This window comes from Peromyscus maniculatus, chromosome 5 (assembly GCF_049852395.1).
Source record: "Peromyscus maniculatus bairdii isolate BWxNUB_F1_BW_parent chromosome 5, HU_Pman_BW_mat_3.1, whole genome shotgun sequence".
Classification (NCBI taxonomy): domain Eukaryota; kingdom Metazoa; phylum Chordata; class Mammalia; order Rodentia; family Cricetidae; genus Peromyscus; species Peromyscus maniculatus.
In genome coordinates, this window is record NC_134856.1 from 39,380,240 (window position 1) to 39,512,262 (window position 132,023).

At 46.9% G+C, this 132,023-nt stretch overlaps 1 protein-coding gene and 1 pseudogene across 1 annotated transcript; both read left to right on the forward strand.

The window, feature by feature from the left end:
* Window positions 1-52,532: 52,532 nt before the first annotated feature.
* Window positions 52,533-100,656, forward strand: Cdh3 (cadherin 3). Its single transcript, XM_016005391.3, has 16 exons — window positions 52,533-52,671; window positions 52,894-53,014; window positions 77,078-77,157; window positions 78,331-78,456; window positions 78,622-78,777; window positions 78,878-79,022; window positions 80,891-81,066; window positions 81,719-81,847; window positions 83,626-83,811; window positions 86,132-86,373; window positions 86,620-86,765; window positions 87,521-87,745; window positions 89,957-90,163; window positions 96,447-96,577; window positions 96,932-97,078; window positions 98,930-100,656. The coding sequence occupies exons 1-16, from the start codon at window positions 52,624-52,626 to the stop codon at window positions 99,137-99,139; spliced, it is 2,475 nt and encodes an 824-aa protein (XP_015860877.1). The 5' UTR covers window positions 52,533-52,623; the 3' UTR covers window positions 99,140-100,656.
* Window positions 100,657-114,854: 14,198 nt separating this feature from the next.
* LOC121829681 (small ribosomal subunit protein uS5 pseudogene) lies at window positions 114,855-116,659 on the forward strand (annotated as a pseudogene).
* The last annotated feature ends 15,364 nt before the right edge of the window (window positions 116,660-132,023 follow it).

Sequence of the window (132,023 nt, forward strand, 5' to 3'; positions counted from 1 at the left end):
AATATCAACTCAGGAGGTTGATGCAGAAGGACTGCATGAGTTCAAGGCCAGCTTGGATGACATAAGACTTTATCTAAAGAAAGGGCATAGGTGGGTGGATATATATATATATATATATATATATATATATATATATATATATATGCCCCTTGCCTAGCATGCACTAAGCCCTAGGTTCAATTCCAAGCCCCACCCCTAAAAGTTAAGGTCAAGCAATACAGAGAGACTTGGTAACCATTACAGTATAAAAGAGGCTAATCAGCTATGACAATTAAATGCAACACAAGATCCTGGATTAGATCCTAACTAGGAAAATATATAAACACAAATAAAAGATGAGATGCAGTGTGGACTGTAGGTGAGACTGTGATCATACTAAAGGCTTTGAGTCTGCTAACTGTGCTATAGCTGTATATGGAAATGTCTTCATTCTTAGGAAAACAACCCACACCAGCTGAGGGGTGTAATGTCTCCAGCACAACTCAAACAGTTCAGAAAAGGTAGATAAACGTATGACTGTATATAGCACTTGTGTAAATACGATAAGGAGAAGAGAGAGAGTGTAAGACACAGGGCAGGCCAGAATGTTCCACGTGGACTAAAGGTTTCTTGGAATTTCTTGTACTTCTCTATAAGTCTGAAGTTACATCAACACTACAAATGATAAAGGGGAGGGTGGCAGTGAGGTGGCTCGGGGGGTTAAGACACCTGACAGCAAGCCTGCTGACCCGAGTTCGATCCCCAGGACTCACCTGGTGGAAGGAGGGAAGTGACCCCAAGTCCTCCTCTGACCTTCACACACGTGATGCACATAAACTCACGCAGGCACACACACATACATATAACAAATACATGACTACATTTTATTTATTTACTTATTTTGGATTTTTTGAGACAGGGTTTCTCCGTGTAGCCCTGGCTGTCCTGGAACTTGCTTTGTAGAACAGTCTGGCTTTGAACTCACTGAGATCCTCCTGCCTCTGCCTCCCAAGTGCTGGGATTAAGGGCATGTGCCACCACCACCCAGCTACTTTTTTTATTTTTTAAAATTATATATGTAGAGGGGCCATAGAGAAGGCTCAGTAAGTAAAAGTGCTTGCTACCAAGCTTGATGATCTGAGTTCAATCCCCAGACCTCACAGGGTGAAGAGAAAGAACTGATTCTCACATGTTCTTCTAAGACCTTCATACGCATGCCATGGCATATGTGTGCTCCCAATAAAATGCATAAAAATCTAAAATTTTGATATACATGCTGAAATTGCTATACAACATGAGAAAAACAAATGTGCTAAGTGTCAGTTGTACCCAGGAGTTGTCCTGCAAAGCCTCTGGCTCACTGTAGCCTAAATGGGAATATAGACTCTCATTGGCTTGATAAAACACATTTTGCTGGGCAGTGGTGGTGCATGTCTTAATCCCAGCACTCAGGAGGCAGAGCCAGGTGGATCTCTGTGAGTCCAAGGCCAGCCTGGTCTACAAAGCGAGATCCAGGATGGGCACCAAAACCACACAGAGAAACCCTGTCTTGAAAAAAACAAACAAACAAAAAACCCACATTGGTTTGTATATGTACGTATGGAGGTCAGAGGTTGACGCTGGATGGATTCCTTTTGTTGGACTTTTGACTTTTTGTTTTGTTTTTATCTGAGACAGGAGCTCATTGTGTAGCCTGGCTGGCCTAGAACTTGCTGTAACAGGTCAGGCTAACCCTGAACCCACAGAGTTCTGAAAGCCTCTGCCTCCTGGGAGCTGGCATTAAAGGCGTGCGTTACCACATCTAGCTCCGCCTTCTTTTTTGAGTCAGGTTCTCTCACTGAATCTAGAGCTCATAAATTCAGGAAGACTAGACGGCCAGCAAGCTCCAGAGGTCTTCTTATTTCTCCCCACCTCCAGGAACCTGTGCTGGAGTGCAGCCTTTCTCCACCTCGGGAGCTTCTTTCCAGGGGTGCTCAGGATCCGAACTCAGATCCTCACATTTGCAGGGAAGCACTTTACCAACTGAGCCAGCTCCCAAGACCCTGGGTTTTGGTTCTGTTGTTGTTTTGAGACAGGATATAGTAACCCAGCCTGTCCTAGAAAGTTCTAAATAGCCCATGCTGGCCTAGAACTCACAATCCCCCTGCTTCAGACTCTCAACTGCTGGAATTACAAATGGGTCCCACCACACCCAGAAACACGTCGCTTACGTTCTCTGTGCCCATTTCCTACCCACCTGTGCAGTGAGAATGGCAGTACCTACCCTGGCGTCTTCCTGACGCCACAGGGTGAATCACATATGGGTGATGTGGGCACACAGAGAGGCTGGTACAAATACAATCGTTATCGTATCAAGTTGACGAAATTTCAAACTCCATAAAAGAGATTTGTCATCTTAGCACCCAGGAGGTGGAGGCAGGAGGATAGGAGTTCAAAGCCAGCTCTAGAAGACATTCTGGGCTGTATGAGACCTTGTCTTATTTACCTGTCAAATTTGCCAGGTGGTAGCGGCGGCACACCTTTAATCCCAGCACTCAGGATACAGAGACAGATAGATCTCTGTCAGTTCCAGGCCAGCCTGGTCTACAGAGTGAGTTCCAAGATAGCCAGGGCTACACAGTGAAACCCCATCTCAAAAAAACAAAACGACAACAAAACAAAAACAAAAACCAAATAAAACATCAAATTCCATAACGTGAACGCAGAGTGCTTTTGTAAGCAGACAATATAAAATTATGTTTAAGCCCTTGGTGTGATAGAGAAATGGTTCAGTGGGTAAGGGTTTTGCTATGCAAACAACAGGTCATGAGTTCATATCCCTAGAACCGCTGTGGGAGCTGAGCATGGCTGCATGTTAGGACTGCAGAAGCATGGGGATCCCAGGAATCGGTCCTAGCTGAATCAGCCAGCTTCATTACGGTGAGAGAACTAGTTTTTAAAAAGGCTGGCTGCTCCTGCAAGGGACCTGGGTTTGGTTCCCTGAACCCACAGTCACAGCCATCCTTAACTCTGGTTCTTCATTCCTCTTCTGACCTCCTCTGGCACTGCACCCAGGGGGGACACATGCATATATGCAGGCAAACCGCTCATGCACATAAAATAAAAATAAATCAATCTTAAAATATATAAGGTGGAGATTGATAAAGGAAAACATCAGTGTCCTTCTCTGGCCTCTTCATGTACACATGAATGAGCGCATGTGCACACACACGTGTGCATACACCACAGATACACACACACACAGAGGTTAACATTTTGGGGGATGAAGGAATCTTTTCCAGTGGTCCAGCTCTTCTCTCTTGGGCTTCCCTCCAGCTCCCTCTCCCTCTCTCCTCTTCCCCCAACGGCATCCCACACTCCCTTTCTTCAAAGATCTATAATTAAGTTCTTACTTGGTAATTGCCATTTCAGGCTCACCATGGAAATTGGCTGCCACCTGGCCTGTTTCCTTCTTTTTTTTTTCAATCTTGGGAAGCAGAGGCAGGAGGCCAAAGTCAGCCCTGAAATTCATGATTGTTCCCATCTCTATTTGTTGAACATCCCCGGGGTGTGCCAGGCGAGTCTGCACGTGCTCGGCTCCCTTGGCATACTACCTGTTGGGTGTAAGTATTACAGCTCGGATGAAAAGGTAGCCTGGCAGCGGGAGCCAAGGGATACCACAAAGTCACACTGCTGCTTACATTGGATCTCTATGACAGCCCAAGAATGACCTTGAACTCCAGATGCTCCTGCCTCTACCTCCCAAGTACTGGGATTATGGAGGAACACCACCGTTCCCGGGCTGTGAGGGAACTGAAGCTTGAGATCTTAGTGAGCTCTGAGCCCTCCGAAGCAAGTGGCTGAACTGGGGTTTGAATCGACTTCCATCTGTCTCCAGTGCTGAAGTTGTACTCTCTCAGTGAACTCTCCAGACCCCGGTAAATGCTCTGGTAGTGTGATGCGAAACCCCATCCCTTTATCGTCATCCTTCTTAATAAGCCCTTCATAACAATGACCTTGGACTCCTCCTACCTAAAAGGGGGAGTCTTTTACCCACTTTTTCAGGGCTGGCCTTGTTTCGGCAGAAATACTGAGGCAGCAGTGATGTGTGGCAGGCTTCTTTTCTGTCTCTTTGGACATGGACACTACCATGGAAACAAGCCCAGACTGGACTGGAGGCCCACTTATTCTTGTCCCAGCTGCCAGACGTATGAATATGGCCATCCTAGATGTGAGGATGTCTGTGGCTAGACCTATGTGTGAGCCCATGTGAGATGAGCTGGGCCTGCTCAGACCCACAGAACTGCAGACTGGCTCACAGACTCATGAGCAATTGTTAAAGCCACTAGGTTCTGGGAGTGGTTGGTTATTCAGTGGTACCTAATGACAGGGCCCTCTCTAGAAGAGGCTTGGAGCATGTGAGGTGGGAAGCTTCAATAGAGAAGAAATAACCCTTACCTTATGTCTCCTCAGCTTGTAACCTGGCTCTGGTCCCTAAAACCCAAAACATCATCAACAGTGATGACATCAAACTTAATACTTATTGTGCACTGAGCATTTTCATTGAGTCACTGTGAACATTTTATGAAGCAGGTACTGCTGAATATCCTTTATCCTAAATGCTTGGACCAGAACTATTTTTGGATTTTTTTTTCTTATTTTGTGTGTGTGTGTCAAGTTTGTGATATTTACAGGTACATGAGGAGGGATCTTGGGGATGGGACTGAAGTCTAAACCCAAATGTGATTTATTGCATATACACCTTACATTATATTGCTTGAAGGGAATTTTATGCAATACTTGTAGCGCTCCTGAATTGTTTTTATTTTGTTTTGTTTAAGACCACGCAGCCCTGGCTGTCCTGGAACTTGCTATATAAACCAGGCTAGCCTTGATCTGCCTCTGCCTCTCAAATCCTGAGATCAAAGATTTGCTACGGCATACCCAGCCGTGCCCCTGAATTTTGATTGCAACTTATCACATAAGATCAAGTATAGAAACACACACACACACACACACACACACACACACACACACACTCTTCGTCTAACTTCCTGGCATGCGATGTGTTCCTCTGCATATTCTGCTCTTTCTGCCTCAGCAGCTCATACTTACTGAGGCTCTGACTGTACAGCCTGATTGATTGACCAGGCTTAAAAGGCCTGTACTTGAATTTGAGATCTCAGGCTTCCAGGCTTTGTAGGTCAACAAAGACCAAAGGCCTGGCGTGAACAGGAGGTTATTTTTCACCCGAGAAGACATTTAAAAACCACAAGAACGCAAGGCCAGCATGCAGGAATGGCCACCCAGCTCACCAGGCACACTGTGTCCTCCTCCTCTATCCAACGTGATCCATAATGAAATCTGCAGCTGGCGGGAGGCAAACGAGAGTTTTCGTGCAGCCTGTCACTGGGGAAGCACTAGGAATGCAATGAATAAACCCTGTCCCCGGAGCTTGGAACTGGACAAGCTTGCAGCATTGCAGTTAGGCTCTCCTCCTCCACCGTACGATCACCTGCAGGGAGCTGACCAAAACGGGTTTTTTCAGTCAATAGGCAAAGTCTAGGTTTGAAAACTATGACAACAAAGATACTCGATGTCCAGATCCTACGTCTGTTTCCAGTTAAATATATCACTAAAGAAAAGAAAAGCCAGGGTGTGGACAAGGGACATTAAGAATTCATAGATGATGAAGCCAGGGGTGGTGGTGCAGGTCTTTAATCTCAGCACTCGGGAGGCAGAGGCAGGAGGATCTCTGTGAGTTTGAGGCTAGCCTGGTCTACAGAGTGAGTTCCAGGACAGCCAGGGCTACAGAGTGAAACCATGTCTAGACAAAAAAAAAAAAAAAAAAAAAAAAAAAAAAAAAAGTAAGAAAAACAGATTTTCATGGATGAAAGTAGTGAACAGCATTTACCCATAATTCTTGGGTTGCGCAGCACAACTCCAGGGGGCAGTACTGGAATTATACTCTGTTTCCAGAAATGTACAGTTTGGGCCTGTAAGACAGGGTCCACAGCCATGGGTCATAATAAGAGACTATTCAATAAGCAAGGCCTGGGGTCATCCAAACTAAACAAACAAACAAAAACCGTCTTGGATCCCTGGACACCCCAGTGAGTTCATCCTCTGCCTTACCTCAGCCTCCCCCACCCACGGTGCCGGCTTTGACCTTCTCATCCCGATAACCAGAAGGCCTTCGTCCCAGCTTCCAGCATCCTGCTTGATAATCGCCAGCTGTCCACCCACCCTCCGGTACTCCACCTCCAGGGATCCTTCGGCTCCCTTCTGTCCGGCAAGGCTCCGATCCCACGGCCCTTCGGTGGTGTCTCTGAGCTTTCTCCCTCGCTTCCTTCTCTGTGTGGCTTCAGTTCTCAGACGTTGCTGTCCACGCTCAGCTCTTGCTCCTCTTTGCTGTGCTCCCCCAGACAAAACCATCACACACTCCTGCACTCCTGCTGCGTCTGAGGGGATGAGGAAAACCCGCGGCCGCCACACCCAGAGCATCCCCAAGCACGCCCGGGTGGTCTCACTGCTTGCTTTTCTTAAGCCTTTCGCTCTCCCACCCCCTAGAAGGTTCTTTCACAACTTCGCTTCCCTCTTCTCACGCATGCTCATCCTCCCCTGTGCTCACTCTCAACTGATGACCTCATCAGAGAACTTCCAGAAAGTCCCACACCCGGCTGCACCTACTTACTGAAGTCTGTCCCTAGACCCCACCTTGATTCCTGCAACTCCCTTCTTTACAAGACCGACTGGTTGGGCTTTCGCTTCCCGCCTGGCCACCCTTTTCTTCTGCACTGTCAGCCTCCTTCACCCATTGAAGTCTCTCCAGCAACTTTCCGCAGTCCTGTAATTTACCATTAAAAACAAACAAACCACCAGAAATGTGGAAGCACACGATGCACATGGTAATCCCAGCATTTGGGAGGCTGTGGCAGGAAGATCGTTAAGTATGAGCCAGCCTGAGCTACATAGTGGGGTCTAGACCAGCCTGAGCTTCATGTCAAGACTCTGTTTCAAAAAACAAAACAACACTCTTCAAAGCTAATAGGGGTAGATAGATGAAAAGATATGTCAAAAATCAAATATAAATACGAGTTAGAGATCCCTGGTAGTGGAGCTACATTATTTGTTTTTTGGTACAATTCTTTCAACTTTTTGGTATATTTTGAAAACTTTTATAAATAAAATATCAGCAAAATATTTTAGTTCCTGTCTGCAACTAAAAACAAAAACAAAACCCACCCCAAACCTACGAACAAACACAAAGTTCCAGGAACTTCACATTTCACTCTAAGTGAAAGTCCTTTTTTTTTTTAAGTTAATTAATTTATTTATTCCAGAATAAAATGCAGCTTTATTAGGATATAGGAAAGACTAAAAGCCACCAGGGAAACAGTCAAGGCCCTCAAAATGACAAGGGAGAAAATGACATCATTGAATTCTTTTCTTTTCTTTTATTTATTTATTTATTTATTTATTTATTTAGTGAAGTCCTTTCGATGCTGAGTCCTTCTCCTCAGGTCTGTAATCTCACTTTTTGTTTCTCTCCCTCATCCATCTTGTTTCTTGCTTCTTCATTTTGTTTGTTTGTTTGTTTGTTTGTTTGTTTGTTTGTTTGTTTTGAGACAGGGTCTCACTATGTAGCTCTGGCTGTCCCAGAACTCACTGTGTGGACCAGTCTGGCCTCGAACTCCCAGAGATCCACCTGCCTCTGCCTCCCCAGTGCTGGGATTACAGGCATGTGCCACCATGCCCAGCAAGCCATAGCCTTTTTGGTTTTTCTAAGTGATACCAAATGCTTTCCTAAGTCAACACTTAGTGCTTATTCTTCCCTCTGTGTTAAATGTTCTTCTGTGTGACTCACATCAGGTATCTATTCAGGTGTCAGTTTATTAGAGAAACCTTCCTTCAAGGAGTCTCAATGAGGGATTGTCTAGATTGGATTGGCCTGTGGACATGTCTGTAGGGGATTATGTTAATTGATATGGAAGACCCATCCCACTGTGGGTGGCACCATCCCCTAGGCAAGGGATCCTGATCCATACAAGAGTGAAGAAAGCAAGCTGAGTTCAAGCAGGTAGACATGCATGCATTCATGCATTCGTTTCTCTGCTATTGACCGTGAATATGACTCGCTACTTCAGGTCCCTCCGTTGACTTCCCCACAATGATGGACTGTATGCTGAAATGGAACTGTTAGCTAAAATAAACTCCATTCTTGCCCAAGTTTCTTTTGTCAGAGTGTTTTATCAGAGCAACAGAAACAAAACCAGATGCTGTTCTCACATTCTTGAGTCTGGTCTTGCGGCTTGCTTTGACTAACATAATGTGAAGAGTTTGTGAGAGTTTCAAGGTTTGCATTAGTTAAGCTCCTCTGAGAAATAGAACCAATAAGACATAGAAGAAGGGATCTAGGGCTGGAGATGGCTCAGTGGTTGGGAGTGCAGGCCGCTCTTCCAGAGGACCCAGGTTGAGGTCCCAGCACCCACGTGGCAGCTCACACCTGTCTGTGACTCCAGTTCTTGGGCTTCTGACACCCTCACACAGACATGCATGCAGGTAAAACAACAATTAACATAAAATAATGTAAATTATACTTATGATTATATATATGAATGTGTGTGGATGTTATATATTAATATATGATATATATGAATATTATATGTAGAAAGAAGAGATCTATTATGGAAGTCACATCATAAGTTCATGGAGGCTGAGAGTATTATGATACACTCAGAGTCCTGTGGTACTAATTCAGACCCTGCCAAAATTGAATCAGGGTAAGGATTGGGGAGGGGAATGGATGCTGAGGTAAATCTGACATCCCCACATTTGGCCCTGTAATGACTGAGCACAGAAGAAGATGGATGACCCATCTCAAGATGAGGGAATTCTCTCTTCCTAGTGGTGTTTTGTTTTGTTTGATACAGGGTCTCACTATGTAACTCTGGCTGGTCTGGAACATGCTATGTAGACTAGGCTGGCCTTGAACACACGGAGATCTGCCTGCCTCTGTCCGTCCCCCCCCCCCCCCCGCCCCAGTGCTGGGATTAAAGGCATGTGCCACTACACCTGGCTCCTTTCCTGACTTTTTGTTCCACTGACCTCTCAGTGGATTGGATGATGCCCACCCACACTGGTGAGGGTGATCTTAGTGAGTCTGTGGATTGATTGATTTCCTAATCTCTGCTGAAAACACCCTGACAGTCACACTCAGAAACAGTGCTTCATCAGCCAGCCTGGCATCCCTTAGCACAGTTGAGATGGTATAGGAAGTAAGCCGTTACAGTAACCATTCCAAACACAGACTGTGAGAGACTGTGACTTGGGGGAGAGGGGGGTACCCCAGCATATTTGTTATTGAACCAACCAATCAACTCACTCAAGCAGAGCAGATTAAAAAGCAAGTCAGATTCTGTTGGACCCCAAAGTTTAGGGTCTCAAGTGGGCGCCCCAAGAACCCAGACTCCAGTCCAGTTGATGCAATAGCAGGAGGATTTATGAAGCTTCTGTACAGAAGGGCTCCTCTGCTCCTAAGAGCAAGAGCCGCATCTTACTGCAGCCATATGGGGATTTTTAAAGGAAAAACCCACAAAAGCCATAAGATTACAATTCCCATACAATTTGGTTTCACAAGATCATGGTCTAGGTACAGAGTGATCACAGAGGGGGTACAGTTACGTCAACAGGTACATTTTTCCTGAAACCTCAAGGGGGGGTATCAGCGCTGGAGTGGAGTTTACACAAAGGTCACAGTGGTCTTTCCTGGAACACCTGCAACTATCCCAGTCACAGTTGAGCACATCTCTTAACAGAAATCTTTTTACATTGTTATATGGTTGCAGGGGAGATTCAACAATGGCTAAGTCAGGTTGCTCTTGGAACTAGATTTTTAGTTTCTCATTTCCTGGTGCTTGAAGTTTCTCTTTTCCTGAGGCTTGGGGGTGTAAGCCTGAAGGGCTAGGGTCTTTCAATTCCTAATTTTTGGGAAATGTCCAAATTTCCAGAGGTGATAACTGTCAGCTCCGACTGGTAAGACTGATCATTGACCACAACTCAGCATGCCCAGTCATGCTGTCACGTGTGGATCTGCACAGATGCGCTTTGTTCTCCTGCAGTGTCTTCTCCTGGAGTTGTTACTGCTTTTGTTACCAGTTCTCCTGTAAATCCATGGGGAAATTGGGGCAACTTCCTTTTGTTCCTTAACCAGAAATCACTTGGTTCTGAAAGTCTCCTGAGAAGACGTCAAGAAACTGGGTCACGCCGGGCAGTGGTGGCACACGCCTTTAATCCCAGCACTTGGGAGGCAGAGGCAGGCGGATCATTGTGAGTTCGAGGCCAGCCTGGTCTACAGAGCAAGATCCAGGAAAGGCGTAAAGTTACCCAGAGAAACCCTGTCTCGAATAACCAGAGAGAGAGAGAGAGAGAGAGAGAGAGAGAGAGAGAGAGAGAGAGAGAGAGAGAGAGAGAGAAGGAAGGAAGGAAGGAAGGAAGGAAGGAAGGAAGGAAGGAAGGAAGGAAGGAAGGAAGAAAGAAAGAAAGAAAGAAAGAAAGAAAGAAAGAAAGAAAGAAAGAAAGAAAGAAAGAAAGAAAGAAAGAAAGAAAGAAACTGGGTCAAGAGTGCAAAAAGTGCAGTCCATGGCAACATGGGAAAGTAGAAAAGCCTTTGTCTTTAAAAATCAAACAAACAAACAAAAAAGGGTGTCTATGTGTGGCCCTGGCTGTCCTGGAACTCACTCTGTAGACCAGGCTAGCCTCAAACTCAGAGATCTACTTGCCTCTCTGCATGTACACCACTCCCGGCTGCCCTTGACTTTTTAAAGCTGTTCTACTGGTGTATGAAAAGGCCCAAGCCAGCCTTCCTGAGAATGAAACCACGTGGAGGGAGAAGCCCCACCAAGAGCCTGCACCAACAGATGGCGGAATGAGACCATCAGGCCTTCGTCTACGCCAAGATGGCCTGTTACCTGAGTGGCCCACGAAAAAAGTAGCAGAACCCCTGGGCGGTGGTGGCGCATGCCTTTAATCCCAGCACTCGGGAGGCAGAGGCAGGCGGATCTTTGTGAGTTTGAGGCCAGCCTGGGCTACAGAATGAGTTCCAGGAAAGGCGCAAAGCTACACAGAGAAACCCTGTCTTGGAAAAACAAACAAACAAAAAACAAAAACAAAAAAGTAGCAGAACCATCCTTTCATCTCAGATTAGTGGCTGCTACACAGAGTCACACAAGTGAATGATGTAGCCCAGGCTGGCCTTGAACTCTCCATCCTCCTGCCTTCAACCTCTGAAGTGCTGCTAGGTTACAGGTGACAATACCATACCTGGCTGTCAGGGATTTTTGTAAATTTTAGTTATTTCTTTTCATGTCTGAATAAATACTAACTTAGTCACGTGAACTTTCTAAACCTTTGTTTACTTGTGTACGTGTGCCTTAGTGAGCATGTGGAGATCAGGGCACCGCTTCCAGGGCGCTGGTTTTGTCCTCCCACCATGTGAGTTCAAGCGACTGGCAGCAAGCAGCTTTACTGGCTGAACCATCTCACTGCCCAAGACTGCCTTTTCAAAACTGAATATTGTCAGAGGCACGGAGGGCCTTGTGATCACGGGTATGCACCGGGGGGCTAGGAACATTAAACATACATGGTTGTTCCTTCAAAGGAAGGGATGAATAACCATATGCGCACATGACTATATTTAAAGTTATAGCAGGAAATCCAGGCCTAAGAACTTATGGAACACGACAGATTAAGGAAAGGGCGCAACACCCTCTCCTGGACCCTACAAGAAGAAGACACTGTGATCGTGAGGACCCCCAGTGACCTGCCATCTGACCATCAGGTATATGCATCAAGGGACTGACAGGCAGACAATTTCCAAGTATTCCAGGGCTTCGGCTGGTCTTTATCTGCCGACACAGCCTACAGAAATTGCAGTCTGTCCATCCACTCATTTGTCCATCTGGGTCAGGTCCCATGCTTCGCCTCCACATTCATGACCTCACACCTTACTTTGGCAGTTGAACTCAGCTCAGCTCAGCTGGGACCCTGGGGCCTGGCCCTGCAGCAGGGCCTTCAATGGTTCTCCTACCTGGTTCTTTATCTAAACACCCCCTTCACCCCAGACACTGTTTACAACTCTGTCAGCCTTCTGCCTCTTCCTCCAGCAAGGCCTCTTTGGAGTCTGCTGTGGCCTTTTTAACCCTTTTGTAGCCAGCCTGTAGCCGCCATACATATGTATATGAATGTAATTATTGTGTGCTGTGTGATATGTGAGCTGAGAGTTCCTATTAGTAATTAAGATTGGAATAAAAGAACCTGTGTTTGCCCACAGCAAGCTGTAAAGGGAAATAGGGACTCCTAGACAAATCACAGCCAGCAACACACAGAGCGTGTGAAATGAGTGTTATTTTCTAAATTCCTGACATTGTGGGACGCACTGACAACTGTGCCCAGTGGAGCAAAAGGGAGAGAGAAGATGAACCAGGGGAGGGAGGCAGAGCTCCCCTGGCCTGTGGGCAGTGTGAGGGCTCTGGACATCTGGGGCACAGTAGCTACATGATCTGACTGAAGTGGGGCACAGACTGCAGACAGAGGCGGAAGTGGGGAGCACAGGGAGGAGGCCGCTGCCCTAATGTAGGAAAAACTGCAGTAAGAGCCCACAGCACTGGGTTGAAAGGTAGTAAAGGCAGGAAAAAGGGGCAGGGACGAGATTGGTGGTCACTTCTAGCACTGTGAGCTAAGCAATTGCTCTGGTTGACGTTGCTGAGGCAGGGGAGCCTGCAGTGGGAACAGGGAAGGCTAACTCGGAAATCACTGAGATTAGCTACAAGGGCCAGAGGACATCTTCACCTTGGACATAGGGAGGACTGTGTTAGAAAGGGTACTGTTTATGTACTGTATGAAAACGAAACATGCGACTAGAAAGCACACGTCTACAAAAATCTTGTGCTGTATTCATTGCAACATTATTCCTTACAGCCAAAGTATAAAAATAACCCAAAAGTCCACCACCTGATGAATGGATAGACTGAATGCGGTGTATTTATACAATGGCACATGACTTGGCATAAAAGGACATGAACTTTTAACACATGGCGTATCATAGATAAATCCCCAAAACATCATTCAAGTGGGCACAGTGGTCCACACCATACTCAGGAGGCTGAGTGGGAGGTCAATTTGGGCTATAGCTTGAGAACAAACAAACAAAATCATAATTCAAAGTAGGAAAAAGAGTCACAAAGACTTACTGCAGCCAGGAGCGGAGGGAGGGGGCATGAGTACAATTCAGTGCTTGGGAGATGGAGGCAAGAAGGTCAAGAGTTCAAGGTCATCCTCCTCTACATAGTGAGTTCCAGGCCAGCCTGGGCTAAATGCTATCCTGTCTCAAAAATAAACAAACAACAGAAAGATTATTTTATGAATCTGTTTTTACAAAATAGAGGAGATAGGCAAATCTGAATAGGTATATAAGATAGACAAGTGGCTGATGCTAGCCAGGGAGCTTAGGCAGAGATGAGGTTGGGTAGGAGATGGGATATCTTTAGGGGACAATGAAAATGTTCTAAAACTGACTAGTGATGGCTGTACAAGTCTGTAACTATGAAAACACAAAACCACATACTTTCAATTAGAGAATTATGGGCCAAATTTTAAGTAAAGCCGTTATTAATATTATTTTCTGAAGAGCTTGAAAATAAAAAGTATACACTACGATTTCCCTGAGAGAGCTAACACTGTGGATGCCTCATGTGAGCATGTGTCAGGGCAGACACCGAAACCAATCAAACCACAAATGACTCCAGCCAATTGCACTTGGCAATTTACAGTCACACACTGGTCACACGGTATGTTCTGTACTCAATGTGGTCATGGGAGTTCACACTCTGTTTTGTAGATGACACGCTGGAGCAGGCAAAGTGAGGTTCCTCAAGAATGAAAAGCAGTGTTTGGAAACACAGATTCTACAATGGGACAAGGCTGACTTTGAACTCAGCTCTGTGCCATGGCCACTGACCTGTTAGCCTCTCCATGCTTCAGTTCCTAATGTGTAGAATACAGATAATAACACTTATCAAATAAAGCGATGGGTGGATCAAGTGAACTGTTTGTAGAATACAACATAATGCTAGAAATGAGGGATCAGGAAATGGCAGCTGGCAGCATTGACTATAACACACATAGACCTCTGATCAGTGTCGTCTGGTACATGAGAAGGAGTTGTTCTATGAGATGACAAAAGTGTGTATATACATTTACTATCTGTATCTCTATATATGGATAAAGTATGTGTATATATATATGTGTGTGTATATATGGATAAAAGTGACTATATGTGATCAGGCTGGCCTTGAACTTACAGAGATCCACCTGCCTCTGCCTCCCAAATGCTGGTATTAAAGGTGTGTGGCACTGTGTCCAACAAAACTGGAGTTCTGACATGGAGCCGAGACAAGAAATGATACTGCCTCTCCAAGGCATGAACTGAGTCAGGCTAGGAAAGGATCTCACTTAAAAAAAAAAGTACAGTTGGTTTACATAGGAATTCAATGGCATTTCAACAGCAGGAAATCTGCTCGTGTACTACTCCACACTTTAACACTGGTTAAAGGAGAAAAATAGGATTATCTCAATGCCTGAAGGGAAAAGCCGTGGATGCTAAAACTCAGTGTTCACTTACAATTACACATGAATGAACCAAAACCAAAGGGAAATTCCTGTTGCTGTTTAAAATTGCCTTTGTATACTATACACTCCAGTATAATATATTATGTAATATTACAAGTATCCTAAACCTTATTAGGCAACATAGTTAACGCTAAAAACAAGAGAACTTCTTCCCAGGAGGGAATAGCAGGAGGCTGCTCTCTTATTATCCAATGAGGTAGTGGTGGACAACTGATTCTGAGCAAGGCTGCCCGATCATCCAACGGGGAAAGAAAGAATGTTGCCAGACTACAATAGATGGATAGCTGCATCTAAATACTAACCCTAGAATTTTATTACTATTATTGTTGTTGTTAATATTGTTTTTTGTTTTTCGAGACAGGGTTTCTCTGTGTAACAGCCCTGGCTATCCTGAACTCACTCTGTAGACCAGGCTGGCCTCGAACTCACAGAGATCTGCCTGCCTCTGCCTTTGAAGAATGGGATTAAAGGCTTGAGCCACCACGCCTGGTGCCACACTAGATTCTTATACCATATTAAAAAAAAAAAAAAAGAATTCTAACTGGGCCAAACACATAAATTTGAGAGGGAAGACTATAAAATTCAGAGACTTCCTGACCTGGAATCGGGCAGGGTTCTTAGGACACCGAGAGTGTGACTAACCAGAGAAGGAATCAGATCAATTAGACTTGACCAAAAGAAAACTTGCATTATACTTTAAAATGACACTGCCAAACCAGATGTGGTGGTGCCCATCTGAAATCTTAGCACTCTAGAGGCAGAGACGGGCAGAACTCTGTGAGTCTGAGGCCAAACCGGGCTATAGTGAAACCCTGCTTCCAAAAAACGGAAGCAGAACAAACGGAAAAACAACCAGCAGAAAATGGAGGCTTGAGGTTGAGGGTATAGCTCAGTGACAGAGTGCTTGCCAAGCAAGTGTGAGGCTCTAATTCAATCCCCAGGACCCGGAGAAGCAGGAAGAAGGGGGGCTCGAGATGGCTGAGCAGCTAGAGAAGACAGGCAGCAAGGCTCATGTTCCAGTCTTGTTCTGTTGCTGCGGTAACACGTTCGGACCAAGCTTAACTTAGAGGAGGAGGAAAAAGCTTATTTCAGGTTAAAGGTCACAGTCCATCGCTGAGGGAAGTCAGGGCAGGAACCAGAAGCAGAAACCATGGAGGAATGCTCACTTAGCCCAAGACCACCTGCCCAGGGAATGGGGCTGCCCACAGTGGGCTGGGCTTTCCTACTCAAGATCGGGATAATCATTCTTTGAGACCCTATCTCCAAAAAAACAAGGACGATAATTCCTGAAGGCTCCGCCCTTGTGACCTCACCACTATTCATTAGCTTTCACCTCCTAACGCCACTACAATGGGGAATCAAACTCTTAACACATCCATTTGGGAGATGTATTCAAATCACAGCAAAGCCCAAACACTGTGAAAAACTTCAAAAACACAAAACCTTGGGTTCAGTCAGCACCACAGACAACACCAAAATTGTTGCACGAATCCTAAATAGTCTTATAATAAAAACCCAGAGCCAGATATCAAGCTGAAAGCTGAAAGATCAGAGAAGCAGAGCAAGCCACAGCTACCACCTCTCACCTCACCAATCCTCAGCCTGACAGAGCCTCTGCAAGAGAGTAAATGCTTGTCTCCTCCCACCTTATATTCCTTTCTCTGCCCAGCCATATCACTTCCTGTTTCAAACTTACTAGTGCTGGGATTAAAGGTGTGTGATCCCAAGTGCTGGAATGAAAGGTGTGTGCTACCACTGCCTGGCTGTTTCTCTTTTAGACTGGATTAATCTCATGTAGCCCAGTATGGCCTTGAATTTATAGAGATCCAGATGGATCTCTGCCTCTGCCTCCCGAGTGCTAGGATTAAAGGTGTGTGCCACCACTGCCTGACCTCTGTGGCTAATTCTATGGCTGGCTCTGTCCTCTGATCTTCAGGAGAGCTTTATTTCTTAGATTATAAACAATATATCACCACATCTCCCCTTTTTTTGTCTCAAATAATAAAAGAAAGTTATAACAAATATAAGAAAAACTATACACATAAAGTACAATAATTATATACAATATATACAGTCAATAATTACATTAATAATGTCTAGTCCATTAACAATTAATAAATTCAGAGAAAATACTCCATTGTTTATCATATTTTGGTGACTCCAAAGTGCTGTACCTAATTCACTTTCTATCCTAACTTATGTTACCAACTGAAAACTATCTTTTTTTTTTAATTTATTTAACTTTATTTTATGTGCATTGGTGTGAAGGTATCAGATCCCCTGGAACTGGAGTTATAGACAGTTGTGAGCTGCCATGTGGGTGCTGGGAATTGAACCCGGGTCCTTGGGAAGAACAGTCAGTGCTCCTAACCACTGAGCCATCTCTCCAGCCCCGAAAACTATCTTTTGATGTCTTTCAAACTTATACACTTTACACCTCTTTAGTGAGTTTCTTTTCTGAATTTGTTAACAAGGAAAACTATAACTATAAATTATTGAACTCCATCGCAGACCTGAGAAGGAAATAATATTACCTAAGTAAACAGGAAGTGTATGCAAGCAACCTCCAGAAATGACAGAAACAGCTGGCTGCCTGGACAGTCACTCAAGGTTCCTCTGCAACGTTGGGGCATCCATCTTCGGCCTACAGGCTTAGCATATCTGACAGACTTTTCTGTAAAGCAGGATATTCTGAAGGGCCTTCCTGCCTTGTCTTAGCATGGTTTGGCAGTCCTTCTTTTGTGTCCTGTTTGTCCATTTGGACAGCATACTGTCATCAGTTGAGGCAAGGGCACTTTCTTGCCCAATGGCTAACTTTTGCCACAAAGAAAGTAAACTCAATATGAAGTTTTCTTCAATGCCCATCATCTTCTCTGAAGTAGATTGGTGCTGCCAGGAGCTGACATTTCTCATTGTCATTTAAAAAAAAGAATCTATGTTATTAAAACATCTTTTTTTTTATTTTTTATTTTTGGTTTTTCGAGACAGGGTTTCTCTGTGTAGCTTTGTGCCTTTCCTGGGACTCACTTGGTAGCCCAGGATGGCCTCGAACTCATAGAGATCCGCCTGGCTCTGCCTCCTGAGTGCTGGGATTAAAGGCGTGCGCCACCACCACCCGGCCTTAAAACATCTTATATGCCATATTTTGCCGATCTCTAAAGTGTTTGAAGACTATCTAAAGTATATCTCTGTTTGAGCTTGAAAACATACCTAACCTGACAAGTTCCATTGTAATAGGTGACTAACTACTAACCTGCATTTCTTTATATCCTAATTAGTTGGTAATAATAACTTTCAAGGACCAGCAATTTGCATTACATTATTAAGTGAACTGTATAGGTACAATACCTTGAACAAGATTAGAAGTGTATGTACAGTATGGTCTAACAAAAATAATCTCAACTTTGTATCAATATACACAGTTTGTATACAATATACAAAAATCCAATCCAATGTAAAATATTTAAAACTTGTAGATGCTTTTTAAAAGTAGATTCAATAATCTACCTTTTTATCTTATTATATCCATATTCTCCCTTTTTCTTTTCAGAGTAGATTCAATAATCTACCCTTTTATCCTTTATTTCTATATCTCTATTTTTTTCAGAGTAGATTCAATAATCTACCTTGTATCTTATCATATCTATGTCCTCTTTTTTCTTTTTCTTTTTTTCAAACAAGAACCCTGAATCTAATCTCCTTTGTTTAGCTTTATTCCTGACCATTACCAAGAACAACTTATAATCAACCACCAAAACAATAACAAATATCCATAATTCATTGAATGACCAAAAACCACCCACCCTACCCCTTGGGAATGTGGGCATCGTGTTCTTAAATTTACTTCCTGCTGTCTAGGGGCAAAGAAATCTTTAGGAGATCTTGAAAAGAAAAATTTGGGGTTAATTATCAAGTCCTGGGAGTGGTAGCTGAATCATTTGTTGTTCAGTTTCTGCATAATGGGAAACTGCAGAACTTGTCTCAAATCCAAGCAGTCTGTGAGGCTGGATCATCCTAGCTAACCACCTTGAAATTGTCCTGAGAAGTTTGTAGTCCAAAGCCAATCTTTATGTGGTGTTTGTCAGCTTAGTGATGTTATCATTGTCCTGATGAAATCATCATTGTGAGGCCATATGATCCTTTAGGAGACTTCAAAGTGGCTGTTAGGCATGGTCATAGTTCACTACAGAAAACTGATAGAGATTCAAACCCAAAAACATGGACAGGAAGCTAGATGAAGCCTTTATTCTAGAATTAGTTAGTACTCTACATGACCATTAATATAATGACAAAAGTTTTATATACATATATATATTATATATTATATATTATATATTATAAATTTTGAAGCCAGGTGGTGGTGGTACACATCTTTAATCCCAGCACTTGGGAGGCAGAGCCAGGCAGATCTCTGTAAGTTTGAGGTTAGCCTGGTCTACAGAGTGAGTTCCAGGACAGCCAAGGCTGTTACATAGAGAAACCCTGTCTCAAAAAAAAATTGATATAAAATTCATACCTTAAGAAGAGTTCTAAAGAGATAAAATAAAACCAAAGGATCATGAGACTACTAGGAAAAGAATAGTCCCTTAATTTTGGTTTTTGTTCTGTCTTGTATCAGGTGGCTCTTCTGATATGATACAGAGATTTGCATTTTCCTTTAACAAGCATGTCTTAGTTTAGAGAAGGAGATAGCCACACTCCAACTCCAAAGCCAGCTTTAATTTTTAACTGAACTGGGACTACATAAAGACCATTTGCATTATGTGTCTGCAGAGAACAGTAGAAACAAACATTTAGGAAGACTTACAAAATTTTATCCTGTTAGATATGTGATATACCAGTAGGCCAATTTATTCTTTTTCTTGGGACATATTTTTTCTGGATGATTTGTCCTTATTTTTTCAGATGTCTCATTTGTCCAGTGGTCTTCCTTAGCCTTCATTTTCCTGAAAGACAAAAACAAAACCCTTCCCCAACCCTAACTTTGGGGAGGTTCCCTTTTGGCAAGTTATATATGATCAAATGAAAAGCACTTGTTAGTCATATAAGTTCGTTTAAATTGAATGGTCATACTGGTTGATGAACTATCGCCTGTTCTAATTAAGAAGTCTTTTTTGCCAGGTGGTGGTGGTGGTGGTGGTGGTGGTGGTGGTGCACGCCTTTAATCCCAGCACTCAGGAGGCAGAGGCAGGTGGATCTTTGTGAGTTTGGGGCCAGCCTGGTCTACAGAGCAAGATCCAGGAAAGGCACAAAGCTATACAGAGAAACCCTGTCTCAAAAAAAAAAAAAAAAAAAAAAAGAAGTCTTTCTTGTTCAAATCGGACCTTTATCAATTTTGATAGTATCCATAGCTTTTCTTTTTCTGTGGAAACAAAAGCAAAACCTCATCCCCAACTTAACACATATCCTGGTTTCCGTTCTGAGATCAATACATCTTTAAAGTATGTAGGCTGATTTAATTCTGTAGTGTTTTTTCTAATATCCAATGTCTCTATGCGGCTGTTGTTCCTTTCTCATTAGCACTGAGAACATTCAAAGTTAATAAAGCATTATGTAATCTATTTCTGGGGGTCTTTATTACCACTTTCTGTTTATTTAGCATATCCTTTAGAGTTCGATTTGATCTTTCTATGACTGCTTGGCCTGTAGGATTATGTGGTATACCTGTAATATGCTTTATATTGTAATAAGCAAAAAACTGTTTCATTTTACTATAGACATATGCTGGAGCATTGTCAGTCTTAATTTGTACAGGTATACCCATGATGGCCATCACTTCTAGCAAATGTGTGATTACAGAATCAGCCTTTTCTGAACTCAGAGTAGTTGCCCATTGAAATCCTGAATAGGTATCAATGGTGTGGTGTACATATTTTAATTTTCCAAATTCTAAAAAATGAAACACATCCATCTGTCAGATTTCATTCCTTTGACTACCCTTTGGGTTACTTCCTGCAGGTAGTGGAGTTTGATTGTATAAAAAACAAGTAGGACATTTCCTTATAATTTCCTTGGCTTGTTGCCAGGTTATGGAAAAATCCTTTTTCAAACCCTTACTATAGGCATGATTTTCTTATGAAATTCCGAGGCCTCCAGCACATTTCCTATCAATAGTTGATCAATTTCATCATTACCTTGTACTAGAGGGCCTGGCAGATCCGTGTGGGATTGGATGTGTGTTATATATAAGGTATGATTCCTATTCCTGATTATTTCTTATAACTGAATAAATAACGAAGTTAATTCTGACTCATCAGGATTTAATTCAGCAGTTTCAATGTGTAAAACAACTCTTTCTGCATACTGAGAATAACTATGTTGAGAGGCTCTGTAAAATCCATTAATACCATCAGAATGGCATATAATTCTGACTTTTGGACAGAATTATAAGGACTTTGATCCACTTTACTTAAATTTTCTTATTTGTAACCTGCCTTTCCTGATTTGTTTGCATCAGAATAAAATGTAGGAGCTCCAGATATTGGTGTTTCCCATACAAGGAGAGGCAGGATGCAGTTAGTTCTCTTTATAAAATTCTATTGCTTTTGGGATATTTGTTGTTAATCTCTCTTAAAAAATTACTGAAAGCTCTTTGCCAAGGTTCACTTTCTGCCCATAATTTGTCAATTTCATCATTATTTAAAGGTACTACAATTTCTGCTGGGTCTATTCCTGCTAATTGACGAAGTCTCAATTTTCCTTTTAAAATCAAATTAGAAATATTTTCCACATATGTCTTTAATTTCTTACTCTGTTTATTTGGTATAAATATCCATTACAATATAATATCTTCCCTCTGCATTAAAATTCCTGTAGGTGAGTGCTAGAGGGTAAAATAACCAAAATGCAATCAAGCTTTGGATCCAAACAATCCACACATGCATCCTGTAATTTCTTTTCCACCTAAGCCAATTCTCTCTTGGCTTCAGCTGATAATTCTCTTAGACTATTTAAGTACTTGTCACCATCTAAGATTTTGAACAAATTACTCAGGTCATGATTTTTTGCCCCAATAGTGGTCCATAGATCGGAAATGTCTCCTAGCAAGCTTTAAAAGTCATTAAAGATCTGTAATCGATCTCTCTTAATTTGTACCTTTTGGGGTTTAATTTTTTGTAGACTTATTTTATATCCTAAATAATTAATAGATCTCCTCTTTGTATTTTTAGGAGCAATTTGTAATCCCTAACAAGACAAAATTTTCTTCACTTCTTCAAACATTCTTGCTAAAGTATCTACATTTAAATCAGCTAGGAAAATGTCATCCATGTAATGGTAAACTATAGATTGAGGAAATTGCTTACATATTACTTCCAATGGCTGTCATACAAAACACTGGCACAGGGTTGGGTTATTTAACATTCCCTGTGAGAGAGCCTTCCATTGATATCTTGTAACAGGCTGAAATTATTATAAGTAGGCACTGTGAAGGCAAACTTATCTCTGTCTTTTTCTTGTAAGGGTATTGAGAAGAAACAGTCTTTTAAATTGATAACTATAAGAGGCCATCCTTTAGGTAACAGAGAAGGCAGAGTAATTCCAGATTGTAGAGAGCCTATTGGCTGAATTACCTTGTTAACAGCTCTTAGATCTGTTACCATTCTCCATTTACCGGCTTTCTAAAGAATAACAAATACAGGAGAATTCCAAGGGCTGGTTGATCCTTCAATATGCTGAACATTTAACTGCTCTTGTACCAACTGTTCTAAGACCTGCAGTTTCTCTGTTGTTAAAGGCCATTGCTGAACCCATACAGGCTTGTCTGTTAACCATTTTAAAGGTAGGGCTGTTGGTGTCTTTGAAAGATCAGCAGCTGTTGTGCCCTGTTCTTGTACAACCTGAATGGTTAGTGACTGTTCTTATAATACCTTCTAATATTTTTCCCAGAAACATACGTTAGTTTATGGTTTGTTTCTGAGATTGGAGGAATGTTATTCTGGGTATTCCATTACTGTAACAAATCATGTCCCCATAAATTCATGACTATATTAGTCACATATGGCTTTAATTTTTCTTTCTGTCCTTCTGACCCTATACATTCAACCCATCTCTTGCTCTGTTTCACTTGAGATAATGTTCCAATCCCTAAAGTTGAACATTTACCTTCTAAAGAGGCCAGTTTGGATGCCAAGATTCTGGTGCAATTATTGTTACATCCACACCTATGCCTACAAGAACTTCAGTGACAACATCATTTATTCATATTTTTAGTTTTGGTCTTTGTTCATTTATAGAAGTTTGCCCCCAAAAAAATGCTTTATGGTTTCTCCCAAATGTTTTGTTCTCTTTTCTATAGCTGTTCTATCATCCAGAGCAGTATGGTTTTTTAGAATAGGCATTAGGTTCTTTAATTGTCTGGGAAGGAGTTTCTTCTATGATGACAGGAAAGAACTGAACGGAATTTGACATGGGGGCCTTCGAGAGGCCCCTTAGGGTGTTTCCTAATGGCAAAGGCAAGGGATTACCTTGTCTGTCCCTTGTTGATCTACATTTATTAGTCCAATGTCTGCCTTTGCCACACCATCTGCATGATCCAGAAGGGAGGGGCATTCTGTTGGGATTATTCCTTGAAAAAACAATATTTCTAGGAATTCCCTGTTTACAATCCCTTTTTAGGTAAAACATTTGACATTACTATTTTTTTTCAAACCTCTGAAAATTACCGCTCCTATCCAAGCATCATCATGGTCATGAGATTCAATATTGATTGTATCTTGGATCCATTCCTCCAAAGGTTGCTGATCTTGCCTTTAATGGCCTAATTACCTTTTTGCATTGTGCATTAGCATTTTCAAAAGCCAGAGATTCAATTATTATTTGTCTAGCTTCTGAATTTGGTATCATCCTATTTACTGCTGAAGACTGCTGAAGTCAGTCTTTGTAAGAAATCAGTGGTTTCTTTTGGGCCCTGTACAACTTTAGTAAATGACTCAATTTTCTTTCCTACTTCTTCAATTCTGTCCAAGCATTCAAGGCTGCTGTGTGGCATGAAGCCAGGGTGTGGTCATCATATAAAGATTGTCTTTGTATATCAGCATAATTGCCCTCCCCAAGAAGTTGGTCTTGGCAAATTTCAACACTTCTACCCCTATTCTGTTGTTCAATGGTCTTAGCCGCATCTTTCTACCAGGTCCTCCATTGTAACTGGGGACCAGCCTCTAAGACTGCTGTAACCAAATCTCTCCAGTCTTGAGGGATAATTCTATTACAAGTTGATCGTGAATTTGACATCTGCTTCACAAATGGTGAGTGCATGCCATATGAGACTATTGCTTCTTTGAATTTCCTCAAATCTAACATTTGCACAGGAGTCCATTCAGCTCTTATACAGTCTTGTCAATACCTATCATTTGGCAGTTCCTGTAAGGTTACTGGATAAATTAAGGTTGGCTATTTGAAAGCCTTAGGTTGTTTCCCTGTAACCTTATAATGCAATGCTGAAATTGGTTCTCCTTTAAATTCCTCTGTCTGTGTCTGAATATCTCTATGATCTGTTTTAATAAGTTTTTCTAAGATTTGTATCTTGACACTCATATCAAGCAACTTGGTACTCATGTAAACCAACTTTCTTAGAGATAAAACAAGAATGATCCAAACGATAATGTTTATAGTTGACATTACGTCCTCTCATTTAATTGTTCCATTTTCAGACCATCTAGTGTATTATCAAACAGAGACCAAACTCCTTTCATTGTAATAGGGTTTCCTATTTTATTTTTATTTATTTTTATTTTTTATTATTATTTTTTTTTGAGACAGGGTTTCTCTGTGTAGCTTTGTGCCTTTCCTGGAACTCACTTTGGAGACCAGGCTGGCCTCGAACTTGCAGACATCCGCCTGCCTCTGCCTCGCCTCTGCCTCCCGAGCGCTGGGATTAAAGGCGTGCGCAACCACCACCGCCGCCGCCCGGCTATTTTTAGTTTTTAGTTTTTGTTGTTGTTTTGTTTTGTTTTTTGAGACAGTGTTTCTCTTTGTCATTTTGGTGCCTATCCTGGATCTCGCTCAGTAGACCAGGCTGGTCTCGAACTCACAGAGATCTGCCTAGCTCTGCCTCCTGAGTGCTGGGATTAAAGGCATGTGACGCCACTGCCCGGCCCATTTTATTTTTAATGTGGAAAAAAAAAAACAAAAAAAAAAAAAACCTCTCTTTTAATAATTTCTCCCTTTAAGAAATCCCAGCTGACTCACCAAATCTTCCAACAATAACGATTCCGATGACGATGTGGTGGCAACCCAAGGAGGGGGTCCCAGAGAAAGTCATGACCCACCAGAGAGGGGGGAAACCAAAAAGCCGGCAGTGTGCCGGGGGTGGGGGGGGCGGGACACGACACGACACACATGGCTCCACATGCGAAAGCAGCTAAGTGTTTGGAGCCTGAGCCTGAGCCTGAGCTTGAACCTGGGCCTGCGCCTGTGGAGTCAGCCGTCAGCACAGAGGAATGTGTGAAAGCAGCTAACTCCTGTGGTTTCTGGAGCCCCCAAACCTATGGAGTTTACCGCAGAGAGGCTACAACAAAAACTCAGCTGGCAGGATAGGGATTCCAACCCAGGCAGGGTGGAGACTCCGGCCTCATGTAGCAAGTGGCTTTTTTGTGAACTGGTGCCCCTAAAGTTGAACAGTGGATGCTGCACGAATCCTAAACGGTCTTGTAATAAAAACCTGGAGCCAGATATCAGGGTGAAAGCTGAAAGGTCAGAGAAGCAGAGCAAGCCACAGCTACCACCTCTTACCTCACAAAATAATTCAAGGTGCTAATATTCAGGACAGCTAGGCTGGCCTCTGGTAGAGAAAACAGCTCTTAGCTGTTGGCATGATGTGACCATCAATAAAATGTAGCCCCTCTGTGTGATGGGGGACTCTATTCTTCACAGGCCACACAAAATTGTCATGTGTATTAACTTGGAAAAGTCTCAAAAATATGTTATTGTGTGTTAAAAAGTGAGTTATAGTCAGGCATGGTGGCACACGCCGTTAATCCTAGGACTCTGGAGGCAGAGGCAGGCAGATCTCTGTGAGTTCCAGGTCAGCCTGGTCTACATAGTAAGTTCTAGGATATTCGGGACTACATACAGAGACCCTGCCTCAAAAAGCAAAAAAGCCGGGCGGTGGTGGCGCACGCCTTTAATCCCAGCACTCGGGAGGCAGAGGCAGGCGGATCTCTGTGAGTTCGAGGCCAGCCTGGGCTACCAAGTGAGCTCCAGGAAAGGCGCAAAGCTACGCAGAGAAACCCTGTCTCTGAAAAAAAAAAACAAAAAAACAAACAAACAAAAAAAAACGCCGGGCGGTGGTGGCACACGCCTTTAATCCCAGCACTCGGGAGGCAGAGGCAGGTGGATCTCTGTGAGTTCGAGGCCAGCCTGGGCTACCAAGTGAGTTCCAGGAAAGGCGCAAAACTACACAGAGAAACCCTGTCTCGAAAAACAAAAAAAAAAACAAAAAAAAAAAAGCAAAAAAAAAAAAACAAAAAAAAAATGTGGAATACAGAGCCTGAACCGGCCATCTTCTGGAACCAGGCAAGGCTTCCAGTGGGGGAACTGGGACACCAACCCATCCACAAAACCTTCAACGTACAATTTGTTCTGCCTGCAAGATGTGCTGGGATAATGGTGGTGCAGAACTTCTGGGATTAGCCAACCAATGACTGGTCCAACTTGAGGCCTATGACACGAGAGGGAGACCATGCCTGGCACTACCTAGATGGCCATGAACCAGAGTCTGGTTAGCCCAGAGACCTAAAACAGAGCCAAACATAACTAGACACACACACAAAAAAAAAGTCAATAAAATGATTCCTAATGATATTCTGCTATGCTCATAGACCAGAGCCTGGCCCAGTCATCATAGAGAGGCTTCTGCCAGCAGCTGATGGGAGCAGATGCAGAGACCCACAGCCAAAAATTAGGTGGAACTCAGGGAACCCTGCGGAAGAGGGGGAGGAAGGATTGTAGGAGCCGGAGGGGTGGAGAACACCACAAAAATCCACTAAGCAGGGCTCACAGGGGCTCACAGAGATGAAGTGGCAACCACAGAGCCCGCGTGGGACTGACCTAGGCTCTCTGCATGTATGTTACAGTTGTGTGGCTTGGTGTTCTTGTGGGACTCCTAACAGTGGGAGCAGGGGGTGGCTCTGACTCTTTTGTCTTCTCATGGGACCCTTTTCCTCATACTGGGTTGCCTCATCCAGCCTTGATACAAGGATATGACCTGGTCTTATTGTAACTTGTTATGCCCTGTTTGGTTGATTTCCCTGGGAGGCCTGCTCTTTTATGAAGGAAGAGTGGAACTGGGAGAGAGGGGAGGTATTGGGGGGGGATTGGGGGGAGTGGAGGGAGGGGAAACTGCAGTCGGGATTGTAATACATGGGAGAAGAATAAATAGATAAAAAATAAGCCAAAAAAAGTGAGTCATAATGTGTCATAACTGTTCCTTAACTGGGAATAATCCCAGCACTTGGGAGGTAGAGGCAGGAGGATCAGAAGTTCAAGGTTTTTCCTGACTGTGAAGTGGGTGAGCAGCTTGCCTACCTTAAAAAAAAAAATGACAAAAAAACGAAAGTGCTTTCAAGGAACAGGAAGGGCATTGTGATAGTTAATGGTGATTTTCAGTCTGACAGGATCTGTAGTCCGAAGGAAGCCTCTGGGCACACCTGTGAGAGAATATTGAGATTAGGTTCACTGAGCCGGAACACCTGCCCCCTTCTTTCTGAGGGAATGCCCTGGGCTAAGGAAGGTTTCAGACTAAGAAGGAGGCAAAGTCGAATGTCCGGGTTCATTTCTGTGTCCTGGGTGTGGATGCAGTGAGATGGCTACCTCAGCCCCTGCCTTCCAGGCCTGACTGGACTCTTGGGTCTTCAAGCTGTGAGCCCAAATGCACACTTCCTCCCCAAGGTGCTTGTGTGAGAGGATTTTGTCACAGTAGCAGTAAAGTAATTAAGACAGACACACTAACTACTTAGAATCTTGCCTGTGTGCTCTCTTTGGTTCTTGACTGGCCTCAAACTTCCTGTGTAGCAGAGGCTGTCCTCCTGCCTCAACCTCCCAAATGCCTGGATTGCAAACATGTGCTACCAGGTTCTGCTAGAGAGAACTTGCCTCTTTGAGGAAAAGGAGGGGGCACCACTCAGTTTCTGAGCTGCTGTGCCTTATTTTTATTATGCAAAAAAGAACATCAGTTGTGTAATTTACTTACCCACTCATTTTCATTGTTTGTGTTGACAGAGTCTGACCCTGTAGGCCAAAGCAGCCTAAATGTTAGGTTTTGTCTGCGTTGTGTTCTTACCCTTTGCAAGGAAACGTCACGAAACACGACAGAATCCGCTTATCGAGTTTAATTAGAAACAGAGGATAGAACGTGCAGGCCTGTGGGAAAGACACGTGCGTGGAGAAGAGGGGGGGAATATCGCGCCGGACTTTTAAAACCGGCTGGGGGCGTGGCCAGGTCACGTCACTACATGGTCATGTTGCGCGCTTACATCACCATGCAATGGCACGGGACTCTGATAACGCGAGACCCCTTGGCCCGGAACTTGCTAGGCGGAGGTATCCTAGCTACGGGACGCTCTTTTGATGCGGAAGTGGCTAGGCGGAAGTGCCCGCCCAGTAAATATAGCCGCGTTGTGAACCCTTCATTCCCGACTCTTTTACTTTTTTTTTTTTTTTTTTTTTTTTTTTGGTTTTTCGAGACAGGGTTTCTCTGTGTAGCTTTGCGCCTTTCCTGGAGCTCACTTGGTAGCCCAGGCTGGCCTCGAACTCACAGAGATCCGCCTGGCTCTGCCTCCCGAGTGCTGGGATTAAAGGCGTGCGCCACCACCGCCCGGCTCCGACTCTTTTACTTTTAAAAAAAAAGAAAAATTGTGGTTGACTGGGTGCGGGGGCGACGTTTCTCTCAAAGACTGCTTCCAGCTGAATAGTGGGCGTCGGTTGGCTCTTGAGGGGGGGGGGTGTGTGAAGGGTATCTTGTGAAGTCCGGGAGTAATGGTGAAAGTCCTGGAACGACGTTCTGCCTTCTCCTGGTTCCGCGGCTGTCCATCCGTGCTGGTGCTGGGGACCTCCTGTGTCATGGCTGGGGGCCTCTCATTTAATAAGATACTGTTGACATAGAGAGAGCTTAGAGAGAAAGAATCATTATTATTTTGTTTTGGAGTTGGCATTTGTCCTGAGGTAGATTTGGCCTGCCCAGATAGAGGCATGTGACATTTACCTGAGGTAGATCTGGTCTTAGTACTCTGCTTAATTCCTATCTGAGACAAGCCTCATTAGAGGTAATTCATTTAAAGCACCTGCTTTGGTAGTTTACTTAAGACACCTGTTCTCCTTATTAGGTTAACACTTGGGAAACACAGGTGATCAGCTGCTGAGTATTGAACAATGATAAATTATTGTATTACATTATTCCTTACCGCCTGGATATTTTTGATGGTCCTTTTTGCCTCCGGCTCTGTGTGGCCCTGGTTGGAAAAGGAAGGGGTGGTACCTTATTCCTCTGGAATTGGCGGCAAAGCAGGGGATCCTGATGTCCTCTGGAGCTTGAGAGTGAGAGGCCCTGTTTGTTTCACTGTATATGAAGAGAGATTCTTCTGGGATGGAGGTGAGATAAAAGGTTTTAGGTGAGACAGGTGGACCCAGTGAGGAAAGCCCTCGAGTTTAGCAGCTGTAGGGGTTACAAGAATTACTTTGAAGGGTCCCTGCCACTTAGGGGAAAGGGGTGTAGGATGCTGACCCGGAGGGGAAAGAAGAACCTGATCCCCAATGTGTATTGGAGATGGACAAGGATTGTCACATGGCTGAGGCAGTGAACAGTCTGCATAGCTCCACAGAATAGACCTTAGATGACATAAAAGAGGGGTTAACAGACTGTCTGGAACAGCTGGAGGCTTGGGAAAAAGACCTGGCGTTAGAACTGGCCTTCCATACATTAGTTCAAACGGAGAGACTGAAAGAGGCTTTTTAGGAAGAGCCCTGAGCCTGAGGAGAGCTAGAGGCAATAATCTTACCCAGTCGAGATGAAGTTCCTTCCTGTGACATCTTGGTAAGAATAGTTTTTAAAGACCGGTTGGTACGCTCCACCTTTCCTGAGGACTGGGGGCGGTATGGAATATGGAAATTCCATGAGATATTAAGGGCCTTAGCTACTGTCTGAGAAACCTGGGAAGTGAACTCTGGACCATTATCAGACTGGAGAGAAGCAGGGACTCCAAACCGAGGAATAATCTCTCGGAGAAGGAGATCTGCAACTGTCTGGGCCCGCTTATTAGACACAGGGAACCCCTCCACCCAGTTCGAAAATGAGTCCACCATCACGAGGAGATATTTAGCTTTTTTGACAGTGGGCATATGAGTAAAATCAAGCTGCCAGTCAGCCCCTGGAAGGGAACCTCTAGCCTGGTGGGTGGGAAAAGGCTGACTCCTGTACTTGGTATTGGGATCTGTTTTCTGGCAGATCTCACACGAGGCAGTAATTGTTCTTAAAAACTGTAGGTCCTCAGAGGTGGGCTGCAGGTGAGCTTTTACGAATTGAGACAGAGCAAGATTATTAGGATGAAAGAGTTGGTGTAGATAGGAAAGGATTTGTCTGGTGTCTGGAGTTTCCTGTGAGGGTGTAGGCTGTACTGTATGGATTCCCTGCGGTGGGTGAGATGAGACTTGGCCCTGGAGGGCCGCTGCTCTGGCTGCCTGGTCAGCCCGGTTGTTTCCCCTAGAGATGATGGAGCTGTCAGTCTGATGAGACCGGCAGTGGACAATTCCTATAGCCCTGGGGAGGTGGGAAGCCTCCAACATGGCCATAATTTGACCTGAGTTAGATATGGATCCTCCTTTTGCTGTAAGAAGCCCACGCTCCCTCCAAATAGCAGCATGGGACAGGAGGATATGAAAAGCATATTTTGAATCGGTATAAACGTTTAGAGATTGTCCCTTTGCCAATTGGAAGGCACGGGTGAGAGCTATCAGCTCAGCCTGTTGGTTAGTGGTGTGTGTGGGCAATGCCTGTGCTTCTATCACCTGAGTGTCTGACACTATGGCATAGCCCGCCTTACGGGTCCCTTCATATAGGAAGGAGCTGCCATCTGTGTACCAGGTATAAGTAGCCTGAGGCAATGTGCCCTCCTGTATGTGTGAAGGGTGAGGTAACAGCTCTTCTAAGGTTTCAGTGCAGGAATGAGAAGGAGAATAGTCAGCGTTAGGTTGAGGGAGGAGGCTTGAAATGTTAAGAGGTGGACAAGTCCGGAAAGTAAGCGTGGCATCCTCTAGTAATGCCACCTGGAGAGAAAGAACCCGGGAAGGAGGTAAAGTTTGTAAGCCTTTATAAGTTAAAAGATGGGACAAGTTATGGTGAGAGAAAACAGTAATGGATGACCCAAAACTTAGCTTCTTTGATTCCCGAATAAGGAGCTCTGCAGCTGCTAAGGCACGGATACAAGGTGCCCAGCCCTGACTGGTAAGGTCTAGCTTCTTTGACAGATAAGCTACAGGTGCAAAGGAGGGTCCCAGCTGATGCCCTAGAGCTCCCAGGGCGAATCCTCCTTTCTCTGCTACATAAAGGGAGAACGGACGAGTTAAGTCTGGGAGATGGAGCGCTGGAGCCTGAAGAAGAGCCTGCTGAAGCCTTTGGAAAGGTTTTGTAACAGGATGAAGGAGGGGCTCGTGTGGCGAGCCCTGAGCTGCCTCATATAAGGGGCGGGCAAGGAGAGAGAAAGACGGAACCCAGGACCGTAGAAAACCCGCTATTCCTAGGAAAGACAGGATTTCCTGTTTAGTGGAAGGGACTGTAAGGGACTGGATTAGACGTTTCCTGTCTACAGTAATAGCCTTGTGAGTTGGAGTAATGGATAGACCTAGGTAGGTGACCTGGGTAGCTGACAGCTGAACTTTAGAAGGAGATACCCTGTAACCCCGGCTGCATAAGAAATTTAGGAGAGCAGAAGTGTTAGTCTGGCTAACCTGTAAAGATGGGCTACAGAGTAAAATATCATCTACATACTGTATTAGCTTAGAATCAGGGAGAGACAGAGAAAGCAGGTCAGAGGCCAGAGCCTGACCAAATAGGTGGGGACTGTCCCTGAATCCCTGTGGCAGAACAGTCCAGGTCAGCTGTGTGGACCGGTGAGTGTCAGGGTCGGTCCAGGTGAAAGCAAAGATATTTTGAGATTGAGGACTGAGAGGAATAGAAAAGAAGGCATCTTTGAGATCCAGAACTGAGAAGTGAGAGGTTCCTGAGGGGATAGAGGATAGGAGAGTATAGGGGTTAGGCACTACCGGATGGAGAGGGACCACAGCAGAGATAATGAGCCGGAGGTCTTGAACCAGGCGGTAGGTTCCGTTAGACTTTTTAACTGCAAGTATGGGGGTGTTAAAAGGTGAAGAAGTTGGGCGGAGCAGCTTTTTCCTGAGGAGGTCAGAAATAATGGGCTTAAGTCCTCTCAGGCTCTCGAGTGAGAGAGGGTACTGAGCTCGGGTGATATACCTGGCAGGATCCTGTAGCTGGATAATAACAGGCTGATGGTGTCTAGCAATAGAAGGGTTCTGGGTATCCCAGACTTCTGGGTCTACCTGAGAAGCTGGTAAGGGGAAAGACTTGTCCGAGTCAGAAGAGTTAGTAGCTAGGAGGAGGAGGAGGGGAGCCGCTGGCGCGTCTGGGATAAGGCACATGTGTGGGGCGAAAGAAATGGACGCCCCTACCTTAGCTAGGAGATCCCTCCCCATTAAAGGTACAGGGCAGCTTGGCACCACTAAGAATGTGTGTGTGAGAGGGATGCCTCTGAAAATACAATTAAGTGGCGGTGTCTGTTGAGGCAGATAAGGCTGTCCCCCAACCCCGACAATAGGGAGACGAGAAGGAGAGGTGGGCCCCCAAAACTCTCTCAGGACAGAGTAGGTAGCTCCGGTGTCCAAAAGGAACGAGATGGGGTGCCCATTAACTTTGATCACTACCCTTGGTTCCCTGTGTGAGATGGGAGTGGCCGGGGCGGAAACCGGGCAGCGTCAATCCTCGTTGTAGGCCACGCCTACAAAGTCAGCCGGAGAGTCGTTGTCACATTCATCCTCATCTGGCGTTCCTGTGTCGCTTGGGACATCAGGACAGTCAGCTGACCAGTGACCCCTCTTGTGGCATTTCGGACAAGGCTTTGCCGGTGCCTTTCGTGTGCCGTTGGTGCACGCCCGTGCCCAGTGGCCTTCTCTCCCGCACTTGTAACAGGAACCAGACGGCTTTCGGGGAGCCGGTCGGACAGTGCTTGCCAGCATCTGGCAGCTCCTTCTATGGGCTTTTTCATCTCTACCATGGTACACCTTAAAAGCTATTGCCAGCATGTCTGCCTGCGGAGTCAGTGGGCCATTCTCCAAACGTTTAAGTTTGTCTCTAATGTTGGGGAAGCTCTGAGAGACAAAGTGGGTCATTAACAGCTGCCTGCCCTCAGGGCTCTCCGGGTCTAAGCTGGTGAACTGAAGTAGAGCCTTGGTGAGCCGCTCTAAGAACTTAGACGGATTTTCATCCTTATCTTGGATCACCATTTTTAGTTTTTCATAGTTTACTGGTTTTAGGGCAGCCTTACGGAGGCCTGTCAGGAGACAGGTAATAAACCTATCTCTGGCTAGACAGCCACTCTGGGTGTTATAGTTCCAGTGTGGCTCCTGGTCAGGAACCGCTTCGGCTCCTGGGGGGTGTGAAAGGTTAGTCTGATGAATTTCGTCTGCGTGGGATCTAGCCTGTTCCCATACCCGCCTGCGCTCCTCCGGGAGTAAATTATTAGAAAGTATCATGTATATATCATGAAAGGTGAGACTATAAGATTGAGTTATATATTGAAATTGTTTAATGAAGGAAGCAGAATTAGACGTATAAGAACCCAGTTTACTTTCTATCTGAGAGAGTTCTGCTAGAGAGAATGGAACATGAACTTTAACCAGTCCATCCACACCCGCCACCTCTCGCAAAGGGAGAACAGTGGAAGGTTCTGGATGGCTGGAATCAGCCGACTTAGCAGCTCGAGAGCGGGTGGTAGGGGGAGTGAAGTTTGGAGCCAGGGCAGGGCTTTTGGAAGCAGCCGCTGCCGAGGAAGAAGCAGCTTTAGAAGAGGAAGAGTCTGGAGGGGGAGCGGAAGGAACGGTTGTTCTAGGAGCTGGAGCCGGAGGTCGGATAGGAGGGGGTTCATTAGCGGGGTCTAAAGTTAGAGAGTCCGGAGTCAGAGAATCCTCCGGTTTAGGCATAGCTAACATCATATGAGCAGGAGAAAAAGAATCCAGAAGAGATGGTTTAGCACTGAGAAAGAAAAACGCTATCACATAGGGTAACTCTTTCCATTTGCCTGAACGCTGACAGTAATTGGATAACTCCCGCAAAACATCGGGATCCAAGGAGCCGTTAGGCGGCCAGTTTTTGTTATTGTCTAGAGTATACTTTGGCCATTTTTTCATACATAAACGAATTAGTGTAGAAATCTTTATGTGAGGCATTAAACTGAGAGGTCTTAAAGCTTCAACAAGACAGCCCAATGGAGAGGAAGGAGTAACAGAGTTGGAAGCCTTGTTTCCCATGTCTGCAGCAGAGGCAGAAAAGTAAAAAAAATAAAAATGAAAATAAAAATAAAAATAAAAATAAACGTAATCCGGAGCCAAGACCTCAGGCGTCCCCAGAGTCTAGGACGGATTTCAGGCACAGGCTGCTTCTAGGCTCGTCAGCCAAAGAAGCAGGGGCCCCCTCCACGGTGAGGAAAGGACTCCCCGGGAGTCCAGACCACGTTTGCTCCTTCGTCAAGGAGATGGACCGGGTCGATCTCACGTGGATTTACAGGGACGCACCCGACGGTGGCCCCCAACGCGAAAAATATCTCAGGCTGCAGGCGTGGGAGACGGCTGGAAAAGTTGGGCCAGTTGGCCAGCGATAGGGTCCGACCGCAGCCAATGAAGACCGTGGTCGGGGGTTCCCCCGGTCTCCAGAACACGTGTGAGGCGCCGAACACACAGGTGCAGGAAACCGTTTACGCTGGCCGAAAGCGTGGGCACTCACCAATCCGGTCGGTGTTGGATGGAAATTGGATGCGATTCAGGTGAATGGAGAGCGGTCTGTCGCGTACGGAGCAGATTCCCCGGTCCGCGGGCTGCCGGCGGAAAGCGCCTGGGAGCGCCCGCCGGGAGCGCCCACCGGGAGCGCCCGCTCGGGCACGGCACCAGAATGTTAGGTTTTGTCTGCGTTGTGTTCTTACCCTTTGCAAGGAAACGTCATGAAACACGACAGAATCCGCTTATCGAGTTTAATTAGAAACAGAGGATAGAACGTGCAGGCCTGTGGGAAAGACACGTGCGTGGAGAAGAGGGGGGGAATATCGCGCCGGACTTTTAAAACCGGCTGGGGGCGTGGCCAGGTCACGTCACTACATGGTCATGTTGCGCGCTTACATCACCATGCAATGGCACGGGACTCTGATAACGCGAGACCCCTTGGCCCGGAACTTGCTAGGCGGAGGTATCCTAGCTACGGGACGCTCTTTTGATGCGGAAGTGGCTAGGCGGAAGTGCCCGCCCAGTAAATATAGCCGCGTTGTGAACCCTTCACTAAAACACTTCAAATGTACCACAATTCTGTCTCTGCCTGCTTAGCAGAACTGGCCCCGCTCCTTGCTGCCTGCTGTATTGGGTGAGCTAGCCAGGGCAGTGCTGGAGAGCTCACCCAGGTGGGGAAGATGAGGGAAAGCTGGCAGGCTGACCAATCCAGCTACCACCCAGGCCCAGAACCAGGCCTCCCACCCCAACACCCACACGTCATCTCTAAGCCGCTGGAGCGCACACTGACCTGCAGATCCAAAGCTGCAGGATCTCCATGACACAAGGCCACAGCAGGCCACCAGGAGTCCCTCCCATTGAGGGTCCAGCGTCTATGGTGTAGCACAAGCCAGACGCCTCACACCAGACCAGTGATTTGTAGCAATGAACACTTGCAAGTAAAGACTAAAGGGTATGATGGGTGACTCAGTGTGTCACACTACCGCTTCCATGCCAAGGACTTCTTGCTTGTTTTTTCTTTTAAATTTTATTTTACTTTTGGGGTGGGGGGTGTTGCAAGGCCAGAGGGCAGATATGAAGGACAGGAAGATGAACGCGATCAAAATGCATGATGTAAAATCCACAAAGAATCAATACAAAGTTTTTTAAAAAAACTGACAGGGTCTGGGGAAATGGCTCAGTTGTTTTAGTGCTTGGCTGGGCAGGCTAGGAGGACCTAAGTTCCAACCCCCAGCACCCACATAAAAGTGAGTTGCAGGTACTGAACTGGGGAAGGGGAACGCTGAAATGGGTGGATCCCCAGAGCTTGCTGGCTAACTGAATCTGTGAGTTCCAGATTCAGTGAGAGACTGTCTTAAAAAATAAAGCAGAAAGTGACTGAGGAAGGTGTCAATGTCCAGCCTACTCACCACCACCACCACCCAGTTCATGAATCCTTCCTTTCTCCAGCATCAGCCTGGACACCTGCCCTGCACCAGCCCTCATCTCTGTCTGCAGGCAGGCAGGCTGGTGGAGCCAGGTGAACATGTTGCACCTGGCTGTGAGAGCTCTGGCCTCTTGCATGCAGGGCCCACCTATGCCCTCAGGTGGCTACATTCTTGCCAAGGTTTTCAGATCTCAGGCTTTGATCCTCAAAACGTTTCCAGAGCATCAATGCATTAGTTTCACCCACGTGACAAGATGGGGCTTCCCCCAGCTGTAAGGAGCCCCGGGCCCTCAGGCTAGCTGCAGAAAATGGCTGGGGTAAGTGTTTATACAGGTGGGCTGCTACAGAGGTGCTTGCCGGAGGCGATTTCCTTCCCTGGCAGATGCGGAATGGAGGGCTTTATCAGACCTTTAAATTTTTAAAGACTTTTGCTGGGGATGTTTTTGTCTTTCCGTCACCCTTTTATCAAGGACGTGGCTTTGGTGTCCTAACCATTGTGTGTGAGGGTGTGAAAGCCAACTCCTACAAGCCCCACAAAATGCAGATTAGTGGGGCAGAGGGGGGCAATGGGAGCCCGAGACTGTTAGCACCTCTACAGAGATGTTCTGGAGTCTTCTGTTAGTCCCTTTCCTGCCCTGGAGGTTGTCCTTTCTGGCTTGGATCAATTGATTCTTTACTGGCAAATCTTAAAATCTGATCTCTGAGTAAAAAAACAAAAAACAAAAAAATTTTTAAACTCACAAATGACAAAATTGTAAAATATTTTATTTTTCTACATTGACAATTGATTGGTGTATGTGTGTGGGTGCACTGGGTCAGAGTCACTTGGGGGAGCAGGTTCTCTCCCTCTGCCTTGTGGATCCTGGGAATCAAATTTGGGTCACCAGGCTTGATGTCCAGTGCCTTTACCTACTGAGCCATCTTGCTGGACCAGCAGAGATTGTTTTTTGTAGAAAAACCAATAGGAAAAATATACAAATATGCTAAAAAGAAAATGACAGAGGAAGACACAATTACTCATAATTGTGCCACTCGCTGGTTTCTCTTCCAGAGGACCCGGGTTCAATTCCCAGCACCTATATGGCAGCTCACAACTGTTTGTAACTCCAGTTCCAAGGGATCCGACATGCTCACACAGTCATAAATGCAGGCAAAACACCAATGCACATGAAATAAAAATAAATAGATAAAAAGAAAGGAAGGAAGGAAGGAAGGAAGGAAGGAAGGAAGGAAGGAAGGAAGGAAGGAAGGAAGGAAGGAAAAAAGAAAGAAAAAAGAAAGAACAAAAGGTGATTTCCAGCTGAGTGGTGGTGCACGCCTTTAATCCCAGCACTCGGGAGGCAGAGGCAGGCCGATCTCTGAGTTTGGGGCCAGCCTGGTCTACAAAGTGAATTTCAGGACAGCCAGAGCTACACAGAGAAACCCTGTCTGGAAAGCAAAACAAAACAAGAAAAGAAAAGCAAAAAACAAGAATCTGTTTTCCCGCAGAATATGATACTGAAGCAGGATAGAGATTCGATTACGGTGTGGGCTACACAGAGTCTGGAACCACTTGGAACGGGCTTCGTCTCTGTTCCTTTGCTCATTTGGTAACTGCTGCACACCTTGTCATTTGGCAGTATCCTTGCGGGGAATAGGTGTGCTGAGCGTTCACCTGGACTCTTCGTGGAGTTCACAGTGAGCGCAGAGCTTCAAGCTAATAAAACAAGCACACAGAGAAACGCCAGGATAAACACTGAGGGAGACAGCAGGCCCAGTCCTGCAGAGCTTTCTTCTGTGTGGTTGATGGTGGTGGGGCGTTTTGTTTGTTTTGTGTGCTTGTTTTTGTTTTTCCAGGCAGAGTTTCTCTCTGTAGCCCAGGCTGGCCTGGAACTCAGAAATCGGCCTGCCTCTGCCTCCCAAGAGCTTGGATCAAAGGTGTGCTCCATCCACCAAGCCTAGCTGCTACTGCTGCTTTTTCTTTGGTTTCTTTTTCTTTTCTTTTCTTTTTTTTTTCTTTTCTTCTTTTTTTTTTTTTTTTTTTTTTTTGTTTGTTTGTTTTTGTTTTTCCAGACAGGGTTTCTCTGTGTAGTTTTGCGCCTTTCCTGGAACTAACTTTGTAGACCAGGCTGGCCTCGAACTCTCCTGCCTCTGCCTCCTGAGTGCTGGGATTAAAGGCGTGTGCCGCTGCTGCTGCTGCTGCTGCTGCTGCTGCTGCTGCTGCTGCTGCTGCCGCCGCCGCCGCCGCCGCCGCCGCCGCCGCCGCCTGGCCTCTTTGGTTTCATTTTTAAGTTATTTTAAATATTTCATTTTTATGTGTATGAATGGTTTGCCTGCATGTATGTATGTGCAGTGTGTGTGTGTGTGTGTGTGTGTGTGTGTGTGTGTGTGTGTGTGTACCTGGTACCTGTGGAGGCCAGAACATGGTGCTGGATCCCCCAGAACTCGAGTTACAGACAGTTGTAAGCTGCCATGTGGGGCTGAGAACTGAACCCAGGTCCTCTGGAAGAGCAGTCGGGGCTTTTAATGGCTGAGCCATCCCTCTAGCCCTTATTTTTTCATACAGATTTATTTCTTTTTTATTTTTTATGTGTGTGAGTTCTTTGCCTACATGGATGTGCCTGTATCAGGTACATGCCTGGTGCCTTTGGAGGTCAGAAGAGGCCATCGGATTCCCTGGAGCTGAAGTTACAAAAGGTGGTGAGCTACTTTGTGGTGCTGGGAACTGAACCCAGGTCCTCTGGAGGAGCAGTCAGTGTTCTTCATCACTGAGCCACCTCCCCCGCTGCACATTAGGAACTCTTGATTCTCTTCTCTCTGCCTCCCAAGTGCTAGGCATGTGACTCCATGCCCTGAATGTTTAGAGTTTTTGAGACAGGGTCACATGTAGCCCAGGATCTATATAGCTGAGGCTGGCCTTGAACTCCTGATCTTCCTGTCTTAGCCTCTAGAGTACTGTCTTATTATTATTGCTGTTGTTATTTTGACACAAGATTTCACCAAATTACCAGGCTGGACCCAAACTCTGTATGTAGCCTTGGCAGGTCTGACACTTTCAATCTTCCGGTTTTGGCCTCCTAAGAAACTAGATCTATAGGATCACGCTATCAGGCTCTGGTAAATTTTTTAAGTTGTTTTATTTTTATTGTATGTGTATAAGTGTCTTACTTGGATTGTATGTCTATGCACCACACATGTGCCTTGGGAGGCCAGAAGAAGGAGTCAGATGCCCTCGAACTGGAGTGGCAGGTTGGGAGTCTTCATGTGGGTGCTGAGAACCAAACACGGAGCCTCACAGTGAGGAATGTCAGCTGCTGAATCACTGCCCAGCCTTGAAACCCAGCTAGACGATGATGATGATGGTGATGGTGATGGTGATGGTGATGGTGATGGTGATGATGATGATGGTGATGATGGTGATGGTAATGGTGATGATGATTTGTTTGTTTTGTTTGAGATAGTCTTCCTCTGTTGCTTGGCTGGCCTTGAACATGAGCCTGCCCCTGCTCTCTAGGGTTCGTACACACACACACACACACACAGAGAGAGAGAGAGAGAGAGAGAGAGAGAGAATTAAAATACACAAAATAATGAAAGAATTGTACCAGAAGCAACCACACACTACCGCCTGGATTCTCCCAGTGATATTTTTGTATATCTGCTTTATCACATATCCGTCTAGTTACTCATACTCTAGCCAGCCGCCAACACATTTCCCTTTGTATTCAACAGCACACTGCGTACATCTTTTCATAAAGGCAAACACTCTTCCACAACAGTGTGTTAGCCGGCCTCTCGCCACGCTGTCACTGAATGTGCCACTTCTGGGACACCTGCAAGAGCCTGCCTTATTGTGATTCTTTAAGGAGAATACTCCGGTTGGGGTGTTTGAAGTGAGTACTCAATACCCAGATTAGAAAGCTGAGTCCTAAACCAACAAGAAGACAGGAAGTCAGTCGGTGAGAACCAGGTGGCACCTGCATTGCTGATAAAGCTGCTGTTGGGAAATGGAGGCCCTGCCGGCCGACAAGTGGGCTTAGAAATTTCCCAGTGCGAGAAAGGCCTGGCCAGTTAGCTGTGTTCTCGGCAAAGGCATAGCTTGCACCCGAAGAAGCCGAGTAGAACATGTTCTTTCATTCTTCTGTGTGTTTGGAGTTTTTCATCATGCTTGGGCTTTGCTGTGGTTTGAATACATCTCCCCAGTGGATGGGTTAAAAGCTTGATTCCCATCGCAGTGGCGTTAGGAGCTGAGAGCTAATGAAAAGTGGTGAGGTAATGTGGGTGGAGCCTTCAGGAATTACTGGCCTTACCTCAGGAGTGAGTTAGTTACTGGGAGAGTGAGTGGCCTGCTTACCAGAGTAAACCAGCAGCTGGTGAGGTAGCTCAGTAGTTAAGAGACTGTACCGTTCTTAAAGAGGGGTGGGTGGAGGTGGAGAGATGGCTTAGCAGTTAAGAGCACTGGCTGCTCTTCCAAAGGACCCCGGTTTGATTCCCAGCACCCACCTGGTTGCTAACAGTCATCTGTAACTCCAGTTCCAAGGGGATGTGAACGCTCTTCTGGCCTCCATGGGCACTACATGCACATGGTACACAGACACACATGCAGTCAAAACACACATACTCGTAAAAATAAATAAACCTCAAAAATCTGCCAGGCAGTGGTGGCACACACCTTTAATCCCAACACTCAGTGTGTGTGTTGGGGGGGGGGGCGGGGAACAGGACAAAAAGAGAACCAGAAGTTGGTTCCTAGCACCCAAGTCCAGTGGCTGACAACCACTAGTAATTCTGCTCCAAGCTATCAAGAAGGAGATGGCAGGTGGTTCAGTTAGCCATGGGTTCAGTCTCCAGCATCCTTGGTTAACTTTTCCTGAGGGCAACACAAATGACTATTCATCCCTAGCTGGGCACCAGCAGCTGACCAAAGTATGTTGTATGCGTCCATGTGCGTGGTGTGTGCTCCTGAGTGTAGCTCCCTATGAAGGCCAGAAGAAGGCAATGGATTTCCCCAACAGCTAGTGTCACAGGTAGCTGTCACCTGCCCAGCGTGGGTGACTGGAGCCTAAATCAGGTCCCCTGCAAGCTCATTCCTACTCTTAATGGTTGAGCCATCTCTCCAGGCCCAGCCTTTCTTTCAGTCAGAGTCCAGTCAAGTATTTAACGAATAGGAATTTAAACAGAGAAATGGAGTGCCTGAAGAGCCAAGCAGGAAACAGAAATGAAACTCCGATTAAATGGGATGAAGTCACAGGCTTTTCCTTTGGTCCGCCCTCCTGCCCCAGCAGTGTGTCCTATTGGCCGACTGCTGAAGGAAGTCATTTCTGAAGGAAACTGGGAGATAATCCGAAGGGGTAACCCTGCTTTGTGGAGGGAACCGAAGAATGGTTCTGAGAGCAGTTGCTATTATCGTTATCATTTTCTTTAAGGTTGGTGGGGACGGGGGTCTAGAATTCTGAGTTTCTAGAGCTCAGCCCAGCAGTGAGAGCTGAGGCTTCCTGAGTGCTTTATTGATCTTGGCCCTTGGTGTATAGAGATGCATGTTGGCTTCTGGTCTCTGGCAGGTAATTGCTCAGACCTTGGCAGTTATTCAGTCAGCCCTGAAGTCAGCACTGCCTCACCCAAGATTCAGGGAAAGGGAAGCAGAAGGGATTTCTCAATGAATGCAGAGAGGTTGTCTCAGCACCTTTGAGGGCTCGGCATAGATGGGAAGTTCTGGCCAGTGATGTCACACAGCGAAAAGGAGGCTCCCAGGAAATTCAGGGATGGACTGACTATTGTGAAACAGTTTGTGACAAGGCCTGGGTGGGGCGTGCCCAGAAATGGCTTAACCCAGTTCTAAGGCCACTTCCTGGAAGACTGGGAAATATCTTCTGGTCTTTGAGACATCCCCTTAAGTGGGCTCTGGGGGAGTAAAGCGCTAGGAATTTGACTACCAAAAATGGGAAGAAAGTCTCTATCTAAATAGTTCTCAGGAAACCCAGAGTTTAACCTTGAACCAAGGTCAAATATGTTTATTTTCAGAGTTGAGGAAAAGGATTGTGCGCTGGGAATGGAGCTCATTTGGCCGTATGCAAGGCCCTGGGTTCAGTCTTCAGTAAGACGGAAAAGTCTCCAATATTAGAGAGCCTTTCTCACATACAAAACATATTCTCCAAGTTCATTCTAGAAAATGCTTCTCAAGAGCAGGTTGGCAACGAAGTTAGGCAATAAAATGTGGAGTACAGAGCTGGGGTAGACTGTGGTTTTTGCTTCTGTCCTGGCTGTTTGGCTATGGGCAGGGGACAGAACCTCTTACTCTTAAGAAATATGACCAGGACAGCCAGAGCTATACAGAAAAACCTTGTCTCAAAAAAAAAAGAAAAAAAAAGAGAAAGGAAAGAAATATGAATCATATGAACTACTTCATAGAACTGTATGGATTAGAATAAGCTCTCACATGAAAGTACAAGGCTGCAAGTCCAGTATGCAGTGAGTAATACCGAATTGTGGTCATTCATTTCCTTATGATGTGCATGATTTGTGTGGCACTTTGCAAAAAACACTTTCCCTTATGTGAGTGCGCTGGAGCACTGTTGTGTGAGGCCAGCCAGGGAAACAACATTGATTTTGCTTCTCCTGTGCATTTAGCACCCTGCCGGATGCTAACAGTTACTTTGTTGGTTTCACTCATTCAATAAATATTTGAGTGTTTGAGTATTTGATGCCAGGCTGTTTTATGCACTGGGGAATCTAACAGTGCACAAGAGACAAAAAATCCCTGCCTGGGGCTGGAGCGATGGCTCAGTAGTCAGTCTCTGATGCCCAGACATGAGGATCTGAGGTTGGATCCCCAACACCTACTTATAGTCATGTGCCTGTAACGTTAACACTGTGCAAGCAGAGAGGCAGGTCTCCAGAGCTGGCTGACTTGCCAGCCTAGCTGAATCAGTGAGCTCTGGGCTCAGTGAGAGACTCTGTCTCAAAGAAACAATGAGGTAGAAAGCCAAGTGAGGGGGACACCAGCACGGACCTCTGCAATCACATGCAAAAGTAAGAGTGAAACAGGTTCCATGCCTTGGCACAACTGACTCCATGATGGAAGGTACCACTCAGGCTGTAAATCTCAGCATGTAGACAGCACCATCTGCCCAAATGGAAGACAAAACTCTAACCTATCAAAGCCCATAGTTCTGGGAAAGTCTCAGCTTTTTGGCTTCCTTAGTTCCACTTCTTGCTAACTGTTCCTGTTAACTGGAAGTACCTCAACCCAGGATGTGGTTTCTGTGCTTAAAAGCTCACCCTGAGAAAAGCTTGGGATCACACTGGGATCCCAAACATGCAGTGTAGTCACCAGATTGCTGATAAAGACTTTCTGTTGGCTTACAGTCCTGTCCAAGCAGACTTCTCTGGTGGACACCCCACAAGAGTGTACCTGCACAAGCACATGCACATATGTACACACACACAAACATGCACCCATATATGCACTACACACACATACACACACACACACATACACACACACACACACACACACACACACACACACACACACACACACACAAATAAAAAACAATAATTAAAAGATGTTCATCAGGACCAGGAAAGATTCCATCAAGAGCACTGGCTGCTCTTCCAGAGCAACCGTATGGCAGCTCACAACCATCTGTAACTCCAGTTTCAGGGATCTGGAGCCTTCTCTGGCCTCCATGGGTACCAGGTACTCACATGCATGGGTACCAGGCACTCACATGCACAGACATACATGCAGGCAAAATATTCATAGACATAAAATAATTTAAATTTTTTAAAAAAGATGTTTAGTTCCTCTTCAGACTGCTCAGCTGCAAGTTGATTAAACTAGTTTTGTTTTGGTTTTTTAAATCCCTTTCTCACATAGGGCGTTCTCTCCATGTGGAGAAAGACAATAAACACAGTATAGTAATCTTGGGTTTGGTGTTCTACAATGCTTTACAAGCATTCATTGTACAGACAACATTTGAGACACATTGATACTCAGTCTCACGACTAAATGTGCTAAATTCAAGATTTAAAGTCAGATAGCATGATTCTGAGTTCTGGATCCTAATCATTATGGTATGTTATCTCAACAAACAAAAACAAAACAAAATTATTATTATTATTATTATTATTATTATTTTGGTTTTTGACAGAGTCTCTCTCTATAGCTCTGGCTGTCCTGGAACTCACTATGTAGACCAGTTTGGCCTTGAACTCACAGACAGCTACCTGACTCTGAGTTCTGGGATTAAAGATGTGCGCCACCACACCCAGCTCAGTAACAACAGCAAAGTTATATAGGTACTAATAAATCAAGATCCCGTAAATGCTCTGGAGGAGGCAAAACAAAGTCCGGCAAGATGGTGGTGGGGGCATGCAAGATGGTCAGGGGGATGCAAGATGGTGGGGGGGGGAGTGAGATGGACGGGGGGGATGCAAGATGGTCGGGGGGATACAAGATGGTCAGGGGGAAAGGCACCAGCCACCAACCCTGATGGCCTGAGCTCTGTCCTGAGACCCACATAGTGGAAGAAGAACCGATCCTGTAGCGGTCCTCTGACGGCCACATCTGAGCCACAGCACATGCACCCACACAAGATTAAAAAAAAAAAAAAAAAAAAAATGTAGTTTAAAAAATTGAAAAGGGAACCCTCGGAAGGCAAGTACAGGCAGATCTCTGTGAATTCAAGGTCAGTCTGGTCTACATGAAATGTTCTAGGTCAGCTAGGACTACAGAGTAAGACTGTCAAAAAAAATCCATAATAATAATAAAATAAAAAGGCAACAGGAGGAAATGTAGGGTGTGTGTTCCCTACGTAGGGTCGTCAGAGATGGGCTCCTTGAGGAGTCACAGCTGAGCAGAAACTTCCAGGCATGGAAAAGATTACAAGAGATACCTTGGACCGCAATCCTGGCTGAGGGAAGAGCATTCGCAAAGGCCAGAAGCAGGCTTCTGTGTTCCAGGGAACCACACGGAGGCCAGGATGGCAAGTGCCATGAGCCAGGGGTTCAAAGATGGCTCAGCTCAAGCTGCTGCCTGGATGCAGTTGTTTTTTTGCTAAGAAAGTTTGTGGGAGCAGGCTTGGATGGCAAGGTGAAGGTTTAGGGTAATCCATCACCCAGGTGGGAGTTACTAAGGCCACAGGGTTTAGAGGGGTTAAGTAGCTCAACCCAAGCAGTCATTTTCTAGGGCTTGATTCAAACTCATGTAGGTGGGTGTGGCGGTGCACTCCTGTAATCCTGGCACTTGGGAAGCAGTGGCAGAAGTCCAGGGCTAGCCTGGGTTACACAATCAAGTCTGAGGTCAGCCAAACACCCTGCCTCGATAAAAACAAAAGCTTCGGATAGAGCTCTGTGGGTAGAGTGCGTGCCTGGCATGCACGGGGCCCTGGGTTTGACCCTTAACACCAGGTTTGGTCCTGGGTGGGTGTGGTGGCTCACCTGTCATCTCAGCCTAGGAAGGTGGAGACATGGGATCCTCAAAAGAACCTAGCTAGTGAAAGTAGCTAGCTGCATTGGGAAACTCTGGGTTTGACGGGAAAACTCTACATCAAAGGATAAGGTAGAAGAGCTTTAGAAAGAGATTCCTGACGGACAAACAACCTCAAGCCTCCACGTGCATGCTTTTGTGTTTGCACCTGCCCACTACATGTAACCTCATACTGGGAACACACAGAGAGAGAAAGAGAGAGAGGGAAGGGAAGGAGGGAGGGAGGGAGTGAGGGAGGGAGGGAGGGAGAGGGAGAGAAGGAAAAGGAATGGTAGCCTCAGTCTTGAATCCCACATACGTTTCCCCATGTGGGTGCTGTGGGGGAGGCTGGAGTTGTTTGATTCTGACAGCCTTAGCCTCTGTCCCCAAGAGGGTTTAAGGTAGGAGGAAAGAGGGAGAGAGGTAGTAGAGAGAAGGAAGCAGTTCCAGAGGTTGGTACAGCACAGTAAATGGCAAATGTGTAAATACAAAATGCAATCAAGAAACCCTGGGCAGCGGTGATTCTCTGGAAAAGGAGAAAGAACAGAAGAGTTCCAGCCCCTTGTAGCTGGAGGATGTCCAGCAGGCTATTCCCTGTCAGAAATGGTATTATAGTTTGGATCTTTGTCTCCCAAAGGGGGCTGGGTAAATAGCTTAGTGGTACAGTACTTGGCACACACAAAGTCTTTTATCCCCAGCACCACACACACACACACACACACACACACACACACACACACACACACACACACGTCTCCAAAGGCCCATGTATTAAAAGATTGGCCTCCAAGGTCCACTAATGGGAAATGATAGAATATTGAAGAGCTGGGGCCTGGGGGTAGGTATGGTGGTACACTCCTTTAATCCCAGCATTCTGGAGGCAGAGGCAGCCTGGTCTACAAAGTGAGTTCCAGGACTGTGGGAAACCTGCTTCCCCCTTTTAAAGGGTTCCTACGAGGAGGAGAGAGGCATAAGAAATATTAAATAGAATGACAGGCCTAGCTAATGAGATGTAGCAGGAATCTTAAAAGGTCTTATTAATAAAAACAAACCTGGAGTCAGGTATTGGGGTGAATGCTGGAAGATCAGAGAAGCAGAACAAGTCACAGCCACTTCACCTTGCCAATTCCTCAGCTGATCCTGTTTCCTCAGACTGGAAGCCTCATCCAGAATGAATCTCAGCTGAACTGTTGCTCAAAAGCCTAAAAGCTTAACCAGCCTAGTTCCTGGTTTTCACACCTTATATACCTTTCTGCTTTCTGCCATTACTTCCTGGGATTAAAGGCGTGAGTCACCATGCCTGGCTATTTCCAGTGTGGCTTTGAACTCACAGAGATCCGGATGGATCACTGCCTCCAGAAGGCTAGAATTAAAGGTGTGAGTGCCACCATTTTCAGGCCTCTATGTCTGTCTAGTGGCTGTTCTGTTCTCTGACCCCAGATTAATTTATTAGGGTACATAATATACTGGGGAACATAATATCACCACAATGAAAGGAAAGACAGAAACACAGAATATCTTCGGAAGGACTTGGGTCAATACCCAATGGCCCAGAACTTTATTCAAAAGGGCTTTTTATAGTAATACCAAGGGGCAAGGCAAAAGACCTCCCCCTTATTAGATACAGCCAAGTGGAGACCCTTCCAAACACCTGGTAACCAGGCCCGTGGTCCAGTCATCCTCTTATGCAGTCCTGCTGGGTAAAGCAAGCTCAGATCTCACTAGGAAACCTCTGTGGGCCTCCACACGGGACAATAAAGACTACACAGTGAAACCAACCTTCTTTCAAAAAACCACACACATACACACAAAAAAAGATCTAGGGCCTGGTGAGAGTTCTTTAGATCACTGAGAACACACTCTCATATTTTGTTATTTAATGTTTGATTTGTTAATGCTACAAATTTGAATTTGGGGTTTTTTATTTTTATTCATTTTATGTGTACGAGTATTTTGTCTGCATATCTACATGTACATTTTCTGTATGCCTGGTGCTCAGAGAGGCCAGACGTGAGCTTCAGATTCTCTGGAACTGGAGTTAAGGATGGCTGTAAGCAGCCATGTGGGTGCTGAGAAACAAACCCAGTTACTCTAAAAAACAGTGTGTCCTCCTCAACACTGATCCATCTCTCTAGCCCCAAGTTCATTGTGGTTTTTAAATTTTTTAAATTTACTTTGTGTGTGTGTGTGTTTGCCTGCATGTATGTACACCGTGTGTGTTTCTGGTGCCCGAGGAGGCCAAAAGAGAGTTGGATCTCCTAGAACTGCAGTTACAACTGGTTGAGAGCCATCTTGTGGGTGTTCGGCCTGAGCAACAGTGCTCTTAACTGCTGAGCCTTCTCACCAGCCCCTTGTCCTTCGTTTCCTAAAGTGAATTTGGTCTTGGAGAATCTTATGCATGTATGCAATGTATTTTGGTCACATTTATCCCCTTACCTTCTCTTGACTCCCCGCTCCTACCAAGTCCCTCCTTCCTGCCTAGTCCACCCCGGTTTCAGTGTGTCTGAGTGCAGGCGGTGTTTGCACGAACCTGAGTGGAGGCTTGTTTGCCAGAACTTCCCAGTGGCTACAGCACGGAAGAAAAGTGTCTCCCCATCCCCTTAGGGACTGGTTCTGAAGCACCAGGTCCAGTTCCTCTCCCATCCTTTGTTTCCTGGCCAGGGTGTAAGTGGGTTTTGTGATATGCTGGTTTAGCATAGGCCCAAAACTTCGGGGACTCTCAGCCGTGGACTGGAACCTTCAAAGCTGAGAGCCCCAAACAAGCCTTTCTCTTTCCGGGTTGCATGTCTTGGGCATTTCCTTATTACGACAGAAAACTAACCAATGTAGATGAGAAGACTCCAGAAGCCTGGAGTCCACTAGGCAAGCCTTCCCTGTAAGGGGTCTTCCCGTTGTGACAGTGTTCCCTAGCTAGACACTTCCTCTGAACTGGAACACACAACCCGAAGGCCTCCTCCTCACACCATGTCAGGCTTCTGAAATATCACCAAACACAAACTCTTGGTCTTTCTCCAATCCCAGGCTTGTTCTGCCCATGATGGGATTCTAAGAACCCAAACTTGAGATAAGGATTCACATTCCCACTCTGACACATCAAGAAGTGCTCCCAGGAGGAGCTGGGAACCATGTGGGTGAAATAAGATAAGGAAGGGCAAGAGGTGCTGTGAGCACAGACCTAGGCCCACACAGGGTGGCATCAGCCTGCTCCACAGGGGGGCGCTATGGTGCAATTACATTGAAAGGGTTAACCGCTCCCACTTTCACAACGGAATTTAGGTTCCAGTTCTCTGAGAAGGACAAACAGGTGTCTTTTCCAACAAAGAGTCATTTATCCACAAGGCTTACATTCTTACATTCAGGGTCGAGGGACAGAACAAACACGGAGGACCAAGTCAGCCCCACGGTATCTCAAGGACAAACCAGCAGCCCCCTCCTGAGTCACTTCCAAGCTTCTGCAGATGCGTCCAAAAATGATAAGACTAAATCTTAGCCAATTAAAAATATACTAGCCAACTAGGTAACTGACACTGAAACTCCTCTTAGCTGTCCTTAAAAGGAGCTTGCACGGCCCTGTGGGGGTCGTCACCATTTTGTACAGGTGAGTGACCCTACATGCATGTGGCATAATAAATGCTTTGTTCTTGCATAACTATTTGAGTCTGGGGTCGTAGGGTTTGTCTATCTGGAAGGAAGGATGCTGGGCTGTCACCTACTCCAGGTAATCATTGGCTGTGAGTGGAGGAAGAAAATTCTGGGCGGGTTTTTTTGTTTGTTTTGTTTTTCTTAGACAAGACCTTGCTATATATCCCATGTTGAGCTGAAACTCAAGACTGAAATTCATTCAGTTAAACGAATGAACTGATGAATGGCCAGCTGGGGAAGCCGCGCAGAAGGCAGCGTGGTGATCCAGGCACGCATAAACGCTGAGTACCACCGTTTTCTCCGCCCGGCTCGCGGCCCCCCGCCGGAATGCTGAGTGCCCGGGAAGGAGGCGGAAATGAGCGCGCTCCACAGCTCTCCAACCGAGTGTTTACTTAATTAGGGCCTGTATCCCGAGGCTCGTTTGTGTTTAACTGTCCGCCTAATAGCTTTGTCTGGCTCCGGGCCGGCGCGCGGGGGAACTTTGGGGGAGAGGATAGGTCGGGCCACCCTGTTCCCTGTGGGCCAGAGCCAGTGAGCAACCCGGGCAAGCACCTAGGACATGGAAAGCGTCCCCAGCAGGAGAGCGAGGCCCCTAGCTAGCTGCCTTAGGCTTTTCCTGCAAGTGGCCACCTCCCACCACAGCTGCTGGGACTGCGCGGATCACTGAAGACTCCAGAGATGACAGATGCCAGCTACCCTCAGCCGTGAAATTGAAGGATTCCGACACTGCTCATTCTCTTAGTTGTGGAAATAGGGGTGCTAGCCAGGAGAGGTACGGCTGGCTGACGCTGACGGCTGGCTGACGAGGCAGAGAAAGCCAAATGGGCTGCATCCTAGAGCCCTAATACCGACAACACTGGGCCCTTGTTCTGTGCCAACTACTGAGTTCAGCGTTTTTAACACATTAATCTGTTTAATCCTCATGTACACATATTCACTTAATCCTAACACAGCCAAGTACAGTATGTGTGGTGTGGTGTGTGTGGGGGGGATGGGTGGTGGTGATGTGTGTTCATGTGGATGAGTAGAGTCCGACGTGCATGGCCTGAAGACAATCTCCGAGCCAGCACCCTATCTTTCACCTTGTTTGAGACAGGTGTTCTGTTGTTGGGCACTGTATAAGCCAGGCTAGCTGGCCTGACTGACAGCTGCCCTTGAGTCTCTCATCCTTCTCCCATCCCCCTGTAGGAGATTACAGATGGGCACTGCTTTCCATATAACATGGGCTCTGGGGATTTGAACACAGGACTTTACCAAAGCTGAGCCATCTCCTCTATCCTACCCACCTGTTTTGAAACAGGCTCACTATGTAGTGCAGGCTGTCCTTGAACTTGCAGTAATCATCTTGCCTCCCATCCCGTGCTGGGATTAAAGGCATATACCACCCACCACTCCTGGCTCTAGTACAGTTCTTCAGAGGGGAGGTGTCAAAGTAGTTCCATCCCAGTAAGAGGTGGAATCCGAGCCTGAATCCCACCCAGTAGAGCAAGCAGAGCCAGTGCTTGCCTGGTTGCGTCACAAGTTCCACGGCTCAGTCAGAGACTTGTGGTAGGTAGGTTCAGGTAAATATGTGAAGAACAAAAAAAAACTATAAATAAACCTTTAAATCTGAGCTAGGTGGAGGAGAAGGCAGGAGAAGGAGAGGCATCATCCTGGGGTTCTCCAGGGAGCAATGGAAGGTGGGGAGAGCTCAGGGGGAAAGGCTTTAGATTGGTTCACAAAGCTCGGCTCCAAGGCTGAGGCTGTAGCCCCGTGGTGGAGCGCTTGTGGAGCACTTGCCAGCCATGGGCAAGGCCTTGTGTTCAGTCTCCAGCATTGCAGAGGTGGGGTGGGGGGGTGGGGGGGTGCCTACATGGGGAAGGGGCGTGTAGAGAAGGGAAGTTGGAGCCTATGCCTGCCCAGGGACTTATGTGCCCCAGGGTGCCTCAAGGACAGCCATTCTTGTCCAATATAGTAGAAAGAGCAACCTAGAGGAACAAGTCCCAGCTCACCAGGGGAGCTGTCTTCCCAGGGACAAGCATTAGCAGCAGGTAGTTTTCAGATTATGTACGGCATTTCAGGCCAATAACAAAAGCTACATTTAAAATTGCCATTATTGGGACTGGGGCTGTAGCTCAGCTGATAGACGGCTTGTCTAGCATGTTTGAAGCCCTGGGTTCAATTTCCATAATCACCTAAACCAGGCATAGGGATACATGCCTGAAATCCTAGTAGTAAGAAGGTAGAGCCTGGAGAAGCAGACATTCAAGACCATTCCCAGCTGCATATTGAGTTTAAGACCAGCCAGAGATAAATTAGATTCTTTATAAAATCGTCATTATTAAGCTAGTCATATCGGGTCATGCTTTTAATCCCAGCAGTTAGGAGACTGAGATGGAAAGTTTGCCATGAATTCAAGGCCAGCATGAGCCTACAGTGTGAGACCCTACCTCAGAAAAATAAATAGAAGGGCAAAGAGATGGCTTAGCAGGCAAAGCACTTCCTGCACAATCCTGATGCCCCGAGTTCAAACCCCAGAACCCCTTTAAAGGTGGGAGGAGAGAATGGACCTCACAAAGTCCTCCTCTGACCTGCCCATGTGTGCAGTGGGCCCACATACACACAACAACAAATAAGACAAAAACCTCCATTATTTGTATTTAACATCAAATTGAGGAAACATTTATATTGGGAGAAGAAAGCATTTATATTGGGGGGGGGAGGAAACAATGGGGCTAATAACCGTCTCCCTACCTCAAGCCCTTTGAAGTTACTATGACTTCCAAACTCTGGGGATTTCTCTACTTGCTTCCTCCCATTTGTTCAGCTGCAAACGGAAGTAACTATTCTCTCAAACGTATATCAGGTCGTGTACTGCGGTCCTCTGAGATCTGGATGTCAGTTTCAAATCCCCAGTGCTCCCGGCGCGCTCGCCTGGGAGGTGGAGAAAGTGTCAGGGGGCAGCCCCCGCTGTAGCTGGTGTGAAGACACGCCCTGCCTCCATCAAAGCTTTGAACACGACGCCTCCGGCAGCATGAATGGGGAGCCTCTGTTTTTTGTCGGGTTTCAGATGCGTCTCCACTTTTTTTTTTTTCCGTTGTAGTTGCCAGCAATGGAATATTTGTCTTCCCGTGCTGCAGAGACTGAGTGGATTGGGGGGTTTTGTTTTGTTATACTTTTTTCCAGCGAAGCCAGAACCTGCGAGAGCCACGGGGTACCTTTCGGGAGTAGCTCCAGAAGAGCTGGGAGGACACAGGAGGGAACCACCAGGGAGGCTGGCAGGGGTTTCGCGAGTGCCTGCCGCAGGCTAGCCTCGGCCCCACCTGCGAAGGGGCGGGACCTTGTGACGTTGGACCAATCAGCAGCTACCTGAGCGCACCTGGCCTCCTCCCGCGGGCTCTAGCGAGCCGCGGCGCTCAAAGCTGCACCCGGAGCTTAGCGGAGTGCATTCCCACCGTCTCCGCAGCCTCTTCACCTCCCTCCCGTCATGAGACTCCGTAGTGGGCCTCTGGCCTCCCTGCTCCTCCTGCTTCAGGTACCACAGTGCCCTGCCCTAGTCCTAACCCAGATTGATCCCTGGAGGACGGGCGGGGTTCTCACGCTGCGGGCGTCGGGCAGGGAGTCGGGGCACGGACCTCGGGGCTGTGTTCCTTGGGGCCAAAGTTGTCCCGGAGGCTCACCGAGGACTCCCAAGGATGGGTGTGCAGAACCGGGCACGCCTGTGACTCAGCCTCCCTCTTAACCCTTCTGCTCTCAGACGCAGGTTTGCTGGCTACTAAGCGTGGCCTCCCAGCCCTACCCGGCTGGCTTCGGGGAGGCTGAAGTGACCTTGGAGATGGGAGGAACTGATCTGGAGCCGAGCCAAGCGCTGGGGAAAGGTAAGACCCTCCTGGAGCCAGCCTGGGATGGAACAACTGTGCGTAAGATCACTCTTGGTCTGCTTTGCTGTGGCCCTCCGGTGGGGTGTCCAGAACAGAGCTGGGGACGTCTGGGGCCACCTCACATCCTGGGGTGGAGCAGAAAGTGGTTCCCGGGCTGGGCTGGGCTCTAGAGGGCTGAGCAACGGTGAGCCCACTAACGTCCTAGCCCCGCCGCCGCTGCTTGTCTTGACCTCTCAGTGCCTCGCGGCTGAGCCCCTCACCCAGCCCCGACGTGGAAAAACCTCTCCCGCGCCGGCCACAACCGAGGAATGCGCAACGCACATTCCTCCCACAACCCCCGCGCAGGTGTGGGGATGAGCGGTGCCCCGGGCAGCCCCCTTCGCCCTTCTCGGGCCCCCTTTGTGAACCGTGCTTTGTGTCTCCGACAGACAGACCGGGTCTGTTTCTCTTCTCCGGGCTGCCCTCCCCGCCCCCCTTCTTCCCGGGCTGGAATGCACTCTTAACCCTGCCCTCCCCGGAGGGCCTGCGCCCCTGCAGCCTGCCTGCGAATGGCCTGGCACACCTGGCCGGAGGCCATCACGCATGGGGGACACAGTAGGTCCCGTTCTCCAAGCACCTTGTTAATAGGATGTTAGATCACTTGAATCGGGGCGGGGGGGGGGGGGGCGGGAGGGGCGGGAGGGGCGCATCTGTGTTGGGTCCCGTGAGCGATCAAAGCACATTTTGATCTTTCTGTTGGAGTTTTCTCCATTCAAGTTAAAAGACTTGAAAGTGGAGGGTCATTTTGGTGCTGAGGACCCGAGTGTCATGAGACCCAAGCGTCTACCAGCTAGTGGGGGCTCCTGACTAGAGAGGACAATGGAGTTTTCTCTGTAGCTCAGACCCACGTTGTTAAAAACCAGGAGTAACTCGGGATCCTTGAGTGAAGTTCCAGAGAACTTTTGCATGCATTTTTCTGGCAAGGGGGATCTATAGTTTAAACGACTTTCAAAACATTTGCCACCTAGCACTTTTTAGTGCTCCCATCAAACACTCTCCCTACATACACGTGTCCACGGCTTGAAGGTGTGTGTGTGTGTGTGTGTGTCAAAGTTTAAGGACAAAATGACTCTCCTTTGTTTCTAAAAAAAAAAAAAAAAAAAAAAAAAAAAAAAAAAGTGGGGCCCTTGAGTCTGTAGAACTCCTTAAAAAAACAAAAACTTTTCTCAAATAACTCTGCAGATTGACAAAATAATTAACACCCCGGCTAGGCTAGGTTCCTTAAAGGCTTGGCTGTAGGGAGCTGGAGCCTAGGCATTAAGAGGCCATGCCTCATAAACTTTAAATTCTTGCACATGGGTTTATTACTGGCGGGCTAACAAACTGCAACTGAGCCAACCTGTAAAAATGTTAACTTGGGCAGGGCCCCAAATCCAATTCCGGCTCCCCGAGGAAGCTCTATGGCTAACCAGACTTCTGCCAAATCCACCTCCTCACCCCCACCATCACATTCTCTGCTGTATTTTGAGAGCAGGTATGGCTTTGAGTTGTGAGTGTCTTATCTTCCTTACTGAAGCAAGTGTGTGTGTGTCAGATTTAGCTGTCACTTTACTTAGCTGTGGGGAAGTGCCGATCAGGTTTTTGATTACATGGTTGAGCTGGCCAGTGCTTCCCAGTGATGTCACGAATTTTAAAACTTCTTTTTCTAAGGAAATTCTACTTTCTCGGATGTCTGGTTTATGGTTGTGAAATGGTAGGGTTTGTGCCAAGAATGCACCTGGTTTATAAAACAGACTGGGCTAATGTGCTTAGCACGCCTTGATTTTTCCCTGCAAACACTACTGACTATTGGGGTAGGCGTCCCTGGAAATGGGAAGTCACTTGAGTTTTTAAGAGCAAGTTTCTGGACCCATGTGGTGCTAATAAGTTGAGACTCTCTAAACTGAACAGCATGCTTGTAGTCCCAGCTACTCAAGAGACTGTGACAGGATCCCTCGGCCCCGAAAATTCAGGGCCAACTTAGAAAATGTAGCAAAGATCGTGGTGGTGGTGGTGGTGGTGGTGGTGGTGCATGCCTTTAATCACAGCACTCGGGAGGCAGAGGCAGAGGATCTCTGAATTCAAGGCCAGTCTGGTCTGCAGAGCCAGTTCCAGGCCAGCCAAGGCAATGTAGAGACCCTATCTCAAAAAACAAAACAAAACAGTATTTAATATTTGTGGCCAGGGTGCACTCAGGAGTCTATTCTCTCCTTCCTCCATGGTTTTCCAAGATTGAATTCAAGTTTTCAAGCTTTTTTTACCTACTGAGCCAACTCAGTACCCTAAGTGTGTGTGTGTGTGTGTGTGTGTGTGTGTGTGTGTGTGTGTGTGTGTGTGTGAATGCCTGCATGAATGTATGTGCACCATATATGTGCCCACAGAGGCCAGAAGAGGGCCCCAATCCTCTGGAAGGTACAGGGCTTGTAAGCCACCTGATATGAGTACTGGGGACTGAACCCAAGTCCTCTGTAGGAGCAACGACTGATCTTAACCACTGAACCATCTCTCCTGCCCAAGATTCCATCTCTTAAAGAAAATAAATAAATATAGTTGTGGGTATAGCTCAGTGGCAGGATGAGGCCTTGGCTTTGATCCTTAGCACTGCAAAACTAATTTTTTTATTTATTTAACTTTATTTTATGTGCATTGCTGTGAAGGTGTCAGATTCCCCTGGAACTGGAGTTACAGACAGCGTTAGCTGCTGTCTGGGTGCTGGGAATTGAACCTGGGTCCTCTGGAAGAGCAGCCAGTGCTCTCAACCACTGACCTAACTCTCCAGCCCTTTCAAAACTAAATTTTGAAAAATTAAATAAATGGAACTCCCTAACAACAAGAAGAATATGTAAGTCTTATTCCCCGGCGTATTTCTTCATGGTCTCAACTGCTGAGAAGTTGTACTTCACTACCACCACCCTAGTTCCCTGTTCTTAAGACATCATGTCCCTTGGATCTGGCAAGGTTGAAAGGGTTATCCTGCGGGTACATACAAACCCTCAAGTCTGGCCAAACAAACAATCCTTTCCATTACAATTGTCCCTCCTTGCCCCTGGGTTATGAATATTATAAGCGGCTATGAAGTTGAGCTCAAAGAAATGATCTGGTGTAATTAGCACCTTGTTTGTGTGTGTGCCTTCCTCTTCAAAGCCCTTGTACAACTCCGAGCTTGCTCTACCCCCCTAACAGTCCCTTGAAGCAGGGTAGGTGAATATTAAACACTTTGAGGTCTTAATCTCAGAGTTAGGACTTGAGAAACCCCATAGCCAAACCCTGCCAGAAGTTTTAAAGGTGGAGAAACAAAGGTACGGCTTCCTCGTTTGAATGTGTTCAACAGTTCGGAAATCTCTTTGAGGCTCCCAGACAAAACGTTCCTTCCTGTTGCCTGCCCAAGGCCCAGTACGTCCACTGGAAGAAATCAAGACAACCTTCGTGAAGGCCAGTCTTTTTGTCTCCCCACCCCACCCCCTTTTTAAAGATAGGGTCTCATTCTGTAGCCCTGGCTAGCCTGGAACTGTGTAGATCAGACTGACTTTGGACTCAGAGAGCTCTTCCTGCTTCTGCTCCCATACCCGGCTGGCCAACCTCCCATACCCGGCTGGCCAACCCATTTTACAAAAAGAGACTCTAGTGGTGATGATTTTAGCACAATCATGGTTGCAGCGCCCAGCTAGGATTTGAAGAATTTTCTGACTCCGTGTTGTGTGGGACAGATGATCGGAGTGAACACTGGGTCTCGAACCTCACTATTCCTATGAGCATTTTGTCTTTGTTTGTTTGCTTGGTTGGTGGTTGTTGTTTTGGTTGCAAGCCTAGCCTTTCATGTCTGAGCCATCTCTCCAGCCCTGTTTGTTCATTTTTTTGAGACAGGGTCTCACTATATAACCCCGGCTGTCCTGGAATTCACTATTAAGACCAGGCTGGCCTCAAACTCACAGAGACCCACCTGCTCTGCCTCTGCCTCTTGAGTGCTAGGATTAATGGCATATGGCACCATGCCCAGCTAGTCAGATCTTTTTTATTGTAGGATTTTCAAAAAACATTTCTCCACAGGGAGACAGTCTCTCGGGGTCCTAGTATTAGGAGCTTGACTAAAGAAGTTAATCTGGAAGGAAAGAGAACAGGGCTGTTTCTGTATTCTGGCCCCTCCCAGTGGGGGCTCCCTAGTCCTTCAAGTCTGATCTGAGAGCAGAGACAAAGGAGAACTTGTGAGGTATGAGTGCCGTGATGAAAGTGAGGAACCTCAGCCACCTACCCATCCTTGATGTTGAGCAATTGAGAGAAACTGCTTCATGACATTGGTCCAAGACACTCAGGTCCCAATTGTGACAGCCCCCTCCGCCGTATCAACCAACTCTTAGGAAGCCTTCGGGTGAGATTGAAAGCTAAGCATAGGAGGCGTCAAAGCTCACTAATGAACTTGACTGGCCTTGAGTTGCTTTCAAGATGATTGTGTTTAGCTCAGCTATTAATTTAAAAAAAAAAAAAAAAAAAAAAAAACCTTTAGTTTGGAGTTAACAGTTCATTCTTTCAGCAAACTGTAATCGATATCTACATGTTTCAGGGTCTGTTCTAGAATTGTGTCTAACAATGAACGGATTAAACCCCCGCCTTTGGGAAGCTTCCAGTCTGGCGTGAGCTGTTTTTTAGTGAGGTGGCTGCCTTGCAAAGCAGGTGATAATGCCTTCTTCCCCTTAGATGTAAAAATGGAGTCACTGGGGCTGTCAGCAGTAAGTCCAGAATGTAAATCCTGGTTGGCTGCTTCCATAGCCCAAGGGGATTCTGTAGTGCCCAATAAATCTGCCTCAGAGGAATGAAGGGTAGGGAACTGGGGTTGGAGCCCAGCCAGCTGCCTTCCCTGCTTAGCAGAGGGAGGGCTGGTTGCCGAAGACGGCCTATACAGCATCCACTGTGTCAGGGGAGCAGGTCTCAAACCTCGCGTCACCTCCTCTCATAGCACTCTGTTCCTAGGTTACCCAGAACGAGTGTTCTCACCTCCCTACTGCATCAGGGAGGTGGTGCTTATGATGGACAGTGAGTAACTAGGGTCAGAAGCGGAAGTTCTGTAAACCGTGTGGAGTGGGCTGTGAGGGGAGGGGAGAAGGCCTCCCCTGCCAAGATCGGTGAGGCTTCTGTCCTGATGCCGAGCAGTCTCTGTGAGGAGACTTCACGTTGAAGAAAAGCATATGTTGAGGACTGGCAGGATGGCAGCACATTAGCACTTGTCTCCAAGCCCAGTGACCTGAGTTGGATCTCTGGGATCCACATGGTGGAAGAGGTAACTTCCTGCAGGTTGTTCTCCGACCTCCATAAGCATACCGGGTAATTTGGCTTTCCCTCCTCACCCCGCCATAACTAACTAAATAAATGTAATAACTAAATAAAATAAAATAAAATGTAATTTATTTAGTTATTATTTATTTGGGGGTTTTTCAAGACAGGGTTTCTCTGTGTAACCCTGGCTGTCCTGGAACTCACTCTGTAGACCAGGCTGGCCCTGAACTCACAGAGCTCCACCTGCCTCTGCCTCCTAAGTGCTGGGATTAAAGGCGGTACCACCAGCACCCGGCTAATAAATGTATTTTAACAAAAGAATAAATATGTTGAGGTAAGTGCCAAATTAATTAGCTTATTGGCATCACCAGCTTTAAAATGCCCATGTACCCAGCACACAGACCAAGCAATGGCATCACTAGTAATCCCTTGCCTTCTAGCTACCCTTCTCTCAAGATAACTACTATTCTGACTTCTGATATTGTAGATTAATTTTCCTGCATTAGAACTTTATATGTAGGCGTGTGTTACTCTCTCTGCAACCCCAGCACTTGGGAACTAATGGCAGAAAGATGAGAAGTTCTAGGTCACCCTCAGCCTGGGGTATATAAGACTGTCTCAAAAAAACAAATGGGCCTGTGAGATGTCATAAAGACACCCACTGCCAAACCTGAGTTCAATCCCTGGAATCTACGTGGAGGAAGGCAAGAATTGACTCCTGAAAGTTGTCCTCTGACCTCCTACATGTGTGCGCACGTGCTGTGATGCTTACATACATACAACTAAATAAATAAAAAGCTAATAAGAAACCGACAGGAAAGATCATATAAACTGGGAGTGGTGGTGCATGGCTGTAATTCACAGAAGGCAAAGGCAGGAGGGTCTTAAGTTCAAGGCTCGCCTGGGCGACATAGTGAGACCTTGTGCTAAAGGAAAGAAAGATATGAAGTTTAAGCTCCTGAGCCTGGCTTTTTTTGTTGCCCATATTGAGATCTTTATGATTCTGGGTGTGAGTGCAGTTGAGTCTCACTGTTGTGTCCACTGTGTGGCCATTTGTGTGGTTTCTATTTGTGCTTTGGCTGTTAGTAATAGTATTCTGTACATACACACACAGATGCATGTTTCTTACAGGGACTCTCAAAGTGCATGCTAGGCAACTTCTTTGCCACTAAAAGCTACATCCCCCTATTCCCTCATGAACATCTTTTTATATTTTTGAGACAGAGTCTCATAATGTTGCCCTGGCTGGCATGGAGCTCACATAGACTGGGCTGACCTTGAACTCACAGAGATCTGTCTACCAAGTGCTGGGACTAAAGATGTATGTCACCATGCCCAGCCCATGAAGATTTTTGTTCTAATCTTCTGCTTAACTTTTCTGAACACATTTGCTGGATTATCCCTTGGTCCCCTGTGCATCCCGGTACTGTGTGGTATTGGATCAAGCAAATGACTTTTCTCTGTCCTAAGGCAGCTGTTCTCTTCCGGATCCTCTTACCCTCCTAGACTGGTTTCTCGTATGGCCGAGTGCTAAGGAAACAGCGGGTTTCTAGTGTGTATTTGGTCCTTTGCCTTGGCGGAGACTCTCGTCCTATGTCTGCTGTTAAAGGTTTCTCCTCTTCCCCAGATTAGGAAGCGTGTCTTAGTCACTGTTCTGTTGCTGTGAAGAGACACCATGACCAAGGCAGCTTCTAATGGAAAGCATTTCATTAGGGTCTTTCTTATAATCTGTAATGGTAGGTCCATGACCATGGTGGCAGGGAGTGTGAGGGCAGGCAGGCATGGTGCTGGAGCAGTAGCTGAGAGCTTAGATCTGATCCACAAACAGGAGGCAGAGTGACTGGGCCTGGTGTGGCCCACCCCAGTGACACACCACCTCCAACAAGGCCACACCTCCTAATCCTAAACCGTCCACCAACTGGGAACCAGACATTCAAATATGAGCCTATGGGATCCATTTTCATTCACAACACCACAGAGCCTGGCAAGGGCTGTGGCTTTCTAGGCAGGGACTTTTATCCTGGCCAGGGCAAGGGAGGGCAGTGGCTTTCTGGTTTTGCCCCATGGACAAATTCAGTTCACTCCTCCTTATAGAAGCAGTGAAGTGTCTGAGATCTAAAGCCAAGTTGAAATGGTCATTCAGCCCACAAATGCCTGGGCTTGTACTTGGTGTGAGATATTCAGAGGTAAGCAAAACCCATAGCTTCTTGTGAGCTCCCAGTTAGAAATACACACAGGTCGGTCTCCAGGCAATTATAATTGCTGATCCTCAATTCAACACCTACCCCATGCCTCACCCTACTTTAGACAGGCTCTCACTATGTAGTCCTCATGGTCATGATCCTCTTTTCTCAGCCTCCTTAGTGCTGGGATTCCAGATATGTGCCAGGTTCTGTTCTAGGTGCTGGGGATACATTAGTGAGCAGACGGACAAAGCCCCCCCCCCCAAAGCTTCGGAGGCTAGTTTGAAAAGTAGAGAGACAGGCAAAGTAAGTATAGGGGTGGGTGGGAATTTAGATTGACATTAGAGGGGAATACTAGGAAAGGAACCATAGGAAGCGATGTCTTAGAGGCTGGCAAGGATCTAGGCTGGAGTGTTGGACATGAGAGGTGGTAGAATGTTCCTCCAGGTGATCAGCATGGATTCCAGGACTAAATCCATTTCTTATGGCTGGACCATAGAGTGTAAGGTGGAGAGAGCAAGTGAGAGCTGTTTAGGACTGTCGGGCCTCAGCGAGGGCAGCAAGGTAATATTCGGGAAAGGCAGGCCGGATGCTTAGGCAGTCATAGCCTTGCTGAAGTCTTCCTCTGAGCCAGGATGCTGAACCCCCACACTCAGTGTCCTCCCTTGCTCCTCCTCCCTGGCTTTCCTCGGACCAGAAGACATTTGGTGCGTTGACCCTTACCCCTGACTTCATTTATTTGGGCAAAGGAACTGGTAAGAAAAGGTTCAAAAGCCATCAGCCTAAATGCCATCCTTTTTTTAATTTTTATTACACTTATTTACTGTGTGTTCATGTGTGTGCGTAGATCCAGAGGGGAGGAGAACAGCCCGGGAGAGTCAGTTCTCTCCTTCTGCCACGTGGGATCCAGGCATCAAACTTGGTTGTCAGGCTTGGTAGCAAGCACCTTTATCTACTGACTCATCTCACCAGCCCCTAAGTGCCACTTCTTGAGCTTACTGCATTCCAGAATCACACTTGTACTTGATGTAATAAGCCCCTTTAATCCTGAAAGGCCCCACGGGCCAGTGGCATTGGCCCCATTTAGCCAGATTGGAAACCTATGTTAGTAATTTTGTAACTAGAAAGTTGTTGAATCGGGCTTTGAACCCTCCCCTAAGTGTACAGTACTAACCACGTGGGAATCCAAGTAGTTGAGGGAAAGCTATTGCAAGTCTTCTGGCCCCAGACGAGCTAGGGGAAGATTGGAAATAGTTAAACTTCTGACTCAGGAGCCTTGAATTCTTGTTCCCTCCCCTGGCCTCTGTTAATCACCAGGACCTGGAGTGGTGAGGCCGAACACTTCCGTCCAACAGCTCTGGCATCTCCTTTAGGATGGGGGTGGGGTTCAGATACCAGGCCTGTTAGGGCTCAGGCTGACATTCTTAGCAGACATTGCCACTGGCAGTTCATCTTCTGCCTCTCCTCGACCCACACCTCCCGCCCCTGGCCCTGGATAGAAGAGCTTAAAAGACCTTACCTCCCTCTTTTCTCCACCACTACCAGATTCCAAACCTCATGGTTCTGGCTTCCCGGGAGCTTTAGCAGCAATGGTCTAGAAACTACACCAGCTATCCTGTCTGCAGGCCGGAGCTACCCTGGTCTTGTTCAGAAATACCTCACCCTAGGAAAGCAAGCCCAGTGAACAGCTTCCTTTCTCATGGACCACTCCTTTAAAGTCACAGCGTTGGCTTTGTCGCTGCCTTAGCATCAGAGGAGAAGGCTCAGCCACACAGGTGGGAGAACCTGACTCACTGAGGAGAGACGGTGGGCTGCTTCCCCTCGGGGCTTGAATGGGGAGCTCGGGATGGAGGAGGTGTAATCCCAGGTCTTCCTCTCCCCCACTACACCTTAGGATCCCATCTTTGCTCATTTGAGAGTTCTTAAGGGCCAGGCATTGTGGGACATGCCAGGGATCCTAGTACTTCAAAGGGGGAGGCAGGAGAATAGAGAGAGCCTGAACGCTGGGCAGGATGGTGCATGCCTATAATTCTAATACTCAACAGTCTGAGGCAGAAGATTGTGGGGCAGAGCAGCCTTCTCTACGGAGCAAGACTTTGTCTTAGTAAAATAGACTGCCTAAGATACTGGAGGTGTAGCCAGCTCAGTGGTAGAGTACATGATTAGCAAGTCTCAGATCCCCTAGAATTATGTGTATAGGGGTGCATGCACATATTTCTAAAAGATTCTCTTTTAGAAGAGACAGACTATCGCTCTGTAACATAGGCTAGCCTGGGGTTGGAGACCTTCCTGCCGCAGCCTCCTAAGTGATAGAATTACGTTCGTGTTCTGCCAAGTCTGGCTTCCTTTGTCACACTTGAGGACCATAGCACCTTCTTGATCTATCTTGTGTTGTTATTGTTGTGACATGTGTGTGTGTGTGTGTGTGTGTGTGTGTGTGTGTGTGTGTGTGTGTGTGTGTGTGTGTATCTCATGTGTGCCATAGCAGGCACTTGGAGGGCAGAGGACAGCTTGCAAGAGCTGGTTCTCTCCTTGCACCATGTGGGTCCTGGGGATCAAACTCAGGCCGTCGGGCTTGGTGACAGGCACCTTTACCCACTGACCCACCTCACTGTCCTTGGTCATTTTACAGAGAAATAAGAACTACCATCTAAACTGAGCATACAGCACAGGTCTGTAATCCTAGTGCTCAGGAAGCTGAGGCGAGAGGACCATGAGTTAATGCCGACCTGGCCTGTATAGAAAGGTCGTGTCCCCATCCCCCAAATTCCTTTAGACTCTTGTTAAACCAGCCAGAAGGGACAGACCTATGGTGTTCACCTGAGCGCTTAAAAGAGAGGGGAATTTTCCTTCTTGATGCTCACCCCAAACTGTGTGACCTGAGGCAAGCTCCTCCAAGCTCCTCCTGGAGGCTCAGAATGCCTCCGGTGCCCTAGGGCTGTGAGGAGATAAACCTCTGCTCAGACAATTAGAGAGACAGTTGGAGGGTCTGCTAAAGGTTCCATGCCCCTTGGCACATCCTGGGTGTCCTGAGCCAGGCTGACTGCTGGCTGATCTGCCTTCACAGGACAAGCCCTGTCTTGTACCTTCAGGCATAGGGTAAATAGCTTCTTGTGGGCTCCCTACAGACAAGCCAGAACAAGACACCAGTCCCACACCCTGCCTTCTCCCTATGGAGTCCCACAGCCAGCTTCCCAACAGGCTCCCAGACCTCTTTTTCCTTGTCCTTTATGGTCTTTATCCCATTCCAGAATTTTCTCGCATTCCCCACTTTGGACTTAACCCTACCCCCGCTGTTTCATCCCTGCCTTTGGCCTCTGAGTCAATCGTTCGCAAGTTCATCTTTTGTAAGAGTGGTGTGTGCTCGTAACTGCTGCCGTCTCTCCAACTCCTGAGATTTTTAATTAAACCATGCACATATGCTCCCTATAGATATAAACATTTTTGCAGTAAAATACACGGCACTTTCTATGTGACAGGCATGATTCTAAGCACTTGATATGGATTAGCTCATTAAAGTCTCCAACATTGTTTGAGGGAGGTACCATCACCCAGTTTTTCAAGTGAGGGAACTGAAATCAGTTAAGTAACCCACCCCCCATTCTCACCACCCCACCCATCCCACCCCCCTCCCGGTCACACTTATCTTAGCAGACACAGAATTTGGACACAGTCTGACTCCCTGTCATTGGCACCAAATCATAAATAAATACAGAATAGTTCTTTTTCCGGATTCTACTCCCTATGGGCAAGCACAGTTAGTAGCTTAATATAATCCTATTTTGTAGATCTTTTTAATTTTTTAAGGCATTTATTTATCTGTGTGTGTGGACAACTTGCTGGAGTTCGGTTCTGCAGGATGGGCACCAGGGATCGACCTCGGGTCATCAGCCTTGGCAGCAAGCTTATTTACCGGCTGCGTCATCTCCATGGCCCCATTGTAGACCTTTTTCTGACCAAAATTGTGAGCGGACATACAGGAATTTGTAGACATGTTACTATACAGCTTGCTTTGCTAGCTGAGAGATGTGGGCATCTTTCCAGATTGTGAAATGCACATCGATCTTGATTTTAACCACTCCTGGAGTCTTCCTGGGGCAGACGGGACATGATTTATTTGAGCCAGGCCTCTGTTTTTATCTTTTACAGATGTGGTGGTAGGGAGGAGCTAGCACAAAGATTGTGAAGTGTTTGGATTTTTAGAAATCTATCAGGAGTCGCCTTATTAGGAAAGACAGCCGCTGAATAATGATGGAGTGAACTGTGCGTCTTAACCCCATGCAGACGAACTGAACTTTTTATGGTCAGACTGTGCTTGCAAGCTCAAGATAAGGCATCTACACTATTTAAAAACCATTAGTTTTCACAGTAACATTTTTTATGACTCCATAATATGAATGTTTTCAAAGCATCTGAAATCACCAAAAATCAAGACAGTTTAAAGCTGTATGACTTAGAAGTAAACTGCCAAATGTATTCATGCCGACATATTTTCCTCAACCACTCAGAGCTTGAAAGTATAGTTCAAACAGAACAAGAGAGAAAACACATTTTCTCCCCTCACATTTTTCTTTAGACTTCAAATTCTGCTAGCAGGTCTTTTGCTCACCAAAAGTTGGTTTCCCGTCTTCAAGCAGACACTCACTTCTGATCTTATTTTTCCCTTGAAAGAGATTTATAAATTCTTTCTTAATCCCAGAGAGTGCTGTGGTCGACAGTCCTACCCAGGGCACAGTTGCATTGATGTAAAGGGTGCATTCCAGAAAGCCTCAAATAATTCATAACACCCATGATTTGAGATGTGTGTTTCCATATGAACCAATGTGAAGGGTGTGCATGGCTCTGGGCAGATGGGAGTTTCACAGTTCCACAGCCTCTGCAGCTTAGCATTTGTGTGACTTTCTACAATTTTTTTAATATGAGAAATTGGGGTTTTATTGTTTTTTTTTTTAAGATTTATTTATTTCCTATGTTGTTCTGCCTGCGTGTATATAAGTGCATCGTGTGCATTCTGGTGCCCAGGAAAGTCAAAAGAAGGCATCAGATCCTTGGGAACCGGAGTTAGAGACCGCTATGAACTACCGTGTGGGTGCTGGGAGCAGAACCCAAGGCTTCTGCAAGAGCACCTCTTCACCCTGAGTCATCACTCCAACCCCCTATCACGGAAATCTGTGTGTCTTTAAACTTAGCACACAAAGGGGGCTTTATTTGTGGAGTCATTTCAAACTTGTTTTTTTTTTCTTTTTAATTATTTATTTATATTTTATGTGCATTGGTGCTTTGCCTGCATGTTTGTCTGTGTGAGGGTATCAGATCCCCTGGAACTGGAGTTAGACAGTTGTGGTTGCTGGGCATTGAACCCGGGTCCTCTGAAAGAGCAGTCAGTGCTCTTAACTGCTGAGCCACCCCTCCAGCCCCTCATTTCAAACTTCTATAGTTGAAGTTTACGTAAAGTTTATCAATGGTGTGACATGTAGGGTGCTTGGGCTGCTCTGTTGGTTCACTTATTAGCTGTGGCTCTCAGGTTGGACTTTTTATCTAATCACTGCACCTTAGTTTCTCAGCTGTAAGGTAGAGGCATTAGGGACTGGAGAGATGCTGGCTCAGTGGTTAAGAACACTGATAGTTCTTGCAGAAGACCGGGTTCAAGTTCCAATACCAACGTGATGGCGCGCCACCATTCTTAACACCGTTATGGAGGACCCAGTGCCTCTTCGGACCTCCATGGGCACCGTCACACGTGTGGTGCACATATTACACACAGGCAAAACATTCATACACATAGAATAAAATTTTTAAAAAAAAGTTTAAATGCATTTTGAAAACAGCTGCTAGCTGGGCATGATGAGAAATAAAGGAAGGAGGATCAAGAGTTCCAGGCAAGCCTTGGACACATAACACATAAAGCCTGGGCTACATAAAATACTGTCTCAAAAAATAATAATTACCTGGCTGTAGTAGTGCACACTTTTAATCCTAACACTTGGGAGACAGAGGCAGGCTGATCTCTGTGAGTTCAAGGCCAGCCTGGTCTACATAGTGAGTTCCAGGACATCCAAAGCCACATAATGAGATCCTGTCTTGAAAACAAACAGACAAAATAAAAATAATAATTGCTATTATTATTATTATTAGACATGGTAATGCATGCCTTTTTGTTTTTCTTTTGTTTTTGAGAAAAAAAATCTCACTATGTAGCCTGGCTGGCCTGGAACTCACAGAGATCCACCTATTTCTACCTCCAGTGCTGAGATTAAAGGAATGCACTCTAAGAGGTGGTATCAGCTCAGGACCAAATTCTCCACACAAAGGAGATTTATTTGCCCCAGAGGGACAGAGGGCAGGGGATAAGAGACAGAGACAGGAGATAGAGGACTCTGGAGAAGGGGAAGGGAACAAGGGAGAGGGAGGGGGTAGGCGTATTTTTCCTGGAGGGGAACAAAGACCACCTCTGGATGGAGCGGAGACAGATGTAGTCCATAGGAAAATGGTGGTTTATAAAGGTAAGGGGGGAGGTCCTGTGTTAGGATGAGGTGTTTAATTTTAATTGGGCATGTCAATTAGGTGAGCCAAAGGGGGCTTCTGACTGCTGGACCTCGGTAGTCAGCCTGAAGAGGACGAAGTGGCCAAATAAGGCAATAGACCTTGGTGTCTAGCTTTAGGAATGCAATCTAATGTCTTTTAGCAAGGCAGAGGGATTGGGGAAGGGCAAGGCCTGCCAGACTCAAGTTTGCCAGACCAGGCTGGCTAGAATCCCTTCATGCACCACCACATCTGGCCTTGACTCTTGCCTATAATTCCACTATTTGGGAGTTAGAAGCAGGTGGATCTCCATGAGTTCAAGCCCATTCTGGTCTAGTAGCAAGTTCCAGGCTAGCCAGGGCTACATAGTAAAACTCTGTCTTAGAAAAAAAGTTACTATTAAAAATAAGCAAAGTAAAATTGGACTACAGTGAGGGAATTAAATTAGTTTGTGTGTAAAACCACACATAGCTACTGATTGGAGGTGGTACATACTTGTAATCTTAACACTCAGGAGATGAAGTTCTAAGGATTGTGAATTTGAGGCCAGCCTTGGTTATATAGTGAGATCTTGTTGAGGTGGGAGGGGGGACTTAGAAAATGAGGGGGACAATGGGGCTGGACAGTGAAGGCAAGGATTGTGTATTAACGTTTTTGAGGGATTTTGTTTGTTTTATTAAAGACTTATTTTTATTTTTTTAATATATGTGTTGTGTGACAAAAATTTTCTTGGGGAGATGAAACACCCTATGGAGCATCTAAATGCCTTCCAGGGAGCCCAGCTGGTTTCTGCTTTCTTTAGGCAGCTGGTCTGATCTCAGATTCTTCTTGGCAGCCAGAGCCTCTGCGAGTCTCTGCTGCTGGACTCTGTTTACTCCGGCAGGGAGGGGCCTAATAAATCTGGTCAGTTTCAGGTACTTCCTGAAGCTCTCTGAGTTGTTCACCTTCTTTCTCAATGAGCTTCCCTGAAGGGTGGAATGATTTGCTCTCTAAGGAGACTGCTCCAGTGTCTACTTTGCCTACATGGGTTTATTACATGCACCATGTGTATCCTAGTGCTGGTAGAAGCCAGAAGAGAACACCAGAGCTCCTGGAACCAGACTTATAGGCATCTGTGAGCCACCCAGTGTGAGTGCTGGAGACTAAGCCAGGGTCCTCTCCAGGAGCAATAAGTGCTTGTAATCTCTGAGCAGTCTCTGAGCCATCTCTCCAGCCCTTTTGTTTTTGTTTTCTGAAACCGAGTCTTAGGTAGACACCGTCAGACCTGGACTGTGTTCTGCAGTCACTTGAACACATGACTTTCTCATCTCTCTGTCTCCACCTCCTGAGTGCTGGGCTACAGGAGCACACCACCCATGTCCAGCAAGGTTTTGTTTTTCATTCTAGGATCAATGGCACATGATTGATGAGTTCCAAACAAGAATCACAGCCTTTAGAGCTCCAGAAGACGGTAGTGTCAGGGTGCATCTCCAGAATCTCATGGTGGACTTTTGGCCTGCCCACTATAGGCGCTCTGGAGAAGCTCTTGGAGAACCCCCAAGTGTGCTGGAGACTAACTTCAGGGAAGCTAGTGTGGGGAAGGGCCTTCCAGCACGCCCTGGGACAGCTTCTGGGTCAGTCAGAAGCACAGGGGCTCTTAGCCTGCATAGTGGAGTACATTCCCAGCATGCTTTTCTGCCCTCCAGCCTCTCCCCATTGGCCTGCTCAGTTCCAGTCATCTTCAACTTTGTTTTCCACTGCCATCTCTTTTTGGTCTCTTGCCTCAGCCATTGGTGTTGGTGTATGTAAGCATGTGCCACCACAACCGGCCATCTTGGTGTCCCTTTGTTTAGAAGATGCCTAGTGGATAGGCTTCAAAGACAGGAAGCCTTCTTGGTTCCAGGGCTTGGCTCCATCTCCTCATTTGTGCAGTGTGAAACTATTAATACTGTATAATTGTTGGCCGCCTACTATCAGTGGCTCTTTGTGACCTTTCCTCTGCTTTGTAGAGCACTGCTTTTCCTTGGGAGGCTTTCTTTTATAGTATTTGAGGCTCTAGTTTAGATATTTGAATCCTTGTAATACAGCCTAATTAAGCATTCCATTGAAAGGTTATTGAGTCTTTTATTTTTCTCCTACCTAAGCAACAGACTTGAGGATTCTCATAAGTCTGTCTTTGCCACACCTAGGATGATTTCTGGCACTGTACCCAGGTCAAAGGGCTCATTTGTGGATTTTTAATTGATAGAAGAGTGTTGGTTTACATTCTCGCTCATCCCAGCAGTACATAGCAGCACCTGGTTCTCCAGTGGTGCACAGCACTTGGCCTTTTAATTAGTGTTTCTCAGTGAGATATACATATATATATATATATATATATATATATATATATATATATATATATACACACACACACATACATACAGCTTTCCTTAGGAAAATCCCAGCATGTCTCCTGTGCCCTCCAATGCTGCCTCTCATCAGAAGTTTGTTTGCCATATGAGGCAGCTGTGTCCCCAAACAAACCAGAACGGAGACTTTGAGGGCAGTTTCCCCTGCCACCCTCAAGGCTGCCGTGTGACCACACCCTGATCAGGTAGCTACAGTTTCCCAATATCAGCAGGGAAACTGGCCAGGACTGATCGCTCCGCTAGGTCTTTGGTCTTCAGAGAGGTGGGTTGTTTTCTTTTGCCAGAACATCTAACATAACTGGACATTGGAGCTATGTAGCACCTTCATATTGTGGCTGAGAAGTCCAATTCCCCCCTTTTAAGGGTGTTTCCTTGGGGTTGAGAAGGAAGTATCTGGGCATTTCTGACGGAAAGGGAAACAGACATCCTCAGCACAATACCCATCAGTTTGCGTGAATCTATTTAAAAGGCTTCCTTTCTTCCACAGCTCCAGTACTCCAGAGACTAGACTCTTCATGCCCAAGGTTTATAGTGGTGTCAGTTTAAGACCTGAGGCCAGCCTTCACAGGATGGCTTTTAGAGAGGAGTTTTGAACCCAAGCCAGGGACTCCAGGTTCCTATCTAGAGCAGAAACACGAGGCTCCGATCTTTTTTGTTAGCATTCTTGTTAGTTTCTGTAGAAACAATCCCAGCTGAAAGCTGTCAGTTTCCCTGAGTCCAGCAGGCATGTCTTCCTCGAGTTCATACCCATGTCCGAACCCCCATGGGGAAAGCAGCCAGATGACGTTAGGGCCTTGGTGGGTATGGAAGTCAGAACTGTTTAGGCCTTTGTTTTCCAGCCTTAGAGTCTGAACCATTGCGTCATGTATTCATTGGTGCTCATCAACTCACCTCAAAAGAGCAGGACACAAGCCCATTCATGCCCCCATGAGTTAGCCAGGATGTGTGGCCTTCAAAGCTACCACAGCCAGGAACAGGCATCTTCTCTCTCTCAGGAAGGCGAGACCAAAGTAGGATGAGTTATGATGAGAACTGGGTATGGGGCTCAGTTTTAGTCTGAGAGAGTGGCGTGAAGCAGGAAGCAGCCGGGAGGAAGTTACAGTGGTCTGCCCAAGGGCTTAACCTCTCAGCAGCTTCTCCGTGATGCCCAACTTACAAAGAAAATGACTCATGTTCTCACAGATGCCCCGGCAAGTTTCTCTTGAAAGGTCACTGTATCTGTGAGATCTCCATCCTCTGCCTCCCCCAGTCACACACACACACACACACACACACACACACACACACACACACACACACCCCTTCCAGCGGCAGACTAAGCCAGTTTTCTTCTGTGTTCTTGGGCACCAGGCATCTACTTCTCTCTTCAGGTCTATCAGTCACAGCTAACCTCTTTGCAGGTTAGGAGATTTCCCCCCCCCCCCACACACACACCCCATGGTCTAGAAAAGACTGTCTAGAGGAGGGTAGTACTGGAGAGGTGGTCCAGGGATTATGAACACTGGCTGCTCCTTCAGAGGCCTCAGGTTCAGTTCAAGGCACCATCGTGACTGCTCACAACCATCTGTAACTGCAGTTTTAGAGACTCTCTCACCCTCTTCTGGCTGCTGCAGGCACTGCATGCACATTCAGGCCTGCCCCGTCCCACGCCTCCCCCCAAAAAAGGCTCATAAAAATTTAAAAGTACACATAAAAATCTTTTTAAAAATAAAAAAGACCTGCTGGGTGTGGTAGCACATACCTGTTATCCTAGTACTTGAAGACTGAGGCAGGAAAATTACAAGTTTGAGGCCAGCCTAGCCTGCATATAGTAAGTTCAAAGCCAGCCTGAGCTGCATAGCAAACCTTACCTCAAAAAAGAGTGAAGAAGCCAGCGAGATGTCTCAGTGCATGAGTGCTCCCTCTGCAGGTGTGAGGGCCTGAATTTGAACCCCCACATAGAAGTCTGGCTTGGTTGTGTGTACCTATACCCCCAGCTAGAAAGGAGGGTGGAGACTGAATGATCCTGAGGGCTTGCTGTCCAGACAGTCCAGCTGGAGGGGGGGGGCGTGCAAGGTGAGGGGGATGACCCGGGAACTGTTTCCCATTCAGTAAGAGACTTTCAAGACAATAAGGTAGAAGAAGATATAGAAGACACTTGATATATTGGTCTGGCCTCCACAAGTGTGTTTATGAGTACACTTGCATGTATGTGCTATACACATATGACACACTTATACACAACATACAAAGGGAGCTGATAGAAATCAAGACTTGGATATAGGCACTTTGGTTAACTGTGCATACGTAGATTGATGGTGCCTTTTATTGAAGGCTTATCCTGGACCAGGCACACATTATTATTCCCATTTCAGGTGAGAAGACTGAACTTCCATAGGCTCACACCATTTCCTAGGCATACAGTCGACAGCCCAAGTCTGCTGGGCCTCTGTGTTCTTCATTGACTGACTACCTTCAAGATTTGAAGTCTGGTCCTGCTGCCCACTAGCTGTTGGGACGTTCTCTCTCTGAAGCTGTCCCTGGGGCAGTTCAAGGCACCCTCGTCCCCTTTCACCTACAATCTCTTGTTTCCTGAGTTGTTGGGTTGGAAGCTGTAATACCTACCTTGCAGGAATATTAGTTCCCAGGACTGGGGAAAGAAAACATTTAGCCGAGTGTCTCCAGCAGAGTGGGTGTTTGAAGCATGTCCCTGCCTGCCTGAACTCCTGCCCCGTGCTTGTATTCTGCTTCCTGCCGAGTGTGGGTTGGAGCTGATGTGTCTGGAATCTGCAGCCTTCGGGGGAGGCCGAGACACCCATTAGTATGTGACTGCTGCCTGCTTGGTTGTTGGCACTGTCCCCTCTGAGAATAGATGGACAGCCTAGGTACTGAGATGCTAAGGTCCAGCACCACGTACTAGTGGGAAGTGCCAGGAATCAGGGCAACAGCGGGTGCTGGCACTCCTTGTGGGTGGAGTAGGGAGATAATAGGAGGTTTTTCTGGGTTACTGGCTCCTTGTGGGTATGGTGTATTTAAAGTTTGGGGGGCTTAAGGCTTATGAGCATTGGGGGAGTCATTAGTTCCTTGCTGGGTAACATGAAAGGCTAGAATAGGAGAGCTGCTGGAGGCGCTCATAGTTCAAGATCAAGGAAAGGACTATTACGTTTCCTATGTTTGTTGTTGTTTTGAGATGGACTCTCATTTAGCCAAGGATGGTTTCAAACTCCAGCTGACAAAGACAGCGAGCTCCTGATTCTCCGGCTTCCACCTCCCACATGCTGGGGTTACAGGCTTATGATCTCGTGCCTGGCAAATTTTAAGTCAATATTTTGAACAACTAATACAGTTAGTAACCATGGGACTCCAGAAAGTCTATGATAGTCATCTTATCTTTGTCCAGCAGCAGGGGTCTTCGCCCAAAAGCCTATTTCTTTTGAATTGCTTTTCAGAGATATTTTTTTCAGTATTTTTTTTTTACATTATATTTATGGGGGTTGGGAGGAACAGAGAGGCCAAAAGAGAGCATTAGCTCCCATCAGGAGCTGAAGTTACAGATGTTTGCGAACCTCCTGACATTGCTGGCGTCTGAACTCTGTTCCTTCTGATTGATCAGGAAGTGTTTGTGACCACTGAGTCATATCTCCAGCCCTCAGATACAGTTTTAAAAGTACACATCTGATCTAGGGATATAGCTCAGTGACAAAGTTTTTGCCTGGTATGTGTAAGGTACTGGTCAATTCCCATTGTCACACACACAAAAAAATACATCAAATAAATAATAAAGTGCAAACTGGACATATTAGCAGGTAGACAGATCACTCTCTACCTTTAAAGTTTACTAACAATATATTCTGGGATCTTTTCATAGGCTACAGAGTAAGGACATCCATCTTTTATAACTTGTTTAGGTTTTTTTTGTGCTAGGGAGTCAAATCCAAGACCTCATATGCTAGGCAAGTGCTTCTTACCACTGAGCTAGATCCCTGGCCCTTCTCATAGCTTTCTGCAATATCTGGTTGGTATTTTGTTGCATGGATGATAAAGTAACACAAATCAATCCCTCACTGATGCGCATTTAGATTTTTCTCTGCATTTTAGCTCTGTCAGCCATGCATTGTTGATTAGTTTGTGAATGGTGTAGACGGCCCAGAAAAAGTGGCTTTGGAGTGCCCTGTAGGAGTGTAAAGATACTTGTGGATCCTTTATCATGGTATCTAGGCAAATGGCACAGGTGCACAGGTTGCACAAGGCAGTTTTTGAATGAATGCCTTGCTGGAGAACCTGGCCTTAGACTCTGACCGTGCCTGGGTTCTGATTCTGCTCGTTAGCGGTATGGATTTAGGCAACTCATCTCACCTTGGAGTTCCAGTTTCCTCTTGGTGCGTGCTAGATGATGCTGTGGTCGACAGAGTCGTGTTTTGGGGTTTTGATCTGTGTGGTATTCATGATGGTTCTGTGAAGTTGAATGGTGGTCTTCCAAATCTAATAAATTAATCCAAGTTCTGCATGAAGATGTCGATGTTTGTGCCAGGTGGCGGCACACACCTTTAACCCCAGCACTCAGGAGGCAGAGGCAGGCGGATCTCTATGAGTTTGAGGCCAGTCTGGGCTACAGAGTGGGTTCCAGGAAAGGTGCAAAGCTACATAGAGAACCCCTGTCTCAAAAACATCACTATTATTTCTGTAGATGAGGAGTAATGGAAGGTGGCAGAGGCTCTCAGCAGATGAGCAAGACTGAATGACCGCGGTGGTTACGGAATGACTCAGGTTTCAGACAGGGCAGAGAATTACTCCCAGCATTTTCATTGCTTAGCTATGTGACTTTAATGAACTTGTTTAACCACTCAGTTTCCCAGTCTCAAAAATGGGCATTAAAATGTTTCTCATAAGTTGCTTCATGCAGATGAAATAAGGAACTATGAGCTGGACATGATGGCACATGCCTATATTTAAGGTGATTTAGTCTGTATCTTATATCTATCATTCCTGGTCTTTCTAGGATTAAGGAAAAGGAAAATTCCTCAGATGAGCCTGCAAACATGAGCAATAGAATAAAAGGCAGGGCCACTCTATGGGTCTCATGGCTCCTGGGACCCTCTGGAATAGAATCAAGCCCAGGTCCTTTTCTTCCCTTCCTCCCCCAAGCCTGTGTTAGCCCAGGGCTCCTCAGAGAGGTTATCGTCAAGGAGGCAGGGCTGTCTCTAAGCAATCTTCGCTTTCCCACTCGCACATGCCGGCTTTCCAGGAGGAATGTGTGCCTGGATGTGTGCGCTCTGGGGCTCCTGAAAGCTGGCACTGGGCTCCTGTGGGCTGCTGGTGGCTCATTATGGTTGTTAAGCCCTGGTGCCCCTTCCGCTGACGCTGTCCACCTCCATAAGCGCTGCTGGCGCCCCAGCTTCACACAATGGAATCCCACTACAGGCAGCTGAAATGTGTGGCTCCAGAAAATGCCACACGTGGATATAAATATTTTTGAGCAAAAGGCAATGAAAAAGTACCAAAAGAGCCAGGCATGGTGGTGCACACCTTTAATCTCAGTGCTCCTAGGACATCTCTCTGAGTTCAAGACAGCTTGGTCTACAAGGCTGAATAGGGAGACTTTGCCTTAAAAAGAAAGAAAGAAAAAAGGCAAGGGAGTATATACTCAGCATGTGCAGGACCTGGATTCGATACCTAGCACGGGAAATAAAGATGGATAAATGAATACAGATTCAAATGCAGGGGCTGGACTCTCTCTCTCTCTCTCTCTCTCTCTCTCTCTCTCTCTCTCTCTCTCTCTCTCTCTCTCTCTGCCCTCCCAGCTTTCCCACGACGGCTAAAGGTCCTCCTTCTGAAAGCCACTCTTTTCAGTAAAGAACCCCCACTCCATTATTTGCTCCCTGGATTTACATCCACGGTGTCCTGCCTCTGTAAGTGCTTCCCTTTGTCCTCTCTCTCGGAGCTGCACTGTTCATTGTTGAGGAAGGCGTGTCAAGTTCTAAGCCACGCGGAGGCTTCGCCCATGTGACACATACTGAACGTGTTAATAAGCTTGTGCTTCTCCTCTTGCTCCGCGGCCAGCTTCGGCTGTTGGGGGAGGAGGGGGTGTTTCTTCCCCACAAGCGTGCATCCTGCCCTCTGTCTGGCTTTGCCCCTCTGCCTCCCGCGCTCCTTGAATCCACCCCTTGTCGCATGGCCTTGCAGCTGAGTCATTACCGAACGTGATGATACCACCTTGTCTCTGTGCGCACTGCTTGCGCGTGGACACCTCCCATTCCCAGTTGTAGCAATGACGAGTAGTGCTGCTGTGAACATCTTAATCATGCACTTCCAGTTTAAGAGAAAAAAAAAATGCTAGAGATTGAACTCGGAGCTGTACATTCGAGACAACGCTCTACTATTGGGTTACATGCCCAGACTTGTGAATACATTCTGATTTTTTTTTTCAAGTTTTGTTATCTAATGTGTATGGGTGTTTTGTCTACATGTGAGTCTGTGCGCCACATGCGTACTTAGTGTTCACGGAGGTCAGAAGAGGGCATCCGATCTCCTGGGACTGAGTTACAGGTGTTGTAAGCCGCCGTGTGGGTGCTGGGAATTGAGCTCAGATCCTCTGAAAGCGTAGCCAGCGCTCTTCTTAACTGCTCACCATCTCTCCAGCCCCACTACCAGACTTTTCTACAGGGGCTGTTCACGTTCACGTTCCCACCAGCCATGCACGAGAGGCATCTGGTTTCTCCGATCCTCCCTCTGGGAGTGAGACTCCATACTAAAGCACCTGACTACCAGTCACCAAGCCCTGGGCTTGACCCCCAGCAGCACAAAGGAAAAGGGGTTGGGGCTAATAGCCAGCTTGGGTGTACGCTGGTGACCTGTAGTTAGTAATTCCAACTGCTGGAGAGAGATAGCTCAGTGGTTAAGAAGAGCACTGGCTGCACTTCCAGAGGACCTGGGTTCAATTCCCAGCACCCACATGGTAGTTTACCACCACCTGTAACTTCAGTACCAGAGGGATCCAATTTCCTCTTCTGGACTCTTTGGTTCACAGATGAAAAATAAATAAAATTTTGTGGGGGGAGAGGGTGGGCGGGGAGGGGACAGTAGCCTTGCAGGTAGATTTCGAAAGAAGTATGACAAACTTAAATTACTAGAAGTTGCAGAAAGTGTCTGTGGGGAACAGTGTCAGTCCTTGGATGCCGACTGTGTGTAGCTCGCCTCCAGGCAATCATCTTCCTCCCTTAGCTGTAACTCAGCAAGGCTCCCTGCGACTAATGGCTTGGATGCTCACCACTGTGGTTCTCCAGCCTGGTGGACACGGGGGTTGGACACACAGACTGATGATGAGGTGGTCCTCCCTCCACCAAGAGCAAATGTAGGGGCTGGAGCGATGGCTCAGTGGTTAAGGGCATATACTGCTCTTCCAGAAGACCCGAGTTCAGTTCCCAACACGCCCATCAGGGGGCTCCCAACCACCTATAACTCCAGCTCCAGGGCCTCTGACACTCCCGGCCGTCACAGGCACCTGCACACATGTGGCATACACTCATACACATACAAATGAAAAAATAATGGTAAGACTACGGGTAGAAATGACATCTGAGACTTGTAACCACTTGCTGGACAGAGAAAGTAAGACAAATCCCCGGGTGCCACCACTTGGTACTCCTTGATGTAGTCAGGGAACTGCTTTCTAATTCTCTTTCTCTTTTCCTCACTTGTAGCATTGACTGGATGCACTGGACATGAGCTGCATGGTGCTGACCATGGAGAAGTCACTGTGCTGAACAGTGAGACAGTCCAGGTAAAATGCCTTGTCTGTCTGCAGGACAAAAGGAAGATGCTGGGTTCAGATTACTGCTGGCCAGAGGCCCTAAATGCTATAGTAGTGAGCGCTTAATTAAGCTCCTAACCCGCCAGCCAAACCAGTGGGGAGCATCAGCTGATAATCAGAGCAGAGAAGCGATTGAAGCTGCCCAGTAGAGGGCGGGCGAGAGGCAGCCCATGGGGAAGGGAAGGGAAGAGGGGCGTGGCTGACATCACCCAGTTCTCCAAGGCTCTGTCGATCCCTCCAGCACCTCCCTCCCTTCCAGTTTGGTCCATGTTAACCCCAAGCGAAGGCCATTTCAACACAGGATTGCCAGTCCTGTGGACCTCGAGGATTGTAGACCTGGGGCACTTAGCCATACTTCCTTGTTTGTTTTTTTTCCCCTAAGACCATGTCTCACTATGTGACCCTGCCTGTCCTGGAACTCACTCTGTAGACCAGGCTGTCCTGGAACTCACAGAGATCCTCCTGCTTCTGCTTCCCAAGTGCTGGGGTTAAAGACATGTGCTACCACCACCCAGCTTCCTAGTGTCTTTTAGTTTCTTGAATAGTCAAATGTTCAAAACAAAAATATTTAGAGCTTTATAACAGGCAGTCTTTGTCTCCATCTGCTCATGTCCCTGCCCACCCTTGAGAAGACACAGATAACCACTGTGAGCAGGTTCTCTCCCTCAGTTTCCTTCTTTTTTTCTTTTCCTTTATTATTATTACAATTGTTATTATTACTGTTTTTATTTTGTTTTGTTTTTTGTTTTTCCCGAGACATGGTTTCTCTGTGTAGCTTTGAGCCTTTCCTGGAACTCACTCTGTAGCCCAGGCTGGCCTTGAACTCACAGAGATTCATCTGTCTCTGCCTCCCGAGTGCTGGGATTGAAGGTGTGCGCCGCCGCCGCCGCCGCCGCCGCCGCCGCCGCCGCCACCACCACCACCACCACTGGCTTTTCTTTCTTTCTTTCTTTTTTTTTTTTTATTAACACAAGGTCTCACATGGTTTAGGCTAACCTCAAATTGCTGGGTAGCCGAGGACGACCTTTAATTCCCATCCTTGCCTCTCCCTCCTGAGCTCTGGGATTGTGGGAGTGTCGCCACACCTGACCCCTTTCTCTTTTCATGCAAAAGCTAACGTATTATTCACATCTTTCCTTGCAGGCAGCGAAGGCTGCGGTGAGCTCCCCGCCCAGACGCATCCTACGGAGACGCAAGAGAGAGTGGGTGATGCCGCCGATATCAGTCCCCGAGAATGGCAAGGGTCCTTTCCCTCAGAGGCTGAATCAGGTAGGACTGTGCCTTCGGCCTGGGCAGCCCTGAGGTCTGCAGGATGGATTGTCTGAAGACCTAAGAGCGAGGCTTCTTGCCGACGGGTGGGGAGCTGCAGAAGGCTCCCTGCCCCCAGGTGAGGCACCTGCCACTTTGTCAGCTGTCATTTTGTTTGGTTTCCAGCTCAAATCTAACAAGGACAGGGGCACCAAGATCTTCTACAGCATCACCGGGCCTGGAGCTGACAGTCCCCCTGAGGGCGTCTTCACCATAGAGAAGGAGACAGGCTGGTTGCTGTTGACTATGCCACTGGACAGGGAGAAGATTGCCAAGTATGAGGTAAGTAACCTTTAGTACCCAATATGGATGTCTTTTCTGAGGTGGGCCCAAGGCCTGGTGAGCAGGGAACACCAGCTGACCCAGACCTCTGTGTCCACAGCTTTTTGGCCATGCAGTGTCTGAGAATGGGGCTTCTGTGGAGGAGCCCATGAACATCTCCATCGTCGTGACAGACCAGAATGACAACAAGCCCAAGTTCACTCAAGAGACCTTCAGAGGGAGGGTTTTGGAGGGGGCAACGCCTGGTAAGGTTGGGATGGAGCTGCTCTGGGTCAGCAGGGTCCAGATCTAGTTGGGGATCATTCTGGAGGGCAGCCAGAACTACACAGCTACGTGTCAGGTCCCCTCAGCACACTGCCCATCCACCCCATGAGTCCTGATCAAGCCTGACCTGTAGCAGAGCTCTGGCATTCACAATTGAGAACTTTCTAGAAGCTCTGGGCTCAGCTAGACTAAGGAACTACAGAGACTCAGAGTTAAATCTGGACTTTGCCTCTCTACTGCCTGTGATCTTAGGCACATCTATGACCTCTGAGCTTCAATCCAAATGGGAATATCAACCCTGAAATACTGTGAAGGTTAGAAATAACACACACCGCTGAGGGTGTAGCTCAGGGGTGGAACACATGCCGACTGTAAGATAGGCCCTGGGCACCAGCACCACCCAAAAGAGAGAAAGAACACGTGTATCATGTATGCATTCCTACAAGCTGTGGAGCACCCAGCCCGAAGTTCCGCAGCCACAGGGCAAGCAGCCGGGGCTGGGGGCTGTTAGAATGTGACTTACAGAGAACAAAAATAGGTTGCCATCACTAGAGAAGAGCGGACTAGAAGATGAGGGACTAGATGCTCAGTGACAGGTGCTGGGCATAGGGGTGGGGTGGCCTTCTGGTTTCAGAGAGTTTCAGAGATGAGTTGATCAGAGGTTACCAATAACAGAAATTACCACCATTAAAATATTTGGTTGTTTTTATTTGTTTGTTTTGTTTTGTTTATTTATTTATTTTTGAGACAAGATCTCCCCATGTAGCCCAGGCTGGCCTCAAGCTTGTGATCCTCCTGCCTTAGCCTCCTGAGTACAAGCTTGTACCAACACTGATAAAAATGTTGGTCTCAAGCCGAGCGGTGGTGGTGCACACCTTTAGGAGGCAGAGGCAGGCAGATCTATGTGAGTTCGAGGCCAGCCTGGGCTACAGAGCGAGTTCCAGGACAGGTTCCAAAGCTACACAGAGAAACCCTGTCTGGGGGGGGGGGGGGATGTTGGTCTCACTGGATAGCTCTGGCTGGTCTGGAACTCACCATGTCTATCAGGCTGTCCTTGAACTCACAGAGATCCACCTGCCTCTTCCTCCTGAGTACTGGGATTATAGGCGTGTACCACCACTGCCCAGCTTCTAGAAGTCTTTCTTTGTTGTTGTCTTGTGGGTTTGTTTGGAACGTGGTCTAACTGTGTAGCCTTTATTGGCCTGGAACTTGTGTAGACCAGGCTGGCCTCAACAGTCTTAATAAGATGAAAATCTTGCTTTTCCCCTTCCTTCTACTGAGAAAGCCCAGAGGCAGTTGATCCAGGGTGCCATGGGGCTTCAGTTAAAGGTCGAGGTTTGCTGTCTTGTCATTTTACTGTTCCTCTGGTTCACTCTTGTGGCCGAGGGAGCATTGGCATTACATTTCTCGGCAGGCTGAAGAACAGCGTGCTTATTTATTCTTGGTTTCAGACAGGGTCTCACGACTCTGTAGTCAGGGCCAGACTTGAACTCATGGTCAGTCAGTCCTTCTGCCTCAACCTCCCAAAGTTCTGGGATTACAAGCTTGAGTCACCAGCTACAAGTACATTCTTTAAAAAACTTCCTCCAAATTTGTCAGAAGTCACTGCCATGGTCAGAGCACAGCTGTGGCTGGAAGGATCAGAGCTATGGCCGTGGCCAGCCTAAACTGAAGCTCCACTTCCCAGGAAAGAAAGGTGTGATGGCAAGTGGGTTCCAGGACACTGGCGGCCACTGAGCCGGGGAGAGATCCTTCTGGTATGCAGGGCAGAACTTCACGGGGTTCCAGAGTAGTCAGGCTGGCGCTGGGTGGAGAGGGAAAGGTGCTCAGCGGTCCCCTCCCCCTGCAGGCACGTCGGTGATGCAGGTAACAGCCACAGATGAGGATGATGCCATCAACACGTACAATGGGGTGGTGGCTTACTCCATCCATAGCCAAGAACCAAAGGAGCCACACGACCTCATGTTCACCATCCACAAAAGCACTGGGACCATTAGTGTCATCTCCAGTGGCCTGGACCGGGAGGTGAGTGGCCTTGGGGAAGGTATGAGTGCCAAAGCCTGACTCAGAGTGGAAGCTGCTGTGGCTGCCCCAAGGTCAAGGCCGGGCAGTGGAGACCCAGGTCAGCTGCTTTGGCTCAGCGGCTGCGGCATTGGCTTTTGCTGTCCCACAGCTCTTTGGGCTAGTGGCCCACTGCCTAGCCCGCTGCCTAGATCCCCAGCAGGGGGTGAGGAGGCAGCCGTAAAATGCAGGCTTTTGAGTGCTTCTCATTTCCTGTCCGAATGGCTCATTTAGTTTGCATGTGGCCCAGATTTGTCCCCTGTGTGCCACTAAGTAGAACTAGCTCCGTGGATGTTGGAATTGCCTTCTGTTTCCTAATTAATATCTCCGCCTAGGTCCTTGCGCCAGGCTCCTGTGTGGAGCAGCCGAGGGTTGGCAGTGCTTGGGGCTTGCACAGGAGATGAGACTCCCAACCCTGCACCCCACCCACCTCTGTCCTATGTTTACTTGTCTGTTCCCTGGAGGTGGTGAGGGGTGGGCCAAGGAATCGAGAAACCGTGAAAGGGTTGCTCTGCTCCCCTGCCTCTGTACCCCCAAGGCAGTGTCTTGTTGCCCAGCTGGGAAGCCCCTCACACTGGACTCACGGTGGGCTTCCTCTTTGCTCCTTTCTCCCCAGAAAGTCCCCGAGTACACGCTGACCATCCAAGCCACAGACATGGATGGAGAGGGCTCCACCACCACAGCAGTGGCCATAGTGGAAATCCTTGACGCCAACGACAACGCTCCCGAGTTTGAACCCCAGAAGGTAACTCCGGTTCTTTCCTGCATTCCTCATCACGTAAAGGACTGAGGTTGGCTGCCTCTCTAAAACCAGCCCAAGTCGTCTGTCTTTGCTGGCTGTGTGACTTTAGGCAAGTCACCAGGCCTCTCTGTGCCCAATTTCTTAATCTGTGCAATGGAGATACGATAAATACCTGAAAAATTGTTCCGAATTTTCGGTGTAATGATCTGTATCCAGGTCATTTCCAGTCTACAGGTACTACAGGGGCTTGATGTCATATGAAAACTACCTCATATCTATACCTGTCCATAAACTTACATAGCTTCTGAGATAGAGAACTCAATGCCAGGACTGGAGAAATGGCTCATGGGCAAACAATATCTTCCACTAACCCGAATGATGTTTGATCCCAAGACCCACATGGTGGAAGGAGAGAACTGACCCTGTCCTTGGATTTCCACAAGCTTACCACGGCATGTGCTCCCACCCCCCAGCCCCAATACGTAAATGTAACACAAAAATTAAAAGAGAAAATCTCAACGCCAGTTGAAGTGACACATTCCCTGCATATGGACACAAACCTCTAGCCTTGGAACGTTATTAGGCCTCATTTTTTCCCTGGGGAGAGGGCGCAGTTTGTAAAGCATTGGCTGTGTGAGCATGTGGCGGCCCACACCTGGAACTCCATTGTTGGGGAGTGGAAATAAGATTCCTGGGGTTCCCTGGCTCGTCTCAGGTGGATGGCTTCTGAGGAACAATACATGCATATGCACAAACACACACACACACACACACACACACACACACACACACACTGTCCTGTGGGCTTAGGTAGGGTGTCACATGCCTGTAATTACAATATTTGGGAGGTAAAGGAATGAAGATCAGGACTGCATATCATACTTTTTTGTTTTTTAAGATTTATTTATCATGTATATAGTGTTCTGCCTGCATGTATGCCTGCAGGCCAGAAGAGGGCACCAGATCTCATTATAGATGGTTGAGAGCCACCCATGTGGTTGCTGGGAATTAAACTCAGGACCTCTGGAAGAACAATCAGTGCTCTTAACCTCTGAGCCATCTCTCAATCCCAGCACTCAGGAGGCAGAGAGGCAGGCTGATCTCCAGGACAGCCTGGTCTGCAGAGCAAGTTCCAGGACAGCCAGGTCTGTTACTCAGAGAAACCCTGTTTCAAAAAAATAAACAAGCCGGACAGTGGTGGTGCACGCCTTTAATCCCAGCACTCAGGAGGAAGAGGCAGGTGGATCTCTGTGAGTTCGAGGCCAGCCTGGGCTACAGAGTGAATTCCAGGACAGCCAGGGCTGTTACAAAGAGAAACACTGTCTCGAAAAACAAAAACAAACGAACAAAAAGAAAAATGTAAAACTTAAAAGAAAGCTGACTCCCTGGTCTTTGTTACCTGCCCCCAAACTTCCGGCCAGTCCTCTAACACCAGGAGGCACCTGTCTTGTTGCCGTCTGTGGTCTTTCTCGGGGCCTCCGCTCTCTGCCCTAAGGTGGGGGGCTATGCACAATAGGAGCTTGGGCACCCAGACTGGGAGAGTCCCGAGCTTCAGGCCTTCATGGAGAAGGTCCAGGGTGTGTGGCCTGGTCCCCACATCCTTGCTGATGCTTGGGATTGTCTCTCTGTACCTGCGTGTGTCCTGAAAATCTCTCTGGGTTGGGCTGTGGGACTTCCCAGCAGCGAGATGAGGATTCCCAGCTGCTAGAGTGGAGCAGCCTGTCAGGATAGCTCCTGTCTCTGCTCTGACTGCACTGTGTCCTGTCCCTCTCCCTCCACAGTATGAGGCCTGGGTGCCTGAGAACGCAGTGGGCCATGAGGTGCAGAGTCTAACGGTGACTGATCTGGATGCCCCCAACTCCCCGGCGTGGCGTGCCACCTACCGAATCGTCGGAGGTGATGATGGAGACCATTTTACCGTCACCACTCACCCAGAGACCAACCAGGGCATCCTGACAACCAAGAAGGTAGGTCTGTTTGGGCCTCTAGGACAAAGGACACCTGCCTCAGGCCGCCTCCCTTGGGCCATCACTGGGGACTGCACCAAGACAGTGGCTCCTTCCTGATACTGTCCCTTGCTCTTGTGCTGAGAACCCCTTATTTAGGCTTTGAAACAGGGTCTTGCTATGGATTTTGTTTGGAGGGCTCTGGAGGTTGGGAGACTATGGTGGTACTAGGGATGGAGCTCAGGACCCTTTTCTTTTATGGACTTGTTTTTATCAGGATATAGGGCAAGAGTGGATCAAAGAGTCTTTGGGGGCAGGGCAGGGTAGTTCACACCTATGATCCCACACTTGTGAGTTCAGGGCCAGCCTGAGATATACAGTGAGACTAGTTCAACAAGAAAAGATAATAACAATAATTGATGGTTCAAGAATATGGGCCTGTCACCATGCCCAAACCAGACCCGGCGGTGGTGGTGCACGCCTTCAATCCCAGCACTCTGGAGTCAAAGGCAAGCAGATCTCTGTGGGTTCGAGGCCAGCCTGGTCTACAGAGTGAGTTCCAGGACAGCCAGGGGCACACAGAAACCCTGTCTTGAAAAACCATAAATGAATGAATGAATGGTCTCTGGTTTGATCCCAGGCTTCAGCACCAAAAAAGAATGTGGGCCTGGTTTGGGCATGGTGTGACACACTTGATTACTAGCACTCAGAAGGTAGAGGCAGGAGGATTTAATGAGCTTGAGGCCAGCCTGGACTACATAGCAAGACCTTACCTCAAAGAAAACAGAAAAAGAGCCTTCATCTGCCTTCACTGTCTTTCCAGTTCGCGGTAGAGAATGGCCTGGTGTGAGAAGCAGTTCTTAAAACTGCCTAGCCTCATGGTTGCACAGGCCTATAATCCCAGGCAGGAGGATTACTGCAAGTTTGTGGCCAACCTGGTCTACATAGCAGGCCATTCCAACCTTGCCTTAAAACAAACAATATAATAAATAGATGAATGATGACATTTCAGATATGTTCTTTTGAAACAAATTCATTGTAGTACCTCTTAGGTTTCGAAATGAAGTCCATATATAACACAATTTAGCCAAATCAGTACTTTCTAGAAGAAAAGGCTGGGGTTCTGACTCAGTGATAGATCACTTGCCTAGTATCTGCAAAGCTCTTGGTTTGATCCCTGGCAGCACCACAAAAATGAAAAGCCAGGTGGTATATAACTTTAATCCCAAAGAGAGGTAGGTTGATCTCTGTGTTCAAAGACAGCCTGGTCTGCATATTGAATTCCAAGCCAGGGATTGAGAGATAAGCTCAATAGTTAAGAGTTCCAGGCCAAGCTGGGCAGTGGTGGCCCACGTCTTTAATCCCAACACTCGAGAGGCAGAGACAGGCGGATCTCTGAGTTTGATGATAACCTGGTCTACAGAGTGAGTTCTAGGATAGCCAGGGCTACACCGAGAAACCCTGTCTTCAAAAACAACAAACAAACAAAAATAGTTCCAGGCCAGCCAGGACTATATAGTAAAACCCTGTCTAAATAAACAAATAGAGGAGCAGGAAAAAAATATATTATAAATATGTACTATATTATCAGATTGTAATATATAGAGATAGAGAATTATAAAATAGAAGGAGAGGTTCCTATATTTTGATATGTGAGCTATGTTTAGGACAGCGGCACTAGAAAGCACAGCGATGTGGTCAGATGTTTGCATTTGTGCGTAGAACATTCCATGTGCAGTGGGCCCTGTATGTCGGCCTGGTGATGCATTACCACCACTGGTATTCAGAACAGTGAATAAACAACTGAAATTGTCCTGAACAAATTAAATTACAAGCCCCTTTCAGAAGTTGCATTCCTTGAGAACTCAGTCTATATTAAAACCACACCAAAGCTTGCTTTTATATTAAATATGTTCTTGGTTCTAATTATAAACAGGTTTCTCACTCCAGTGAGTATATGAGCGACTATGGGGACATTGGCAAGTCACAAGAGACATTGAGGTGGTTCTTTATCCATAGCATTGGTGTGATGCAGCATCCTCCCCAGGCTGGGTACCAGAGGCACCCTCATCACGACTAATATGCCCCACAGCCTCTCAGCTGTCCTAGAGGACATCACCACCCCATTGGGAATGAACCTTCCAGGCCTCGCTAAGCCTTTGGGGTGGTCTGAGAAACCCCAGTAGGTTTCCCCTTAGGAAACACAGGAAGTTTGGGGGTGATAGGGAATAGGAGAGGGCAGGATTGTTGCTGGCCAGAGCCATGGTCCCTTCACTGTGACCCTTCTGATGTCCAGAGGCCACCTCACAAAATGCTGCCTCAGCTGCTTCTTCTCTCCTAGGGCTTGGATTTTGAGGCTCAGAGCCAACACACCCTGTTCATAGAAGTGGCCAACGAGGCTTCCTTTGTGGTGAAGCTCCCGACTGCCACTGCCACCGTAGTGGTCCACGTGGAAGATGTCAATGAGGCCCCTGTGTTTGTCCCACCTTCCAAAGTCATCGAGGCCCAGGAGGGTATCTCTATTGGGGAACTGGTCTGCGTCTATACTGCACAGGACCCAGACAAGGAGGATCAGAAGATCAGGTACCTGGGAACTGGGCACCAGGTCAGCCAAGTACATGGGTACCCTTGCGTGGCTTGTGCCACTTAGGTGGCTTGTGCCATTCACCATAACGTTTGTTCAATACTGTCACCATCATCCTTGCACCAAAGCCCTCCTTCCGGCCATGCTCAAGGCTGAAGGTTCTGCGGCTGGTCTAAGGAGGCTCTGAACGATTACAGTAACATCCTGAGTCTGCCAGCTGTGACCCTTCCCAACTTTCTGTCCAGCTACCACATCCTGAGAGACCCAGCTGGCTGGCTAGCCATGGACCCGGACAGTGGTGAAGTCACGGCTGCAGGCATCTTGGATCGTGAGGACGAGCGGTTTGTGAGGAACAACATCTATGAAGTCATAGTTTTGGCCACAGACGATGGTGAGAGCTTTCACCCAGTCCTTCCACAGGCAGACCTGTGGTACCCAGGGCATAGGACACAGCATATTCCCTCCTTAGCAGGAGATGGTAGTAAGGAGGGGATTGACAAACCAGTCTGGATTTAAAGGCCTGACTGCTATGATCCTAATTTTTCTGAATCCCAAGAGATGCAGTGTAGAATGAGGTACTGAGGACTCCCTTTTCAGCTTGTTTTTAGTTCACTGAACTCTAAATTGGCCTGTCGGTTTCTGCTGATAGTTGACTGCCAAGGACTGCTGGGAATACCACAAGTGGTTAGTGGTGTTGCACCATAACCAAGGGGGATTATGATATTATGCCATTTCTGCTTGACATTTAGTGAACCAAGGACTTGAGACAGGTTTCTCTGAAGCTTCAAGTTCCATGAAGTTGATCAGTAGACAACTGTACTAGCTTCAGGTAGCAAGTAGGTTTTACTCTGTGATCGATTATAATGGCTGTCTGAATGTAGTAGCTGTAGCTGCACTGTGATTTGTTAGTAATGTCTGCTGTGGACACAGATTAGAATGATGGTGAGATTGTCATGGATTCACCATTGCCAGTTTGATCTACAATGAAGTTAGTGTATGGAGGGACTTAAGAGGGGATAGCTGGGTGGTAACCAGGAGTCACTTAGAGGCTGATTGAGTAGGGCATAGGGGAGCTTAACATTGGTTCAATCACCAACCGAGAACAAGAGCAGAAGCTGAAGAGATTGTATGTGTAATTGTGAACAGGGAGCCCTCCCACCACCGGCACTGGGACCCTCCTGCTAACGCTTACCGACATCAACGACCATGGCCCACTCCCAGAACCCCGCCAGATCACCATCTGTAACCAAAGCCCTGTGCCTCAAGTGCTGAACATCACAGACAAGGACCTGTCGCCCAACTCCTCCCCTTTCCAGGCCCAGCTAACACATGACTCGGACATCTACTGGATAGCAGAAGTCAGCGAGAAAGGTAACTCAGTGGTTAGCAGGCGGCTGCCAGCTCAGCTGGGTGGTAGTGTCCACACTAGGACCATATACATTCCTGTTCCAGCATCTGTGGGTTGCAGAATTAATGGTCTCAAAAATGGCCATCAAGTGCTCTTCCTTAGCTTTATATCAGCCTTTGAAATCCCTTGGGAGCCTTAAAAGATGTCTTCAAAAACAAAACAGGGCTAAGCGTGACTGCACTTAATCCCAGTACTCAGGAAGCAAAAGCAAGCAGATTTCTGTGGGGGTTCAAGGCCAACCTGATCTACCTAATGAGTTCTAGGGCTATATAATGAGACCCTGTCTCAAAATAACAAGCAAACAGCATCCACAATAGAAACACAAACAAAATTAGGTAGCCAGGGATGGAGAGATTTCTCAGTGGTTAAAGGCATCCGTTTCAGGCCTGGAGAGATGGCTCAGTGGTTAAGAACACTAGCTGTCCTTCCAGAGGACACTGGTTCCATTCCCAGCACCCACATGGTAGCCCACAACCACCGGCAACTCCAGTTCCAGGGGATCAGATGTTCTTTTCTGGTATCCACATCACTAGGTGTGCATGTGGTACACATACATACATGCAGGAAAAACACCTGTATACATTAAATAAAATTTTAAAATAAAAAAAGAAAAAAGAGCATGTGTTGCTCTTGTAGAGATCCCAGGAGCAATTCCCAGCACCCACACGGTAGCCCACAAACATCTGTAACTCCAGTGTCGGGATCTGGCAGCCTCTCCTGGCCTCCCTGGGCACCAAGCACACACATGGTGCACATACACAGGTGCAGGCAGGACACTCATACACATACGATAAAATAAATACTTGTTTAAAGATGAGTAACCAGGCCAGGCAGTGGTGGCATACCTTCTTAATCCTAGCACACAGGAGGCAGAAGCGGTGGATCTCTGTGAGTTCAAGGCTAGCTTGGTCTACAGAGTGAGTTCCAGAACAACCAGGGCTATACAGGGAAACCCTGTATCAAAAATGATAGATAACCAGTTAATGTGAATATGAACCAATTGAGTTAGCTACTTCTTAAAATAATGTTTGCGACAGGGTTTCTCTGCATAGCCCTGGCTGTCCTGGAACTCACTCTGTAGACCAGGCTGGCCTCAAATTCAGAGATCATCCTGCCTCTGCCTCCTGAGTGCTGGGATTAAAAGTATGTACCGCCATTCCCTGGCTTATAATGTATTCTTTTGAGGCAAAGACTAGTCTAGCAGCTGATGATACCAGGCATATTGATCCAATATCACATGACTTCCAGAACCTCACATTTTACTAATACTATAGTTGCTTTCTTGTTTGTTTTTAATAAAATGACAGCCAAGCATAGTAACTCACACCTGTAATCCCAGCACTCAGAAGACTGAGGCAAGTGAATTGCCATGAGTTTGACACCAACCCAGACTACAGAATAAAACTCTTGTCTTGTAAAAAACTATTTAGTTAATTAATTTTAAAATAATGAATTAATTGGAACTGGAGAGATGACTCAGTGGTTAAGAGCACTGGAAGCTGCTCTTCCAATGGACCCGGGTTCAATTCCCAGCATCCATGTAGCAGCTCACAGCTGTCTGTAACCACAGTTCCAGGGGATCCAGCACCACCCTCCTCCAGCCTCCAAGAGCACCAAACACACACATGATGCACAGACGTACAGACATACATGCAGGTAAAATACCCATACACATTAAAAAAGAGAGAGATGAACTAATTTTGTGGGCTAGCAAGATTTCTCAGAGGCTAAAAGGGTTGCACAAGCTTGATGGACCTGAGTTTGGCCCCCAGAACCCAGCGGTTCGAAGGAGACTGACTCCCAAAAGACTTTCTTAGGATCTTCACTTGTGCATCATAACACATGTGTACCCCACCCCACACACACACAGCAGCAACCAAAACAACACAACAATAGTAAGATGATAAAGAAAATATACTAAAAAATGAAGGGATTTTTGTAACCCAGTACTCCTCACAATGTTAAATTTTCCTTCAGCCACGTTTTTGGAGATGTTTGTTTTGCTTTCCTTCTTTGTTCTAGGGCTTGGACCCAGAGCCTCAGGGATGCTAAGCAGGTGGTACTCCATCACAGCGCTTCACGTAGACAAAGGCTCTTCTTAAACCTTTATCATCATCTACTCAGTGCCTACCACATATGACGTCCGTAGACCAATAAACTATCTGTCTCTCCAGGAGACACCGTGGCCTTGTCCCTGAAGAAGTTCCTGAAGCAAGACACCTATGATTTGCACCTTTCTCTGTCTGACCATGGCAACAGGGAGCAGCTAACCATGATCAGAGCCACTGTGTGTGACTGCCATGGCCACGTGGAGATCTGCCCCCCACCCTGGAAGGGTGGTTTCGTCCTCCCCATCCTGGGTGCTGTCCTGGCTCTGCTGAGTGAGTACCATGTGCCTCCACTGCAACTGAGTAGTTAAGAGTCCTGATTTTTCTCAGAAACTAAGAGAGCATCCAGTATTTCTCATCCATTTCTTTCTGTTGTTTTGGTTTTATGTGTACGAGTGTTTTTGCCTGTATGTATGTGTGTGCACCTCATGTGTGCTTGTACAAGCCATAACGGGTTAGAGAACCTGGAACTAGAGTTCTGGACAGCTCTGAGTTGCCACGTGGATGCTGGGAATCGAACCCAGTTCTCTACAAGAGTAGCCAGTGCTCTTAACCACTGAGCTATCTGTCTCCTCCCCCAACTCATCCATTCCTTAAACTCTGAATTCTGAGAGTATCATTTAGTCAGTAGATGTTTCTGGAACTTCTAGAACATGCCAGGCTAATGTCTTCCTGTTACGTCATTTTGAGACAAAAGCAGTGGCTCTGGGTAGTCCAGGAATTTGTTAGAAAGGCAGACTCTCTGCTTCAGGCAACCTCTTGGTACTCCAGCTGGCTGTCCCTTGCAGGGTACTCAATAAACCTGCTTTAAAAAGAACAGGCAGGCTGGGCGGTGGTGGAGCATACCTTTAATCCCAGCACTCGGAGGCAGAGCCAGGTGGATCTCTGTGAGTTCAAAGCCAGCCTGCTCTACAGAGAGAGATCCAGGACAGGCACCAAAACTACACAGAGAAACCCTGTCTCAAAAAAACAAAACAAAACAAAAGAACAGGCAGATTCTCATGTCTGCCATCCTGTAGACCTGGTGATCCAGAAACTTAGGGGTAAGACCTAGTTCCCTGTGTCTTAACAAGCCCTGAGGGCTTTTAAATGATGCCACAATGTAAGAATCACTGGGCCAGAAGGTAGACGTGTTTAGTTAAAAACAAATTTCTTTTATGACATTGGCAGGAAAATGGATACAACTGGAAATCATTATGCTAAGTGAAGTAAGCTAGACTCGGGAAGACACTAATGCGTGTCTTTTTCTCTCATCTGGGACCCAGATTTAGAATTATATATGTAAATATATTTCTGTGTGTGCATGTGCATACATGTGTGTGTTTATCTGTATGTGTTTGCAGGTCATGAAGCTAGCATGGGGATCCCAAGGGGAGAAGCAGGAAGAGGTGACAGATTCCATGTGATAGGAAAGCGGAAGGGGCACTGTGCGGGCAGAGACGACCAGCACTAGTGGGCAGCGGAGACAGGAACAAAGTGCAGCAGCACATGTCACTTTGTGTGCTAGCTTAAAAATCAGAATAGCCGGGTGTGGTAGCCCACACCTTAATATCATCACTTTGGAGGTAGAGGCAGGCTGAGTTCGAGGCCAACCTGATCTATAAAACGAGTTCCAGGATAGCCAGAGCTATTACACAGATAAATTGTCTTGGAAAAAACAAAAAAATTAAATAATAGTAGTTACAATAAATAAATAAAATTTTCTATGCTAGGCAGTAGTGGCGCACACCTTTAATCCCAGCACTTGGGAGGTAGAGGCAGGTGGATCTCTGGGTTCCAGGCCAGCCTGGTCTACAGAGTGAGTTCCAGGATAGCTCAGGCTACACAGAGAAACCCTGTCTCAACAACAACAACAAAAATTCTCAGAGCTGGACATGGTAGTACACATCTGTAATCCCAACACTCGGAGCAAAAACAAAAGTATTACCACAAGTTCAAGGCCAGCCTGGGCTACATTGTGAGAGTCGTCTCCAAAATAACAGTAATGCAGATTTGAGCTGGGTATGGTGGCATATACCTGTAATCCCACCATGGGGGAGACTGAGGCAGGAGGATCACAAGTTTCATGCCAGCCTGGACTACAAAGTGAAACCTTGTCTCAAAAAACACATGCGGCTGGGCAGTGGTGGTGCACGCCTTTAATCCCAGCACTTGGGAGGCAGAGGCAGGCAGATCTTTATGAGTTCGAGGCCAGCCTGGGTTACTAAGTGAGTTCCAGGAAAGGCGCAAAGCTACACAGAGAAACCCTGTCTCGAAAAACCAAAAAAAAAAAAAAAAAAAAAAAAAATGCATACACATAGAAGCCCCAGATTTCTTTGCTATAAAGATGGAAACGATCATAGGTTTTTTTCTGGCTCTTTGGCTTGGTCCTCACACACAGTGCTCATAGCAGCCAGATAGGTGTGGGACAAGGATGGGCCTTCACCACTTCCAATACTGTTCCCCAACCAGTGTTTAGGCACCAGGAGGTAGGGATGGGGTTGGGGGGTGAGGGTGCAGCATGGAACAATACATGCAGGGGCTGCCCCTGCAGAATGGCCGCTGCAACACAAAATGCTAAGAACAGTGGTTTAGCAGGCAGTCGGGTGCTGCTGGGAAGAGAGAGGAAGCCAGAGGAGCGACAGGGTCAGAAGTCTGCAGTCTTAACTAGGATGAACAGAACAGGCCTAAGGCAGTGTTAAATAACTAAAGATCTGGAAGAGGGAAGAAAAGCAGCCATGCAGATGTCCAGAACATCGTATGTGCTGGGGTGCGTGGAAACTGCAATGCCGTGGTGGGGAGAAGCAGGGAACGAAGTCAGAGGGGAGACAGGCGCACATTCCTTGTAACAGATCTTGTGGACTGCCGGAAAACTGGGTGCCTGCACAGTCACCGGGAGAGTTGAAGCATCGGAGTGCTATGAGCTAACATGAATTTTATGGAATTTCTGCTGAAAAGACTATGCAGGGCCAGGGTGGAGGCAGGAGACTGTTGCCATAATTTACGGGTAAGAAGATGGTGGGTGGCAGTATGGTGGTGAGAGTTCATTCAGCTCGGGGGAAGAAAGACTGGCAATGATTCCAAGCCTTTGGGGCTGAGCAAGCAGAAATAATGGAATTTTGGAACTGGCCCCTGAGGCCTCCTGCACCTTGCCTCAGTCCCTAGATTCCCCACCGCTACCCAGTCAGTCCCCTGATGGTCATGAGAGTCATATGAGCCAGGTAAGGCGTTTGCTCGCTGGGTTAAGGGAGGAAGGTTGGTTTCCACTCGTAGCTCCAGGTTTCAATCCAGGACAGTGGAGAACAGGGAGGAACAGCCAGGTCCAGTGGTATATCCATTTAATCCCAGCACTCTGGAAGCAGAAACAGGTGGACTGCTGTGAGCTTGAGGCCAACCCTAGTCTACATAACAAGCTCTTGGCCAGCCAGAGCATCACGGTGAGGCTGTCTCAAAAAGGGGATGAAAAGAGCTGGAAAGATGGCTCAGCACTTAAGACCCCTGCCTGGCTGCTCTCTTTCTCAGGACACCGGGGTTCAATGTCTAGCACCCACACGGTGGCTCACAATCATCTGTAACTCCAGTTCCAAGGGTCTGACGCCCTCTTCTGGCTTCTGTGGGCACCAGATATATACATATACTAGACATACAAAGCACCCCTACACATACAATAAAAATAGAGGGACAGAGAGACTGGATACATGCAAACTCATGTTCACTCTCTTCGCTCGAATACAGTTCAGGATCCCCTGCCTAAGAAATGGTGCCACCCACAGTGGGCAGCACTTTCTACCTCAAGATAATCCCCCACAGCCATGCCCACTGGCAGATTTGATCTAGGCAATCCTTCCTTGAGATTCTCTTCCTAGGTCATTCTGGATTGTGTTGTGTTGACTGTTAAAACTAACCATCATGCTAGTGCTGTTCACATCTCAGAAACTGTTAAGGGCAAGCAAGACTTCTTAAGACAGTCTCCCTCCTACATCATCCAGATACTTAGACTAAGTTGAAATGAGCCAGGCTTTAAGAGTCTGCTTTATGGGCTGGAGAGATGGCTCAGGTGTTAGGAGCACTGGTTGTTCTTCCAGAGGTCCTGAGTTCAATTCCCAGCAACCACATGGTGGCTCACAACCATCTGTAATGAGAACTGGTGCTCTCGTCTGGTGTGCAGAGATACAAGCAGGCAGAACACTGTATACTTAATAAATAAACAAATCTTTAAAAAAAAAGAGTCAGCTTTAAGAGAACTGGGCCTTGACAGAGTATAAACTTCTGTGGACTTCACAAGAATTTGTGAGTATTTGATTGTAGACAGTCACCTAGAAATACAGAATATAACATGTTGCCTTAGTTAAACAAAACTTCCTTTTTTGAGTACCAAGCTATGTAACAGACTTGAAGTTTAATAAAAGAATGTTTGCCTAAGCCGGGCAGTGGTGGCACACACCTTTAATCCCAGTACTTGGGAGACAGAGCCAGGCGGATCTCTGTGAGTTCGAGGCCAGCCTGGGCTACCAAGTGAGTCCCAGGAAAGGCGCAAAGCTACACAGAGAAACCCTGTCTCGAAAAACCAAAAAAAAAAAAAAAAAAAAAAAAAAAAAAAAGAATGTTTGCCTAACAGGCATGAACTCCTGGGCTACATCCCCAGAACCACATTAAAAAAAAAAAAAAAAAAAAACTGGGCAAGGTGCTAAGTACCTGCAGTCCCAGTACTTGGGAAGCAGAGGCAGGAGAATAAGAAATTCCAAGTGAGCCAGGCCATCCCAGTACTCGAGAGGCAGAAGCAGGTGAATCTCTGGGTTCCAGGCCAGCCTGGTCTACAGAGTGAGTTCCAGGACAGCCAGGGCTACACAGAGAAACCTTTTCTCAAAAAGCAAAAAGGAAGAAAGAAGGAGAAGAAGGAGGAGGAAGATGGAGGAAGAGGAAGAAGAAGTAGTTGTTCAGGTCATTTTTGGCTACATCATTAGTTCAAGTCTAGTGTAGGCTCTAAGACCCTATCTAAACACAGGAGGTGAGATGGACTGTGGTGGCTGTGGACTGTGGTGGCGCTGGGGGAGGAGGAGAAGGAATAAGGAAATACAGTCTCCTTTTGCCGATCTGCTGTGGGAAGAGATATGCCTGGCCAGGCCAAACGGAGAAGCAAGTAGGCACATACACATAAGCCTTGGGCTCAGGTGGAAATCCAGTTTACCTTTAGCCTTTCCCCAGACCTGGTGGGGAGGAAAAGAGAGAAAAGAAGTCACATCTAGCCCATTCCTGGGTGTGCATCCGGAGAAGCCATGACCCCCCAAAGAAAGCTAGGTCTGTTTTGTCTAGTCACAGAGACAATGCTTCTCTCAAGTCAATCATCATCATCATCATCATCATCATCATCATAGGCAACCCCAAAGAGAGTTTGCCGCGGCAGAGGTGAGAGGGCACCCCATAACGTCTGGGAGGAACAGCCTGGCCTTAGCTGCAAGTTCTCCCCAGGCAGATGCTTTGCCAGTCTTTCCAACTGTGCCACTAGAAGCCAGTCCTCCCCTTCAGATTCCGATTCAGCGTTTGCCTCCAGATAGTTACTACAGTGTATCCACATCACTTATTTTACCTTTAAGTCCGTGGAAGGTAACGACTATCTCCCCCCCCCCTGCCCCCACGCATGTGCCCCCCTGATACCACCATCGTGGAAAGTCTGAGGTAGTAAATGCTGTAGGCCTGCGGGCGGGAGGATTGGAGTCATGATGCTCCCAGGAGGAGGCGACGTTGCGTGGAGACCTAAAGGTGAAGCTGTGATTGTGCATGGAGGACAGAGACTGGAGGGCTCTAAATCTGTAGAACTGGATATCGTAGCGCAGTCCTGGATCCCAGCACTGGGAGGTCTTGGAGGCAGAGTGTCGGGGTTCTCTAGAAGAACAGAACAGATACAGTGAGTGAGTGAGTAAGTGAGTGAGTGTGTGTGTGTGTGTGTGTGTGTGTGTGTGTGTGTGTGTGTGTGTGTGTAGAAAGGGGATTTATTAGGGTGGCTCACAGGCTAGTCCAACACTGACTGTCTACCAGTGGAAGGTCCAAGAATCCAGTAGTTGTTCAGTCCACGAGGCTGGATTCTCAGCCGGTCTTCAGTCTACACCAGAATCCTGAAGAAGGAGGCTCTAATGCCAGTGAAGGAATGGACTCGCCAGCCAGAGGGAGAGCAAGCAGGCTGAGAGAGTGAGCTTCCTTCTCCCACGTCCTTATCTAGGCTGCCAGCTGAAGGTGTGGCCCAGATTAAAGGTGGAGGATCTTCCCACCTCAAAAGATCTGGATTAAAAGTGGTCTTCCCAGTTCAAATGATTTAATTCAGAAAAATCCCTCACAGGTGTGCCCAGATGCTTGGGTTTTAGTTAACTCTAGATGTAGTCAAGTTGACAACCAAAACTAGCTGTCACCCAAGGGGGATCAGGAGTTCAAGACTAGTCTCAGCTAGACAGTGAGACTAATTCTGGCTACATGAGACCCGCTCTGAAAAATCCCTAGGTAACTAAATGCACTGTGCTCTGAGGGCCTGCAGTCCTGGCTGGCCTCGTGGTGGGGGAGTACTCACATTTCTCCACTCTTTCAGCCCTTCTGCTGGCGCTCCTCTTGTTGGTGAGAAAGAAAAGAAAGGTCAAAGAGCCCCTTCTGCTCCCAGAGGATGACACCCGTGACAACGTCTTCTATTATGGTGAAGAGGGTGGTGGCGAAGAGGACCAGGTGGGTCACTGGAGGAGCTAGGCGGCAGATATGGATGCTCCCAAGGCCCATGGTGGAAGTGGTCGGACCACCCAACAACCTCTGTTAGCTATGTTGAGTGGCCCTGGCAGAGGCATAGGTCTTCCTGAAGAACTGGCCACCAACTCCCTCTCCTGGGACGATGTCTAGTACCATATTCTCTTTGCCCCAGCCAAGTGGCTCTTAAGTCTGCCCTTAATTTGGAAGAAGGGGGGAGCAGTAGAAATGAGGGATTTCTGGGGTCTCTGGCCTCTTGCAGAGCATCAGAGGGGTGAGGTGTAACTGGTAGGAATGGGGTACCTTCTCAACCCCATGCTCCCCTTTGTTTTCATAAAGGACTATGACATCACCCAACTCCACCGGGGGCTGGAGGCCCGGCCTGAGGTGGTTCTCCGCAACGATGTGGCACCAACCTTCATCCCCACACCCATGTACCGTCCCCGGCCAGCCAACCCAGATGAAATCGGCAACTTCATCATCGAGGTGAGGCATGGCAGGTTAACCCACAGCAGCCCCGAGTCAAGCACAAGTAGCGTGGGAGAACAAACACTGGCTTTCTGTGCTGACTCTGAGTTCAAATCCTGGCTCTACCCACCAGCTATGTGAGCTCTGAACACTCGAGTATCCGTGGGCTTCTCTTTCCTCCTCCATAAACTCCAAATTTGTAGAAATAGTTTCATCATTTATTCAAGCACTGAGTTATTAGGAAAGTATTCTGGAATCAGACAACTTAGGTTTGATTTGGAATTTTGGTGTGTAAGGTTCTCTCTCTCTCTCTCTCTCTCTCTTTCTCTGTTATTTTTTTTAATCCTTATTTATTATGTATACAGTGTTCTGCCTGCATGTATGCTTGGGTGCCAGAAGAAGGCACCAGCTCTCTTTATAGATGGTTGTGAGACACCATGTGGTTGCTGGGAATTGAACTCAGGACCTCTGGAAGAACAGCCAGTGCTCTTAACCTCGGAGCCATCTCTCCAGCCCATGTGTTGTTTTTTGTTGCTTGTTTTTAAATTATTTTGTTTTATTATTTTGTGTGTATGGGTGTTTTGCCTACATTCAAATCTGTAAACCACATGTGTACAGGGTCCCCAGAGGCCAGTTGGATTCCCTGGAACTGGAGTTGCAGACAATTGTGAGCCCCCATGTGGCTGCTAGTGATAGAAACCCTTTGCTCTAGAAGAGCAGCAGCCAGTGTTTTTAGCAAATGAGCCATTGCTCCAGCCTCTGGTTTTTGTTTTTTGTTTGTTTGGTTGGTTGGTTGGTTGGGTTTTTTTTTTGTTGTTGTTGTTGTTGTTTTTGGTTATTGTTGTTGTTGGGGTTTTTTGTTGTTGTTGTTGTTTTGGTTGTTGTTATTGTTGTTTTCGAGACAGGGTTCCCTGTGTAACAGCCTTGGCTGTCCTGGAACTCTCTTTGTAGACCAGGCTGGCCTCAAATTCATAGGAATCTGTCTGTTTCTGCCTCCCGAGTGCTGGGATAAAGGCATGGGCCACCATATCCGGCCTGTTTGTCTTTTGAGATAGTGTTTCACTACGTAGCCCTGACTGTCCTGGAACTTGCCTGGCACTGGAATCCCTCGGAACTTTCGAGACCGCTGGAGCCTCTGAAACCCCACACATATTCCCCAAGACTGGGCCTCCATTGACCTGAATGTGACCCTCATCCAGCTTTAACTCCCCAAATAAGTTATTTTGTAGAACCATAAGTTAGGTAGGTGGGAGGTCTATGTGAGCCTACTATAGACTCCTCAAAGTTGTCTTCTGATACACACACACACACACACACACACACACACACACACACACACACACACACTCCCATCCTCTGTTCTGTCTTCTGCAGAGATGGAAACACCTGCTTGCCCCTTTTGCCTGTTGGAAGCAGTCCAGCAACAAGCCTCTCTTCTTGAGCTTTATTTGGAAGAGTGCTGCATCAGACTCACAGGTGCTCACACCTGGAAAGCTGATCAGAGACACAGGTGCACACACCTGGACAAATCTAGACAATTTCTAGATAGTTTGCAAATTCTCTTACTTAATTCCCACATTTGCAAGTATAAAGATGATGTCCAACTATTTGTCAGGTACTAGCTTACTAAGGTTTCATATGTACTCAATGTTGGTTATGCTCTGGCACTGCTCGTGGCGGCCATGCTGGCGGAGGAATGCTAGGATTAAAGGCGTGTGCTACCACTGCCTAACATCCATGTTTAATATTGTGGCTGTTGTGTTCTCTGACCCCAGATAAGTTTATTAGGGTGCACGATATTTTGGGGAACACAGTACCACCGCAGGTCACCATCCTGCCATTCCTAACTGCTGGTCTCTGCTGCTCTAGAACCTGAAGGCTGCTAACACGGACCCCACCGCTCCGCCCTACGACTCCCTGCTCGTGTTTGACTACGAGGGCAGTGGCTCCGATGCTGCCTCCCTGAGCTCCCTCACCTCCTCCGCCTCCGACCAGGACCAGGACTACAACTACCTCAATGAATGGGGAAGTCGATTCAAGAAGCTGGCTGACATGTACGGGGGCGGCGAGGATGACTAGGCTACCCAGCCAAGCCATCCAGCAAGAACTAAAGATCAGGTCGCAGCAGCGTCTCCAAGGAAGCCTAGCTTCCACTTCAGCCGAGGACTCTGGAGCTTGCCAGGAAGGGACCTGTGTAGCACACTGCCTCTGACATGAAGGCTGGACTGTAAGCCTTTCAGATGGAAGGGTGTGGCACTGACTTCGACATTGATCCCCTCTCAGCCAAGGTTGCTTCAGACGCTGAACGTCTAGAGGTCTCTCACCACCGCACGATGCTCAGCCCTGCCCTTTCAGGGCCAACTTGCTCTGATGCCCTCTCTTTAGAAAGAGGCTTCTTACTGTAGCCTTTTTTTTTTTTCCTAATGCATTTCTCAAAAAGTTAGAGGCTGGGGGTGGGGAGGGGTCAGTGTCCCCTCAGGCCTTCCGGAAGAGAAGCCTGCAGGGCTCACTGGTCCTGGTGCATTTCTCTGATCTCTAGGCCTTGAGGCTTCACATTGAGATGGATCGTTGCATCATTATTTTTTTTTTTTTTTTACTGAGTATGTCTAAATTGTCTTGCATTTTTTATTTTCTCTGTTGTGTGTAGATGGAGAGAGTGATGACAATCGTGTAAATGTTCTGGAATTTTTTTTATTAAACAAACTTTTCCCAGAAGTGGTAGGAGAGTGGATTTAAAACAAAATGCTTATCTAATTCTAGTTCTCATACTCTACCATGCATTTATGAGAAGAGTTCGGTTTAGTAGTTCTCAGACTTTTTATAAGCTCTTGCAAACCCCCTCACTTCTCAGCCTCCCCCTTGCGGTATAGATACACTCAGCATTCATTCAAGTGCTCTGTGGGCTCCATTGATCTCAGGGCAGGAAGGAGGAAGTAATTCTGTGACAGGCAGAGGTGGGTACCAGCCTCCTCTTCCTGCAGCTTCAGAGCTCTGAGAAAACCCAAGTTAACTTCCTTCCCCGGGAACCGAGTGGCCGAGCCTGCAATTACAGCATTTGGGAGGTGAAATCAGGCTTTCAAGGTCATTGTGAGCTACGCAGCAAGTCTGAGGTCAGCCACTGGGGGGTGGAAGGGAGAGAGGGATCATGGGTGGTGTCTACCTGTAATCCCAGCATGTAGAGGCTGAAGCAGGAGCTCTCAAATTGGAGATCAGCCTGAGTTATATATCAAAGCTCTTGTCTCAGAAAACAAAAATGCTTTCCAGACCAACCAGAGCTTTGTGGTGAGACCTGTCTCAAACAAACAAACAAACAAAGGTTGGATGGATTGATAACCTGCCTCATGGTAAGTACTGCCGCTTACTCAGGACTTCCCAAGCCCCACAGCACTTTGCAGACTTCTTTAAACTTGGCCTCATTCCTTTGTGGGAGTTTTTTGGTGTTTTTTGTTTTAACTTTGTTTTGTTTTTAAATGATATGTCAAAACCAAGCAAGATGGGAAATTGGAGAATTCACTCAGAGTGTTGGTCAAATTAGAATAAATTAGAATGTTCCTGATACTGCCGGGGAGTCAGGATGACATCATCTTTAAAGTGGAGTCCAAAGTTGTTCTTTTGGTGTTGTTTTATTTTATGTATGTATGTATGTGTTTTCCCTGTATGTATGACTCTACCATGTGTGTGCCTAGTGCCCCCTCTGCCCAAGGAGGCACCAGAAGAGTGTGTTGGATCCCTCAGAACTAGGGTTACAGACAGTTGTGAGTTGCCATGTGGGTGCTGGGAATTGAACCCAGGTCCTCAAGAAGAGAAGTCATCATCCTTTACCACTGAGCCATCTCTCTCTCCGGACCCACAAAATTTGTTTCAGAAGATACTGAGTACGTTAAGTATGGCCATCAACAAAATTGTTCTTTTCAGTGAATGAAAAGAATAATGTCTGGCTGAAGAAATTGATGAGATTACAGCGGATGTTTCTTCCCCTGAGAGTGGCTTTTGTTTGGTTTGTTCCTTTTTGGAGAGTGGTCTGTGTAACCCACTGGCCTCAAACTCACAATCATCTTGCCCTAGCCTCCTAAATGCTGGGATTACAGATGTGAGACCCCACCCCTGACTAAGAGTGGATAATTCTTGTCTAATGTTTATTTTTATGTATATGAAGGTCTTGCTTGCATGTATGTATGTGTACCATGTGTGTGTGGTACCCAGGGAGGCCACAAAAGGGTGTTAGGTCCTCTGGACCTGGAGTTACATACAGCCTGTGGTGAGCTGCTGCGTGGGCGCTGGTGTAATGGGAAGCCCACTAGAAAAGACCACTCAAATGCAGTCCATAGCCAATTGAAAGTCTTTATTCTGGCTGAGTGGGACTGCACTCTGATATCTGGGACCCAAATATAACCCCGAGCCTTTAGAGCAAGGGGCTTTTAAAGGCAAAAAACACATTCTGGTCTCTTGTTAGGCAGCTGCAGAGGGAGGTTTTGTGCAAGCAGGTAGTTTAACAGAAGCTAAGATAAGCAGTTAGCTGCAGGGGCAGGTTTGCAAAAGGAGGCAAGTTTAACAGAAACCAAGATAAATCACCTGGCATATCGTGACCCTTGGGTTCTTAGAATAGAGTTGGTAATTTTCCATGGAATTCTCCATCAAGGAGGTCAAATTCTAGTGAAACCTAAAATGGCCTCTAAAGAACATGAGATGAAGGAAACTTCATTGTCTGGTCCTGTCACTCTGGAGCTCAACCACAGGTCCTCTGCAAGGACACCAAGTACTCTTAACGGCTGGGACTCTCTCTCCAGCCCCCAGAGTGCTTAAATCCTTGAAGCAGCTGTACTTCAAATCCAGTCTAGACTTAGAAGCCCCAGCTGTCACCTGATGAATGTCATGCTGGGGATGGAGCCCGTGGTGAGTTACACAGACGCCAGGTGATTTGGGTGCCCGCATAGGTTTGATATCAAGACTGACAACTAATGTCATCTGATGAAGAAATCAAAAGGGAATTATGGGACCGGTGCAATGCTCAGGGGTGAGGTGCCTGTCACCCGCTCTGACAACCCTGAGTATGATCGCTGGGACTCACGTGGTAGATTCTCCCAAGTTGTCCTGTGACCACCGCATGGGCACCGTGGCCTGCATGCACATGCACATGCACACTAATAAAAACATAATAAAAAATATTTAAGGGAATTATGTAGGTTTCTCACATATCCTTGATCTGTTGTGTGTTAGCCCTGCTACCGAGGCTGCTCCTGCCTGTTTGGGGCCCCTTGGCCTCTGGCCCCCCCTGCCGCTGCTCTCCTTGATAAGCAGGTGTGGAAGGATAGGGTGTCCCAGGCAGTCACACCTGCTGCCCTTATCTTTCACTCCCCTCTCAGAGACTGAATGAAGCAGGGAAATCCTATCTGCAGCCGCAGCTAGTCACAAAACCCAACAGCCCGGCTTCTCCCCTGGGACTTGCAGAGGGTGTCAGAGAAGTGGCTTTTCACAGCCAAACCTGGCTCTGTGAATGAACCTAGACGCCTGTGACGAAGGGACGAATCACCGACCTGGGTATCTGGGAAGAACGGGCCTGGAAGAGGTGGTTGGGATGTGTGGGGGGAGGGTGCCACACAGTTCTCATGTGCTTTGGATGTGCTTCCCATCTGCAAAATGAGGTCTTGGACCTGTGGTCCTTGGGTTCTATAACAAGAACCAGGGGTGAGAGGGCTCAGCAGGTGAAGGTGATTGAGGCCAAGTGTGATGAATTGAATTCATTAATCCCTGGGACCCAACTCCGTGGAAAGAAAGAACTTTCTTCCTAAAGCTGTCCCCAGACCCACCACACATACACACACACACACACACAGGAACACACAACTAAAAAAAATGTAATTTTTTTAAAAACAAAATATTTTCAGAGAGTGAGTCACCATCTCCATTCCTGGTGAACAATTATCACACACACCCCTGATGGTCAGCCATGCTAATGAGGACTGCAGGGTATTTGGTTAATCGCCTATGTTTTGTAGTGTGTGGGTCCTCCAATGCCCCCACCCCCGTGTGTTGCGACCACGTTTTGTGTTTCACTTTTGCAGAGCAGCTTGCCGGCCCCTTTGCCGGCTCCATGGCACCCAGTTTTTGGTATTGATCTGCTCTCACCACCGTCTGTGAACACAAGTCCTAGGGGTTTGTTTTGTTTCTAACAACAACGTCACGCAGTCCAGGGCATCCATCTCTGTAGAGGCCTCAGAGCCACTCCAACCTGCTGACAGAGCTGAGGATGCAGTTCTGGCTGAGATCAGGGCGGTCCGGAGTGGAAAGTTCAGCCTGAGATGACTAGTCGGCCTGAAAAGACCTCTGGGGTCGGCTCTCTTCAAGTCTCAAATCTCTCCCCAGACTTCTAAAAAGCGCCAAGCCCCGGAAAAAAGAAAAAGTGAATCTTTAAGGATAGATGTGGTGGCACATACCAAAGATCCCAGTCCTGGGGAAGGTGGGGCTGGAGTTCAAATCCAGCCCCAGCTTCATGGTGAGACTGTCTCAAACAGCAGCAAATGAAAAGCTCTGGAGCTTTCCCGTGAGAAAGGTCTTACACTCCCCGAGACCTGTCTCCTCAGCCTCCTCCTCCCATTCTCCTCACTAACTCCCCTCACCCCAAGTGAGGTCAGCCTGGCTCACTTCATAGCAGGTCTCCTACCTTGTTGCTGACCTAAGCGATGCTTTGTTTCCTCCATCAGGGTGCAGGTCATTCCATACGTCCAGTCATTCCATAGCCTGGGAGGGGTTTTAAGACCCAAGTAGAGAACGGTGGCCAGGTGACCAGCCAAGGCAGGGGCTGTCTATGAGGTCATCTAGGTGACAGGCCACCATGACAAAGTTGGATCAGTCCCCCTGGAAAACCCCACCAGCAGCCCACCCCATAGATGTCTAGTTTGGCTCACTGGGGAACTCTGGGCCACCTCCCATAAGAGAAATGAGGGCAGAGCCTTCCTTCCCGCCTCCCACCAGCTCCTCTCCCCCAAGAGAGGTTTTCTCTGTGTAGCCCTTGCTGTCCTGGAACTCACTCTAAACCAGCCTGGCCTCGAACTCACAGAGATCTACCTGCCTCTGCCTCCTGAGTGCCGGAATTAAAGGTGTGTATCACCACCACCTGGCTTCCCTTACAACTTTTCTAAGGAGGCAAGGTTCAGAGGTCAAATTCAGGTCCTGCACTTCTGGATAAGGCCTTAGGCAAATCACTTCAGCTCTCTGTGCCTCATTTTTTCCTACTTGCAAATGGGTGAGTAAAAAGTTTTCATCTTGGCAGGGTGCCTGGCACTGGTGGACTGTGTAAGGGAAATCGCTAGCACCACTGATGTAGGAGGCTGAGGGAGTGATAGGTTCCATATACGTGGAACCTTCCTGAAGAGTGAACTTCAGTGGGAAGAATTCGTGGAAACTCCCCGGCTGCTTGGGACATCTTCAGTGATCAGTTGCTGCGGTTATCCCAAAGGAACTTCCCTTTCTGCCCAGCAGAGGGCACCATTCTCCAAACCAAACCACATCTGTAGCTTGCGTTCCCAGCCTGGCTTGCCGGGGTAGGGACTCCAGGAAGGGGGAGGGCACACACCACAGGGCCACTGGCTGTGGCACACCTTATATGGAAGTCCGCTTGTGAAGACAGACCTGCCTGCACACAACACATGCTCAGTAAATACTTGTTGAATCATCGAGTGTAAAAGCCCTGTGATGGAAAATGTACCATCCTCAGATGGGGATGGTGCCTCTGTGGACAACAGCAGTCCTTGTTTATTGGGCTGTGATTGGCCATGACCTTCACCAAAGAATCACTTACATTCTCTCAAACCTGTCAGCCACCTGGAGAGGGGATTTTTTTTTTTATAATTTCCTTTTTAAAAGGAAATTGAGGGCCAGAGAGATGTCTCTGGTTAAGAGCACATATTGCTCTTGCAGAGGACCCAGGTTCAATTCCCAGCATCTGCATGGTGACTCACAACCATTCATAACTACAGTTCCAGAGGATGCAAAGCCCTCTTCTGACTTACATGGGCACCAGCATCCACACGGTGCATAGACACACATGCAAGCAAAACATTTGTACACATAAAATAATAAGATGAATAAATCTAGCCGGGTGGTGGTGGCCTACGCCTTTAATTCCAGCACTTGGGAGGAAGAGACAGGCAGACCTCTGTGAGTCTGAGGCTAGCCTGGGCTACAGAGCAAGTTCCAGGACAACCAGGGCCTACACAAAGAAACCCTGTCTTGAAAAGAAAAAGAAAAAAAAAGCAAAGAATAAATTTAAAGTAAAAAAGGAAATTGAGAGTTAGGGTCAGTGCTGGGCATGGTGGCTCACCAGAGTCCCAGTAATTGAGAGGAAAACTAAGACGTGGGGATTGAGAGTTCCAGACCAGCCTGATCGACACAGTGAGAGGAAGAGCTACAATGGAGACACATTCAGTTCTAGTTCTCTTGGAGCCCAAGGATGGGCTCTCTGTGTTTCCTTTAAGGACCGTGTCTCTAATATCCCAGGCTGGTCTGGAATCCAAATTCCCAGATTGTCCAGTCTCTGCCTCCCAAATGCCAAAATAACGGGAGTGCCCCACCACGCCTTGTTTATGAAGCACTATAAACTGAGTCCGAGGCTTCATGAGTGCCAGGCAGGCATTCTGCCAACGGAGGAACCCCTCCAGCCCTCTTTATCATCAAGAATAAAACCTCTGCCAGGCATGATGGCAAATGCATGTAATCCCAGCACCCAGGGGATAGAGGCAGGCAGATCTCTGTGAGTTCTAGACCAGCCTGGTCAACACAGCAAGTGTCAGGACAGCCAGACTTACATAGGGAGACTGTGTCTCAAAAAACCAAACAATAAACAGCAAAACAAAAGCGAAACAAGGCTGGTGGCTTCTAAAGAACAACATCCAACTGAGGTGCCTCCCAGCCTACACACACACACACACACACACACACACACACACACACACACACACACACACGAAAAACAGGAAGAAAAACCCTGCAAGGGCTGGGAAAGCACCTCAGAAGTAGAACCCTTGCCCAATATGCACAAAGTTACACAAAAGGCACACCCACTCTGTCGGAGATTGCAGCCGAGACCAAAGGGCAGGCATGCAGGACAAAACACCCTTCAGATGTTAGGCTGGTCCTGCTCTAAGGCAGGACTGCCCGCCTGACTTGAACTCCGTGCTCTCCATCAGCCCTTCCAGCCTCTTCTGGGGTCCTTGGTAGCGAGGTGGGCATTATCTCAGGGCTTTTGTATTTGTTCATGTAACAACTATGTATTAATCAAACTTGTCCTATACCAGGTACCATGTTAGTGTTGGAGAAAAAGAAAGTCAGTAAGCCGCTAAAAATCCGAACTCAGACCTTGTCAGGGGCTCTGGGCGAAAATATCTGTAGAGAGGCTTGGTGCAGTGGCGTATACCTGTAATCCTAGAACTCAGATGGTGGAAGGAGGATCGGTGTTCAAGGCTAGCCTTGGCTATCTACTGTATAGAGAGTTTGTGGCTAGCCTGGGCTACGTGGGAAAGAGTCTCATAAAAACAAAATGTGTAGGGCTTCAGCCCTCGGGAGGCAGAGGCAGGCAGATCTCTGTGAGTTCGAGGCCAGCCTGGGCTACAGAGTGAGATCCAGGAAAGGTGCAAAGCTACACAGAGAAAGCCTGTCTCGGAAAAAAAAAAAAAAAATGTGTAGGGCTTACCATGCGGTAAGAGGCTAGCCAAAAGGGAAGAGAGGCCTGGGATGGGGAGAGGGCTGGGATCTGCAAGGGGGGAGGGCCGGGGTGAGGACTCCGTTCTAGCAGCCAATAAGGCTGTGTGAGCAAAGACTTCAGAGAGCAAGCTTACGATTGTTGTGCCTCAGTATGAGGAACAGAAAGTGAAAAGCTCTATGCAGAGGGCCCAGTGGGGTTCAGCAGGCAGACTAGGATGTCTGGAGCGCAAGAGCCTAGTGGTAGGAAGTAAAGAATGGGACCCGGGGTGCCCAATGCTGGGCATCTTCCTCCACGTCTGGGCTAAAGGCTGAGTGAAGGACCAGGCCTAGCCCTGGAAATCCTGGGAAAAGTCCTGACTCAGCTCGGCTCTGGAGCTGGCAAAACCTGATTCTTTCCCTGAGCCATCCCCAGTCACCAAGGGGGAGGCCAGGGCCTGCCTGGACCTGTGTCGGGTTGCAGACCTGGCAGACAGGAACAGCGAGATTCTTCTCTCAGGGCCCCAGGGCAGACTGGGAGTGGGTCAGAAAGTAGCATTCTGGTTAAAGTGCAGCCCCTTGTGTGGCAGGGATGGGGTGTGTGTGTGTGTGTGTGTGTGTGTGTGTGTGTGTGTGTGTGTGTCACTTCTCCCAAAGGGCCCAAATGTGAGGTGATGTTTGAGGAACGCCCAGTGCCTGGCCTGACATGCAGCTAAGTTTCCGTAAGAGGAACCTGCTGCTGTTCTCACTGTTGTCTGTTCTTAGGCCCTCTCCAAGTTCGAGGTGGTCCAGGATCCCTGCCCGTTCCTTCCACATCACCGCGTTCTCTTCCCAGCAAGCTGCACGATAGGGTGGGAATCTGAAAGGAGACGGGTGGGTCAGGAACGCTGGAATCTGGCCCTGTTATTCCTGTCCCCACTGCCCTCTTAGTAAGCCATGGCTCAGTGGCTATCAGGGCAGCACAGACAGAAGAGTCTTGTGTGTCATCCCGGGACCTGACTGCCGCAGCACTCCTGAAAGACAGTGCTGACTCATGCATAGGACTTACTAGTGCTTGAGGTTCATGACTGAAAGACCTCCCATTGCAGGACACTGTGGTCAAAATTCCCTCCCTCCAAATCAAACCCACTACCTGGGGGCCTCTACATTTGCCTTTTGCCTGGCATGCCCTTCCTCAGACACCACCCAGCCTGTCAGGGACGCCATCCTTGGATAGCCCTCTCTGTTTTTCTTTTAATGTGTGTGTATGTGCAGGTGTGTGCTGGGGATGTGAGAGATTGGTGTTGGCATCTTCTCAATTGCCCTCTACCTCAGCAGCAGCAGCAGCAGCATTATTACTATTTCTTCACTTTGAGACCGGGTCTCACCTTGTAGCCCTGATTCACCTAGACCAGGCTGGCCTTGAACTCACCGAGATTGGCTGCCTCTGATTCCCGAGTGCTGGGATTACAGCTATGTGCCACCGCATCTGGCGTGCTGGTGAGTTTTTTATTAACTTGCCATAAGCTAGAGTCATCTGGAAAGAGGGAACATCAGTGAGGTATTACCTCGTCAGACAGGCCAGTGGGCAGTTCTGTGGGGCATTTTTCTTTCTTCCTTTCTTCCCTTATCTTTTTAAGATATATTTTATTATTTTATGTGTATGAGTGCCTTGCCTGCATGTATGTATGTACACTATGGAGGTCAGAAGAAGGTGTCAGATCCCCTGGAACCGGAGGGACAGACAGTTGTGAGCTGCCATGGAGGTGCTGGGAACTGAACCCAGGTCCTCTGCTGGATCAGCAAGTGCTTTAACCGCTGAGCTAACTCTCCAGCCCTGCATTTTCTTTCTTTTTTATTTTTTTTCAAGTCAGGGCCTTACTATGTAACTCTGGTTGTCCTGGAACTCACTATGAAGACCAGGCTGACCTTGAACTCACAGAGATCTGTCTGCCTCTACCTCCCCAGTGCTGGGGTCACAGGCATGTGCCACCACTGCCAAGCCTGTGAGATGACTTTAAACAGTGGATAAAAGCCCAACGTGGTGGTGCATGCCTTTAATCACTGCGCTTCCTAAAACAGCCAGGGCTATGCAGAGACCAATTAAAAAAAGAAAGAAAGAAAGAAAGAAAGAAAGAAAGGAAGGAAGGAAGGAAGGAAGGAAGGAAGGAAGGAAGGAAGGAAGGAAGGAAGGAAGAAAGAAAGGAAGGAAGAAAGGAAGGAAGAAAGAGAAGAAAAGATGGATGAGCAAATGTATTAAAACATTGGATGGTGCTGAACCACATAGAGAGTAGACCTACTTCCACTGAAGGAGAAAGTTCTGCTTTGCACTTGGTGCTTTGTTTGTTTGAGGGGGAGGTAGATGCTGGGCTTTCGACCCAAGGCCTCACATGTATTAGGCAAGTGCTCCACAGCTGAGCCATGTCACAGCCCTCGCTATTTTATCCTAAAGATTCTCCGGGGATCCGACTGACCCCCCTCTTCTGGCCTTCTTGACCCTTGCCTACATGCATGCTCTCAGGAACACTGTGTGCGCGCGCGCGCGCGCACACACACACACACACAATTAAAAAATAAATAAAGGAAAACACAGGCATCTAGAGCTCCACGCCTGGCTCAGACTTCTGCAGACATGGATCGAGGCTTGGCCAAGTGCCTGGCCTGGGCCAGGCCCTGGAGATGCAGCCTCATGCCTCCCGCACAGGGTTCCAGCCTGAGAAAGGGAATGTGATCCTAGTGAGGGGAAGCCCGAGCTGAGCCTAGATGGAGAGCTGGGCAGGATGTTTCCAGGGGCTTGGGAGGAGAGCAGGAGCAGTGTGCGCTCCACGGGCACAGGAGCATGATCCAGTTGGTGCGCTAGAATTGATTCCTCTGGTCGTTTTTGATGGACGTTTACACATAGGCAAGATGACATGGGAACAAAGGCCGTCCTTTCCACCACTGCACTGTCTGCATAAGCAAAAGATGGCCAGTGACCTTTCGTCCACTAGTGGGGTCTGCTCCAATAACGTGCCCCATTTCCTGGAATGCGCTGCCACTGAAAATAAAGAACGAGGAACATTGCTGTGCGCTGATGTGGAAAGATCCAAGAGAACCGGCTGACAGAGTAAGATGGAGAACTATGTTTAAAGGGCAATGCTCCCAGAGTAGAAATGGAGAAAGTTGAGACTACATGGATTTTTGATTTGTTTTTGCAAGGTTTTTTTTTTTTTTTTTTTTTTTTTTTAACTTAAATGTGAGAGAAATTCTAAAACAATGCTGTCCAATAGAAGTTTCTACAATGACGGAAACAGTCTATACTTACACTAAAAACAAATAGAGCCGCAAGCCACCTCCAGCAATGAGGACTGAATTTTTACTTTATTTTATGTATTATCCCCGCCCCAGCTTTTACATACTGGGAAATCTAACCAGGGCTTGACGCATGCTAGCCAAGCATTCTACCAATTGACCTAAATCCATAGAGTACCCCCTTTCCCATTGAAACAAGACCCTTATTATGTGTAAGACCGGGTCTCACTATGTAGGTCACGCTGGCCTCAAACTTTCCATCCTCCTGCCTCAGCCTCCTGAGTACTTCGTTCATAAACATCTGTCTCCATACCAGGCTTCATTTCTGTGCTAGTCTACTGCTAGGATTAAACACTCTGACCAATAGCAACTTGAGGAAGGAAAGGGTTGATTTCAGCTCACAGTTCCAGGTTACAGTTCATCACGGAGGGAAGTCAGAGCAAGAACAGAACAAAAAGCCATAGAGGACGAATGAATACTGCTTACTGCCTTGTTCTCTGGCTCGTGCACTAGCTTGCTTACACAGGCCCCAGACTCACCTGCCTAGGGATGGTGCCACCCACAATGGGCTGAGCCCACCCACCCACATCCATCATCAATCAAGACAATGCCCCACAGACACGGGCTGCAGAGGCAGGCCAATCTGATCAAGGCACTACTTCAATTGAGGCTCTCTCTTTCCAAGTGACTTTGGTTGTGCCAAGTTAACAATAAAAAACCACAGGGCGGTGGTGGCGCACGCCTTTAATCCCAGCACTTGGGAGGCAGAGCCAGGTGGATCTCTGTGAGTTCGGGGCCAGCCTGGGCTACCAAGTGAGTTCCAGGAAAGGCACAAAGCTACACAGAGAAACTCTGTCTCAAAAAAACCAAAAAATAAATTAATAGATTAAAAAAAAAAAAAACAGCCCATTTGCTAAGTTTTTAAATTTAAATCAACATATATGCTGAGTATGAGCAGGGTGCATGGGCTTGTAATCCCAGTATTCAGGATGCAAAAGCAGGAGAATCAGGAGTTCAAGTTATATATACCAAGCTCAAGACTCACCTGGAATTCGGGATACCCTGTCTCAAAAACAATCAACAATCATAGAGCAGAACAAAGGGAAAGGAAAAGTGGGAGAGAGAAAGCGATGTGGAGCCCTGTATCTGTATGGGGAGTGGTTAGGGAGGAAGAAAGTGAAAGTGATTGGCTGCATCAGAGTGCTTTCAAGAGACGGGGCACATGCACAGAATCACCTGCAAGCCTGGATATTCATAGCCCAGTGGTACAGTGGTGTGAATCACACTTAAACCCTGCTTCCAGTGCTAGTACTTCAAAACAGTCCCTTCCAGGAGTGCAAATGATGAGCCACTCACAGCCTGGTGACAGGGCAGTAAACTCGAAGCTACAGGATCCCCTGTAGTGAGAGCTGTGCTGCTGGCATCTTGCTGTGGATATGATGTCCTCCTGCTCATCTGGGGAATCCCTCAGTGCGCGGTGAGTGAGGACCATCCCGTATTGTGAGGCCATCTTGTCCATCGCAGAGATCATCCCTTGAATTGTGTGGGCTACCCCACACTGTGAAGGCTGTTTCATTTCAGTTCCAAGATGCAGGTGGCTGGAGAGATGGTTCAGTGGTTAAGAGAACTGCTTGCTCTTGAAGAGGAGGACCCAGGTTCAGTTCCCAGCACCCACGTCATGACCCATTCATCTGTAACTCCAGTTCCAAGGGATCTAACTCCCTCTTTGGGCAGCAGGCACGTATTTGGTTCATAGACATACAAGGAGGCAAAACATTCATACACATAAAATAAATAAGTCTAAAATTTAAAAAAAAATTTTAATATATTTAAAGTTTGAAAGCTGGTCATGGTGGCAAATACCTTTAGTCCCAGCACTCAGGAGACAGAGGCAGGTGAATCTCTAAGTTCAAGGCTAGTCTGGTCTACAAAATGAATGCCAGGATAGCCAGGGTTACACAGAGAAACCCTGTTTCAAAATAAACAATACACACACACACACACACACACACTACATATTGAAATGATTGTCAAAGGTCTTTTGCAGGAAAAAATTTGTAAATTAAAAACCTGAATTTTGAAAAAGAAAAAGAAAGTTTACATTGCAATCTGTTTTAAGTTGCTTGGCCTTGGGCTGGAGAGATGGCTCAGAGGTTAAGAGCACTGACTGTTCTTCCAGAGGTCCTGAGTTCAATTCCCAGCAACCACATGGGGGCTCACAACCATCTGTAATGAGATCTGGCGCCGTCTTCTGTGTACATAATAAATAAATAAATCTTTTAAAAAAAAAAAAAAGTTGCTTGGCCTTGTACAAGTTTGTTAATCTCAAATTGGCAGCGAAGTACCTCCCATTTGCACTCTTCCCTGTCTGCCCACTCCATTCTTGGAGGAGGGTGGGACGAGAACCTGGCTGGTGACAAGAACTGATCTCTTGACCCACCTGGATCCCTGGTTAAGAACCACTTAATGAGGGTGACTGTATTGGTTAGCTTTCTGTCACCTTGACACAGGAGGGTCATCTGGGAAGAGGGAGCCTCAGTTGAGACAATGCCTCCATCCGATTGGCCTCTCGGCAAGTCTTCTGGGACATTTTCTTGATTAATGATTGATGTGAGAGGGCCCAAGCGATTATGGGAGGTGACACCTCTGGGCAGGGGGTCTTGGGTTGTGTAAAACAGCAAACTGAGCAAGCCATGGAGAGCAGGCCAGTAAGCAAAGCTCCCCGGGGCCTCTGCTTCAGGTCTGACCTCCAGGTTCCCGCGTGAGTTCCTATAAGGTAAACAACCTTCTTCCCCAAGTTGATTTTGGTCATGATGTCTATTACAGCCATAGAGAGCAAACCAGGACAGTGGCCAACCAGGGTGTCCCTGGACTAGCAAGCAGGTAGCCATTCTTCTCTGAGCACTAATAAGGCAAGGAGAAGACAGTCTTAGCTGGAAATGGAGAGGGCTGCAGGCCTGGGTCAGGGCCCACATGACGAGAGCAGGGGTCGTGGGCTCACAGCCTCTCCTGGGGACACTCCAATTTCATCTCCTTCCCACCTCATCTCTTATGGGTCCCTTCATGCCGTTTATCCAAGTCCCCAGGGAGTGAGAGTCTCTGCCAAGGATCAAGGGTCTAGAGCACCAGCACCTAGCAGGGGAGAGTGGGTCTGGGAAGGACAAGTGGTGACCCCTGCAGAGCTGAGGTGAGTAAAGGGCTGGAGGGAGAGAACAGAACTGGATTCAGGGCTGCTCGGAGGACTCCACGGCTTATCGGACACCAGCACTGCGGGAGAGGAAAGGCAACGACGCTGATGACAGCGACCTCTTCAGGCTGAAAAAGGGCAGTCTTGTTTGTTTGGTTTTTTGTTTTTTTTTTTTTTGAGACAGGGTTTCTCTGTGTAGCTTTGCGCCTCTCCTGGATCTCGCTCTGTAGACCAGGCTGGCCTCGAACTCACAGAGATCCGCCTGGCTCTGCCTCCTGAGTGCTGGGATTAAAGGCGTGCACCACCACCGCCCGGCATAGGCAGTCTTGACTCCTGTGTTCACGTTTATGTTTTGTTGTTGCTCTTTTTTAGGTTATTTATTACATTGAGTTTATCTGTTTATTGTGTGTCTATTCTGTTTTTCTTCTTTGGACTTTTTAGTTAATTAACTTTATTTATCTTGTGTGTATATTTTGTTGGGGTTTCTGTTTGTTTTGTTTCATTTTGGTTTTGTTTTAGGACAGTGTATCTCTAAGTAACCCTGGCTGGCCTGGAACTTGCTATGTAGACCTTGTAGGCTGTCCTTGAACTCATGGAGATCTACCTGACTCTGCTGGAATTAAAGGCATGTGCATGGAACTAAAAACAGGCCCAGGCAGTTTTTGCTTGTTTGTTTGACTTAACTTAGAATTTGATGTATTATATATGTATGGATATTTTTGACTGCACGAATGTGTGCAATGGCTGCAGAGGTCAAAAGAGGGCATTGGCTCCTCTGGAACTGGAGTTAGTTGCAGAAGGCTGTGAGCCACCATGTGGGTGCTGGAGATCAAACCCAGGTCCTCTGGAAGAGCAGCCAGTGCTCTTACTGCTGAGCCATCTCTCCAGCCCCCAAATTTTAGTTGTTTTGTTTTGAGATAGTCTCACTCCGTAACCCAGGCTGGTTACAATCCTCCTGCAATCCCCCTGCCTCAGTCTCTTCAGTACTGCAACTCCAGGTATGCACCATACACCACTCCGCCCAGTCCCAAGTCACTTCTGAACACTGCCTTTGCGAAGTCTACGGGACAAGCAAGTGGATATGTTCGGTCCGGTGCTGGAGAGAGTTCTGTGCTGTGTGGCAGCCAGGAGACTCCAGAAAGGGGAGGCGTCGCTCCCAGCTTCCCACAGACTCTGCTCTGCTTCCCACTAGAGATGGGAAAGAGAAGTTCGCACCAGCCACAGAGGAAGAAAAAGGACGAGGAAGGAGAAGTGGCGGTGTGAAGGGATCTCACCTCTTCTAGTTCGTGTTTCTCATCTCCTCCCCAGGGTGGTTTTCAGGACAGAGAAGTAAAACTGAGTCACTCCTGAGTCTACAGCACAGACCTGTTCCCAAATGAGAGGATGCAGGATGCCCTGTGCCGACTGGAGGGCGTCAGATGGTGGGGGCTGGGGGGATGAGACTGTCCCATGGTCTGCCCTTGGTGCCGCTGGAGCCTGGCCGGGCCCTGCAGTGACAAAGCCTGGGGCTGAGGAAGCAGGCAGATGGCACAGGAACAGTCCCTGTGCTGAGGTGCCAGATACCATGGGTCAAGGACCAGAAAGGTCTAAAAGGACGGCTGGAGCTGTGACCAAGCAGCCACTGTGAATCCCCAACAAATAGCCATCTGCAGACTTTGAGTAATGACGCTGATGATGATCGCAGTTACGATACCGATGATGATCACAGTATCCCCTTCGGCTGAAGCGCCTTCTCTGTGCCAGCACATCTGCAGGACAGTTTAGAAAAATCAGACTTCATTCAAATATCCAGAGCAACAAGATCTAAGATACAGCAGGTACAGTGACATCCATTCACGGATCCCCAGCTGACAGGACGGCGGAGAATAGTCCACAGGTTTGCCTGAGATCTGAACCTAGCGCTACACAATTCCGAGGTTATTAGGCAGTCGGCTGCTCACCCAGCTGGCCAGTCCTCCTTCCCGATGTCTTCTTCCCTCCGTAGTTTTGCCACGTTGTCCTCTGCCTGTGATCTCCCTTCCGTTCCTCCTTCCGCTCCTCCCTGTGTCTTGTGGAAAGAATCAAGATTATTAGGAGGCCTACACCTTACACTGACAACCTTTGTTGTTGTTTGTCTTCTGAGACCGAATCAGGTAGCCCAGGCTGACCTTGAATTTTTTTTTTCTCCTTTATCAGTCCATTTCCCAACTACAGAGATTACAGGAGTGTGCCACCATGGCCAGCTTGATACACTCTTCAGGGGATTGTGTACTTTATATATTGTTCCCTTGAAGGAAAAACAATAGTGTGTGTGTGTGTGTGTGTGTGTGTGTGTGTGTGTGTGTGTGTGTGTGTGCTCGCCCATGTGCATGCACATGGGTATGTGTACCTGGGCAAGGTGCATGTGCCTATGTGTGGGTGTGTGCAGGGTCAGAGGCAGGGGCATGAGATCACTCCAAGCTGGAGGTCCAGGCGTCTGAGGGACATCAGGTTGTTACGTGAACGCTGGGATCTGAACTCCAGTCCTCACGACTGAGCAGCAAACACGCAACCCCTCAGTCATCACACCAGTCCTTTATTTAATGTTCTTTTTAAAAAGATTTATTTGGCGGGGCGGTGGTGGCGCAGGCCTTTAAACACAGCACCGGGGAGGCAGAGGAGGCAGATCTCCGTTCCAGGCTTCTGCTTCTTCTTCAGGAAAACACCAAATGGCAGATAGGAGCTGGGAGATGCAGAGGGAGGGCCTTGAGGAGTGGGGGCGGGCAGAATTAATTAGGAGGCCCCCTGGGACTTCCGAGGAACATTCAGCAGAGTTCTTTGGGGCTGTGGTCATGTTGAGAGGTCATGTCCTAGGTCGAGGCCACAGGGGCTCAGGGAGGTAAAGCTTCAGGAGTGGATCCCCGGCTCCAAGTCCCTGGAGGAGATCTACCTATTCTGCCTGCCCATCAAGGAATGAGAGATTATTGACTTTTTCCTGGCACATCCCCAAAGGATGAGGTTCTAAAGATCATGCCAGTGCAGAAGCAGACTTGGGCTGGCCAGCGGACTAGGGTTTTGTCACTGTTGGAGACTACAATGGTCATGTAAGGGGCCATCCTCTCGGCCGAGCTTTCCATTGTTCCTGTGTGGAGAGGCTCCTGGGGAACGAGACCGGCGAGCCCCCAGTGTCCCATGCAAGGTGACAGGCTGCCATGGCTGTGCTGGTGCACCTCACCCCTGTCCCCAGATGCACTGGTGTCTTCTATGCTCTGGTGCCCAAGAAGCTGGTGATGATGGCCGGTGTTGATGACAGTCACACATTAGCCAGGGGCTGCCCTGCCACCCTGGGCATCTTTGCCAAGGCCACCTGTGATGCCATCGTCTCCAAGACCTCCAGCTACCTGACCCCCGACCTCTGGAAAGAGACTGCGTTCACCAAGTCTCATTATCAGGAATTCATTGAGCATCTTATGAAAACCGGCACCAGAGTCTCTGTTCAGGGGACCTAGACCCCAGATGTAGCCACCACATAAGGGTTTTTATACAAGAAAAATAAAGTGAATTAAGTCTTTTCTTTTTTATGATTTGTGTGTGTATATGGGTGTTTTATCTGCATGTATATCTGCACACCAGAAAAGGGCATTGTGTCCCATGGGACAACAGTTACAGACAGTTGTGAGCTGCCATGTGGGTGATGAGAATTGAACTCAAGACCTCTGGAAGAGCAGCCAGTGCTCTCTCCAGCCCCAGATTTAATGTTTTTTTTGTTTTTTTTTTTTTTAATTTTAATGAATGAATGGATGAATGGATGAATGAATGAATGAATGAATGAATGAATTTTTTAAAGGAAGGGCTTGCTTTTGGCTCCCAGTTCAAGGGTACAATCTACAATGGCAGGGAGTCTGGGTAGCAGGAGCCTGAGACCGCTGGTCACGTCCTAGCCACAGTCAGGAAGCAGGAGATGAAATAAGTCATTCCCCTTTAATAACTGCGCTCTTTCCTCCTCTAATAATTCAGTGGCTCTCAACATGGGCTCCCTAGTCAGCATCAACAAGCCTATCAGGTTGCTGCTGGCCAGTGTCAGGAGCCTTTATTATCTTAGGCATATTAGACATCTCCCTGGAAGCCACCAGGGAATAGCATCAGGCCTTGGATTTCGGGTCAGCTGACAAGCACTGCCTCCTCCCTTTCTGCGCCCACTTCCTCTGGCCTAGACCAGACCACTGACCTCCCCATTGAGTGGAGTGCAGGAGCCTGTGCCTTCCAGACCAGTCTCTTAGAACACAGCTCTCCTCCCTCTAGGCCAGAACCCTGCATTGCCTTCCCACGGCCCCTTCAGGGAAATACAAGGAGCAGGCTATTTCAAGTCCTCTCATTCCTGGCCTTGGTCCAAAAGACCCAGCCCTGCTGACCTGTCCCGTTTCCAGGTACAGGCCACATGGCCACACGAGACAGTTTCTCTCCCCCTTGCTGGAGCATCGGCTTTGACACTGTGACACCTCAGCGTCCCCACCCCGGGTATCTTCCCTTTCCTACTGGCTAATAGGTTTTGTTTGTTTTTGAGTCAGGGGCTGACCAGAGTCAAGGCTAGCCTGGAACTCACTAGCTAGCTTCGGCTGACCTCCAATCCTGCTCAGCCTCCTGGGTGCTGGGATCACAGGCATGAGCCGCCAGGCCTGACTGCCCTCAGTTCTTACAAACATTTGCTTTGCAAAACTTCCTCACACCTAGCAGTGGAATTCACTGCTCTTGGGCTGGGACGCTTTGTGCCTTCCTCTGGCAGATCTCAACAGGGTCTGTTCTTTTTTTCTTTCTTTTTCCAAATTTAATTTACTTTGTTTGTTTGAGACAAGGTCTCATGGTATAGCTCTGGCTATCCAGGAACTTGCTATTGTAGATCAAGCGAGTCTCAGACTCAGAGAGCCATTTGCCTTGGCCTCCCACATGCTGGGCTCAAAGGCCACCGCATTAGGTGAATGTTTTTTAATTTACACTCATTGTATGTGTGGTCCAAGTGCCATAGTGCGCATGTGGATGGAGGTCAAAGGACATCTCATGGGAGTTGTTTCTCTCTCCTTCCATCATGTGAGTTCTGGGAATCTAACTCAGGTCACTGGACTTGGCAACAGGGAGGAGCCATTTCATTCACGCTGAGTCTGTTTGTCATACATCTCAAGTGCATCTCCCCCATCGGCCTCAAGCTGACGTCTTATCTCCAACACTCACTCCATCCCCAGCGCTGAGCACAGTTCCTGGGACTCCTGTGATTGCTGAGTTGAAATCCGAGAAGAGAAGCCTCTGCCTCTCCGAGGTGCTTTTCCAATAATGGGATTTAATGGCCGGTCTCTGGCAAAGCCACTTTGCCTCTGGATTAACCTGCAAGTGTCTTGAGACTTGGTTCCTGTCTAGATACCTCTTGTTCCAGAAAGCCTTCTGGGTTTGTCAGCCCTCCGGTGACAGGATTTCCACGTACCTGCATCAGTGCACCGTGGCACCTGCACCATATTGAGCCACACAGCTAGGAAGCAGAACATTTGAGTCCAGGCCATCCAGCTCTAGGGCCCAGCCATCACCCACACAATATGAATGTGCGCATGCACAACCCACACATATTCACAACTCCCCCAAGTACACACACGCTATGAGCCGAAATAACACTCAACAACAACAAAATGCTATTGGTGATCTGTATTTACTAAGTGAGAAGAATTGGGACCAATGACCAAGTAGTCTGGGCACGTCCTGGACCCCAGATCATCTTCCCCACAGGAGACTGAGTCCCACATCAGCCTACAGAGAATTGCCCTAGAGCAAACCAAACTCTGTACTAAGGAAGTGCTCTTGGCGGATACCATTCTAATAGAGGCCTCTTGTTCTTCTCTCGCTGAGAAGCCACCACACTTCCTGCCACACCACGAGAAGGTCCTGGGAACGGTTAGCATGGCTTTGCTGAATGTCTAACCTCCAGGGCTAACTTCAGAAACAAAGACCGTAAAGGACCAGGCCGGTTGCCAGACCTCTCAGAGAGGGTCACGCCTTCCTTGCTGTGGGCACAACAGAAGGATCAAACCGTACGTGTACATATTCTCATTTCTTAAGATTTCTTGCTTTTATTTCTATGAATGTGTGTCCGTGCCTGTGTGGAGGCCAGGAAAAAGTTTCAGGAGCCTTCCAATGTGGGAGAATTTGAGAAAGGGTTGAGTCCTCTACAAGAGCATTGAGCGGTCTTATGCACTGGGCCCTCTTTGCAGTCCTGCGCATGCCATTCTTGACTCAGTAACTCTAAGAAACTGATCCTAACAACTGTCCCATACAACTCTGCAAAGCTCCGCAGAATAAGCAGGCCTCATACATGAAGTTGTTTTGTTTTTGTTTTTTGGCTTTTTGGTTTTTCGAGACAGGGTTTCTCTGTGTAGTTTTGGTGCCTGTCCTGGATCTCACTCTGTAGACCAGGCTGGCCTCGAACTCACAGAGATCTGCCTGCCTCTGCCTCTCAGTGCTGGGATTAAAGGCGTTCGCCACCACCGCCCAGAACTATTTTTTTTTAATAACAGCATATAAGATTAAACACTGTGGGATCACAGCTCCATGGTCTAGCATTGTTGATATGTGCATAGCCCTGAATTCAATCCTCAGCACCAAAATTTTTATTTTATTTATTTTTTTAAAAGATTTATCGCCGGGCGGTGGTGGCGCACGCCTTTAATCCCAGCACTCGGGAGGCAGAGCCAGGCGGATCTCTGTGAGTTCGAGGCCAGCCTGGGCTACCAAGTGAGTTCCAGGAAAGGCGCAAAGCTACACAGAGAAACCCTGTCTCGAAAAACAAAAAAAAAAAACAAAACAAAACAAAAAAAAAAAAAGATTTATTTATTTGTTTATTTTATGTATATGAGTCTTCTATCTGCACGTACAACTTTAGGTCAGAAAAGGGAATCAGATCCCACTATAGATAGTTGTGAGCTGCCATGTGGGTGCTGGGAACTGAACTCAGGTCCTCTGGAAGAACAGCCAGTGCTCTCAACCTCTGAGCCATCTCTCCAGCCTCCCCCCAAATTTTTACTAATTAAACTGAACATGGTAATACATCCCACCCCTGTGATTCCTGAAAGCTGAGGTAAGAAGATGACCCAGGACTGGAGACTGAAGACTAAGGTCCAATGGATCTTCAGTTCAAGGTCGACCCGAGCTACAAACTGAAGCCCTGTCTCCATCCCTACTCCTTCCGACCCCAAAATTAGTAAAATAAAATGTTTTCAGAAGGCCAAGGATGTGGCTTAGTCGGTAGAGCACTTCTTAGCATACATAAAGCCCTGGGTTTGACCCCCAGCAACACTGAGACTGGGCATGCAATCCCAGAATTTGGAAAGTAGAGGCAGGAGGATCAGGAATTCAAGGTCATCCTCGATTACACATTGAGCTTGAGTTTGAGGCCAGTCTTAGGTGCATGAGACTCTGCCTCAAAAAAAAAAAAAATAAATAAAAATAAAAATAAAACAGGGGCTGGTGAGATGCCATAGCTGGTAAACTACTTCTTTCATGTAAACTTGGGGACCTGAGTTCAGATCCCCAGCACTCACATAAGAAAACAGGCATGGTGATGCCAGCAGGTAATCTCAGTGCTGGGGAGAAAATGACAGGAGGAACCCTGGGTTTGCTGGTCAGCCATTCTAACCAATTGGTGAACGAGGTCCAAGCTCAGTGAGAGATCTTGTCTCAAAAACAATGCAGAGAAGGAATTGAGGAAGATACCTTGTGGTCACTTCTGGCCTCTGCACAGGGGATGTGTGAAGTGCATGAGCACCCCTACATATGTGCTCCCCAACATCCACACATACAATGGTACAGTGTTCCTGGGGACCCACACATCTGCATTTACTGATGTGGTACACTCATCATGAACTCGTGAGTATCACAGAGCATTCTACAGAACAGGCAGAGGAAGGAAGTTTGTTCCTAAAGGGCGCACAGATGGAGAGATTAGCTGCTCCGAGGGAAGGAGAAAGCAGGACGGGGTGATGGGAGAGAAAGGTTTGCTTTAAAAATTTGAAGGCACTGAATGTGATAACTCCCAGCACTCATGAGGCAGAGGCAGGTGGATCTCTGTGAGTTTGAGGCCAGCCTGGACTGTAGAGCAAGTTTCAGGCCAACCAGAGCTACATAGTGAAACCCCGTCTAAAATAAATAAAGATAGATAGATAAATAAATAAAATAAGGGGCTAAAGAGACGATTCAGTGCTTAAGAGACTTGTTGCTCTTGTAGAGGACCTGGGTTCTGTTCCCTACACTCACATGGGGGTTCACAACCATCTGCAGTTCCAGGGGATCTCTGCTGGTACCATGCATGCACACACATATATGCAGGCAAAACACTCATACACATAAATAAATAAATCTTTGGTTTTGTTTCTTGTTTTTTTGTTTGTTTGTTTTCTTCCAGACAGGGTTTCTCTGTGTAGTTTTGGTGCCTGTCCTGGATCTCTCTCTGTAGACCAGGCTGTCCTCGAATTCACAGAGATCCGCCTAATAAATCTTACAACAATTTTTGAAGGCACTTTGTGTTTATGGAGTTGGATTGATTATAGTGCCTCATTCCTGGTGTGTTTGTTTCATTGGTATGTGGATAATCTGTTTTCAGTGTAATACTTATGCTCCTTTCTTTTTAACTTTTTGTATCAGTTGTGATGATTAGAATAAGAATGGTCCCCTTGGGCTCATACGTTTAATTGTTTACTCACTAGGGAACGGAACTCTTTGATAGAATCATCAGAATTAGAAGGTGTGGCCATGTTGGAAGAAGTGTCACCGGGAGTGGGCTTTGAGGTTTCAAAAGCCCACGTCAGGCCCAGTTCTCTTTCCCTGCTTGTGGATCAGGAGGTATCTCTCAGAGACTTCTCCAGCACTGGTGATTGCCTGCTGCCATGCTCCCGGCCATGATGATAATGGACAAAGCCTCTGAAACAGTGAGCCAGCCCCCAATTGAATGCTTTCTTTTGAGAGATGCCTTGGGCATGGTGTCTCTTCATAGCAACAGAACAGTGACCAGGACAGCATCAAACATAAGGATATCTTATATCTACCTAAAGGATCCTTCTTGGCCTTGCTCCTTCACATCCCCCAGAGGTAACCAGTCTTCTGATACTCGTGGTTCTCTTTCCTTAATTTTCTCTTTAGTTTAGCATGTGTCTATAGGTGGATTAAAACACTGAGTGGAGGCCATGAGATGGCCCAGGAGCTAAAATCTGATGCCAAATCTGATAACCTGAGTTTAATCCCCGAGATCCCATATGATAGAAGGAGGGGACCAATTCCCGAAAGTTGTTCTATGATCTCCATACATGTGCCATGGCACACATATGCTCACACATACAAAATAGATAAATATAAATTAAAAATAAAACATGATGATTAATTTTTTCTGAGGCAGGGTCTCATTCGTCCAGACTGACCCCTTTCTCTCCTATATAGGGAAGAACTTGTGAGAGTTTGTTTTCTCCTTCTGTGAACATATACCATCAGGCTTCGTGGCTAGTGCCTTTATCCACTGAACAGTCTTGCTGGCCCAAGGAATCTAGATTAAAAGTACAAATGTAAGTTCAGTGCTTGTGGAATGTGCATTAACTGAAGAAACCACATACCTATAATTCCAGCACTCAGGAAGTGAAGGCACGAGGATCAGATATTCTAGCTCATGATAGCTACAGGGATGCAGTGTGAGGATCAGATATTCTAGCTCATGATAGCTACAGGGATGCAGTGTGAAGCCAGCCGGGGCTATAAGAGACCTTGGAGCTGGGCGGTGATGGCGCACGCCTTTAATCCTAGTACTCGGAAGGCAGAGCCAGGTGGATCTCTGTGAGTTCAAGGCCAGCCTTGTCTACAGAGCGAGATCCAGGACAGACACCAAAGCTACACAGAGAAACCCTGTCTTAAAAAAAAAAACAAAAAAGAGAGAGAGGAGAGAGAGACCCCAGAAATAGAACCTAAGGTTTTGTGCATGGTAGGCACTTTACAACTGAGCTAGCTACATTTCCAGGCTGAGACCCTATTTTAAACAGCACCCCCCCCCCAAAAAAAAAGGAAGAAGATAAAGTGAAGCAGACTATCAAAACATCAAATTAAAATATACAGTACATAGTTCCTTGGCAAGGAAGTGGTATATCATAGAAGTTGTAGAAATTCAATTTCAATGTGTTAAAGCACAATTTAAAAGCCATTTATTTTTTATTGGGGGTCTTGATTGGAAAGTTTGCACAACACTAATCTGGTTTACCAAAGTCAGACAGGGGATGCTAACGGCCCACGGTCACATAGCCTGCCCAAGTTCAGTAGTGCTAGCTCCCAAAGTAAAGGCCGTTGAGTCCTTCATCCACTGACAGCTACGAACCTGCACCAGCTCCCATCCTTCCCCGCCCCCAGCACTGGAAACACTTCGACAAACCAGACAAACTTGCCCTGGCCTTGTCCTGCCGGCCTCAGCTCCCAAGAAGGACAGAAAGCTGCTGATGTGGTACGCACCAGCCACCACTCACCCCCGCGTGTTCTGCGCCAGACACCGGTCTGCACAGGGCTTGTTAGCTGATTCACAGACAGCTAACTGAATGGGAAGTGCTGTTACTGACATCATGAAGCCATTTCATAATGGGGAAATGGAAGCTCACAGAGCCAATAATTTGCATGTCTGGTGAGCTGGAGAGCTGGGACTGGAGCCCAGGGTGCCTTGCTGCAGGGTCTCTGTCCTCAAGCACCACCAAAGGCCCAGTTCTGCCTTTAAACAGATGCGTACAGGCGAAGCCACAGGATGTTGCCAGCGCACAAGAGATGGGCTGACATAAACCAGTCTCAGGAGCAGAGACTGCACACTTGGCCCCAGAATCCATTTGTCATTCTATTTTGGGCTCTTAAAAAAAAAAAAAAAAAAGTTTTGAAATTTTTAGGTCAACCTGTGACTAAGCTTTGTCTACTGAAGAGGAATGTCTACAGGAAACTGGTCCCCAAGCCACCCCCAGCAGGCACAGGCCCTTCGGACTTCTAGAAGAGGGAAAATGTGTAAGACTGAGAACTGTTGGTCAGTTCTGGAAAGGGGGCCCTGTCGGGGTCAGGACTCAGTCCCAAGGTCAGTCCCACCTTGTTATACCATTGGAAGCTTCTGCAGAGAAGGTCCTCAGCCTGCTGGGGCGGGGGGGGGGGGGGGGGAACGGGGACGGGGACGGGACTGACTTCTCTTGACTCCCAGGGAGCCAGCTGAGGCTTAAGAACTAGTTTTTCTGTGCACAGAATCAGCTCCCTCTGAATGAGAACACATTCATTTTCCCTTAAAGGGCCACACCTCTCCCACTCACCAGCCACTAAGAAATCTCTGCCACACCCTCTAGCCTCTATGTTCTGCCCAGGTTCATGGAGGCAAACATGTGGAGTGAACCTTCTGTAATCAGGCACCAAAACTAATCCTCCCAGAATTTGTCCATGTGGTCCTGGGAAGCTGACTCCTAGCACTGGTTCAATGACCCAATCTTACCCAATCAGAATCTTCTAGCTATCTCGCTGGCCATAGGGAATTGGTACACATATCAATTGAGAGCATAGGCACTTGATTTGAAAACTTTAGTCCCTTGATGTCTTCTAGGAAGATATGCAAGCTCCATCAGACTGCTCAGTTCCTTAAAATCTTGTGGGGGTGGGGATTTAGCTCAGTGGTAGAGCGCTTGCCTAGCAAGCCCAAGGCCCTGGGTTTGGTCCTCAGCTCTGGGGGTGGGGGGATGGGGATGGGGAAATCTTGCCATTAGGAGGTAGCATGGAGGTGCACACCTGTAATCCCAGGATTCAAAAGCTGTGGGCTGGAAGATCAGGAGTCTATAACCAGCCTCTGCTATGAAAGGAGTCCAAGGCCAGCCTGGCCTGCATGAGACCCTACCTCAAAACAATGGGGAAAAAAATTACTATCTGCTTCCTGACTGCAGAGGCAATGGAGCCAACCTGCTTTCACTGTTCCTGCCACCATGTTGTCCCTGCCGGCCGTTATGCTATGGTTTATTTAAAAACGGTGGAAAGGAGTCAGGTTATACAACAGGGCTCACATGGGAGGTTTATTGGAAGAGGAAAGAGAAGGGACAAGAAGGGGGTGGAGACCAGTCCCTGGGGACAAGAGCAGCAGAACAGAAAGAGATGGGAGGTGGGCAAGGCCTGCCATCCCCCCTTTTTTCCCCCCCGGAGCTGAGGACCGAACCCAGGACCTTGTACTTGCTAGGCAAGCGCTCTACCACTGAGCTAAATCCCCAACCCTCCCCGCTTTTTTTTGATGTACATTGATTAGTGTTTTACCTGCATGTATTCCTTGGATCCCATGGAACTTGAGTTACAGACAGTTGTGAGCTGCCATGTGGGTGCTGGGAATTGAACCCAGGTCCTCTGAAAGAGCAATCAGTACTCTCTTAACCGTTGAGCCATCTCTCCAGCCTCCAGGCCCACCTTTATAAAGGAATCTAGAGAATTTGTGAATGCACACAACGGGTTGCTCTTAGCGCTGCAGCTGAGGACATACCCTCAGGATGTGATCCTGAGGACAGGCCAGTACAGCTGCCTGAATACTAACATTCCTCCCCTCTGTTTATTATAAAAAGGTGAAGAGTTAGAAAGGGGTAGCAGTTTGTAGTCCAAAGCTGATCTTCGGGTGGTGTTTGTCAGCTTAGTGGTGTTATCACGGTCCTGGTAGAATCATTATTGTGGGGTCCCTTCCTCCTCTCGGAGACTTTCAAGGTCACTGTTAGGCATGGGCATGGTTCATTGCAGAAAATTAAACATTTTAAATGTCATATGCAGCAGATCTCAAAGAGGTTAAAGGACCATAATTTGTTATACACATCCAGAGTATAAAAAATTAATTCCTAGTTATCTGATAGAGATTCAAACCCAAAATCACATACAAGAAATTAGATGAAACCTTTTTTCTAGAATTAGTTCTCTATATAACCATTAATATCATGACAAAAAGTTGAAAATATATATATTAATTTTATAATTTTTGAGATAATATTTATACCTTAAGAAAAGTTTCAAAAGTTTCAAAGAGTCAAAATAATACCAAAGAGTTATGAGATTAGTAGCAATAGAATAGTCCCTTAATTTTGTTTTTTCTTCTGTCCCATATCAGGTGGCTCTTCTGACATGAGACAGAGATTTTGGATTTTCCTTTTAACAAACATGCTTGGGTTTAGAGAAGGAGAGAGCCATGCTCCAACTCCAAAGCCATCTTTAATTTTTAATCAAACTGGGACTACAAAAAGACCATTTGCAATATATGTGTGTAGAGAATAGCAGAAACAAACATTTGGGAAGATATATGAAATTTTATCCTGTTAGAAATGTGATATACCAATAGGTCAATTTTTTTTTAACACATTTATTTATTTATTATATATACAGTGTTCTGCCTACATGCATGCTTGCAGGCCAGAAGAGGGTGCCAGATCTCATTACAGATGGTTGTGAGCCACCATGTGGTTGCTGGGAATTGAACTCAGGACCTCTGGAAGAACAGCCAGTGCTCTTAACCTCTGAGCCATCTCTCCAGCCCCCAGTAGGTCAATTTACTCTTTTTCTTGGGACATTTTCTCTGGATGATTCGTCCTTTTTCTTCAGATGTCTCATTTGTCCAGTGGTCTTCAAATACCTTAACTGGATGCTTTTATTCTCCTAGAAAGACAAAAAAACAAAACCCTGTCCCAACTCTAACTTTGAGGAGTTTCCCTTTTGGCAAGTTATATCTGATCAATGAAAAGCATTTGTTAGTCTCATAAGTTAGTTTAGATTGAAAGGTCATGCTGGTTAATGAACTATCACCTCTTCTAATCAAGAGGTCTCTCTTGCCCAAATCTAATCTTTATCAATTTTGATGGTATTCATAGCTTTTTCTTTTCTCCTGTGGAAACAAAAGCAAAACCTCTTCACCAACATAACACATAGCCTGGTGTCCATTCTGAGGTCAACAGGCTAATTTTAAAGTATACAGGCTAATTAGTTCAGTAGTTTTTTTTTTCTTTCTATTACCCAGTATCTCTCCACAGCTGTTGTTCCTTTCTCATTAGCATTTAGAAAATTCAAAGTTAATAAAGCATTCTATAATCTATCTCTGGGTGTCTTTATTGCCCCTTTCTGTATATCCTTTAGAGTTTGATTAGATCTTTCTGTAACTGCTTGCCCTGTAGGCTTGTGTGGTATACCTGTAACATGCTTTATGTTGTAATATGCAAACAACTGTTTCATTTTACTAGAGACATATGCTGAGCTTTGTCAGTCTTAATTTGCACAGGTATCCCCATGATGACCATAAATTCTAACACATGTGTAATCACAGAATCAGCCTTTTCAGAACTCAAAGCAGGCATCCATTGAAACCCTGAAAAAGTATTTATGTTATGGCATACATATTTTAATTTTCCAAACTGCAAAATGAAACACGTTTCATTTCTCTCTCTCTCTTCCTTTCTTTTTCTTTCTCTCTTTCTTTTTTTGTCTTTTTTTTTTTTGTTTGTTTGTTTGTTTGTTTGTTTCTCGAGACAGGGTTTCTCTGTGTAGCTTTAGAATCTGTCTTGGAACTCACTCTGTAGACCAGTCTGGCCTTGAACTCACAGAGATCTGCCTGCTCCTGCCTCCCGAGTGCTGGGATTAAAGGTGTGCACCATCACTGTCCAGACCAAACTTCATTTCTTTGAGTACCCTTTGGGTTACTCCTGCAGGTAGTGGAGTTTGGTTATACAAGGAACAAGTAGGACATTTTCTTATAATTTCCTTGGCTTATTGCCAAGGGATGGAAAAATCCTTTTCAAACCTTTGCTATTGACGTGGTATTTTTTTATGAAATTCTGAGGCTTCTAGTACATTTCCTACCAATAGTTGATCAATTTCATCATTCCCTTGTGCTAGAGGACCTGGTAGACCCATATGGGATCTAATATGTGTTATATATAAAGGGTGATTTCTATTTCTGATTATTTCTTGTAACTGAAAAAATAACAAAGTCAATTCTGTATCATCTAGAATAAATTCAGCAGTTTCATTTTTAAATTTATTTACTTTTTTAAAAAGTTTTGTGTGCATTGCTGTTTTGTCTGCAGTATGTCTGTGTGAAGGTGTGAGATCTTGGAGTTACAGACAGTTGTGAGCTGCCATGTGGGTGCTGGGATTTGAACCCAGGTCCTCTGGAAGAGCAGTCAGTATCCTTAACCGATGAGCCATCTCTCCAGCCCAAATTCAGCAGTTTCAATATGTAAAAAACTCTGCATATTGAGAATCAGTAACTATATTAAGAGGTTCTGGAAAATCTAATAATACCATGAGAATAGCATGTAATTCTGATTTTTGAACAGAATCATAAGGGCTTTGAGCCCTTTATTCAAATTTCCTGATTTATAACCTGCCTTTCCTGACTTGTTTGCATCAGTATAGAATGTAGGGGCTCTGGAAATTAGTGTTCCTCATACAATGTGAAGAATGATCCTATTAGGTCTCTTTACAAACTGAATTATCTTGCTTTGGGAATATTTGTTGTTAGTCTCTCCCAAAAAGTTACTGCAAGCTCTTTGCCAATGTTCATTTTTTCCCAATAAAGAGGAAATTTCAGCATTAGTAAAAGGTACCACAATTTCTTCCGGGTCTGTTCCTGTTAATTGACGAAATCTCAATTTTTCCTTTTAAAAATCAGGAATCTTTTCTACACAGTTCTTTATTTTTTTACTATGTGTGATTAAAAATTTCCATTCTAAAATATTATCTTCTCTCTGCATTAAAATTCCTGTAGGGGAATTCGTAGAAGGTAAAATAACCAGAATGCAATCAAGTTCTGTATCCAAACAATCCACATGTACATCTTGTAACTTTTTTTTTCTACCAAAGCCAATTAATTATCTCTCAGCTTCAGCTGATAATTTTTTTGGACTATTTAAGTCCTTGTCACCTTGTAAGGTTTGAAACAAATTACTCAGTTCTTGAGCTGTTAATCCAATTGTGGGCTGTAGTAGGCAGTTAATGTCTCCCAGCAATTTTTGAAAGTCACTGAGTGTGCAATTGATCTCTCACGATTTGTACCTTTTGGGGTTGAATTTTTTGTAAACTTATTTTATATCCTAGGTAATTAATAGAATCTCCTCTTTGTATTTTTTTCAGGAGCAATTGATAATCCCCAACAAGGCAAAATTTTCTTTACTTCTTCAAACATTTTCTCTAAAGTATCTACATTAAAATCAGCTAGTAAGCCGGGCAGTGGTGGTGCACGCCTTTAATCCCAGCACTTGGCAGGCAGAGGCAGGCAGATCTCTGTGAGTTCAAGGCCAGCCTGAGCTACTAAGTGAGTTCCAGGAAAGGCGCAAAGCTACACAGAGAAACCCTGTCTCGAAAAACAAATACAAAACAAAACAAAAACAACAACAACAACAACAAAAAGATATCATCCATACAATGGTAAATTATGGATTGAGGAAACTGTACACGAATCATTTCCAAAGGCTGTCGTATAAAATCGGCATACCATATGACACTACTGCTTCCTTGTATTTCTTCAAATCTAACATTTCCATAGGAATCCAGTCAGCTCTTACATAGCCTTGGGGATACTTGTCATTTGGCAATTGTTCCCCTAAGGAGACTGGATAATTAAGGTTGGTTATTTGATAACTTTGGGCTGTTCCTCTCTAATTTTATAATGTAATAGTGAGGTTGGTTCTTCTTTAAATTCCTCTGTTTGGGTCTGAATATCTCTACAATCAGTTTTAGAAAGTTTTTCTAAGGCTTGTATCTTGGCACTCAAATCAACCAACTTTTTTATGGATAAAACAAGAATTATCAAAATGATTAATTAACATTATGTCAATCCCAGTTGATTATCCCTTCATCTAATTGCTCCATTTTTAAACCATCCATTGTGTGATCATACAGAGACCTAACTTCCTCCATCGTAATAGTGCTTCCTTTTTTTTTTTTTTTTTTTTTTTTGAGACAGGGTTTCTTTGCATAGCTTTGCAGCCTGTCCTGGAACTTACTCTGTAAACCAGGCTGGCCTTGAACTCACAAAGATTCGCCTGCCTCTGCCTCCTAAGTGCTGGGATTAAAGGCTTGCACTATCACTGCATGGGTTTTTTGTTTTGTTTTGTATTTCATGTGCACTGGTGTTTTGCCTGCATTTATGTCTGTAAGAAGATGTCAGATCACTTTGAGCTGGGTTACAGACAGTTGTGAGCTGCCATGTAGGTACTGGGAATTGAACCCGGGTCCTCTTGAAGAGCAGCCAGTGCTCTTAAATGCTGAGCCATCTCTCCAGCTCTGTGTTTCCCATTTTCAACATGGAAAAAAAAAAAAACCCTCTGTCTCTGTCTCTTTAACTAATTCCCCCCTTTAAGAATTCCCAGTTGTCTCACCAAATCTGCTGAGGATGACGGTGAAGTGTGAGGCTGACTGCTGCGTAGAACAGCAGAAGCCTGAGCAGGTGTCAAAGCAGCTACCTAGTGTGGCAGCAGCCCAAGGAGGGGGTCCCAGGACAGCCCACAGCCCACCAGGAGAGGGAGCCAGCTGTCTGAAAAACACACACAGGGGATTGTGGGGAAGAAGCATGTGTGGTGGTGAGAGGCTAACTGTGCGGTGGACTGGAGCCCAAGTGCCTGTGGAGATAGAGAGGCCGCAACAGAAAAATCCCAGACTTGCTCAGAGGGCTTGGGGGAAAAAAGGAAAACCTCGCCAGTAGGGTGGTGACTCCAGTGGGGAGCCCCCCACATGCAGCTCCGGTGTGTGCCAGTGGCTTTTTCATGAATTTGTGCCCCAAAAGTTGGATGCCAGATGAAGTGTAAATCTAATTAATCTTATCAATAAAAACCAGGAGTCACAGGGGCTGGAGGGATGGCTCAGAGGTTAAGAGCACTGGCTGCTCTTCCAGAGGTCCTGAGTTCAATTCCCAGCACCCACATGGTGGCTCACAACCATCTGTAATGAGATCTGATGCCCTCTTCTGTATACATAATAAATAAATCTAAAAAAAACAAAACAAATAAAAACCAGGAGTCAGATATCGGGGTAAAAGCTGAAGATCAGAGAAGCAAAGGAGCAGGCACCAGTGACTTCTTACCTCTCCGGATCCTCTGACCCAAAAGGGTGAGATCCTGTCTCAGCCCAGCCTGGACACTTCCTGTCTCCTGTCTGTACAGACCTCCAGACCTCTATGGTTAACTAGTGGCTAGCTCCACCCTCTGATCTCTAGGCAAGCTTTATTTCTCAGAACACAAACAAAGCATCACACAACATTTCAGGATAGTGTTTCTCTATATAACAGTCCTGGCTGTCCTAGAACTTGTTCTATAGACCAGGCTGGCCTCAAACTCAGAGAGATCTGCCTGCCTCTGCCTCTGAGTGCTGGGGTTAAAGGCGTGAACCACCAATGCCCAACTAACACTTCTAAGAACTAAAAAGAATTAATAGCTGAGCTGGACTTGGTGGCACATACCTTTAATTCTAGCACTTGTGAGTCAGAGGCAGGAGGATCCCTGAGAGTTTGAGGCCAGCCTGGTCTACATAGCAAGTTTCAGGACAGCCAGAACTAAATAGAGAGATCCTGTCTCAAATAAACAAACACCCACCCACCCCCCAAAAAGAATCAACAGCGGAGAGTATAAAGTTCCATTTAAAAATAATAATTAAATGACTGGTATGGCTAGCCAGGCAGTGGTTGTGTACATCTTATATCCAGCACTTGGGAGGCAGAGACAGGCAGAGCTCTGTGAGTTCAAGGCCAGGCTGGTCTACAGAGCGAGTTCCAGGACAGCCAGGGCTACACAGAGAAACCCTGTCTTGAAACACACCCCCCCCCCCACATACACAAGAATGGACCCTAGGATG

Coding starts and splice junctions, on each gene's coding strand:
- Cdh3 (XM_016005391.3), top strand. CDS start 52,624: ATGAGACTCCGTAGTGGGCCTCTGGCCTCCCTGCTCCTCCTGCTTCAG. Junction 79,023..80,890: donor TTTGGAGGGGGCAACGCCTG/GTAAGGTTGGGA, acceptor CTCCCCCTGCAG/GCACGTCGGTGATGCAGGTA. Junction 90,164..96,446: donor TGCTGTCCTGGCTCTGCTGA/GTGAGTACCATG, acceptor CCACTCTTTCAG/CCCTTCTGCTGGCGCTCCTC.